General features: G+C 38.7%; 1 protein-coding gene across 1 annotated transcript; it reads left to right on the top strand.

Moving 5' to 3' along the window:
* Positions 1 to 5608: 5608 nt before the first annotated feature.
* Positions 5609 to 112030, top strand: LOC149234755 (Cation efflux family protein). Its single transcript, XM_089371923.1, has 11 exons — positions 5609 to 5843; positions 6001 to 6636; positions 7401 to 7509; positions 17639 to 17678; positions 19914 to 19990; positions 80028 to 80116; positions 110372 to 110441; positions 110604 to 110642; positions 110777 to 110927; positions 111376 to 111465; positions 111591 to 112030. The coding sequence occupies exons 2-11, from the start codon at positions 6003 to 6005 to the stop codon at positions 111690 to 111692; spliced, it is 1401 nt and encodes a 466-aa protein (XP_089228049.1). The 5' UTR covers positions 5609 to 5843; positions 6001 to 6002; the 3' UTR covers positions 111693 to 112030.
* Positions 112031 to 144179: the final 32149 nt, after the last annotated feature.

The following is a 144179-nucleotide window of genomic DNA, read 5'->3' on the forward strand; positions in this document are numbered from 1 at the left end:
TTTAATTTTTATGTTATTAATTTAAATAATATAAAATATATTATAAGATAAATATTTTTATGGAGTTGTCTTTAGTGCGACTTTTTGGACTTTCTGATGACAGAATCCACCCGAAAAATTTGAGGTGAAATCTTGATTTATGTTATTTAAATTGGTTTTTTGACTCTATATATGGATTTAGCACCCTGAAAAAACATAATTGTGCAGGGGTTACCCATCAAGCTTGTGATTTCAAAAACCTCATTGTGCAGGGGTTACTCATCAAGCTTGTGATTTCAATACATTCATGATGATGATGATGATGATGGTTAACGCCCACTGAGACCAAACTTTGGTCTACCAGACCTAAAGAAACGAATTATTTAGTTTGATTTAAGATTTTATTCCTATGCTCAAAAAACTTGGAGAGAAGTCTCCCGAGCTCAGTGTAATTTTGACAACGTAAAAGGCTAGGAAGGTCAGTATTGCAACAAAGATTTTGAAACTGAGATCTAATGTGGTTGTACGCGTGGCACTCTAAGAGGAAGTGATTTTCATCCTCGATGTTCGTATTCTCACAGAGATGGTTGAACCTTTCCATCCATGGTGTTTTAGGAACTGCCCAACGACACATTTCACTATGGAGCTCATGAGAGTTCGTTCTAATCTTGGCTATATTAATTTTCTTCTTTGAATAAGTTAAAACATAGAGATACTTTTGATCTTCTAGGGGGGGTTGATGACCGCCTTATAATATCTCAATTTTCTTTTAGCTGCTAAATCTTTCTCACACCACATTTTTTCTTTGAACTTAGAAGTAACAACATTTTTAATGTTATTAATGTTTTGTAATGCAACATTCTCGTCGATCTCCCAATGGTTTAACCAGGCCCTAGTGTCTTTATACCAACCTCGTTTAAGCCTTAGGTGGTTTTGGTTGGAATTTAAAGCTAGCTTAGGAAGTCTATGGTCTCCTATGTTATTGAGTTTGTGCTTGTACAACAGAAGCCTAGTCATAGCTAGGCTCTCGATAGGGGAAAGACCCACTTCTATAAGGAAGATAGGATAGGGTGTGTTGCTTTAAATTTTGAGGTTATACGTTATAAAAAGCTTTTAGATTTGCTCAATATTTCCCTTGGATTCTCTAGAGATGCTACAACCCCAAACCTCACATCCATATAAGATAACCTGAGTGACTAAAGTTTCAAAGAGGAACTTCTTTCTATCCCAAATTACGAGGTTTGCCGTTTTACAATTATTTTCAAGACCAAAATAAGTTTTCCATCCCCCATTAATCCTTTTCTTATTGCTATAGTTCCAGTTGAGCTTGTGATAAATATCAATTCCTAGGTCCTTGTAGGAAGACACTTCCTCCAAGTTACTATTGTCGTACATAAAATTAGCGTAAGTGTCCTTCTTGGATTTTATTATCATAACTTTTGTTTTGTCAGTGTTAACAATCATACCCATTGTAGAGCAGAAATCCTTAAGAAGTATAAGTTACTTATCAAGATCAGATGGGCCCCTTGCGAGAAGAACAATAACATCAGCGTAGAGAAGAAGGATGATGACTATCCCAGCTAAGATCATGCGAGCACATCCTACTTCCTCTAAACAACCTTCAAGCTTGTTGATGTAAATGCCAAATAGGGTAGGGGAGAGGGGGCAACCTTGTTTAACTCTGATATTACACTTAATATCTTTCGACCACCCCTCATTGCTCTTTAACTTGGCAATTACATTCTCGTATAACCTTATAGCGACATATCTCAACTCAAAAGGAACCTTTAGCTCTTCTAATCTATTCCAAAGGTTGTTTCTAGGAACCGTATCGAAAGCCTTTCTAAAGTCCACAAAGCAACAAAGAGATTGGATTTATCATTGCGGCATTCCTCCACAATGATCCTAAGCATAACAAGGTGGTCTGTTGTTGAGTGCATTTTCTAAAACCCGCTTTGCCTTTAGCCCACTTACCTTCACTTTCAAGCCATATGCTCAACTTCTTTTCCAAAATAATACCATATAACTTGGCTAGGAGAGGGCTGATCATAATTGTCGGATAATTAGAGGGGTTATTTGTATCCCCACTTTTAAAAATAGGGACAATGAGGCTTTGAGTCCATGGTTAGGGAACCCTTGCTTGACCACTTGATTGAAAAGCTTGTGAATGTGGGGGATGAGGACATGACCTCCAATTTTTAAGATTTCCGCTTGGTAACCTTCAATGTCCTTATCTTTCCCATTGGCCAAGCGATTAACCCCAAAATCAATGTCTTCTAATGAGAAAACTTCTTTCGTTGTGAGCAGGGTTTCAAATTTATCCATGACATTTGGAGATTCATAAAGCCTTTTAAGATAGGAATTCCAATCGTGTAAAGCAATTTTATTATTATCTTTAGTTTCCCTAGTTAGAATCTGCCTCCATAATTTCTTAGGAGCTACCTTAGAGAGGTGTAAGAGATTCTCTTGTCTTTTACGAATATATTGCCTTTTTTTCCTTTTAGTTAGGGCTTTGTATATTTTTATCTTTCTAATTTTAAGAGATTCATCAATAACTTCCTTAATTGCTCTCCTCGCACTTTTACAATCTTTGTCATACCATGGGTTGGTTTTGCTATTTCTTTTATTACTTGAAACTTCAATTGAGAACTTGTTAATAGAATATGAGAGGGTTGTAGTAAAATTATGATAGAGATCTTCTATGTTGTCTATACTAGATAAAGGAAGCAAATTAGTTTTTAATTCATTTAGAAAGAGATCTTTTTTATTCCTATCAAAGATTAACTTCTTTTGGCTATAAGAATTATCTTCTATGGGATCTCTATGCATGCCAAAATTGAGAGTTATAAGTAAAGGCCTATGATCAGAGTTAGGCCTGTGGTCGTTTAAGATGTCAAAATTTGTTATTTCGTTGTATAGAGGGAGATCGGAGATAACATAGTCTACCACACTACTACCAAGCCCATGGATGCAAGTCATCTGGCTAGAATTGGGCCACTTTTTTAGACCGTTGCAAATTATGAGATCCTGAGCACTGCAAAGCTTGATTAGCTCCGACCCAAACAAATTCTCCCCGAGATCTTCAGAGCTCCTTTTGTACCGGGTGGCCAGAGGAAGGTCTTCGTCTAACCAAAGAGGATTAGGGCTGGAATGATTGCTTAGAAGAATAGCTTGGTTGCTTGAAGTTCAAGCATTAAAGTCACCCATTAAAAGGATATTGCCTTCATTCCTTTGGCTAGAAATATCATTCTCTAAACCATTGTAAGGACTATTTTTATCTAGATTATTTTTCTTATAGAAGTTAGAATTGATGGGGGGAATAACAGATTGCTATGTAGGTCTTTTTATCATAAATGTCAGTAATTTCTATCCATCTATATTGGTTGTAAGGTTCGTTTTTATAAATCCTAGCATGGGGAGAGATGTTCTTCTTAATGTAACAAGCTATACACCCAATGCCTCTACGGGAGGATTGCTTATTCCAGGTAGACCATAATGTAAAGCCATCTATGTTAGGAACCTTAGATTCTTCGTGCTCCTAAGTTTCAACAAGCAAAATAATATCAACATCATTCGAGATCCAACTTAGCTTGGGGCCTTTGTTCCATGGAAAGCCCCGACAGTTCCAAGAAAGAATCCGAAGCATGTTGAATTGCTATTTATTAGTACATTTTTGGTTTCTATCTCAAATAACGACTTTTCTATTTCTGATTGTTGCCCATTTCCCTTCCTTCCTAGCTTCCTTTACCTTTTGAACCTCCTTTCTCAATTCTACTTGATCTTCTGGAATGAGATCTTCATTTATAAACTTGTTCCTTTTAGACTTGAAGTTTTACTAAATATGTCATACTTATGGTCAGTAGAGCTCATATTTATTCGGATCAGCCTTCCTTTATTCTCAGTTAGTTTCCCCAACCTTGTTGCTTCTGTGAGACACGTTGTTTCAATTTGTAATCTGTTATGTAACTATGTCTGGGCTATGGCTAAAGTATCCGCGTCTACCTCCTCTTTCAAACCGAAGATTATAAGGTTCAAGGCCCTTTTGTTATGCTCATGGTCTAATTCTATCAATTTTTTCATTTCATCTTTAATTGGTTTGATATTTATTTTACCTGTCACACTATTTAGGGTGAGGCAGCTATTAAATTTTTCTTCTAGCTCTTTAATCATGTCTTTCATTTTAAGACTCTCTAAAGTATCAGCATCTACTTGCTGGGATATTTGGTTCATATCTTGGTTTTGTTTTTCTATAACCTGCAACCTAGTCTCCATTGCCTCCATCTTATTCTCCAATAGTTCTATTTTATTTTCTATTTGTTTTTGGATCTTGTCTTCAAAAGATGTGAATTTATTTTCCATCATGGCTGCTAACTCTGTTTGTAGCTTAATTTCTCTTTCTTTTCTACGTTTCTCTAAAGCCTCTATATACTCATAGAGGCTCTATAGAGTAACTGTGCTAGGTCTACCTTTGGTAATTTTTGTTAATTGTGGTGAATTAATCATACTTGAAAATATATGAGCAAATATGTATTAGAAAAATATAAGGAATGTGTCAGCAAGCCGGACCGCAAATGCACGTGCCCTAGATTGTTTTTTTATTACCGCAGAGATCGTAAATTATGACCACAGAAATCGTAAATTATTACCACAAAGAGATCATAAATACATTACCTTAAATTAAAAAACGATTTGAAAAACTTCTAAAAACTCTAAAAACAACTAATATTTTGATATCTATTTATATTTAATATTTATCTTTATTAATTTTAATATATAAAATATATTATAAAATAAATATTTTAATTTCTATTTATATATTTTTAACCATTTAATTTATAAAACCACTTAACTTTTAACCATTTAATTTATAAAACCACTGAACTTTTTATTATAAATCTAATTTCAATCACCATATAAATATCACGCAAATTTTTTAATTATAATATTAACACATGTCACCCTCCTTAATAATTTGGAGAGTGCTTAATTTATGGAAATCATTACAAATACATCGTCTTTATTGAAAATTTTCAAATAATCATGAACTAAGATAAGATCATAAACACTTAATAGTGTAAAGATGAAAAACACACATAATATTTTTTTTAATAAAATAATCATAATATATTTATGAAAAGCAATTTTATTTAATTATTTTATTAAATCAATTTTATTTCCGATATGATTATAAAGGAGTTGTTTTTAGTGAAAATTTTATGGTGGGTTTTTTTGGGTAATTTCTCTAAAATTTAGTAGAAATTTATTGAAATTACAAATTTGATGAGAAATCTTGTATCTAAGGATTTTCCACGGTGCTAAATCCATATATACAGTAAAAAATTAGTTTAAATAACACAAATCGAGATTTCATTTCAATTTTTTTTTATGAAAATCCGACACTAAAAAATCACATTAAAAACAACTCCGATCATAAATACACGAGAAAAAAAAATTAAAAATAGAAAACTACTGCTTTTAAAAGATCAGCCAGACATTTATTTAGGAAAACCAATGTGTTTTAATTATTTTATTAAATTGAAATTATATAAGAAATTGGGAAACTCCGAAATTCAATCAGACCCCAATAAGACGCCAGATTTAAAGATGCATATTAACTCGAGGTCATATGTCTACACGGCTAGACCGCGGCCAGAAGAATCATAGCACCTTCTAAAACATATTATATTTTTTACTTTGTCATCGCACGTGCTCTTCAAGAATTTATTTTGCAATCGATCGTCTGTGCCTGGAGACGATTCTGGTTTCTTCGTCAACTGAGGCTAGCGAATCGTGGTTGAGGGATGCGATCGAAAACGACTTCATCGGCATTTGACGTGCATGCAGAGATTCCAAATTCCCTATAGGTAAAATTATAGAACAAATATTTTTCCTCTCCAAATTTGTTTATTATCGCAAACTCCCAGTGTCATCTATTAGACTCTGCAATTCGCATTTGAATTCAAAAAATTTAGGGTTTGGTATGGTAGTTCGAAGTTTGAAATCTGGAGCTGTAATTCGCAGCAATGGAACACCGTCGTCACCACCATTATCACCAGAACGAGGAAATTGTGTCTGGAAATGCGATGGAGCCCGCAACATCTAAGGTAGATCTAGATTTGAAAAACGAAAAGCTAGTTTCTCCTCGTTATTCGGCAATAGGAAGCAAATCATTTGGCTATCGAAACCCCGAGCAAGAAGAAAATTTGGACCGCAGATTTGCATTCAGCCGTCAAAGCTCTTTCAAACAAAACCCAAGCCAGCCTTCAATTTCTATCATCCCTAATGAAACCCTAAAACCTTCGCTATCCCGAAGCTTATCCAGCATATCCCGTGATCACTATCATAACCAACACCATCACCATCATAACCACCATCTATTTAGCAATTCTCAATTGTCGGACAAGACAACGCCTTTGTTAGAAGATGGACAGTTGGGGAAAGGTGTTCTGGCCAGTGCTGAGACTAGTGGTAAGAAGCCCAATTTTAACAGCTATGGCTCTTTCCGGCATTCGGACTCCTTGTTCGGACTTGTGTGGACGGCGATTCCGATCATCAGCTCTGGAAGCCGTCCGATGAGGAGACTTTTTACTTTAATTATGCTTAACGTTGCCTATTCGACCTTGGAACTGCTTATTGGACTCTTCACCGGGCGTGTAGGTATGGAACTCTATTTTCATTACTACTATTTCAATTTTGTATTTTATTTTGACGAAGAGTAAATTTTGATTGAATTCTATATTCCATTTTGATTCTGGGAGAGGCGGTCCTATAGACCAATTTGGTTTGAAAGTATGTCAAAACGTAAACATAAACACATTGGATACTCCAGTTAGGTAATAGCATAGCTAATTCATATTTTTGAGTCGTCAATTGGGCTTTGGTGTCCTCACCAAGATTCAAGTCTCCCCAGTGGTCCCCAGTGGCATGTTTGTTTTTGTGGGCTGCTTGTGCCTGTGCTTGTGTTCGCACCTGGGGCCAGTTGCAAGTCTTGGGCAATTTTGGCAGCAGAGTGGATACCGCTTACTCATGGGATTTTAGACAAAAGATTCTGATTTGGATGTTGCAAGCTGCGTATATGGATTAGAATACTCCCAGATAGGGGAAGGATAATCTTGCCACATTGGGAAAAAAATATGAAAATGAGTACGCATGATCGTTATGGCTTAATGTGGCCTTAGTTTGGTGGCAATCAAAGTAGCCTACTGGTTTTATATGAAGTTCCGGTTCAAAATTTTCAGGCCATTTGACAGTGGATTTCTGCAGTTAATTGCATGGTGGAATGCTTTCTTTTTATTATTTGGACTGCCATCTTGTACACTTGTAACCTGATGATCTGAATCAGGAGATAGTAAGCAAGTTAAAATTTGTCAAACCCCCCAGTTTTATGAGGCAGCTGAATGTATTCTTATTCATTTGTGCAGGTTTGGTATCAGATGCATTTCATTTAACATTTGGTTGTGGTGTGCTATCCTTTTCCTTATTTGCAATGGCAGTTGCCAGGAAGAAACCTGACGATGTGTATTCATATGGGTGAGTTCACTTTTTCTGTGGTGAATTTAGTATATATATTTTCATATCTGGTTTCTTTGGATCTCTTTACCCCATATCCTTTTTATATCCTTACATTCAAATGTCAGTAAAAAAGTTTCATTTTCAAGGTTCATTTGTGGCTCAGTTCAGCAGTGAGCTTACTCCCAGTGTCAGTGTTAGAATGCACATTGAAGGCATGCTAGATGCATGTGAATGCATCATTGTGTTATATAGGCTTTTTGGTTTATAACTACTAGGAAGTTGGAACCTTTATTTTATATTATTGTTATTGTTTGCATTTACAAGCATCAAGTTTATTAACAGGAACTGAAGTGTATTCTCAGCAGTGAGCTTACTCCCAGTGTCAGTGTTAGAATGCACATTGAAGGCATGCTAGATGCATGTGAATGCATCATTGTGTTATATAGGCTTTTTGGTTTATAACTACTAGGAAGTTGGAACCTTTATTTTATATTATTGTTATTGTTTGCATTTACAAGCATCAAGTTTATTAACAGGAACTGAAGTATATTCTCAGGTAAAATGGAACTATGTGGTCGTGAATTTATAAGACTGCAGTAGGACATGGTAGTATGCCAGTGCTTAGCTGAAATTAAGGCAAGTGTTCAGTATTCTTATACTGGATCATTTTACTCTGTCTTCAGGCCCTTGGTCTCTCCCATGATATGTTTTTTTTTCCTCAAAACTGGCTAGAGACTCCCATTCTTTTTAAGATGAAGTGAACTGTCAAATTTATGTTCTGGCATAGGCAGAAATGGTGAATGTCACAGTTTGAAAATGATATACATAGATGATAACAGTCGCCAATCACCGTAAAGGGTGTGCCTAGCATGTGTGAAAATTCATCCATGTTTTATGCTGCATTTCTGCAAAGTATTAAGTGGTTTTCCATGTCCCGCTTTTAGGTTTATGGGTCTGGTTTGGAACTGAGTTGTGGTATGGGGAAATGGGTATGAGTGCCTAAAATGGAAATGTGACTCCTCAAACATTTGGATGTTAGGATATTCCGACACATAGGAAATAGTTAAGTATATCTTGGTCTAGTATAGGGTTAGGTAAAGTGTGTTTCTTTACTATGCACATTTTGTAACTTACAATCCGACAGTCACGATATGTAGTGATCCGACGGTTCATTCTCTCCTTGGTATTATCGAGACTTGATCCGTGGCTTAACACATGATTGGTCCATGATCTCTATTTAAAGAGCATGGAGGGTCATTTGTAGGTTAACCGTTCATGAGAGAAGCTTATGTAAATTTTCATTCTTTTATTAATAAATTGCCTGAAGTGGACGCGTTGGCTCAGGCCGTGGACTGTTTCCCTCTTTGAGGGTTTTAACCACGTCAAAAGTACTGGTGTATTGATCTGCGATCTGTTTGTGAGCGGTGTCCTTTGGTGTTTTGTCTGAGGAACTTACCCTGTAAATTCCTACATGGTATCAGAGCTATTTGAGGGCTGCGTCTGTTGGTGATCCAAATCTGAAGCCGGTAGAACTGCATCCGACTACCGTTTCCTAGATCTACTGTTTCTGACTGCTTTCGGGCCGAGAGGACTGCTTTGTTGTGTTGGGAGCATCTGTTCCAGTGAGGAACCCCTTTCGTTTCACGCGAAAAGGTTTCCGGTAGCCCTAGTTGCGTCATTTTTAAGATCTGGAGGTATACAGTGTTTAGTTGCAGTTTACAGTTATTTTTCTCTCTGTTTATTTCGGTTTCGGTTTATTTAGCCTTTTTTTATTACCGGATCTATACCTTTCATTTCTGCGTATGCTCTTTGCCCCGCGACTCTGTGCGATCTGGGCAAATCAGAAACATAAATGAAGGATTTTTCTCATGCGTATGCTCTTTTCCGCTGCGCCTTAGTGCGATCTCGGAAAATCAAAACATTGAGGAAAATATTTAGTTTCCGGCTAAAGCTAACTTCAAGCCGCAAGGTTCGTTTTTTGAAAATATTTAGTTTTCGGTTAAAGCTAACTTCGAGCCGTAAGGTTCGTTTTTTTTGTATGTCCGTGTTGGGATTTGTGTTTTTTGTTTTGTAGGGAAAAGAGCTTTCTCAAAGCAAGCACGCAACCCAAAGCTTCAACCCCCCCCTCTCTCTCTCTCAAACTTTTTGTATAGCTCACTTGGTTCAAAGCTAATTTATGAGAGTAGAGGTCTTGAGTTCAAGTCTCCTTTTTGTGGGGGCGGATTTTTCATTTCCGCACATTCCTGCACTTCGTCGGCGACTTCATCAAATTTTCTTCAAAAAGCCATAACTTCTTCATCCGGAAGCCGTTTTCAGAACCTTTTTTTTTTGAAACGGCCTAATTTTTCGAGATCTTTCCATTGCAACACTTAGTTTTAGCATCTATAGCTTCAGTTTCTGTTAAAATGGAAAGTCCATGCCAAGTTATTCTTGACAGCACCAACTACTTCCAATGGTGGTCCTACATTGTGGATTTACTTAGAAGTAAAGGTCTCTACAGAATAGCCACAGGCCAAGAAACCAAACTGAAAGATGAAGATAAGGCGGCTAAATGGGAAAATAGGCAAGATCAAGCATGTGGGTTGATAGGGATGTCTATTTCTCTAGATTTTAGATTCCATATTGCAGAACTTGATGCTCCTGATGAAGCAATGAAACAGATTACCAAAGTCTTTGGAATTAAAAATGAACTTAGAGCCCATCAACTTGAAAATGAGTTGCTTACATTGGACTCCAATAATTTTTCTTGCATTGAAGATTTTTTGTCCAAGTTCAAGACCCTTAAACTTCTCTTGGAAGGTGTTAAGGTTAAGAAAGAAGATAGTAACCTTATCTATTCCATTCTTACTAAGTTGGGACCAGCCTACTCTGTGTTTGTTTCCACCTTCCATTCTACAAGAGAAGCCTTCATTTCTCAAGGACAAGACTACAAGTCCCCTTCCTTTGATTCTTTCTGTGATTCTTTAATAAGAGAACAAGAAAAACTCTTACACCTTGGTCTTCTTAATCTTGGAAACTCTTCTAAGAAAGCGTTAGCCGCCCAGCAACAACCAAATCCAAAGAATCCTGAGAAGTTGTATCCTAAAAGGAATGGTCCTAAACCAAACAAGGGTCCTAAGCAATTTCAGCCTCAAAATGAAAAATCATTTCAACAAAATGATAAGACAAATAAAAACAAAGGGAAGAAGACTGATAAACATTGCAACTTTTGTAATCGAGATGGCCACTTGGAATCCAAATGCTTTAAGAAGATGGAAGCCTTGGAAGCAGCAATGAAGAAGCATAACATCCATTTGGAGCACTCTTCAACCTCAACTTCATCTTCAGGAATGGCACTTTCTGCATGTGGTTGTCAAGCATCTCGGTCTGGATATGCACTAAATGTATCTTCTTCTTCACATTCTCATGAGTGGCTCATTGATTTTGGAGCTTTTTATCACATGGCCAAAAACAAAGCCATGTTTTCTTCTTTAAATGATTGTAACACCAAAAATATATATGTTGGTGATGATAGATCTCTTAGTGTTGTAGGGACTGGAACTGTTCATCTAGACAATAGTCAGTTTATGATGTATTATGTGTTCCAACCTTATCCTGCAACCTTCTATCTGTATATCAGATAACCCATTCAGGTGAAGGTAAAATCGTTGAATTTTCACCTCACGATGTTGTAATTAAGGACCTAAGAGATCCTAGACAGATTTTAGCTACTGGCATTGCTGATGATTCTACAAGGTTGTATAAGTTTCACAACTTTGGGTCATCAAATCTTCCCTCAGTATTTGTTGCTCATAATGATGAAGTGAGCAAACTTTGGCATGAGCGATTTGGTCACTTAAACTATCGCTCTCTTCAGAATCTATGTAAAGAAAATATGGTGACAAGTCTTCCAATGGTATCTTGCAGAGATGGTGTTTGTTCCAGATGTGTACTCGAAAAACATCATCGGGACAGTTTTGAAAAACGTGCCTCTTGGCACGCCTCAGCCCCTTTACAACTTGTGCATAGTGATTTATGTGGTCCACTTCCAGTTGTTTCCTTCTCTGGCTACAAGTATTTCTTAACTTTCATTGATGATTTCTCCAGACGCGCTTGGGTATACTTCTTAAAACTCAAGAGTGAAGTATTTAACATGTTCTTGGCCTTTAAGGCCTTTGTTGAAAAACAATCTGGACATCAAATTCTTAAGCTAAGATCTGATAATGGCAGAGAATATGTTAAAAACAACTTCATCAACTTTTGCACTGAGCATGGAATTCAAATGCAACATACTGTTCCATATACTCCACAACAAAATGGTGTAGCTGAAAGGAAGAATCGCACCTTAAAGGAAATGGCTAATTGTATGCTTCAATCTAAAGGACTTAGTCTTAATTATTGGGCAGAAGCAATTAACTGTGCAAATTACATAATAAATCGCACTCCTACTAAGGTTTTAAAGAATATCACTCCAGAAGAAGCATGGAGCTCAATTAAACCAGATGTAAGTCACTTTCGTGTTTTTGGAAGTGAAGCATGGGCCCATATTCCAGATGAGAAACATAAAGCTTTAGAACCTAAGAGTGAAAAATGTATTTTTGTTGGATATTCTGAAGATGTCAAAGGATATAGACTTATTCCACTTAAGTCCAAGAATGTTATCATTAGAAGAGATGTAAAGTTTGCTGAAAATATATCGGCCTACGAGCCTAGTTTGGCGGATGTGCCACCTCTTCCTATCTCTTCTACTTTTGAAAATATTTTTTCTTCAGATGATGAAAGCGAGGATGACAATCCTCCCCCACCTTCTCAGGATCCTCCTTCAGCTCCTCAGCTTCCAAAATGGGTCCGTGCTACTCGGGATGCAGCAGGTGATCTTGCTGGTGATCCTATAGATCAGCGATGTACACGTTCTCAGTTCGAGAGAGCCTCTTCTTTACTGGCTCAAGCTTCAGTGAATTATGATCCTGACACCTTTGCAGAAGCTTCAGGCCATCCAGATTGGGAAGCAGCTATGAATGAAGAATATCATTCATTATTGGCAAATGATACATGGGATCTTGTTCCTCTACCAAAGGGACGAAAACTTGTTAGATGCAAATGGGTTTATAGAACCAAGTATGGACCAGATGGGAAAGTTGATAAACATAAAGCTCGTCTTGTTGCTAAGGGTTTTTCACAAGTTGAAGGCATTGACTACACTGAAACCTTCTCCCCTGTTGCCAAAATGAACTCTATCCGCCTTGTTCTTTCCCTTGCTGCCTCTTTCAAATGGGAAGTCCATCAGATGGATGTTAAATTTGCCTTCCTGCATGGGGACTTGCATGAAGAAATCTATATGGAACAACCTATTGGCTTTATACAAACAGACTCCAGCCTTGTATGTCAGCTTAAGAAATCCCTTTATGGTCTCAAGCAAGCTCCTCGAGCTTGGTATGCCAAAATGGATAACTTTCTATTAGAAAATGGCTTTTCTAGGTGTCATTCTGACAATACTGTCTACACCAAGAAAGTGGGCAAGTCTCTTATCATTCTTGTTCTTTATGTTGATGATCTTATCCTGACTGGTAGTGATCCCAACCTTATAAACCATGTGAAGTCTAGCCTTAAAAGGAAGTTTGAAATGACAGACTTAGGACACTTACATTATTTTCTTGGTCTTCAAGTCTTGCAATCCAAGGAAGGTATTTCCCTTTCCCAATCCAAGTATGCCTGTGATATTCTACGCCATTTTCACATGGAAGACTGTAAGCCAGCCCCTTCTCCCTTTCAGTCTGGAGTCAAACTTTCAGTCACTTGTACTTCTCCTGAAGTTGATGCTACCTTATACCGTCAACTTGTAGGAAAACTTTTGTATCTAACCCATACTCGTCCTGACCTTTCCTTCGCTGTTGGCCTTGTTGCTCGGTTTATGCAAAACCCACGTGAAAGTCATTGGAAAGCAGTTTGGGATTCATTACAGTGCCAAAGCATCTCCTCTATTGGTTGGTTTCACTGATTCCGATTGCGCTGGTGACCCTGATGATCGGAAGTCTACTGCAGGTTATGTGTTCACTCTTGGTTCAGGACCTATTACATGGGCTTGTAAGAAACAAGGTGCCATTTCTCTTTCTTCAGCAGAAGCAGAGTATCGTGGTGCCGTAGAAGCTAGTAAGGAAGCCTTGTGGCTTTGTCAGATCCTGTCAGAGTTTGGCTTTCAGCAGCAGCATCCGACTACACTTTGGTGTGATAATCAAAGTGCCATTCAACTATGCAAAGATCCAGTCCAACATCAGCGCAGCAAACACATTGAACTGCACATGCACTTCATTAGAAAGCTCATTCATGACCATGTTCTTGAAGTGCAATATTGTTCAACAGATGATCAAGTTGCAGACATCTTTACAAAGGCTCTCACAGAGGCGAAGTTCACTAAATTTCGATTTATGGTTGGAGTTCAGGAAGTTGTCACTAAGGGGGGATAGGCTCTAGTGCCTCCTTCCTTCTCCTATTGTGTCACATTTGTAAATCCTTCAATCCTATCCCAAGTTGTTCTTAAGGGGGGATGTTAGGATATTCTGACACATAGGAAATAGTTAAGTATAACTTGGTCTAGTATAGGGTTAGGTAAAATGTGTTTCTTTACTATGTACATTTTGTAACTTACAATCCGACGGTCACGATATGTAGTGATCCGACGGTTCATTCTCTCCTCGGTATTATCGACACTTGATCCGTGGCTTAACACCCAATTGGTCCATGATCTCTATTTAAAGAGCATGGAGGGTCATTTGTAGGTTAACCGTTCATGAGAGAAGCATATGTAAATTTTCATTCTTTTATTAATAAATTGCCTGAAGTGGCCGCGTTGGCTCAGGCTGTGGACTGTTTCCCTCTTTGAGGGTTTTAACCACGTCAAAAGTACTGGTGTATTGATCTGCACTCTGTTTGTGAGCGGTGTCCTTTGGTGTTCTGTCTGAGGAACTTACCCTGTAAATTCCTACATTGGAAACAGGGAAACATGACATGACAAAATAAGAATATATAACTTAGGAGAGGGGGAAACATGATATTACAAAAAAGAATGTATATTGAAATTTTGAGAGAAAGCATCATTAACAAATGAGCAAGAACATTTAAATGATAAGCAATGTTTCACCTCTCTTATATTGGGATCTTCCTGATCAGTATCTCCCTCGGCCTCCTTTTTTTGCTTTTGCCTCTGCCTTGATCCTCCAGGAACATCGGTCAAATATGGTAGAAAAAGCTCACCATGTCTAATCAATGATTTTGGTTTGAGTAAAGGGTACATTTTTGTAAAAGTGGTGACAAAGGAGTTCCACGTTTAGTGTCATCAGCATTGGGGTACATAAAGGGCTCGGTGATATTGATTAAATGCCAATGCCATACCCTCATACATGATAGAATGCAATAAAAATGTTACATTCTTGCCAATCTTAAAATACTGAAAATTTTCAAGTCTGTTGAATTTTGAATGGGATATGAAATTCTACTTTCTCCATATGCAGGCTGATGAGGTTGGAACCACTTTCAAACACCCTGAAACAATTAATGCTGATGTTAATGTCTTAATGTAAAAGTTAACATTTCCTTTAATCCTTTTCTACTCTTTTACTTAAATTTAGGTAAAAAGATAGAAAAGAAAAGATAGAGGAAATGCCAGTTTTCTCTTTAGTATAAGGAAGATGAAGGAAATGCAAAGTTTTATTTCAAGAATTCAACTTTACCGTCAATTACCAGCATTTTTCGTCAAACCCAGGCAAAAACCAAGTAAAAGAATCAGCTAAACCATTTTGGAAATCCACTGTATTGATGGTGGTATGGCCTGGAAATGTGTTATAGGCTTTATGAAATGCGTTTCCCATAGGTGGGAGGTGTGTATATTGCCTCAAATGTTTTTCTGGACCACAGCACACGTTTCTGTTCGGAAACATACGGGGTATGGCCCTCAACTACACGTATCCTGCAACAGAGGTTTGGAAGTGTTAGCTTTTGAGTTGTAGCATGGATTTGCCTGCATCAACTTTAAGTAGATGTTTTTTGTGTTTTTTTCTCAAATTTTTGAGAACTGTTCTATATCAACTCTTGGATTACAAATTTTGATCTAGAGAAGTATCTTTTGGTCTTGGTTCAGGGTACACAACTAAGAAACTCATAAAAGTACATATCAGTAAATAATCATGATAACCTGAAGCTCATAACAGGAGACACGACAAATAGCCTATAAGTTATGTGTGTGAAAAGTTGAAATTAGGAATGTACAGAGTATGATAACAGGACAATCATACTACCAAATTGAAGACATATTTCCGTGAATCCAATTTACTGAAAACTCCTTGTTCTTTGGATTCTCCATGTAAACCACTACAAAACACTTTGGGATATAGATGCATGCATTCTGTAAAGAGATTAGGTTTTCATATTTCAGATTAAGAGGGTAATTGAGACAAGTTTGTTCAAACATTTAGTACCAAGGCTGCGTCACTACTATCTGATTGTTTTCACAATTCTTAAGGTTGGGATGGTGGTAGTACCAAGGCTGTGTCACTACTATCTGATTGTTTTCACAATTCTTAAGGTTGGATGGTGGAAGAACTGGACTTGAATAACTCCTGGACACCCATGAACAATGTGTAAAAGCCAAGATGACTTCCAAAACTAGAAGACCAAGAGTGATAACCCCAAGGATCAGATTTTGAGATGTTGTATTTATTGGTTTGTTGATATGCAGGCTTCACTTGCTGTAATATTGTTGCTGAAAAGACCGTAGTTAAACTACCAGAAACCTATCATACAAAACTCACGTTTTGAGCTGTGATTTGTATAGATTCAAATTTAGATTCGAGATAATACAAAAATTTGGATGTGAAAAATGATCATATTTTCCACTTATCAATGGCCATTGTCAAATCTGAAAATACAGGCTTGGAACATCTCTAAAATCTACCCGGAACATCTTCGGTACAGGCAGCGAGTTATGGAGTTCTTGACAGTTTGGGAATGTTTCCTAGGGGTCCCCAACCTTTAGAAATGGTGGAACGGTGGGTACTGGTATTTTTCCCAGCAACATAGGAGATCATCTAGACCCCAAGTTTTATTAGAATCATTTCCCAGCTTTGCCACATGAGCCATGTTACAGAAAATACCAATCCCAGGTGCTTGGAACATGTTTCCGTGTTTTGGAAGCAGATTGTTGACTGAAATGCCTCTGAAACATGGTTGAAATATCATGGCAGTGTTTCAGATTTTTGAAATGCTGTGTTGACTGTTTCTGACAGATCATGTTATGAATAGAGGGGTTGGGTCTTCCCTAATGGTAACTGTGCTTTTGGATTTATTCTCAAATTATAATTGATGACTGGCATTCTGAAAATTTTACGGCTCATGGTTTTTGTGGTATATATATGTATGCATGTATGCATTTGCAATTGTTTTTTAAAAATCTTCTTTCTTTTGGTTACCATTTTGTGCAACACGACGGATAATGAAGAATTGTAGTCACGTTGAAGATATAGGCCATGCTTTGTGTATAGAAATTCGGTTCTTTCTTACTTACACCCTGTATGCAAGGTGTTCCTGTATGCAGAGCTTCCAACTTGCAAGTTTAATAGTTCACACACAGCTGATTGAGTAGGGATGTATAACATGCTGATGACTGCAACAAATTATTTGTCTCTTGATTCACTTATTGGATACTGGAGCCATAAACCGATGTCTTCTTTAGGCATCTTGCTTTATTTAGGAGCCATTTTTCCACACTTCCAATATGTTCGGCATTCAGCAGTCCCATTGACCTACTTTTGTGGTCATTTGTTGGGTATTAATAAAGCTATCTTATCTTAGTTGTCTCCTTGTAGTTTGCATAGCCTATTGAGGCTCTTTAATAAGACTAAGTAGACTGATCCATAGGAATGACAAATAGTTGAGTTAGATTTCTAAAGCAATAAGAGTTATGACTGAAATTATCGTAACTTTTTATATTCTAAGGGCTGAAATTATTTGAAATCCTAGTGCTAAGATCCTTTGCCTATTATGAGTAGTATTTTAATTTGTCTTTAAAAGGTCAATAGTTTCTTTCAGCTATTTGATGTAAAGAGTTACTTTTTAGAGCTTAGTCCGAGTTTTGCCATGGCATATTCTCTGATTACAGGTGTCATTTCTTTTGCAGGTACAAGCGAGTAGAGGTTCTATCAGCTTTTACAAATGCTGTAAGTACGTGTTTGTATGCTGATGTTTTTCTTGCTTTGTTAAAGAGAGCTGGATTGAGGCTTATGCTAACATCTGTAAACAAAATCATTTAAGATTGCTGCACAGAGCCTGTGCTTCCAATTAGTAGAAATTCATTCTCAAGATTTTCCTTTCATGGATGTCAATTGTATGTGAACAATATATTTCATTTTTTATAAAATTTTTAAACTTTGGATTAATGTCTGAGTGGTTAATTGGAAAGTTAATATCCAGGAAGTGCATCTGGCAAATACTGGATAAAATGTTCAATTTTAGTTGTTTGCCTATGATACCTGTTTGTTTTGTGGGCTTTTCAACGCTAGTTGCTTGTCAATATGACCTGTTGTTATGTCACATGGGTTCTCAAGCAAAATTCTTAAGTTTCTGTGGGTGATTAAAAGTTGAAATGTTATTAATCTCCTCACATGAACAAAAGTGGTCAATGCGACTGTTAGACGGATCAACAATATGGTACATCCAGTGAGGTAAATAAATTCTGAGCCAACATTGATCATCAAACAAGGTAGGAAAGTATATGATTCAATTAAAGTAATATTGTGTCAAAGTGGGTGCATCTTTCTCTAGTGTACTCCACAAAAACTGACTATGTAGGTACTAGGGCCTAGAACTTGACATGTTCTCCTTTTGGGAGGAGATCCTATGTGGATGCTACTACAAAGAATGCATGTCATGGTGCAGGATAGCTCTAGAATAATGACCCGGGACACTCATGTGTGATGAAGAAATCCCATCGTGTTGGTCAACTGTAGTTGTGAAGTCAGCCTTCTACAGAACATGACTTTGTGGGCAGACAATCAAAACATTATATTATCACTGTTGCATACATGAGCTGAAATTTTACTGACTGTAGATTATCAATAGGTGATGCCATCAATTTTGCCAATGTCCCACTCATTGTGCCACTTATTTGAGTGATATACATTTATAAAATGAATACCCATGCTTCTGTGTTTGGATATTTCTAATGACAACCGAATGATAGTCTGTGTCATGAGCTCTCAGAGACAGAATGAAATAATATAAATTGCAGCTACTGTCAAGCTTTTGCATGCTGAGTAAACGTTTTTAGGACAATAATATTTCAAAAGAAATGAATTTGACATGCAAGAACCAAATGTAATGTGTGTTCAGTTAAATGTGATAGAAGATGATCCAAATGCTGGGTTTCACTATTAAGCTGTTAATCAAAAGTCATTGCTTTGCTGATTCTTTCCTTATTCTCGGTGCCCTTTGGGCCATTGCTCCTAGAAGTGTTACAAAACTTGTCCCAGGGAAAAACTCAGAGAGGTTAGAGAGTTAGCATTTGACTCAGAATTGGGCAAAGTTCAGCTGACCAGCAAGTGTTTGCCAGTCAAAACTTGCAGCAGTTGAGTGAGACTTGTCTGCCACAAGTTTCAGTTGATTTTGGATTAACTCGGACCATTTTGTTGGCTCTGCCAGGTTTTTCCTGCGTGTCCAGGTCAAACACAATGAGTTTCATAGCACTGTCTAGAAGTTTTTAAAGTAATATAATAATATTAATAATATAATTTTCAGGTCACGGCTTAGTCAGACTCCATATTGATGCATGAGCCCCCCTTGTTTGTTTGAAGGGTCGCCCACCGACCCACCCACCCCTCCCGCACCCAGAGATTCACTGCTTAAGTCTATGTATATGTGCACACCTTACCTCTCTCCATATTCGAACCTGTGGCCTTCTAGGAGGAAACGTGTGATCTTAAACTGGTCGGTCCACTTAAGTTGTACTGGATCTCTCAGGCTGCTTGTCTCCTCCCCCTTCATCCTCAGTGTCAGCTTTGTCCCCCACATCTCCTTCCTGCATCATGACAGCATTCTTAGTTTTCATGCTGATCAATGCTGTAAGCAATTAGTTCTTTGGTATGTCAATACAGGTCCAGAATTTTGGCATATTTAGAGTCCCTTCCATGAGAATGACCTAGGCATGGAATGACCGTCTGAGCTTCCTCATTATTCTGACATGGTGCATTCAAGTCTCAATACTGGATATCAAAAATGGAACAGAACACAGATTATGACTTTAATTATAACTTTGGAAATGTTTTAAGCTTTTGAAAAGGGACTGAGTGCATAACAAGATGGATTCATGCTTACTGCTTAGGTATAAATCTGAGGGCTTTATTTAGTAGAACTGACACTTAAATTCTTGTATTTGATTTGGGCATGTGTGTAGGCAGCTATTTCTTTTGTTTCTTTCATTTTCCCTTGCCGTGGAAGCGTTGCATGCATTCATGCAGGATGAATCAGAGCACAAGTACGTACATTTTGTTTCTATTGAAACTGGAGAAAAAAGTCTTGTTTTGGTTTGATGTTTGTTTGGCCTGTCAAATATCAGTCTTGCTTAAAGTAGAGATAAACATTTATGTGTTTTAAGCCATCATTGTGTTTTTTAATAGTGCAACTATCTATGCTGATGGTGTAAAGTAATCTGGATTTTGTTTGCTTATAGTTAGACTAGATGCACGTTTTAAATGTTTATTTTAACTAACTCAAGGTGGCACTTCTGTTCTAGATGTATACATGACGAATCAAATGCATGTTTATAGAAAGCTCTAAGAATACTATAGAAGGAACTTGTTGAACATGGAGTTGGTGCTTTACTTTGTTTAGGAAAGTCTAATGGGTATTGATATACATATATGGTTTCTCCCTCAGAATAGACATATGCAATAGTCTCTTTGTGTCAAGAGGCGCTCATCAACTTAGTATGGAAGAGATGTTGTAATGTCCCGTCCTGTCCTACTATGTAAACATTTTGACACGGTCAAATTACATAAAAATAAAAAATACAAATAAAAATAAATTGAGATAAAATAGTCAATTTGCCATTGACAGTTGTTGAGCTCCATGTTTTGATAACCCATGGTTTTGCCAATGGCATTCCTATGTGAGAATATATATATATATATATATATATATATATATATATATTATGAAACTTACAACATAGATGGAGCAATGCATGGTAATTATATGTATATAGCATATTATGCATTATACTATATATGTATTTGAAGTATATATTCATTGTGTATCATTGGAAGATAGAATTGCAAGGCAGCATGGATGCATATGAGAAACTATATTAATTGATGTATATAGTTATCAAATTATTAATATACTTGCATTATATATTTATATAATTTCATTATTTTTTGTAAGTTAGGTAAGATTCTATTAGTATATACAGAAAAGAAAATTACAACTGATTGAGGAACTGGCTATCAGAAAACAAGCCTGGAACTCAGTATAGAATTGCAGCCACTGCCCCCTGGTTCAGGAGGTGGATTTGCACCCCGGATGGATCTGTGGGCGGAACTGTGATTCTGAAAATAGGAACCACGGTTACACCCTTTTTTCACAGTTCTTGGAAAAACAGAACCACGATGGTTTCATGCATGGTTTTGTTGGCCTGAACCGTGGTTCCAACAAAGATTCAACATGGTTCTGCCACAGTTCGCTGCTGATTCTAGGACAGGGCCAGACGGTTCCACAGGAAAGTTTTTTTTTAACTTAACTAACGTTTGACTTGGGGTCATACATTAGTTAAGTTAACACTTAGTGGCACTTAACTCAGTAGAGGCCAAGTACATGGTTGCAAGTCTGATGAGTTGTGAGGCCACATGGCTTTGCAAGATGCTCACAAGATTATCTGGTCTTGAGATGGGGGTCATTGTGATTAACTATGACAAACAAAATTGCATTAAGCTCTTTAAGAATCCAGTGTCTCATGATAGGTCCGATCACATAGAGATCATATACCACTTCATCAGAGACATGGTCTAGAGAGGTGCTGTGAGATTGCAGTACATCTCCACAGAGGAGTAGGTAGCAGATATTCTCACCAAGCCTCTAGTGAAGAGAAAGCTTGCGTTCTACGGGGATAAGTTGGGGGCGGTAGAGAATCCCTTCCTTGTTAGGAGAGAGTGTTGATTTTGTAGCCTCGGGAGGTCTTCTACATTGGCTTGGTGTCTTAGCATGTAGAAGATATTTGATTGTCTGTTTAGGTGCTTGCTTGGTGTTGTAAGTGATTTTATGATTTCTTTTTGAAGGTTAACTTAGGAAAAGTACATTAATTAATTTAGTTAATTATTGTGGACTTTTAGGCCAAAGTTCTAAGGATAAATACTAAAATTGTTTACGTGACTTAGATATGATCTAAATCATTGATCTCAAGTGAGGCTTAAGATTTAATCTTAACATTGATCACTTAGGAGATTAGAGTTAGGGATTTTAGCTGAATGATATTATAAAATAAACCCAAGGGAGAGGTGAAGATATTGGAAATACTGGGGGGGTGAATCGGTGTTTCACTTCAATGAGTTAATAATTAAATTTCAGAACATTTAGCGCAAGATCAAACATTTATCATCTACACATCACAAGAGCAGTGCACCACATATTTTTAGGTGGAAACCCTCTTGGGAGAAAAACCACCGAATGCATTTCTAATTTAATTTATGAGTACAAATTTTCTCAGCTCAAGAGGTATGGAGCCGATCCTCCAAACTTTAAAATTTTAAAATTTTTGTAGCCAAAGAAATTTACCCTTGGAGACCGACATGAATTCCAATTTCTTAATTAATATATCTTTGACAGAACCCTCCTTTGCAAGCACAAAGTAATCACCTTTTGAGAATAAATGCCGTTTAATTAACTAACATCAAGCTGCCTTCAGCATCTCCTTTTGGGGATTTTTAACCAGAGAATGGGGCTCCAACTTTGATGATGCATATCCCCTCAATCATGAGGAGTTATGAGGCATGCCACTTATCGTTGGAATCAACATGACGAGGAGAATCAAATGAAGATGGTTTTGAGCCCAAAAACACTGATCTTTCCTGTCATTTTCTTCATCAAAGGTGGGCTTCTTATGGCTGTTGCTTGGGTTGACATCAATAACAATCAAATTCCAATAGAAGACACACAATTGTTGAGAAATCCATTTTCTCTAGAGCAAGAGGCTTGACTAGACTAAAGAGAAGTGAGGAGAAGTGCAACAAGGAATTTTAGGAGAAATTCAGAGAGACCAAGTTTAGGAAAGAGGGAGGCCGAAATATCCAGAGAGGCTGATTTTCTCAAGTGCGTAGGGGCTGTACGAGGTGAGAAGAAAGGGGGCTGATTTGATGGTGAGATAGGTCTAATTCTCCAGGGCCGAGTTTCTTTATAAGGGTTGATTTCTAGGGGCCAAGTTCCTTGAGGCCAATTTTCCCAGTGGGGCATATTGTCTAGGTTCCCAACAGTTGTATTTTTTTCATGTATTTTCCGTGGGTCTAGACCCAAATTTTCTTGAGAAATTTAATATGAAAGAAGATTGTATTGGGTGTACAAATTTGTGGTTGTAGTGAGATTGATCTCTCCATTTTGTTTTTGTTGCATTTTGTTTTCTGAGTTAATATACTAGTGTATTTATTTCACCAACAATTTCAGAAATATTTGAGATAAATATTTTATGGGTTTTCATAAATTGTTGAAGTAAAACAAATTATATCCGATGTAAAAGAATTTAACATGGTATCAGAGCGATAGAAACTCTGTGGGGGAGATAAGATATAACAATGGTTTTACTGTAGTAGAATTTTTATTTTGCAGCAAGGGTTTTGTGGCTAAAGTCGATCTGGCAATATAGCATCATCAAGTCTAAGGTATGGAGACAGGTTGGAAGGGGTTTGTAAACTTCAGTGCATGGAAGGAGCAAATCACCTATGTTTTAATGGTGATTCACTCTTGCATGGTATATTGATGAGCAGTCTCTGCATATTTTGTCTCTAATGGTTTGGAATATTTAAAATATATATATTTTTTCGTTTTAGTGGAAACTAAGTCATTGAAATCAGATCTGTCTAAGTCATTCCAAGTCTGAGTTTGAGTGGATAAAATGGAGGATAGTAGCATATAACTTCGAGAATGTATGAACAACCATAATCACCCTATAATTATTAGGATCTACATTGGATGCTTGGTTTGTGAATAGGTTGGCTGGTATGGTGAGAGTTTGAGACCGAGTTGGTGGTAAGTCTATGTTGACAACATGATTAAACAGGTCGCCAGTGTAAGAGTCAAGTGGATGAAGCTCATGATTGAAGAACTTAGCTTGAAATCCCTCTTCATTTGTTGCTTTGTTTATGTTCATAAATTTGACTTCTTCCTAGATATCTTGGTAAGAGAATAAGTAGTAGGGGTTGTTGGGGGTTTAGTTGTTTGGGGGTTGGGGGGATGGGTGAAGTGACTTGGGTCGAAGGTTACATAGACATATCATATGTTAGTTTTTGAGTTTGGTAGCAATGGACAAGTGTTCTAGTCTCAAATGATGTCTAAGAGGCTAAGGAACACAAGATCTCCAAAACCCAGAAAAAGTTTCGCAAGAAAAGACTTGGAGACACTTTAATTAACTTAATTAGCCATAATTAAAATATTTCCCAAGTCTAAGTTAGGAAAAGCAGTTAATTAAAGGCAATTAATTAAGGAAGTTTGTTTTTGCTCTAGAGGCTTCTATTGATGAGGTCAAATTGATCTTAGCCATCAGTTGGGATTTAATCATGGCAGTTGAGACTCGAAATGCAGGTCGAAGGGCTTGGAGAAATCAAATCAATTGTATTGTGAGTAGTTCGACCACCCAGTTGTAGGTATTTAGCAAGGGCGCAATTGAAGCTAGGGAAGCATCAACGCAAAGGGACCAACAAAGATTTGAGAGCAGAAGTTTGGAGGAATTTCCCTCAACATTTTCTAGTGTCTAGGAGACGGGAAAGAGGAGGCTGAATTCATCTGCAAAGGAGGCTGTATACAACAGTGCGAGTTGCCAAAAAAGACACGTTTTAGTTTCCTGTTGGCGGATCAATGTCTGGATGCAAAGTGAATTGGTTTCAGAGGCAAAGGGAGGCTAGACGACTTTCTTGGACATGATTTTGGGGCCAGGGAGAGCGCGAGCAAGCTAGGAGAGGCTAGATCAGTTGTAGAGGGAGACGAGGGTGTCTTATAGATTATTTTGCCAGTAGAGACTGCCAGAGCCTTGCAAGATAGCAAGCATATTATTATACTCTTGAATTGTTGAAGATAATAATAAAACCCTCCTCTGTTGCACAGGTTTTCCCTTCGGGGTTTTTCGAGGGACAATTTTCCAGAAAACAACAGTGTTATACTTTTGTGTGTGCGTATTTTCTTAGTTCCAGTTTTTATATTCCAACAACGTTTTTTATTGTAAAGAATGCAATAGTGAATTTATCAGTATTTGTCGAATAATAATTCAGAAGACAAATAAACTACTAATAGTTAGAAGATAAATATCCAGTTATTGCATTTAAGGAATTTTCACATGGAATTAGAGTGACAAAGATCAGATTAGATGCTCTAGAGTGAGGGCAATGAGGATTGTGCAATTCAGAGGTAGATCTGAAGCACAATAAACCAGATCCACGCAGGTTAGATAGGCAGTGTGAATTGTAGGGAGACAAGAAATTGATTTCCAGTCTAGTCTAGTCCAGAGGAAAAGTTAGATTTTCCTCAGAGCAGTAGCAGTAGGCAATGGAGATTGTCGAAAAAGGTTTTTGGTGAGCAGATTAGTGAGTCACAGTGCAAATCTAGCGCAGTGGTTTTGTAGCAAAAGGTTTTGCAGATGCAGATCAATGCAGGGCAAGGAAGAGAAAAGCACACGAGGGTTTCATTTCTCCAGTATTCTCAAAGACAAAGAAAGTTGATTTATTTGCAAAATGAGGGCCGAGAAGTTAGCACGAATTGCTTGTTGGTATTGCCAGTCTAGCCAGTGCGAGTTGCAGAGGCTGCAATTTGTGTGCCAGAGTCGGAGAAGGATATCTGGAGTAGAGCGAGTAGCTTCAGAGGGCTGCTAAAGGCAGAGTGATTGCCAAAGAGGGTCTTTGGAGGCCGTGCGAGTTACTTAGTAGTAGATCTGAGCATTCTTAGTTGCTAGTGCAAGTTGCAAGCAGGAATTGCGATTTGCTAGAGAAGGCTGAGTGAACTTTTGCAAAAGGGATTGAGGGTTTCTAGTGGATTGATCAGTCGGGGAAGTGAGGTAAATTTCTTCAGTCTTTTGAGTTTCGTAGAGATGACTGCAACAAGACTTAGAGATCAAGACAGGTTGGAAAATGCCTCTAACTTTGGCATTTGGAAGGCCATGATGCAATTCCTTTTGGATGAGCATGGTCTAAAGGAGTTTGTGACAACAATTGTTGCCGAGCCAACAAATCCTATCCAGTACCATGAGTACAAGAAGGATATGGCCAAAGCCAAGAGGATGGTTTTAGATGGAGTTCAGGATCATATCGCCCCGCATATTTTAGAGAAGACAACAACAAAAGACATGTGGGATGCCATTGTGAAGCTGTACCAGTATTTGTCTGAGAATCAAAAAATGAATCTCAAGGAGAAGCTGAGGACGGTCAAGATGCATAAGGGCAAGAACATTACATCCCACCTCTCACTAGGATTTAGTGTGTCAGAGATGAACTTGCAATGGTTGGAGAGAAACCATCAGATTGTGAGTTGGTGCGCACAACAGTCAATATGTTTACCAAGGAGTGGTGCACATGCGTCCAAGTGATTTCTGGGCAAGATACACTTCCTAGTTGGGAGCGCCTATGGAGTGAATTCACTCAGGAGGAGTTGAGGCTCAGTCTTGTGAAGGGTACTACTAACAGCATTGGCAAGGGATCGAAGTTAGAGGAGGAGAACGTAGCTCTTGCAGGGAAAGGAAAAGTGAATAAGGGTCCAAGTTAGGGACAAGACTCAAAAGGAGAAAAGAAGAAAAAGGACCTGTTGAAGATCAAGTGCTTTGGATGTGGTGCGTTTGGTCACTATGTGACCCAATGTCCGTAGAGGAAAAAGGATAAGAAGGGGAAGCAAACAACAACTTCAACATAGATTGATGACTTGTCCTCTAGGTTGGAGGATGAGTTCGCTATGTTTGTAGCATTATCCTCATATGGAGGAGTATGATACTCCAGTATGTGAGATCTGGTAGGATCTGAGGGAGGAGCAACAAGAGGTCTAGATCTAGCCATAGAAGGCTTGATAAGCAAATCAGATCCGGTTGCTGTGTATTCCTCACATGGATCAATACCTTTGCAACGGGAGCCCACAATAGTAAAGTAACAAGAGGATCAAGGTGTCAGTAAGGCGCAATTAGATACTTGAGAGATAGTGCAAGGCTAGGGTGGCGTAGTCAGAGACTCAAGGGACAGTTGCAGAGCCAATTGCCGTGACGTAGTAGATTTGTGAGAGTTTGAGACTTAGAGACTTAGAGGGAGTAGCTCTATGAAAGCTTGATCCCTCGAGTCTCGCAGATCAATGCACATAAGTGCAGTGATGACTTTAGCACAAAGGCATCAACAATGTGAGGTCAAAGCATGCGTAGTATCATGGTGGACAGTGACAACCAAATAGTTTTTTCACAGTGATTTCCAGTGACAGGGAGTCAGATCAGCTTGAAGATTTGAAGGAAGGGAGTATCACTAATGTCGGACACCAGTAGTGTGGATCAATTCAACTACAAAATGTTCCCACAAACCAACAAGTAGGTGATATACTCATGAAGGCCCTATTGAGGGAAAAATTCATCAACTTCAAAGAACAAATGGGTACAGTGAAGAACTCCTTCCTCACTAAGAGGGAGTGTTAGTTTTTGAGTTTAGTAGCAACAAACATGCGTTCTAGTCTCAGATGATGTCTAAGAGGCTAAGGAACACAAGATCTCCAAAACCCAAAAAGGTTTCGCGAGAAAAGACTTGGAGATACCTTAATAACTTAATTAGCCATAATTAAAATATTTCCTAAGTCTAACTTTCGGAAAGTGGTTAATTAAAGGCAATTCATCAAGGAAGTTCAATTTTTCTCTAAAGGCTTCTACTGATGAAGTCAAATTGATCTTAGCTATCGGTTGAGATGTAATTGTGGCCATTGAGACTCCAATGGGAGATTATAAGAGGTAGGTTGAAGGGCTTGGAGGAGGCATTGAATTAGTTGTATTGTGAGCAGTTCGACTACTTAGTTGCAAGTATTCAACAAGGGTGCAGTTGAAGCTAGGGAAGCATCAGAGCAGAGGGATCAACAAAGATTGAGAGCAGGAGTTTGTAGGAATCTTCCTCGACATTTTCTAGTATCTGAGAGATAGGAAAGAGGAGGTCGAATTCATTTGCAGAGGAGGCTGTATACAATAGTGTGAGTTAGCCAGATTTACTAGTGCGAGTTGCCGTAAGAGCCATGTTTTAGTTGCCTGTTGTCGGAATAGTGTCCCGGAGGTAGAGCGAATTGGTTTTAGAGGTAGAGGGAGGCTAGCTGACTTACCTGGAGGTGATTCCAAGGTTGTACAAATTTATTTAGCTAGGTAGTGTGCTTTTCAGGGATGTAGTGCAAGCAGTGTTTTAAAAACCAGCCGGCTTGAATCGAAAATCGGTCAAACTGGCCGGTTCATTAGCTGACCGGGTCAAACGGGGTTTTACCCACCTCCTTGACCAAAAATCACATGAATTGGTGCTCACGGGCTGGTTTAGGACGAAACTGACCAGTTTATGGTCAAACCGACCGATTCACTGCCAAGGCCGTAGAGGACCCCCATAACACAGTTTAGGAAGGTTCCAAGCTGGTTTGGAGGGAAAATAAGGGTTGTTTCCCTCCAAAAACTCCCTCTTCAAGCCTTTAAAAGTAGCTTACCCCTCTCATTTGGAGTTTCTGTGAGTTTGATCTTGGAGAGTGTTGATTTTTTGCTGGAGTAGTGGAACAACAAAGAGTTTGAGCTAAGTAGTAGTCATCATGCCTCCAAAAGCCAAGGATACTACATGGGCTCATTGTGATATGATTGATGGCAAAATAATATGCAAATATTGCCAAAAATCTATGGCAGGAGGGGGTATTAACAGGTTCAAGCAACACGTGGCTAGGATAGGAGGCCATGTAAGCCATGTGGAGCACCAGATGAAGTAATAGGCCATATTAGGGCAGAATACCTTCGGAAGTTTGAGACTCAAGTCACTGAACCAATAGAGAAGTTTGTGACTCAAGCAATTGCAAAGTTTGGGAGTCGAGACTCAACCAACTGAGTTTGATCATGATGAGAAGTTTCAAGTGGTAATGTTGATCACTAATATCACATATGTAGATTTGTAGTAGGCCAGTGACCCCATAGTTTGTAGGCTTTGTTTTTGAACTCTAGAGGCCATTTAGAGCCTCATTAATTATATATTTTGTTGCTGATATGTATTGCACTTGGTGCTATTTTGATATATTCACCTTTACATGGTATATATATGAGCAAAATTCGCATATTTTGTGTTTATTAGTTTGGAATCATGGTTTTAAATCATAAAAATAGTTTTTTTTCAATAAAAAACAATTATTTCGTGTGTTTTTTAAAACCGGTTCATTGAGATCTAACCAGTCTCAGTTTGACTGGTTCTGGTTTGGAACCTGATTTTTAAAACTATGAGTGCAAGTGGCTAGGGAGATTGCAAGTAGGCTACGAGAGGCCAGATCAGTTGCAGAGGGATACAAGGGTGTCTTCCAGATTATTTTGCTAGTAGAGATTGTCGGAGCCTTGCCAGATTGGCAGGCATATTATTGTACTGTTGAATTGCTGAAGATAATAATAAAACCCTCATATGTTGCATTGGTTTTGCCTTTAGGGTTTTTCCAAAGACAATTGTCCAAAAACAATGGTGTTATATTTTTGTGTGTGTGCATATTTTCTTAGTTCCAGTTTTTATATTCCACAACGTTTTTTATTGTGAAGAATGCAATAGTGAATTTATCGCTATTTGTGGAATAATGATTTATAAGACAAATAAACTGCTAATAGATATTAAAAGTATGGAGAAACATGGGGATCAAATTGAGGTTTGGGGGATTGGTTATTGAAAGGGTTGCTTCATTTTGGGAGAGTGGTGAAGGGAAGCACCAAATTCGCTATCTTATGCGAGATGAAGAGGCATTTATTATGGTGGAGGTAGCGATGATATGAGTACTTGAGGGCCAAATTTGTAGAGTGATTGTGATTAAAGGAAACTTGAACTTGTTATGCCGGGTATTACTCTCCTTATCATACCACTGGTTTGTAGGCAGATAGCCTACTTCAGGGAGGGGGGATTGAGTGAGATAAGGGTAAGACTTGAGGGTTTCTTCCCAAATAATTGAGGAGAGGTAATCATACTTGGTGGAGACTAACTCAAGTGATGAACAATGGGAGTCAAAGGGGAGCATCTAGAGGATGTCAGATGAGAAGCCCCCCTTTATCAAAGAGGATAGTGGTTTGAGGTGGTCCTAACTAGGGAGAGATGGGTGGAGGTAAGGGATTGGTTTTGAGGGAAAAAGAAAGGAAGGTGTCATAGGATAAAGGGATAACAAATGCTAAGAGATGGTGAGCAATGGGTAGGAAACTTTTGTTAACCATGACATAATCAACTACGTTGATGTTTGTAGCTCGAGTAGGTACTTCTGAATAGGCCTAAGTGTGAAGTCATGCAGAAGTTGCCCAAAGTCTCTTTAGGATACTTGGTCAAGGATTAAGTTGCTTTTGTAATTTATTTCTAACTTAGGAAAAGCACATCATTAATTATGTTGGCTATTGAGCTAAATAAACTTAGGAAAAGTAAAGTATTTACTTTAGTGATTATGTTTTAATCTCAATCGTTGATCTCAAGTGAGGCGAGATCTAATCTCAGCCATTAATCACTTTGGAGATTAGGGTTAGGGATTTAGGATTAGAGAACTCATGAGCTTCACCTAGTTGCAAAAGGTGTCTACAATGTGATGTAAGAGGCCCGAGGGCATTGCCATAAATTTGATGAAGCTTCACTTGAGTTTGGATTGTTCTCCTAAGTAGAAATCGCATTCTTATACTTCTTGTGAAGATGAATATGGTGGGCTTGGCCTGTTAGAATTTGATGAACCCAACACTTGGTGATCGATTCCCAACAATTATTAATTTAACGAATACACGACTAAGTTCCTAACCAAAAATATTTAGTGGAATCAAAATTACTCGATTTGAATCACACATAAACATATTTCTACCCAATCAACAATTCTTCATTAATAAATTAATCACAAAACTTACTTGGGCTTCTGTCCTAGGATAATGGCCCAACTAAGAAAATACAAATTACAAAACTGATCACCAACCTCTCTCAATCTTGTGCTGATGTTGTGTCTTAGCACCTCACTTTAGGCTAAATTTATAACTTTCCTAAGCTAAGATTGATAGCCAAAATTAGCTCATCAAGTTAACTGAATATACATGACTTTTCTTGAGTTAACTATCCTATCTTTAGCTTTCTTTACTTTTAACTCAAGTACAAGTCATAATTTAGCTTGCTTTACATGCTAATCTCATGCATGTCACATGCAACACATTCGCATGCGTGCAACTCACTTGCAAACTCTGTATGTCACATGCAAGCTCCTAAAGAGGCAAATCAAGGTTCTTTTAGTCAAGACAAAAAACTAGAAGTACTTTCCGAGCTACAAAACTCAACTCTCTCTCTTAGCGAGGGAGGTGCTTTTGGAAGAACCTCCTCCACCTGGATCTATCTCCAACACCACCGCGTTATCTACTACTCTAACTTCTCCCACTGAACAAGAAGACTTCCTTGTTACCTGCTTCAGAAATTGATCTGAAAAGTTGTTCCTTCCAACCAAGCTCCTAGGATCTTGCTCCTGAGCGTCTAACAATGTCATATCATACCAACCAAGGCTCTTGGCAGTACCTGAAGAATCACTCTTTGTTGCCACCTACTCCCTCTCAGCAACTAACATTATCCTTGTATCCAAGATCCACTCAGATATACCTAGAGGGTGTCCCAACAACTTGTATGACTACCCCTATCTGATGCCAAGCACTACGATTGCATCCAAGGTTGCTCCCTCTAAATATATGAGCATCTCAGAACAAAACTATATCCAACATCCCGCAACGCTAATACTGAGAGCATGTGTACCATCAACCCTGGAACAAATAACATCCTTGTCACCTCCTTAAATCCTCCTGACTCTAGCTGGAATCTGACACATCCAACCCCTTCATTGCATGCATGGTATTAGTCCCACTAAACAAACTGTAGTTTGAGCCTGTATCTGAAATACTGTGGAACACCGACCTCATCCTTGTCATGTGACTAGATACTTCACTGCCCACTAGCCATAACCCACTGTCGTCATATAGAATAGTATTACTGTCAAGAACATGGGAAACTAGAGAAAATTCCTTCTCAAATTTCTCCACAAAGTCATCAATATCAATTGATGTTGATGCAGTCACTTGATATTCCTTTTTCTTCTTCTTGTATGGACACTAGCTCGCATAGTGACCAATCTTGTGACACACAAAACACTTCACTTTGTTCATGTCCTTCACGAAAGCATATCCCCCACTTCCCTTTACTTTACTTCTGCTCTTTATAGTGAGAGCAAAATTCTTCTCATCATCCTTATCGTCATGTTGGCCTGTAGGTTTTGTTAATTTGGTGGCTTAGTGACAGATTCCAATCATTGGACTAGATTCTTGTTTCTGAGAGGACTAAAATTGACCTTGGAAGCACTGGATTTGGACAAGGAAAAGTGTATTTTGGAAGTCAAGCCCACTGGGACACAAATTGTCAAGATTGGCTTAAGCACAAATTGCCCCTCCAAAGTTGCATATAAATACAAGTGACCTCAAGCTCATTCGGACATCATCACATCACAACATATATTCTCTCTCAATTTGATTGGTTAGTATAGGTCTAAGGCAACTCTTTCTCTTCACACGTGCGAGGGTCTCTTGGCATCTTTGACTTTTGCATTGACTTTTTGAAACATAAATCTCTGACTAGCATTGGCTTGGGGTTTTTGGCATCATTTTTTGCGATTTTTCTCATAGGTCTGCTACTCAAGGCCGCATCTTTTGGCACAAAATTGAGGCAAATTGGGAACTTTGACTTGTATTGACTACATGGATAAATTGCAAACTTTGACAACATAAAATATCTCCTTTGACCAAGTTTGACTGGGATTTCTTTGATTATTTTGGGTTGACTTTGACTAGCACTTGAGGCTGCATTTATTGCTGATTTGACCGAGCCGATTGAAGGAGTTAACCGTTGACTTTGTGGACTAGTTAGGGCACACTTTGACTGTTGTTGACTTGGACAGATTGAGACTTTGACAGTTGACTAGATTTGGCTTTTTCATCATTGGCATATTGGATCTTGGTTGGTTGATTTGTTGGATAATTCAAAGCCTTGACTTTGACTCTTGTTTATGGATTTGACTCATTGTACTCTTTGCTGAACATTTGAAGAGAATCTAATAGAAAATAATTTTCAAAGGGCTTCCCCCTTGTGGGGTTTTTCCCTAGTCTTTGACCAAAATTGGTGCCTCTTGTTGATGCTCTTGATTGTCTCTTATTGTCATTGCATTTATTGTTCTATCTTCAGTTACTATTGATTATTGGAAGAATTAATTGTTATTGAAAGGATTTCTTATTGAAGAATTGAATTGGGCTAAAGTAATTGACATAGCATAGGACAATGGAAAAATTAACATGGTATCCGAGCTAAGGTGAAGGACAAGCGCAAAGGAGACAAGAGCTAGAGCAATAATCTTTGGAAAAGTTGAAGGAATCTATTTGAGCAGGTCAAGATGACTGCCTCATACTTCAAGGAAGCTGAGAGGCTGGGAGGCTCATCAAATTTTGCTACTTGGAAGACTAGGTTGGAAATCATATTGGATGACAATAATGTCTTGGAGTACATGTAAGGAAAAGTTCCTAAGCCCTCGGAAAATTTCCCGCTGTTGCTAAGAACAAGTACAAGAAAGGTGAGTTAAAAGCAAATAAATATTGTTGATGGTTTGCAAGATCATTTACTCATCTCTGTTGGAAACATGAAAAATCCAAGGATATGTATGATAAGCTAGCCGACATGTATGAGGTCAACAATTTGAATGAAATCATCTCCTTGAAAGATCAACTCAAAGATATGAAAATGAATAAAGGAAAATCTGTGCAATCCTATATCATGAGGATATCTTGTCTTAGAGATCAATTACAAAGAGTTGGGGAAACTGTTCCTGATAGGGAGTTGGTGTTGGTAAGCCTTAGAGGTCTCCCTCCTATCTGGGAAACCTTCATTACCACCATAAGCAATAACAACAATTTCCCGTCATTTGATGAGCTTGTTGGAAAATGCACTCAAGAAGAATCCAGGATGATTTCAAGAGGTAGGATTCAAAAGCATGAAGAAGGAGAGCCTTCTGCTTTTGTTGCTCATGACAAGAAAAGGAAAGGAAAGGGAGGTTCGTCAAGGAAGCTTGCTCCCCAAACCTCTAATAGAAGGAATGGAAGGGAAAAGGAATTGTTGCACATTGAATGCTACAATTGTCATAAGAAAGGTCACTATGCTCGAGATTGCCCTGAGAAGAACAATGCTCCAAGATACAACACTCGAAGCAACAATAGCAGGTTCAATAATCGAAGAGGGAGAGATCATCAAAGGAATGATCGAAATGGAAGAAATGAAAGAAGAAGAAGAGATGCTCCAAATGATCGTGAAGAAGACCACCGTCCTCAAAAGAAGTCAAGAAATCCCCTTTCTAACTCTTTTCCTTCGGATTCATACGATAGTTTGCTAGGAGATAGTGGGGCCTCTCTACACTTCTCCAGATATAAGGAGGTCCTCTCAAATCTGGTTGAGAGGGAGACAAGTTTGAAGATTATTCTTGGAGACAATACTGAATATCCTATAAAGGGCTTTGGATCTGTCAAATTTGATTTGAACTCTGGGGAATTTGTTATTCTTCATGAAGTGATGTATGTTACAGAACTAAAGAAGAACCTGGTATCTATTTTTGCCTTGGAAGACAAAGGAATGAGAGTAGCCTTCATCAAAGGAAAAGTTCTCACCTAGTCGAAGGAATCTCGAATGAAAGATGCCTTTACATTGGGATCTAGAGTGGAAGGACTCTATAGAGTCACTGGAAGACCTCTACTGGCAATGGTCCATGACACTAATCATCAAAGCGAGCTATGGCACCGAAGATTGGCACATCTACATTATGAAGCTCTTCCAAAATTGAGGAAGTTGGCCTCTAGGACCCTTGATGTTCAAGATCGACATGATGGAGTATGTCCAGGGTGTGCCAGTGGGAAGAAGACAAGGGGACCATTCCCCTCTAGCAAGAATAAGACTAATGACATCCTCCAACTCATTCATTCTGACCTATGTGGACCAATGCCCGTGCATTCTCTTGGTGGCCATCTCTACTACATAACTTTCATCGATGATTTCTCCAGGAAGACATGGATATATTACTTGAAGCATAAGGATGAGGCCTTTGATATGTTCAAGGACTTCAAGGCTTTGATCGAAAATCAAATAGGGAATAAAATTAAGGTCTTCAGGTTTGACAACAGTGGAGAGTACATTTCAAATGAGTTCATAGACTTTTGCAAGAAGGAAGGTATCAAGAAGGAGACTATTGTGCCCTATAATCCCGAACAAAATGGAGTGGTTGAGAGAAAGAACAAGTCTATTGTGGAAGCTACCGGAACTATGCTCCATGATCGAAAGCGGCTGAAGTTCCTTTCGAGTGAAACAACAAATACAACGATATATGTTCAAAATAGAGTCCCTCATCATGCATTGGACAATAGAACTCTCGAAGAAGTATTCATAGGTGTCAAGCTTGACATTGGGCATCTCAGGGTATTTGGCTACCCAGTATATTTCCATGTGTCGAAAGACCAAAACAAACAAGCTGGAAGTCACTGAAAGATAAGGTACGTTTGTTGGGTATTGTGAAAATTCTAAAGCATTTAGAATATATATTCTTGGTCAAAGGAAGGTTGAGATTAGCAGGGATGTATCATTTGATGAATATTTGGGACCTTCCTCCACCTCTGCCTCTTGAGAAGAAAAATGATGATATGGATATTCTAGAAGGTCTTTCTATACTTGAATCTGAGAAGGACATTGTTGATGATCCCATGGACCCCTTGGATCCTCCTCCATGTGATCCCCTTGCTAGGAAGAGGCCACTTTGGCTTCGTGACGCAATACAAGACGCTGAAAGACATGCTGCTGCCCGTGGAACCTTTAGAGAAAGCAAGAAGCCATGCAGGTACGAGGGATGTGTTATAACGATGAGTAATGTGGTTCAAGCTGAGCCTCCCACCTTTGAAGAAGCCGTGAAAGAACAGGTTTGGAAGATTCTATGGCATAAGAGAATGAATCCATTATGAAGAATGACGTGTGGGATGTTGTGTCGAGACCTTAAGGAAAATCTTTTGTGACTTTGAAATGACTATTCAAGATCAAGCATGGAGCTGATACAAGCATTGCAAAAAATAAGGCGAGGTTCGTGGCAAGAGGATTCTCACAAAAAGAGGGACAAGATTATGATGACATCTTTACTCTTGTGGCCCGATATACCACCATTCATTCAATAATTGCCCTTACTGTAAGTCAAGGATGGTCTCTTCACCAGATGGATGCGAAGACAACGTTCCTTCATGGCATACTACAAGAAGAAGTATATGTTGAACAATTTCGAAGTACAAGATCGGAAGACTCATGTCTGCAGGTTGAAGAAAGCATTATATGATCTAAAGCGAGCCACAGAGCTTACTATGCCCGTATAGATAGTTACCTGGTGAAGCTTGGATTCACGAGAAGCAACATCTATCTCGACCTCTACTTCAAGGTGGTCCAAGGTATGCCTTTGATTTTGGTTTTATATGTTGATGACCTATTCTTGACAGGTAATGAGCCTCTAATGTTCGAGTGTAAGAGCGAGCTGGCCTTTGAATTTGAGATGAAGGACCCTGGGCTCATGCACTACTTTCTAGGCCTTGAGGTGTGGCAAAGGCCTAATGAGATTTTCCTTTTACAAGGAAAACATGTGAAGTTGTTGGAGAGATTTGGAATGGTAGAATGCAAGTCCCTGGCCACATCGATGGAAATGAATTTCAAGAAGCTATGTGGGGAAGCTATAGGACCCAATTTGGCGAATCCATAGACACTTTAAGTCAATTCATGACTGAGCCTCTTCATGTACATTGGGTTACTGCCAAACATATTCTGAGATATTTGCATGGGATGATTACCCTTGGTTTGAGATTGTTGATTTGGGGTAGCATCGAATGTGCTCTAGCCACGGAATTTGGTGGAGGGGTTAGGGCACATGAGATCTCCAATACCCAGAAAGGGTTTGGGCAGATTCTAAACAGTTCAAGAGATATTAAAATAATTAATATTTGTAATGGAGTCCCTAAGTCTAAACACTAGGGAAATTAAAATATTAATGTGAATTAATATGAAACTGTGTTAGAATGGTCCAAAAGACATGGATCAAGCCAGATCTAATCTTAGTTGTCGATTAGGGACTTAATCTCGGCCATTGATATTTCAACGATAAAAGTATAAGAGGAGGCTTGAGGATCACTTGGAGAATACACCAGATGATCAATCATTCAATTATCTAGAGTGGGGTTTGCTAAGAGAGATAGAATTAGTGATTGGAGTTGCAGCTGAGGGGCATTGAGTATAGAGAGAGGGGCAAAAATAGTGCCGGGAGATCAGCGCAGGAGCCAGAAAGAGTGACACAATAGCAGCCAAGGCTCACGCAGGGGTAGCCAAGAGCCGCGCAGGAGCCAGAAAGAGTGACACAATAGCAGCCAAGGCTCACGCAGGGGTAGCCAAGAGCCGCGCAGTGCTTCATAGAGGCCAACGTTGCTGACGCAGAGGGTTAGAAGGCTGACGTAGGGCCCCCTGAGGCTAACGTAGACCCATTCAGGGCGACGCAGGGCTAGTGCTGGGCAGAGAGAGGCTGATGCAGTCCAGAGAGAGGCTGACACTGGGGTTTTTGGGGCAGATTGGAGTTGAGGAGCTGCCGGAGGGTTTATTCAGGGTTTCAGTTGGGACATTTGTCTCAAATTGAGAGGTACTACTGCCAAGGGCATTCTCTGTTGGGTAAGCCGGATTTGGCACCTAGATTGTACTCTGAAATTGCTTAATAAGAAAACCCTCAGATAGCTGCACTGATTTTCCCGCATTGGGTTTTTCCGGGGACATTGGTCCAAAAATAACGGTGTCATTTGGTGTGATTGTTTCTGTTTCCTTCAGTTGATGATCTGTAATATGTTGAGCATGCACTAGTGTTTATTTTCAGTATTTACATTGTAAATAACTTGTTAAGTAACGGAACAAGTAGGTAGGAATAAATCAGTAAAGTGCATGGAGGGTTTCTAACTGGTAGACTTAGAAACTTCAACATGGTATCAAAGCGTGGTTGCAGATCACAGGAGAACTGAGGACATCAGCCGAGCGGAGCAATAGCAACAGAAAATAGCTGTCTCGAGTGACAGAAGCTGTTCCTAGCAGAGCAACAACAAGGGAAGGGTGACGTAGTGCTTGCGTCATCAAGGGTGAGCTAGGAAGAGGCAACGCAGAGGCTAAGGGAGGCAAAGGGAGGCTCACGCAGAGGGCCAGAGGGCTGTGACGCAATTGACTGAGGAGGCCGAGTTGCTGGTGCTGGGATTGCATAGAGCCTAGGAGCTCTCACCTTTAGGTTGCTGGGGTTTAGGAGGCTGTGGGAAAGTTGCAGAGTGGAGTTGGTGGGGTATTGTAGTCATAACAGTACCTGACAGGGCAAGGCCAAGGAGGAGGGAGTTGCTACTGAGGGTTTCTAGTTGAGAAATCCGGATCAGTAGTGCGGTTGCACATACGATCAAAGTAGGGGGCATCTCGACGTTCGCAGAAGGATTTCCAGTTGGGAAATCGAGACTCAGAGGGAGTCCAGAAGAGAAATTCTAGACGGGAAGTAGAGAGACTCAGGAGGAGTTGAACCGAGAACTTCCGGGCGGGAAGTAGACTCAACAAGAGACGAACAGAGAACTTCCAGGCGGGAAGTAGACTCAGCAGGAGTCGAACAGAGAACTTCTAGACGGGAAGTTGACTCAGCAGGAGTTGAACAGAGAACTTCTAGGCGGGAAGTAGAGAGACTCGGAGGAGTCGACAAGAAGAGTAGAGAGATGGCCATGAATGGGTTGAGGGATCGGGATAGGTTGGATGAGGCATCCAACTTTGTCATCTGGAAGGCCAGGGTCCTGTCTGTCCTGTGTACCATGAGTGCTTATGTGTCACTTCAGAAGAAGTGGGGAGACATCGAACTACATTTAGGTGGACTACATGCGATGAGGGGCAGGATCCTCGAGGTACCCAACCTATTGGATTAGACCTTGCTACGGGAGCCTCGAAGAGGAGTGGCAGGATTGGCTGATGTGGTTAGAGATGGATGCAGATGGAGCAGCAGAGAGAGCTACAGTGCAGGAGTCCCAAGACAACGCGAGGCTAGCAGGTTGCAACAATGCGAGAGGCACGGGAGTGTTGCACTAGTGCAGGATGGCACAAAGAGGTGTGCAACGGTGCGAGATGTAGGGAGTTGTTGCAGCAACGCAGAGGTCAGAGAGGGAGCACTTGTCAGCGGCAGAGGGAGCTTCAGCATCAGGAGGGTCTCTAGCCCAACAAAGAGGTCAGAGTTGGGAGATTAGTTACTTCTCAGTAAACTGAGTTGCAATGCAACAGTGGGCAACACGAGGCAGCTTGATGAGAGGAGTTGCAGTGTTGGGAGAAAGGACCAACAAGAACACGGATGCAGAGGGAGCTGTCGTACAGATGCAGTAGTGGCAGTGGCAGAACCATGGGCAGCAGTACATGATACAACAGTGCAGAGAATGGTGGGCAGCAGGCCTAGCATCAACACAGGGACTGATGCCGGATGATCAGGGTGATACTCAGTGAGGAGTATTACTAGAGCACATTGCTCACAAAGAGGGAGTGTTGATTTGGGGTGGCATCGGATGTGTTCTAGCCACGAAATTTGGTGGAGAGGTTAGGGCACATGAGATCTCCACTACCCAGAAAGGGTTTGGGCAGATTCTAAACAGTTTAGGAGATATTAAAATAATCAATATTTTTAATGGAGTCCCTAAGTCTAAACTTAGGCAAATTAAAATATTAATGTGAATTAACATGAAACTGTGTTAGAATGGCCCAAAAGACATGGATCAAGCCAGATCTAATCTTAGCCGTCAATTAGGGACTTAATCTCAGCCGTTGATATGTCAATGAGAAAAGTATAAGAGGAGGCTTGAGGGTCACTTGGAGAATACACCAGTCATTCTATTCTCTAGAGCGGGGTTTGCTAAGAGAGATAGAATCAGAGATCGGAGTTGCAGCTGAGGGGCATTGAGTATAGAGAGACAGAGAGGCAGATATAGTGCCGGGAGATCAACGCAGGAGTCAGAAAGAGTGACGCAGTAGCAGCCAGGGCTCACGCAGGGCCACGCAGAGGTAGCCAGGAGTTGCGCAGTGCTTCAGAGAGGCCAGCGTTGTTGACATAGAGGGCCAGAAGGCTGATGCAAGGCCTCTTGAGGTTGACGCAGAGCCATTCAGGGTGACACAGGACCAACGTTGGGCAGGGAGAGGCTGACGCAGTCCAAAGAGAGGCTAACGCTGGGGTTTCTGGGGCAGATTGGAGCTGAGGAGCTACTAGAGGGTTTATCCGGTGTTTCAGTCGAGACATTTGTCTCAAACTGAGAGGTACTACTGCTAAGGGTAACTCGGTTTTGGCACCCAGATTGTACTCTGAAATTGCTTAATAAGAAAACCCTCAGATAGCTGCATCGGTTTCCCGCATTGGGTTTTTCAGGGACATTGGTCCAAAAATAACAATGTCATTTAGTGTGATTGTTTCTGTTTCCTTCAGTTGATGATTTGTAATATGTTGAGCATGCTCTAGTGTTTACTTTCAATATTTACATTGTAAATAACTTGTTAAGTAACGGAACAAGTAGGTAGGAATAAATCAGTAAAGTGCATGGAGGGTTTCTAAGTTGTAGACTTAGAAACTTCAACAGAGATGTGCTGCCGGAAATGTGAAGCTTCATGGATATATCAATGTTGATTGGGCAAGAAACGTTGAGCACTTCAAGATGTTGTTTTAGCCTTGGATCCACCATGATATCCTGGATGAGCAGGAAACAAAAGTTGGTAGCTTTGAGTACGACCGAGGCAGAGTATATTGCCGCTAAAATGGCTAGATGTGAGGCAGTGTGGTTGAGGAAGCTCTTTGGAGCGCTGTTTGAGCAGGTCTTGGACACTACAGTGATATATTGCGATAACAAGAGTGGGATCTGATTGGCAAAGAATCTTGTATTTCATGACAAGTCCAAGCATATAGAGTCCAAGTATCATTACATTCGAGATATGGTGCAGAGAGACTCCATCATGTATCAACAAACGAGCAGATAGCGAATATTCTCACGAAGGCTTTGCTAAAAGTGAAGTTCTTGGTCTTCAAAGAGCAATTTGGACTGATGGATGTGACCCCCTTCAAATAAGGGGCTTTGTTGATCAAGAACATAAAGCATAACTCTTTTCCCTTGGTAGAGCTCCCAAGGGGAATGGGGCATTGAGGGCTCTTGGGTTTGAGGGATCTCTAGACAATAGGTGTGCGTGATCCCTACTCTTGTAGTAGGTCGGGTATCTCTCCTATTATCACTATTGGCTGTGTGTGATCCTTGTCTTTCATGACAAGTCAAGTATCTCCCCTATCAGGATTAACAGAGTATACCCTAGTTGGCATCATACCCACAAGTAGGGCTAGTTGGGATTGTCCCTCCCCATCTGGTCAATGGGTTGAGGATTCATGGGGCGTGTGATCCTTACCTTTGGTAAGTCTGGTATCTCACCTAAGCTTGGATTATGATGCAGGTGTTCTACCACATGACTCTTAAGGGTCATTGCTAGGAAGATCAATAGGCAATAGGATGTATGTGATCCCTACCTCTTATAGCAAGTGGTATCTCACCCATTGATTGCATAATGGGATGGTTGTGATCCTTGCTCGGTAAGTTGTATCTCGCCTATTGCTCAATAGAGGGTGGTAGCTGTAGCTCCCCTATGATTCTTCTTCTTTAGATTCAAGAATGATTCAACAAATAGAGTTGAGTCGAGATGATCAGAGATGAAACATGATTTGATGATGAGATATTTGCGATGATCACATGATATAGTTGGAATTTCTCCCTAGCTGAGAGGGAGTGTTAATTTGGCAGCTCAGTGACAAATTCCAATCATTAGACTAGATTCCTCTTTCCGAGAGGACCAAATTTGACGTTGGAAGCACTGAATTTGGATAAGGAAAAGTGTATTTTTGAAGTCAAGCCCACTTGTACACAAATTGCCAAGGTCGGCTTAATGACAAATTGCCCCTTTAAAGTTGCATATAAGTACAAATGGCCCAAAGCTCATTTGGACATCGTCACATCCCAACATATCTTCTTTCTCTCAATCTGATTGGTTCGTACAGGTCTAAGGCAACTCTTTCTCTTCACACATGTGAGGTTCTCTTGGTATCTTTGACCTCTGCGTTGACTTTTTGAAACAAGGATCTTTGACAAATGTTGACTTGGGGTTTTCGGTGTCATTTTTTGTGATTTTTCTTGGAGAAGGTCTATAGGCTGCATTTTTTGGCACAAAAACTGAGGCAATTCGGGCACTTTGAATTGTGTTGACCACAAGGATAAATTGTAGAATTTGACCACAAAAAATCTCTCTCCTTTGACCAATTTTGATTGGACTTTCTTTCACTGTTTTGGGAGACTTTGACCAGCACTTGAAGCTTCATATATTGCTGATTTGACCGAGCTGATTGAAGGAGTTGACCATTGACTTTGTGGATTGGTTAGGGCACACTTTGACTGTTGTTGGCTTGGACAGATTGCGAACTTTAATAGTTGACCATATTCGACTTTTTCATCATTGGCATATTGGAACTTGGTTGGTTGGTTTGTTGGATAAGTCAAAGCGTTGACTTTGACTCTTGTTTATGGATTTGACTCATTGTACTCTCCGTTAAACATTTGAAGACAATCTAACAGAAGAAGAATTTTCAAAGGGGTTTTCCCCCTTGTGGGGTTTTTCACTGGTCTTTGACCAAAATTGGTGTCTCTTGTTGATGCTCTTCAATTACTATTAATTATTGGAAGAATTAATTGCTATTGAAAGGATTGCTTATTGAAAAATGAATTGGGCTAAAGTAATGGACATAGCATAGAACAATGGGAAAATTAACAATTTTGGAATGTCTCCTTGTCTCTTTATGTATGAAATCATCTCATAGGCATATTTTCCTGTGTGGCGATGCCATCAATAAAGACACTGCATTTTGGAGGAAAGCTACTCAAGGCTGATCTGACCAACTCTTTACTATCAGTAGTTTCCCTCACTGCTTCCATGTCATCTCTAATCTAAGTTACCTGGTTAGGTATGATGCAACTGTGTTAGTTTTAGACATATTGGTGTTTCTCAGTTTCTCTTTCAACACCATCTTTTTGTTTTGTTTTATACTCTAGTATAACTTGGTTAAGGATGCCAACCTCTCAAAGGCATACTTATTCCTCATCACACGAGGTATAACATGGTTTTAAATGGATTCCAGGATTATTCTCTTGGTTGCCATGTTCTTCTTATTATTAGGCCAACTGAGTAGGATCTTTAGGAATTGGGACAACCTTTTCCATGATGTCAAATAACTTCTGCTCCTCAAATAATAGAATAATTTGCTCCTTCCAGGGGCTAAAATTTCTTGCTCTATCAAACCGATCCTCTTAACATAGCCCAGTGGTCATACTTGTTAAACTAACTAACAATGAACTCAACTAGTATGTTGTTCCACGTTGTGCTACTTGCCGACTGTGAGACTCTCTTGCCGCTAGTTGTCCTTGTCTCGACTACTGCCAAATTACTAATGGACACACTTAGCCAATCTCGTGTTGACTCTCAACCGTTGTCCTGTGCGTCACTGTTCTCTTGCACCATGCGGCTGACGTCTACAATGACTTTTGGATTCTTGGTAGAGGTTCAATGGTTCTTGTCATTAGCTGCAACCATCGTTCCTACCTGTGATCTCTATTTTAGCGGCTAATTCCCTCGTGACGCTGATCTCCTCTGTATGTTGTCGGCTTGGCGGTTGTTAGCCTACACCCTCTGACTAGCCTCTGCTCTGCCCCGTTGTGCTCGTTTAACGTAGCCCCTAAATTGCAGTTGCTACCTTTACTTGGTCGCTTTAGCTATCATGTCCCAATCCTGCCACCCAAGTTTCGTGACTCAACTCCCGGTTGTCGCCATTTGTCCCAACTGTCTACAGTGTTGACAACTCTTGGCCTGATCTACACTGAATTTTTTTGCCAGATTGTGCTCGCCCATGGTTTTTCTATCGTTCCCTGGTTGCGTTGTTCTAGCTGATGGCCTATGAGCAGTCTCCCTCAACCGCGTCCCCTCTCGCGTTGGTGCGCTGTGTTGTGGGTTGGTTTGCCAGCTGCCCCCCACGGCTGGTTGGGTTGGGTTGTTGGCCAACTACCACGGGCCCCGATGCAGTTTTTTTTTAATTCAAAAAAAATGCCCCCCCTGATTTTCCTTCTTTCCTTTTATATATTTTGAATGGTGAACTCTGTAGTGTTGATCTCACCTTTTCTAATATCCATGAACATATGCTAGAACATAACAACCAAAGTTGTGTAAGAGGACCATTGCACTATTGTGCACTAGTCAGAGTCACACTATCAAGAGAAGATACAAGTGCAACCAATAAATACCACACATATTTAAGGAAGCGTCCATGGCATCAGTGATAGAAATTGCAAAGTTTGGTTGTTGTATACTTAAAATTCGATTAGGTGTGAGTCAATAATCAATAAGTTATTATAGTCTATGTTTGGTAGTGTTTCCCCATGCGTCAGATTGACATTCATATTTTGGCAGACATATGGGTGGATGAGGACAATGAGTTGGCAGTTTCAGATTCTTTGTTCCACTGGTTTTAATACTTTCTATTTTTAAAATCTTGATCTTTTTGTAGCAGATGATAGATGATACTGAGTTCTTCAAATGGGTAATTACTAATTTCAGATTTCAAGATTCAAAATCTTGGAAAATTTCTATTTTTAGAATTTATTATTCATGAAATATGAAAGTGGATTTGGATACCTATTGGAGAGATAAGCATGGGGCTGTGTTTTTGTCAAAGCTGGTCAAACCTAATGACAAAAAATAGAGATTTTCAGCTTTCAAAGGCTATCACATTTTCAAAGACCTAGAATTGAATACGGTGTGGGGGTGAAATTTGGTGACAATTAGAGACTATCAATTTTTGGTCTACTTTTAGCAATGAAATTTTTTCAAGAATTGGTAGTATTTTTGGAGACTTACCCACCGCTACAGTGCTGTCAAGAGCGGCTCAACCTTTGCTGAAAAAATTATAGCTAAGTTATCCAACCAATAATAATTTTTTTTTTTTTTTAACCACATGGTGAATCGGTAACTGCCAGTCCTAATCTATGGTTGAGGTTTCGACTTGGAGACTTAACTAATGGTTTTTTAAAATACATTCTATGGTTCCCTCAAAAAGTCAACCGTGTCTTGGCTAACGCTGTGATGGTTGAGTCTGGGAACGCATTGACTTGTCACAAAAACGATTAATAATAATGCTATACAAACGAGTGTTTTACGAATCGGCCAACTTGAAACCGAAACGACCTAGCTAGAGCGAGCCAGTGCCTGGCCGGGTCGGCTTAGTGGCCGAAACAGTTCGGTTGGCCGAGTTGTTACTGAGCCGATGACTGAGTCGGCCGACTCGGCAACAATTTGGTTGACTCGGCCGAGCTCGAGCTAACTTGGCCGACTCGGTAACAACCTGGGCGACTCGGCCGAGCTCGAGCTAACTCAGTCGACTTGGTCACTGTGGCTGAAAAGTGCCCTGTAGATTTTTTTGGGGGGGGGGAAAAGGACCCCACAACTAATTCTAATTTGGCTTAGGGTTATTTTGAGGTCCATTTAGCTCTCCCAAACCCTATAAAAGCTACCCAACCCCTCTCATTTCCTCACAGCTATCTCATTGCATTTGTGTCAGAGTTTTTGAAGAGTTGTGGAGTTTGTTTTTGTAGCAGTAGTGAGGAGTCTTGGGCAAGCATTGGAGCAGCAGTGAGGAGCTTCTTAGGCAGCCATTGGAGCAACATTGAGGAGTTGGTTTGTTGGAGCAACATTGAGGAGGCGGTTTGTGCCTAGAGGTATTTTTTTTTTCACTTCTAAAATCTGTTTTTGTTTATTTTTTTGTGCAAATCTGGAAATTGAAAAGAGTGTTTTGAACATTGAAGCAATGCTATTTTTTGTTTTCATTTTCAGATTTTTTTCCTTTCATTTCCAAGTCAAAAATGGCTCGTAGAGTGAAAGATGTTGCTTGGGCATATGCTAAAATGGTTGATAATCAACTGCATTGCAAATTTTTCCATAGAAAAATTAAGGAGGGTTCTGGAGGCATTCATAGGTTGAAACAACACTTAGCAGGTATGAGAGGCCAAATTACTCAATGTGAGTCACAAATTGAGGAGATTAGGAAGGAGTTGTTAAATAGCTTTGAGAAGTTTCAGGAAGAGAAAGTTAGGCAAAAAGAAATAGAGGTTGAAATTGGGAGGAAGAGGAGTATACAACAAATGATGGTTACCAACCCCCATTTTGATTTTGAGGGCTCTTATTCTATCCCTTGTACTGATGCATCCAACCCCTTTCGCTATGTTCCTCCCTCTTTGGATTCCATGCAAGAAAAAAAGGGTAAGGATAAAATGAAAAAGAAGGGTGATATGAATATCAAAAGTTATTTAACTGTCACACCCTCCTCTCCATCAGATGCACATGGTCCTCAAGCTAGTAGAACTTTGCAACCCACTTTAGATGACCATTGGAAGAAAGAATTAAGGGAGATTGCTTGTGATTACATATCTAGATGGTGGTATGATGTTGATATCCCCTTCAATGCTTCCCATTCACCATATTATGAGCCTATCTTTGATGCCATATTTACTGTTGGAAAGGGCTTCAAAGGCCCTACTATGCATGAGTTAAGGGGGCCTCGTTTGCAAAAAGAAATTTCCTCCATTAATGAGTATTTGAAAGATTTCAAAAACTCATGGGCAAAAATAGGATGTGCCATCATGTCAAATGGATGGACTGTGGGGGTGGCTAATGTTGTTCAAGTCATCATAGATAATGCCTCTAACTATGTTCTTGGTGGTAAACTGTTAGAGGAAAAACACACAACCATCTTTTGGACCCCGTGTGCTGCACATTCCATAGACCTCATGCTTGAGGATATTGGCAAATTAGATTGGGTCAAGAACACTGTAGATCATGCCAAACGCATAACAAAATTTATCTACAATCATTCACGGATTTTGAGCTTGATGAGGAGACATAGGGGGCAGAGATATTATTAGGCCCGCCATCACTAGATTTGCAACTCATTTTTTGACATTGCAATCTATTCTTTCCCAACATAGAAACTTGCAAAAGATTTTTTCTAGTGATGATTGGAATCAAAGCCAGTGGTCTAACAAATAGGAAGGCAAAGATTTGAAAAGAAAGTTAATGAATAAATATTTTGGAAAAAGGCAACAAAGATTGTTAAGGTTGCTGAGCCACTGGTTAAGGTGTTGCAGTTGGTGGATGGGAAAAGATTGGCTATGGGCTTCATTTATGAGGCTATGGATCAAGAAAATGAGCAAATAGAGAGGGCATACAAGGATAGAGTGGCTAAGTATGGGCCTATTTGGGCAATCATTGATGAAAGATGGAACAATCAACTCCATCGCCCTATACATGTAGCTGGGTATTTTTTGAACCCACGATATCATTATGAAGCTCTGGAGACAGGAGCTTTGGGTGGGGAGGTTAGATATGGATTGATTAACTGCATTGATAAATGATCCCATTAGAGAGTGATCAACTGGAGATACACCGACAGGTCGCAACTTTCAACAAAGCCACAAGTACCTTTGGCAAGAACCTAGCAAAGATTGCAAGGGAAGTAGATGAGCCAGGTAAACAAAAATTTCAATTTTCAAATTCTTATTTTGTTAAATTGTTTATAATGTGAAAGTTGGATATAATTTGTTGAGCTAACTCATTACACTACTATGTTTTTTGTAGCACAATGGTGGGAGGCTTTTGGTAGCCATTGTCCTCAATTGTAGAAGTTTGCAATTCGTATTTTGAGTCAAACTTGCAGTGCTACTGGGTGTGAGCACAATTGGTTTGTCTTTGAGAAGATTCACACGAAGAAGAGAAATTGTTTGGATAAAAAACGGTTAAATGATCTAGTCTATGTCCAATACAACCTCCGGCTCAGACGCAACCAATTGCTGAACAAAAGACCTGATTCAGATCCCATTGTGTTGGAAGATATTGATCCAACATCAGATTGGGTAGTGGAGAGTCATCCAACAGAGTTTGATTCTGATGAGGAACTTGATTTGGATTTACAGATGGAGGCATCACTTGAACAAAATGTTCAGTTGAATGCAGATCCACTTGTACCAGCCTTAGGCCCAGTGCCAAGCCCTCCAGTTGTAGGCGCTTCCTCTGCTCAGCCACAACAGAAGCGCATATCTCGTCTATCTCAGTGTGCAACTGCTGCATAGCCTGCTAGTACTACCATTTCTACAGTTGCAGTTGGAGATGATGATGATGAGGAGCCATGGGTTTCCCTGTCTGACTCTGCTTCAGAGTCTGAGTCGGATGATGTTTGCTCCTATAGCATTAGCCAGTAGTACTGGTGACTAGTGATGTTTCACAATTTACTTTTGTTGTAGAGGCCATTTCTAGCCTCCTTGGTTATGTGTTTTGTTGTTGTTGTTGTTTGGAATTTTTAATCTCTATATCATCATTCATGTATGTATTGGACAGTGCACTAGGTGCCATTTTGATATAATGGATATATTCATGAGCCTACTTTGATCATATGTTGTCTTCCCTCTATATTCTAATGCTTTGTGTTTGGAAACATGAATGAAAATCTTTAAAATTATGTTTTTTTGTTTGTTTGTTTAGCTTTATAAAAAAATAAATATTTAATGTATTTTTTACAACGGCCGAGTCGTTGAAATCAAACCGGCCGAGTCGATACCGAGTTGGAGTTAGAGTTGGAGCTGACCCTCGACCGTTTCCGAACTGGAGTCGGAGTTTTAAAACATTGATACAAACTAATGGACCGTACACAATTATAATTTCAAGCTAGTTCAAGGTTGGAAAATTATGTACAATTTAAAAAAATGGAGAAAAAAGAGTATTATTAAAAATAAGGACCCCTAAAGTTAATAGTAAATATTAAAGTATCTTTTAAAAATATAAAAATGGGCCAAGTGAAGGCATTATTCGATTATTTTTTCCTTAAAAGTATAAGAGGACATCCATGTAGTACCTATTTGTACCTATTAACCATGCAAATACTCTGATTATTCATTTGAAGGCGTTTTAGCCTGTTGCTGTTCCAGCTACAGTTACCAAACCGACACTTTTCCTCCTAGTCTATCTGGGATCAACCTATACGGTTCCTAGATCCAAAGAATTCAAAATGGAGGTCTTCTGGCCCTTGCGCCCAAAGCTCCAAGAACAGTCAAGGCACAACCTTACTTCCTGTCTGTGGCTCTATAGGAAATTCCTCATCTGTCTGTGTAATACTCCCAAAATCCCTCGCCCTCTATCTCAGATTCCTTCATGTAATATTCCTAATACTACCGTCTCCCGATCATCAGATCTATATTCCATGCTCTTTGGCACATGGAATCCAGAAAGGTCGTTTTTCTTTTAGAGGCAGTCAATTGAATTCATGGAGTTGATTATGTCCTTGTCACAAGTTTACTTAATTTTAATTCATTAGTACATTGGGCACTGCTATTTTGTTCTTTTAAACAATATAACATGTGTACCTTTTAGTTAATATTTATTTCTTTTAATTCCTTTGTATTTTATTTAATATAAAATATATAATTTCATTAATATAATTAATAATTAACAATAATTAATACAATATTATGTTATAGTTCTTATTTAGTTAACATAATTAATAATATTATAGTTACCCTTTTATTTTGTATAATACCTTGTATTTACTTTTATTCTGAATAATATGTTAATTATATATTATCATGGTGGTATATATAGCAAGTAATCCACCTCAATATGTTCATTATATTCTGGCGAGTTTAGGTATTTACTCAGTATGTCAATAATTCATTCATTGGACTTTTCATAATTGGTTAGCACATATACTAGTGCAGTGCATGCGATACATGCATATGTAGCTATCATATGCATGTCTCGCATGCATGCTAGTGTTTTTATGTTCCCTATAACTCGAGGTGGGTGATTACAATGTTTTAAAGGACATGACTGTTAATGAAAGCACATTCTCGCCTTAGTATATATATGGGACCCTCGTTTATAAATCATATAATATCATATCGTTTCTCATACATTATTTAATATGTTACACATAAAAATTGGAATATAGACAACGATTCAATTTTTTTAGAACTTAGAAATCTTAAGTTTAGGCATGTTCTATGCTTAGAGTAATTTATTTCAATTTTCACAGTTAGCTCCATATCTTTTCCATATTAGCAATCACATCAGCATTAAAGTAAACTGCAGATAGAACATAAACATAAATTGTAGCAGACAAGCCAAGACAAGAGGAAACAAGATGTGGCGCTAGCCAGGGACAAACCCCAATGTGGGGAAACTCTTGATCAATTCTTCTTATATGTTCTTCAATAGTTCATCAGAGAGAGAGAGAGAGAGATAGTGCGTTTATAACAGAAGTCAACACTTTGACTTATCTAGATAAGAGCATAGATCATCTCTAAGAAGATGATACATGGGATCAGTTGAAGACATGCTGCTTCAACTAATTCTCCAAGGTGACTCCTTCACTTATCGTTGTGCTACATTTCGTCATCATGCTACACCTCACCCCGCTGCACCCATCATCACTATGCTGCATCTCATCACGCTTCATTAATCATGACTGTACCCATCACTGTACTGCATTATGTGCCATCGCTGCACCATGTTGCCATCCTGACCTATGTGTTGGCTGCACCTTGCTTGCTTGTTGTCCCTAGCATGCTTGTTGTTCTTAGCATGCTTGTTGTTGCATGCTAGTTGTCCCTTGCATGCTAGTTGTAACATTGCATGCTTGGTGTATTTGCTGCTAAGTACCATACAACTGTCCCAATGTTATTTAGTTGTCCCTTGCATGCTGCTCTCCTTCGGAGACAGATGCTTCGGCTGTTTTGGCAGTTCTCGGCAGTTTCGACAGTTTCGGTTATTGCCGGCAGTTCCTGCAATTCTAGCTTTTCCGGCAGTTCTGGCTTTTTTGGCAGTTCCGACAGTTCCGACATTTCCATCTTTTCCGGCTTTTCACAAGAGAGTGTCTCAAACCACTCATACTGATCCTAGATCAGTTTCATTGATCCCAGATCAATGTCACAAGAGAGTGTCTCAAACCACTCATACTGATCCCAGATCAATGTCACAAGAGAGTGTCTCAAACTGCTCATACTGATCCCAAATCAATGGAGGTCATCCTATAGGGAGTACGGTAGATACACCAATGCATCCATCGACAATACTTCCCCATCCTCATTTCCCTGCTCATTGATCAGATGAGAGGTACTTCCCATGAGTCCCAGACTGCATGGGTAGGATGCCTCGACAACAGAACTAATCATTCTGTCCACAGGAGAATCATCCTGTCAGTGGATGCCACGGAGAACTAATCATCTTGGCCCACATGAGAACTAATCATCCTGTTCCACAGTTGCCATAGAGAACAAATCATCCTGGCAAACAGGAGAACTAATCATCCTGTTCCATAGTTGCCACGGAGAACAAATCATCCTGGTCCATAAGAGAACTAATCATCCTGTTCCACAGTTGCCACGGGAGAACTAATCATCTCGGCCCACAGGAGAACTAATCATCCTGTTCCACAGTTGCCACGGGAGAACTAATCATCCCAGCCCACAGAAGAACAAATAATCATCCTGTTCATAGCGCACCACCAGGGGAGGGTGAGTTGCCTTGTGGTCGTATGTTGCTCCAGTAAGTACCCCAAGCCCCCAGAGCTCAATGCATGCAACATGCAGGACCCTTATAAGAAGGTTTCTCAACGACTCCAAGTCATTCAGGAAAGTCACAGATTTGACCTTTCCTCGGGGCTTTGACAAAATGTCTGTGACCTGTACATCAGTCTCAATGCGATGGAGCCTCCTCGCTCATCGACTTACGATATCGCAGAAAAGGTAGTATCTGATGTCTCTCTGCTGGAGCAATCATCAAATATGGGATTCCTCAATAATCAAATCCCTCCTCTGGTTGTCACAGAGAATCACAGTGGTATTCATCATGTGTACAAACATCTCACTTAAGAGCTTCTGCAACCATGCAACTTCACACGAGATCATACTCGTAGCTATGTATTCAGTCTCAACGATGCTTATAGCAGCCGACTTCTGCTTCCTGCTCATCCATGATATCGAAGCAGAATCCAAAGAGAACCAGCACTGAGAAGTGCTCTAGTGATCCTCCACACTGTCTACCCACTCAGCTTTTGAATAATCATGCAGTTTCATATTTCCGGCAGTGTATCTCAATCCATGAGAGATTGTGCCCCAAAGATATCTCAGAAGATTCTTGGCATGAATCCAGTGAGGCTCAACCAAATATGAGCTCACCATGCTAACTACAAAACATATATCCGGACGGAAGTTCACCAAGAACATCAACACGAATAAGTTTATGAAACTCAGAGGCATTTCCCAAATCTGGTCCGACATCACTACCATATAACTTTTGAAAGTTAAGATCCTCGAGGTAATCACAGGCTTGCGGATTATCATTCCACATACGGAATCCAACTCCCTCTTACTTTTGCAAGTGAGAGGGTCTGCACCTGTTAGAAATAGGTCGTCCTCATAAGGTGCTATTATGAGAGGTCTATCATTCGCAACCTTAAAACAATGGTTTGGATCGGCTTCACTCTTAGTGAATCTCAGCTTCATTTGACAGCTGTCAATCATCTCGTACTATGCTCGAGGTGTTTTGCTTCAAGCCATGGGCTTTCTTCCACCTGTATACATGAGATTCCCGATCATGAATCTCAAACTCCTTGGGTTGTTCCAAAGGTGTGGACTTGCTGCATGAGGGGAATGATCCCCTTATAAGATTTTCCTTTGGTACATCTCAGACATGTACCTTCATGCTCTTCTTGAATTCAGGCATCCCTATCACCATCTGACTCACATCGGGTAGGGCCCCAAAGGTAGACCTCCGGTGTTATAGATGCGATATGTCAATTGACATGATCCCCAGTGGACCATCCTGCAACTTGATACAAATTGCCAACCCTGAACCTATGAGAAAAAGCATCTTTGAAAATTCTATTTTTTAACACGTACCTTTCCATCAATGAGTGCCACCTCGTAACCTTTGACTTCCATTGCTGAAATGGACAATAGGCCCTTCTTGCGATCAGGTACATAAAAGAGATTCTGTAAATGAATCGAGTTACCCTTATTCAATTGAGAGTTAACATTCCCTACAACCTTTCGGGGATAGGTGGCATCGGCTCTAAGTATAATCCCACGATTGTTTCCATCTCTACCAAATTAGAGAGTGCACCCTTCTATCCGATGAAGTGTCTTGAAGCACTACAATCAATAAGCTAGATTCCCAAAGAATCTGAAGGAGAGGGCCAATACAAGATAACGCTTCTTTATCTTATCAAAAACAACATTTGATTCTTCATACCTGGGGTTCCTTTCTTTCTATGAAGAGTCGGCCATTTCCTTGATGACTTGCATTACTTGTCATTCCTTTGATCATTGACGATGTCCCTGGAATGATTGTTATCTTCATCAAGAGATGTGTCTCTTCCATTCAGACACTCCTTCGCATAATGGCCGAATTAGTTATCTGCCTTTCCTTCCACTCTGAGATCTGGTCTTCCAATGAAGTGATTTTTAGGTAGGCCATATTCCGCTGCGCCATTTGATAATATTCTCTGCTTCGACTTCACCCTTGGTGAATTTGAAGAGGGATGAGGAATCCACTAATTCTTTTGTCTTTTCCCAACTATCTTCGGTGATTGCTCTTTCACTCTTGCTTGGGCATTGTCTTCACCTCAGCTCTGATACCATGTTAACTTTAGGCATGTTCTATGCTTAGAGCAATTTATTTCAATTTTCAAAGTTAGCTCCATATCTTTTCCAGATTAGCAATCACATCAACATTAAAGTAAACTGCAAATAGAACATAAACATAAATCACAAAGACAAGCCAAGACAAGAGGACACAAGATGTGGCGCTAGCCAGGGACAAACCCCAATGTGGGGAAACCCTTGATCAATTCTTCTTATATGTTCTTCAATAGTTCAGCAGAGAGAGAGAGAGATAGTACGTTTACAACAGAAGTCAACACTTTGACTTATCTAAATAAGAGCATAGATCATCTCTAAGAAGATTATACATGAGATCAGTTGAAGACATGTTGCTTCAACTAATTCTCCAAGGTGACTCCTTCACCTATTGTTGTGCTGCATTTCGTCATCATGCTGCACCTTACTGCGTTGCACCATGCTGCACGCATCATCACTATGTTGCGTCTCATCACGCTTCATTAATCATGACTGTACCCATCATTGTACTGCATTATGTGCCATTGTTGCACCATGTTGCCATCTTTATCTATGTGTTGGCTGCACCTTGCTTGCTTGTTGTCCCTAGCATGCTTGTTGTTGCATGCTAGTTGTCCCTTGCATGCTCGTTGTAACATTGCATGCTTGGTGTATTTGTTGCTAAGTACCATACAACTGTCCCAATGTTAGTTAGTTGTCCCTTGCATGCTACTCTCCTTTGGAGACAGATGCTCTGACTGTTTCGCCAGTTCCCGGTAGTTCTGGCTGTTCCGGTTGTTCCCGGCAGTTCCCGGTAGTTTTAGCAGTTCCCGCTGTTCCCGACAGTTCCAGTTGTTTCGGGTAGTTCCGGCTTTTCCGACAGTTCCGGTATTTCCGACTTTTTTGGTATTTCTGGCTTTTCTGGCATTTCCGACTTTTTCGGCTTTTCCGACTTTTTCGACAGTTCTGGCTTTTATGGCAATTCCGACTTTTTTGGTAGTTTTGGCGTTTCCGGCTTTTCCGACAATTCTGGCTTTTCCAACAGTTCCAGCTTTTTTTGGCTTTTTCGGCGTTTCCGACAGTTCCCACTTTTCCGGTAATTTCGGCTTTCTGCCCTCTGAATCAGGGCAACGTTATTCCTTAGGATCTCTCCTCTTACTAAAACCCAAAGACAAGTAGAGAGAAGAAGAGATCCCAAGTGTGTTGAAATGACTTGAAGGTCACCTCTATTTATAATAAAACGTTGAGCACATGCGGGGTTTATTTGGTTGCTGGTCGACCTTGACGAATTGTCTTATAACTCAACTAAATTCATAACTCCATGAATACTTATCAGAATCAGATGATCTTTAGATGAATCCTACACCTCTCGATGAGAGGGATCCAAGAAAAATATCAGCGGCCATAAATAAGATGACCCACATGGAGTTTGGCCCTAGTTGCCAATTTTAACAAGAAACCAAGACATCCACAATTTTACATGTTGATGATATAAGTTCAATCATGATAAAGTGACAAACAAATGAGAAATTAGAACCATAAAAGTAGTTTTCTGATTAAGTCGTCATAATCAAAATGTATTACATAGATATCAAGTTATTCCTACTATAGCAGGAATGCCAATGGCAAATACTAAATAGGGTAGAATCAAAATGTATTGCATAGATGTCAAGTCATTGCTATTATAGGAAAGAATGCCAATGGAAAATACAAAATAGGGTAAATACTTCAATTGTATATGGAAGAATCTCATTGCTTATGACTATCAGTAGTCCTCTATGTCATCATCATCAAAATCAACACCATTGTCACTGCTCTTTCCTCTATCAAAATACTCCTCTATATCCAATCCAATCTCTGCATCATCATCAAAAGTGGTCGGCTCTAATACTAGATCATTAAGATCTAAGATGGGCAATGCCAACTCAACACAAAAAATCCCTTCTAACAATGCACAATAACTGTGAACTACACTACAAATCACCGTACACATCCAACCTGCTAAGTGAAATGACTATAAAAGAAGTAAACATGTGATTTTATGGGCCATAGGTTGCTTTCACGTGGGGCACATTTCCAATTTTCAGGACGTGTTTGGCACATGCTCTACAACACTCTAAATCCCTTCTAACACTGCAAAATAACCCTCAACTACACTCCAAATCGGCTCACGCCTCCAACGTACAAAGTGAAATCAATGAAAAAGAAAGAGAACCCATGTTTTTATGGGCCACAATTTGCTTTCATGGGAGACACATGTTTGGTTTTCGAGAGACGAGACACTTTAAGGGCACATGTTGGACACAAGTCCTATGAACAAGGCATGCGCCAAATGTTGATTTTTGTGTAGCATCGAGAGGTATTCCCGCATGCCAAGAAGCCTCCTAAGTCGGTCTAGAAGAATTATGGAAATTAAAATAAAATAAATTTATTTTTGCGTTTCATGTAGGCTCAAAAGGGACAACTTGACCCCACCATGAAAGGGTGTGTCCCTTGGGGTAAATACACCCATTTGACTTGATATATATAGATGATTTGACACTTCATTTGATCACTCCCTCACCATCATCTCTCTTCTATATTAGCCACTCATGGAAGCAGATAGAGAGCGAATTGACTAACGTTTGGATTGGGATTTTGGCATAGATTTCTATACAATTTGGATTTGTAAACATTGCTGAAGAAAATTTCTCCTAGAAGAAGAGTTTTTGGGTTTTCTCCCTATTGTCGCACCGAATGTCTAGGCACCACGACAACGACTCAAATTGGGGGATGTCACCTTGATCCCCAATGTAATAACCTTATCGAAACAAAGTCCAATTTTTAAGAACTATAAATTTAAACAGGAACTCATTAATTAATATATATGCATCTACCTAGTTTCGGAGTTTGAAGTTGATCCCATGTTGTTGTAGCACTCAATTTGCTTCGGTTACCAAAAGGCCAAAACCTCCCTGCCAAACCGAGTATAATCTCGATAACCAACTCCAAAATACTTCAGAATTGAAGTACTCTGGCCCCCGTGCCCAAAATCTTCAAGAAAAATCAAGGCTTCTTTCTCTTTCTTTGTTTGTGCCTCTCGATTGTAGATTCATCTTCAATTTCTAAAAAATTTAATCTCCCTCTCCAAACCCCCCTTTTCTCTTAAATAGCAGAGGTTCCTTCGCCTCTACACATTTGTTCATCGTCTTTATAAAAGAATATTATTTTTTGTTTAAACGGTGGTTGCCTCATCATGCTTCTTGCATTTAATTGAATTAGATGACTTTACAACGTAGAGTGGAATCACTTTTAACTATGACGGTTGTTATTTTGATTAAAATAGTATATAGTCATAATGCTTCAACTATTATTTTATTTTTAAAACATATCAGGTTTAATAATAAAGTTTGGGATTTAGTTTAATTAATATATATTTGGGTTATATACGGGGTCGTAAACCTATATATAAAAAACTCAATATTTTCACTAATTTCTTACTAAATGTATATTCATTCTATTTAAGAGAGTTAGGTATTTAGTTAGCACTTTTGATAGTTAATTCATTTATCTTATTTCTAGACATTCTTCATGAGCAGTTGATATATATACTAGTGCAATGTAGGTGATGCATACATATGTAGCTATCATATGCATGCTAATATTGCTATGTTACTCGAGATTCGAGATAGGTTGTTACACCCAATCTCTTTGTTTAAGTTGTCTCCCAACAACAGATTAAGGGGGGTAGACCCTATGGAAATGGATGGAAGAAGGACTAGTTGAAAACCAACCAATCCAGTAGACACAATTAAGTGACCAAATACTCGTTTTAGATTAAGCAAGATTTTAAAGGATTCGATTAGATTTAGACGTTTGATACCAGTGCGTTATGGAGTCAACTATCTTGCTAAGTAAATTTAGGACAAGTACTGGATGGATAACCGCTGCTTGGAAGACTAACTAACCTATATGACATGTAGTTCCTTAAACTAATGTGAAATGCAAGACCTTGGTTAATTTTAATTATATGCCTATTCTAAGTATGTCGTTTGATCTTTGTTTTTATTGAGTGCGATTAACGATTCCTCTCCTTGAAATTTAACGTACTCGGTGTCTCCGGCGCTGTAGAAGCTGTGGCTCTGACGATTGTAAGGTCACCGTTTTAGACACTAAAAAGACTAGACTTCTCAAGAGAAGACACAAAGGTGTTCCTATCTTTCTTTCAACCAAGCTTATGCTTGGAGGTCGATTATTAAATGCAAGATTAACTTAGAATGTGGAATGCAAGGAGGATTTAGAAGATGTTTTAGTGAAGCGAGATGTTAAAGACTCAAAGCACTTAGATTATGATTTATTCTGAGTTAAACGCTAAGTACTTAAGCGGAAATTTAATGAAAAATCCCAATTATGCAGATGCTCAAAATACTCAATTTCAAGAACTGAAAGATATACAATTTTCCACAAGTCCACGATAGAGTATTCAATAAAAATGCTGATCACAATTACTTGAAAAATTTCAAAACTAATTATTCAAGAAATATCCAATAACTTAAGTAAATAGATCCAAACTTAGAGTTAATTTCTCCTTTAGACAGTGAGTGATCTCAGTGAAGGATCAATAATAACAAAACTTGGCTGAAGCATGCAAATAATGAAAGCATAAGCACTTAAATTTCAATGATCTAATATTCAGGATAACAGTAAAATTTAGATGCTAATTAATGCCAATGTAGTGAACAAACACCACTTCAAACAATTTTGGAAGTTATAAAATTTTCAAATGTCTCAAATCTAGAAAAGTTATCTTTTCTCCTATAGTCAAACTCAGAAAAATTTAAAAAATTATATTGCCTTGATTATATAATTTTTTTTTTTTTTTTTTTTTTTTTTTTCACCACAAAAATTTTAAGGATTAAAGGCCCAAAACCATTATCACAAAAAAAACTCAAAAAAATAACTTATTTTTAAATTTTGTGTCACACTTTAGAAAGTTTAATGTGACAATGTTTATAAAAAAATAATTAAAATTTTCTCAAAGGGCCAGTAAATCGAAAGATTTTAATGTGAAAAATGTCAGGGAAAATAAAAAAATTAATTTTTTAAAGGGCGAAAGGCCACTTTAAAAAAATTAAATCAAGATATGATGCGTTGAGAGGTTGACTGAGTTGCCGTCAGGAAGAGCGACGAGGAGCACAATCTAAGGAGGAAGGGTCGAGCAAACATGCAAGAGCTAGGGTATGCAGAAGAGTAGGGAGGCGGAGGAGCTCAAGTGGAGGGATAAGGGACGCGGGTCAAAGAGGAGAGAGTAGCGAGGAGTTGAGGAGCGCGGAGGAGATAAGGATGCGGGGTTGATGGAAGAGATGAGGGTTAGGCCGCAGGTTAGGAAGAGAAGGGAGAGGATTAGGGCAGTGGAGGTATAGGAGCTGCGGGGCAGAGGGAGAGGGAGAGCAGGGATGCGGGAAAGAGAAGGGAGGAGAGTTATGTTGCCAGGTAAGGGTGACGAGGAGAGGCTGAGAGCAGAGATGAAGGCGGGGATAACATAGCAAGGAGGAAAGGTTACACAACAGATATGGAGGTCGTAGGGAAACAAGCTGAGGAAGCCAAGAGCTGTCCTCATTTTTTTTTTAATTTTATTTAAAAATTTTTGCACAAAAATTAGTTTCCAAATCGTTATAATTTTGCTTTAAATTGCTCTCGGAATTCACTATGAAAACCTCAAATCTAAATGTCCAAATGAATGATTTCGTCGTTTAATCCCTGCACACAAAAGTTTGAGGCTAGGTCTTGCCCTCTAGGGCCTAGATCTTCCTCAAAAAAAACTCAAAATTTCCTTGACAATCTTCAAATCCTTATATGCACAAAGCAAAAATAAAACTCTAGATCCCACATATATACAAAAGTTAAATTGAAACACATCTCCAATGTTAGAAATTCGAAAATAAATGTCAGATCTATACAAATAAATTATAGGTTTATCAAATCTGAGGAGTATGAGTCCGACTTCGCTCCCGGATATGTAGATTTCAGGATCTTGCTAGCTAGATTTAACTATTTAGCACAATTTATTAAAGATAAATAAATTTTTTAATTTAGTACTAGCCCAGAAAATCCTTGCAAGAAGAAATTCGTTAGATAATCTTAGAATTTTAATCAGGAAGACTTCAGATTTTATGTCTTGGGAGTCTGTTGGCCCAACCGAGGGCTTCCCCAAACGCCCAATTTCTGAATACGAATGATTTCTGCACATTCAAAATTTAAGCTGTTAAGTCAATAGAGATATAAAATAACGATTAAATTTTCAAAGATTAGAGATACTTGCTATTCAAATTAAATTATAATGCTACTTTAAACCCAATAACCTATGCAAGATACCTGTGCAATAGATTATTCAACGAAAGCTATTAACCAATAACTTATCAAATAAGATTAGTAGAATATTAAGAACAATATTACCATAAAACACCGGAGAGGAACACTGTCATCAAATAAAACCCAAAGACTTTGCGTTGTATTATACCAGATTTTTTTACAAGAGAGATTCAAAAGCTAGTCCACGAGTTAATGATCGGATCTCTTGATGTGACAAATGACCTCTAATTTATATATTAATTTTCCAATGACTAGTTTGCTTGATCCCCGTTAAAATAATCTCGACTGTTGAAAAATATATAATTATCTTTTAATCTCCTTTGTCGAAATTATTTATTTTTGAGGAAATTTGAATTTTTCATTTAATTGAATTTCAGTCAACTCAAAATTAATTATTTTGAGTTGTTTTCCCCAAAAAATTGACTTTGACTTAACTACCAAGGCCCAAGGGTTCAAAATCTCTTGCAATTTTCAATATTCCCTTGGCAACGGACTTCCAAAAATTAATTGTTCTAGAAGCCACAAATTTTTTAATTTGGAAAATTAATTTTTCCTACGACTTAAAATTAAATAAATTTTTGGTTTATGATTTTAATTTATTTTTGCCAGAAAATTTAATTAATTGACTCATGAAGGAATTAATAATTTTTTCAACCCGCAAATATTTTAGCAATGGTGTCTAAATATGAGGGACCATGCCCTAAAATATTTTTTACATAAAGTTATTACAATTTAATACATGAAGGTGGAACACTCGTTCGTTATAGTCCTTCAATTATTTACCCAATTCTGCGACTCAAATATGATCTAGTAGACCAAGTGATTTGTAATAAAATAATTTAGCCAATTAGCTAAAATTATTCTCAAATCACTTTACAAAAGACTCGACTAGAACACTAGGACTTACCTAAGATCTTGATGATAAAATCCACCTTATCTTTTGGGGTGAGGTTGGAGGAAAAAACTTTGTCAATCATTCGTGTTTAGAAACACACATGAATCGGTGAGACGAAAAACTTCATAGGATAAAAATCGTCACCAAAAAGTTAGGATTACTTAGGTTGTTACATACATAGATGGTCTTACTAGGATCATTTCAATTAAAACTTGCAGAATGGGTTTACAACTTTTACAAAATAATAACTGAAGATGATGATGAAATTTGGATAATCTTCACTGCCCGAGCATGATGGAATCTTCTTGTGAAAAGGTACATTGCTATAGGGTAGTTGACGTGGAGTGGTCAACACTCCCAACTTTGGGTTTCCCAGGGAAAATTTTGTCGTCTCTTTTGTGCATGGCCGTCTCTTTATGATCTTAATGCTTTCGTTGCATCATTGTTGAGATTTCTTGTGTATAATTGCTTAATGATATTACTGGCATAAAGACAAATTTGGTTAAATATCGTTAGGTAGCAATTATCAAATCATAAAATTGGTTTCCACTGTTCATCTTGTAGAAGATTCAACATGGTATTAGAGCTCGTTGATAAGAGCAAAAATTGGTGAAATACTTGAAAGAAAAGTATTTGATTTCTGCGGTGAATTTTTGTCCCTGTTTCGGTGGTTGGAAATCTATGTTTAAGTTGTTCTTGATCATGGACGAAACTATAGTTTGTTGATGTTCACATACACTTCTAATGTTTTGGTGTGAAGTTGTCCTTACCTAGATTCATTCTTAATCAAAGTTTATCATGATTTGTTGCAGCAATTGGTGGATGCTCAAAGCCTATATGTGAAGGTTTTGTTTGTAATGTCCCCATTTTCAATTTCCTCTATAGTACAACTAGGATGGATTTCTAGGGTACGTGATGGCCAAGCCATAGGAGCAGGATTACATCATCAGGGGTCCCGAAGGGGTTTTATGGGATCAAATGATGTTCACTTGGCGTATTCCATCATCAGGGCCAGTTTCACACGACTTGCTATTGGTTCCATTGCATTCCGATAATTATCGTAAAACAAGGTTATCATTGAGCCTAAAATAATTATGCTTAAGGTGGCATTTTGTGAGGAATATTTGATGGAACACCTTAGTGTAATAACTCGTTGGAACTAGAACGAGAAGATCTACAAAATGTGATGATGAAAAGTGACTTCCAGCGACCAGAGAAAATATGGTGGCCAATTTACCATTTTCTCAGATTAAAAGTGACTTTAATTAGTCAATTATATAAAAGAAGGGGAAAGTGATTAATTGAAGGAAAAAGGCCAAAAGAAACTTAACTAGAATAAAATTAAATTAAAAGTCATTTAGATGAAGTCAATGGGGAGCTTCTAGAATAATGTTAAAATAATCAAAATAAAATACTTCTAGAAGATGGGAGATCTATCTAGCAAGTCATTAAAAGGAGGAGGATGATATCATTTGGGACATCTTGGAGTTGAGTATTTTTCTATTGGTGAAGGTTGGAGAACTTGGTTCTCAACTTTAGTAGCCCTGGGAAGAAAACCCTTGGGTATTTCGGTGAGAGTGGATGAAAACCATGTCATCCCTAGGTGAATTCATCTAGAATTCATAGGTGCACTTATATTGTGTCCAATTCCAGTCTTGGAGGCCAACATCAACATTGTAGCATATAATTTGGGTGACATTATCTCAACGATTTCCAACTATTCTGTATTGACATATATTCATGTATTGTTGCAATATTATTGATTGATTCTTGCGTTGCAATTTTTTAAGAAATTGCCATGTATTTCTGGGTTTATTGTAAATCTGAATTAATTATTGGCAATACTTTCTACAAATTTTACGGTGTTTTTGAATGTATTTTCTAGTGCAATATTGTTGAGTTAAAACCCTCGTGATTTTAATTAAAATATCCATTTGGGATGTTATAGTGGTGGTATCAGAGCTATGCATCTTGCCAGCTAGAGGGTTTTCTATCAAAATTATGGGGCCGGGTTTATTAGTTTTTGTAGGAGCCCAAATTGTTTTTGTGCTAAAGGCGAATTCTTTGGCCAGATTTCTCCGAGGACACTATTGTTAAAGACACATCCCAAAATCATCATTTGGCTAAATCCAAGTTTATTATACTAGCCAAGACTTATCTCAGAAGTCAATTAACAGTGGCCAAATTCCGAGTGTGGTTGGGCGCATGGTTAGCAGAGTACGACTGAAGCAAGGGTGGGAGCACATTTTGCTGTGCATACCACTATACCGACCACAAAACAAGGAAAATATAAGTGCAATCTGCATAGTTTTTTGGATAAAGGTAAAAACATTTTGTGACTAGAATTGGAAGATTGGGATTCTGAAGTGTTCTCACCTATTACTGGTCGGAACTGTGGTGACAGTTTTCCTCTTGTTCCATTGCTGAGAGGAGGAGTGCATTGATCAGAGAATCCATATATCTGTAGCGTGATGCGTTTTGGCTTCTGTGCGAGATGCACTTTGGCTACCTGCGCAGAAGAGACGCGATGCGCATCATGCATAAAATTGCTAGAGTGATAGTCTGCGCATCGAGAAGTGTTGAGTGACTAATTTTTATGGTTGGATCATTTCGCTGCATAATTCGTGGAGAAAAGTATGCTGAGGTTGAACAATTCCCAGAGACCGAGTGTATCAATCACAATTCATCGTTTAAGACCGGACTTCAAAGAATTTTATTTGTAAACCGTTTTCCTCATAAGATCCATGTGATCAATTGACGGAGGATCATATCTAGTGAACAATTTTTTGAGCAGATCCATCGGTTAGGTACCAGGGTGCGTCATGCAAAGGATCGGCGTCACGAAAAGCAACATTGTGCTCAGTGGGGCTGCATTGTTATCTGGCGGTGGTCAAGTACGTTAATTAGCAGGTATCAAAACTGTGTTCGTTGGTGAAGTCACTATCCTTTTAGCACGTCCGGACCGATCAGGGGCGAGGAATGATTTAAGAGCTTACACCTGTGTGCAAAGAACGTGTGATCTGGTATTAAACTAAAACATGATGTGATCAATATCAAAACAAGTTATGCATGATGAGTGCGTAATCAAGTTGAAATGCAAGTGGTTGCCAGTATGTGGAGAAAGTGGCCGGTGCGTGGTGAGTTCTAGTAAAGAGTATTGCTAAATTCTTGGCTAAAAAACAGAGCATGGCGTTAGTACAAGCTGAATAGGGCATTTCGAGGAGGAATGAATTTCTGTAGTGGTGGATCGATCTACAGTTTCTGGGTGTTTTGAAGGATTCATGTGCAATGCGTTAGAGCCATATCAGTTTATGGCTTCCTGTGTATTCTCTACTATGAGTAATGGGCATGTAACCTGTAATGATTGTTACGTGGAGTTTGTGCAATTTGGAGGTCCTTCCTGATCGTGCGAGGAGAACTATTACTGTAGTGTAATGTCACAAGTACATGTTATGTTGATCTAGTTTGCAGTTGATTGTTGGCTATGTTTTTCACTTGTGATTTATACGATGGGGTTACTGGTGCATTGGGCTCCTCATTAAACTAAAAGCCTTGGATTCAATTGGGTGTAAACTGTACACCTTTAGTGATCATTTACATTGCGAGAGCTAGAGTTTGTATGGCCGAGGAAGGTTACCAACGTATGATGCGATAACAAAGAAGCAGAACAAATGCTCCTGTGGTAGCCTAGTGTCAAGGAAACAAGTGACAGAGTTGTCATCTTCAGCGTGGAAGCCGAAATTACCACATCAGTGTTATTGCTGGGGTCAAGTTCTAATTGGCAGGATTTGTCTGTGCTGATTGTTGGAGAGGAGCATATTGCATCTTCTATAAGGGTAAAATTCTATTGCAAATTTCTAGAGGTTCAGATTATCATTTGGGAGGCTGGGTACATTCTTTTGTTGTGCTCAGTTAATCAACATATATAAGTTTCCTATTTGATTAGAGGGATCGAATCACTGAAGTCTGAGGTTATTTTGCTCAGAATTTTGTAGAGGCCGTGTTGCTAGACAAGCTAAACTATCCATCAGAATAATTCCTAGGTGCCCAAACTGTTATCTAAATTCTGTTAGTTTTGCTCACATGTTTTGATGAAATCTGTCACTATGTCAAAGCCACTGATATCCAAAAGTCTAAGGTGACAACAGTTGCTTAGATTTGTTAAACAAATTGCCTTCTAGATGTGCGTTGACTAAGATGCGTTGACTAAGAGACAGAATATGACAGAACATTTGTGGCAGAGTTGTTTATGAAGGGTAGTGCACCAATAACTTGTATTGCTAGTGTCCCCATACATGCTGATATTAGGCTTTTGTATTGCTATCATAGCAGCCTTGTAAGCCCTGTAACTAGAGCATTGATAATATACCAGGGTTTGATGTTGAGGTGTGTGGCTGAGTAAGTTTTGAGAGGGCTATGTTTTGAGTCAAAATGTGTTGGCTGAGTTGAGACAGTCCCGTAACTTGTATGTCAAGAGTACGGTGTGTAACAATCAAGGTTCATATACGCAGAGGAATGCTCTGATACCAATGTAACGAACAAAGTTCGTACTTAAGTTAAATACTTTAGAAGCCTTGAAATATGAAGATATCCATTGAAGATACAAGAATATATATTAAAATTTATGAATGAGAATATGATTACAATTGAGGGCGAGGGCCTCTGCTTATATACCTAGGTAGATACCTCTTCAGCAACAATCATGTCCCTAGGGACATACGTCTTCATTACTAGTTACTAATTAATTAATCATTATTTATTATTGTTATTGTTTACATTATATATATATATATATATATATTTTTTTTTTTATATTCATAACATTGCCTTTCTCTTTAAAAAGCTTTGTCCTCAAAGCTTGCTGTTCAAAAGGTTTGATCTCTTTTTCTGTTTCAAATGTCTTCTTGTCTCAGAAATGTCATCTTCGTTGATACAATTTGATATGATTATCTAAGTGATAAACAAAATTGTTGAACTGAGAAGGGATATGACCATCTTAAGTTAATCTTTTGTGGAATCTTGCGATGACTGGAAACTTGTGATGCACTATTATCATCAGACTGAATTGTGAAAACTTCAACATTCCTCGGAACATAAGTTTGTTGTTTCTGCTCTGAGTGATACAGATATGCGAATTGGTTAAGTTGTTTGCTCTTGTGATTAAGATGTCGATAAGGAGTTCTTATGGCTTGATTTTCCCTTATCATACGTATGACAACTTCCTGATTTATTTCAGGTACTTTTGTTGTTGAGTTGGGTACATAATTGTCATTTGGCTTTTTGATCGTGTGAACTGTAACGTCTGAATATGTTTTCCCTTCAACTGCTTTATTTTCTTCTTGGGTTGTGATATTGATTGGATCGATGTTCATTCCTTTATCTTCAACTGGAATTGTTATGAGTGGAGACTTCGATACTTCCTCTTGAGTACAGTGTTCTAACCTCTCTTTTAATGACTTCCTGCCTTTTTTAAGCTTCTTAATTTGTGTTAGTAATTTTTCACTATGGTTTTTAAGTCGAGAAACTTCTTCATCTCTATCAGCAGTGGCTTTGTCAATTTCACTTTTGCATATTTTGTAATACTTTTTTACCTTCTTGAAAAATTACTTTTGAAATATCTTGTATGTCTTTTGGTGTTACTGAATTTGGCTTCAATGTAACATTTTGTAATGTTATTTTTTTCTTTTTGAACGAAAATGTCAAAAGTTTCTTTTTTGTAACTATAAGATGAAAGACCCTAGAGTTTCCATCTAGGGTGAACCCAAAATAATGTCACCTTGATTATTCCATAGGGTTTGAACTGTGAATTGTGATATGAATGTATAATCTCCAATGTTTAATTGGAAATTGGTTATGTGATATGAATGTATAATCACTAGTTGGTTCGCGATTCTACGCTTTATATAATTTTTATCTTTGGCAGGTCAAATAGCAATAGTAACATCTTTCCCTGCAATAGACCCTTTAATTCTAAATAACATTGAAGCATAATTACGTGAGGTTTCCGGAAATCTTCCTTCCTTCATTTCAAGATTAGAATCCGTTCTTTTTTCTTCAATGATTGACTCCGTTTTGTTTTGTTCAGATACTTAGGGGTTTAAAGGTCACCCTTTTTAATCTTTACAATAAAATATAAGTTTTTTTTGTTAAGCTTGGTAGATCCTCGTTTTCCATTAATTATAGAGCAAATTTACACCACATAGAACGGGCTAGGTGGCCTCAACTTGCCCAGTGGGAAACCAAGCCTGTTGGCCACCTATCCACATTATATGCCATCGAGTAGCAAATTTTTTTAAGTCTCTCTACCCAAACAATATAAGTTTAAGATTCTTGTCCACTTCCATAATCTAGAGTTCTACATAGGCAAATTTAAAAGCTATCTGTATATAAAAACAAAACTATCAGAAAGTAGGCATGCTAGTCATGTTGTTCAGCTGATGTTGTTCCACCGGTGCTAGATCTTTGGCATTCGTACCAGGCAGCTCTGTCTTGAACTGTGACTACCATGCCTACTGAGATTTGCTCCATCGCCTTTCCCAACAGTTTTTTCATCAGCCAGTATAGGTAGAGTATCTGCTTGAATTGGGTGATTCTGCCTCTTGTATTTCCAGGGTCCGGGATGAGGACTCTCCAGTCCTCCAATTCCGTATCCGTCTCACTCTCCTGCTTCACTTCTGGTTCCCATTCTTCTAACAATTTCGAATTTCTTCATTGGCTCCCTCTCGGTTAGCGACTGCCGCTTCGCTAATTAACTGTTCAACAGACTTCCGACCCCGTCGACCACCCGACAATCTCGATTCCATGTCTTGCCTTGTCGCGCGAGGTTTCTTACTGCGGCCTCACTTTTTACAGGTCATGCCATTGTCTCTCTGGCCCAGTCCGGTACAGTGAGGCAAACTGTAACTGGATTAAACTTCAAAGTATTACAACAAGGTGCATGCACACAGGTGGTAGGGTTGTGTCGCTCCATCCCGCCAGCTTCCAACCCCCCTCTGTCAATTGCAATACCATGCTCCTCATGGTTGCAGGCGGGTTCCACAGAAGGGACCAACCCATGACCTGCACCAGAGTTTGCATTTCGCAAAAGATGCCCCCCCTTAGCAACGGTCCAGCATGCAGTGTCTCCTCCATCCCAGGTAAAGAGGTGCAACTGCCTACGGGCCGTCGGCCTAACCTGGCTAGCATGCCCATTGTTATCTGCCTAGTTAGAAGAAAGAGGACCCAACATAGGTATCCACCCATCCCTAAGCCCCATAACGCCACCATCGCCATCCCTCTTGCCATATCCAATTTCAATTCCCTGCCAGGTTTCCCCCTGCAGTAATTCGCCTCCTCCTCCCCCATTCCCAGGGTTTTGCAAACCCCCCTCCAGTTGCGTATGGTTATGGTTACTGACAGTACTTTCTACAAATTTTACAATGTTTTAGAATGTATTTACAAGTGAAATATTGATGAGTTAAAACCCTCACGATTTTAAAGCAAATATCCATTTGGGATATTACATTGTCATGATTAAGATCGAAGTACGAGTTCGAAACTCTAGTTCGATTGCAATTAGAATACAAATCACTGGTTTGAGTTCTTTCTTGGTAGAAGCTTGAATTCTATGTATCAAAGGAAGATTAGTTGATTGCCACAATTCCATTCTAAAGAGATCCAGATCATTGCTAAGGTTCAAAACAATGATATGTAGTTGACGAGAAGGGTTCAATCAAGCTTCAAAATTGAGTGAATTTCAAATGAAATGACGTAAAAATTTCTATAAGTTGGCTGGACAATTCGACCTATGTCGACCCTACAATTGTTCGAAACATCATTGCATTTTTCGAAGATCTAGTTTTGAGGATGGGTATGGCAATATAATTTTGTGTTCTAAAGTCATTTGCATTTGTGATTATGGTTCATTTATAATCTATGGATCCGTGACAATAATAGTTTAGTCCAAGTTCTAATGGTATTAGATTTGAGTGGAGCAAGCATGACCATGATGGGTTGATAAATATCATAGGCCAACAAAATGCTTCGTTATTAGATATGAATCAATAAAATGCATGTATAATTGGTACCATAGATAGATCGTTATTGTGTCATTGGTAGTTGGGTAGACACAGAAGCAGAAATGCAAGGCTTGTTCATTGGTGATATTTTGCTTGATTGAAATTTTTGTTAAACCTGACAAAAGTTCGATATCATATTTCGGTTCTGGTGGAAGTTTGGTTGGGCACATCAGTTATGGTTCTATCTTGTTTTATTAGTTTGGTTCGTGACCTTGATACGTTTGTGTGCGTTGCAAACATTATTAAGGTGACACTGTTCTATAATGGCTCATTGAGATTGACCACCATCTTATTATGGCTACATATGTATACACATTTGCGAGATTGATTCAGTCCAAATTTGACGGGCACAAAACAAGTTATGGTCATTGTTCCAAGAGCTCAGGTTGTTAGTTTTTATTTTGTTTGTGACATGGTTTGCTAACACAGGTTATATGGCATCCAAACAACAAATCCATTGATTCGAACTAGTGATAGGATTGGTACGTCGAATCACATAGACCACACAAGCTCGTTGTCAATCAAAATATTGACACACGTCAATCTTGCATACTAAGCATTGCTCATGAACCAAGACTTGCCCCTTTGTGTTCAAAAGCCAATTGAGTTATAATGAGTGATAGTTATTTCAAGCATCACCCAAGCAATGACATGATTAGATGATTGAAAAATAAATGAATGGATAGTAAGCAAAATAGCTAGCAAATGTTGACCAACATGGATAGGGTCATGGAAGTTATTATGATTGCAAATTTGTTGGTTATGTTTGCTGTTATATCCAGTTACAATTCAAAAGAGAAACTATGACTAGTTGTTGGATTGAGTGTCATTCTCCTTGCCAAAGTATTAGATCAAAGCTGATAGCATAGCAAGGATCATTGTGTAGCAGAATTGGTAATGCACATCGGTAACAAGGCAAAGGACAACCTAGTACAAGAGTTGGAAGACTTAAGGTTTTCAAACCTTAGAGCAAGACTTGGAGTGATGGATGAAAATGGGAGATCCAAGGGTAGAATTGGTGTTGATGCTAGCTTGTTGTTGAGCCTTTGGTGTGGCTAGATAACTCGATAAATGGTTTGCTAATCCGCAAGATGAAGAAACCTTAGACCTTACAGGTCATGCAAGAGGAAAGCTGGATACATTAATAGTTGATGTTGAGGACAAGGATGAGCATTTCAAGCTTGATCAAGATTGCGGATGGATCTCAATGATTTCTGCAATTAGGCAAGAATCAAGAGGAAGTTAACAATTCCCTACAACACTCAACAATTTCCCTCTTAATCAAGAGATAAGTACTTCATATTTTTCTCTGTTGATTATCATATTTTTATTCCTTAGTCAACCTCTTGTCATTGTATTTTTTGCTTGGTTATAATTTTTTTCTTCCATAACCTCTTGAATGGAGGGAAGAATGGGACATTATGTTAACTACCAATGCAATAATTCATGCAACAACTGGCAACATCAAGAAGTTTGTGACAAGAGGGTTGTCCTAGTAAAGAGGGAGTGGACTACAAGATAGTTTTTTCTTCAGTCACGAAATGATCAGTTTTGTATGACTTAAGGGCTTGAGCACATACTTAATAGAGTGATTAGTGTTCAAAGAAATTGTACAGATTGTTAGGACAACCAGGATTGTGCCAGATGACAAGAAGAGCTTCCAGTTTTGAGGGAGTAGGCAAGCAGGCAGAGTGGAAGGGGCAACTTTCCAAGAGGTTGTCATGGGTTGAGATTGTCAAAGATTCTAAGAGACAAAAGGCCTCTAGGAGCAGTATGCCTTCTTTTAGGAGACCATGTCAACTAGCAGAAGGGGTTGCTTACATGAGAGAGGGAGCAACAACAACAAATTGACTTACGTGACAGATGGAACAATAGTGTTTGATGGACTTGCTTCAATGATAGAGAGAGCAACCAAGACTACCTCAAGAAGACCTGCTTCTTTGTCAGATAGAGTTGGCCTTAGAGATTGAAATGAAGGATTCTTGCATATACACTATTTCTTGGGATTGAGATTCAGATTTGTTGGATCCCACGATGTACAAGCAGTTGATTGGATCTCTGTGCCTAGTTTATAGCTAGGTCTGGTATTAGCTTTGTAGTAAGCACCTTGAAGCAATTTGTGGTTGAGCTGAGGCATGTACAATGGATGGCAACAAAGCGTGTGGTAATTGTGTTGTACAATTTGATATGGCTTGAGATCTATTTGAAGAGGTGAAGTGAGGCTGTAGGAATATATAGATTTAGGTAGCGGCTGAGTTTATCGTAGCTAGTATCACAATTCATGTTGTAGTGCGACGTTAGAGCCAAAAGGACATAATTGGGTCACTTCAACTGAGACATGATGCAGAGAGGAGCAATAGAGCTCCAATACATGTCCACAAATGAGGAAATTTTCGGCATACTTCAAAGACGAGCTTAGTATGATGCTGAATGTCTTTCTCATTGGAAGGAAATGATGAGGCCTTTGCAAGATTGGGCAAACCATCTCCTGAAGCCATAAAGGACATTAGCTAGGTGAGATGGATACATTCATCTTTGAAGCTAGAAGGACTTTGCTAAGTCATAAAGGACTTTGACTAGAAAAGTGAATAGTCCAAGTGAAGATTCTCTCCTGAGAATCCAAAAGGACTTGGTTGGGTCATAAAGGACTTTGACCAGACGAAATAGATATATTTACTTAAGGAGCCATAATGGACGTTGGCCAGAGGTAAATGGCCCTAGATATTCATGTGCATGTGAGGAGTTACATACTTACATCACCCACTCCAAGATGGAGCTATCTATAGATATGCATCAACATGATAAGCTCATAAACTTTTCTTAAGGAAGGAGAAATTTCAGCTAAAGGAAAATCTATTATGGCCAAGGAGAATACCTCCCTCGCTAAGAGAGAGTGTCGAGTGTTTATTTTTGTGTAGTCCCCCTATGTCGGCCTAGAAGAATTATGGAAATTCAAATAAAATAATTTTTACTTCTGGGTTTCCTGTAGGCTCAAAAGGGACAAGTTGGCCTCACCATGAAAGGGTGTGTCCTTTGGGGTAAGTACACCCATTCAACTAGTATATATATAGATGACGTGACACTTCATTTGATCACTTATCATCATCTCTCTTCTATTTTATCCACACATGGGAGTAGATAGAGGATGAATTTGATTGAAGTTTGGACTTGGATTTCTGGCACAGATTTCTAGACAATTTGGATTTGTAAACCTTGCTGAAGTAAATTTCTCCTAGAAGAAGAGTTGTTGGGTTTTCTCCCAAGTTTGTGTTTCCCAAGGAAAATTTTGTTATTTCTATTGTGCATCGCTGACCCTTTATGATCTTATTGTATTTTTGTGTATAATTGCTCAATGATATCAGTGACATAAAGATAAATTTAGTTAAAGATCATCAGGTAGAAATTATCAGATCACAAAATTGGCTTCGAAAATTCAACAGAAAACACATGTTGGACATGTGCCCTCATGTATTTGTGTCCGACATGTGGTATATAGCTTTTTAGGTCATGGCCCCTGTTTGGATGTGTCCTATTACTTAGTGTCTAGCAGGGAAGGGTTTTGGGTGAATGTTGGAGGGCCTCACAAAGCTTGTGTCTTTGGAGAGTAGGGCAAGTTTGCAAGAGAAACATAGAAGGTTCTAATTAATGTGGACTAGTGGTCATAGTTTGAACAAATGATTGATAATTAAAGCCATATGAAGGATGTGAAATATCCATATGTAGCCACCAATGGGGTTGTGGTTCAATGGTGATAACACCTATTATGGGCCATGCTACACACCAAGGTTCGATTGCCCTATAGGCACAAATAAGTGGTTTGTGCCAGGTGAATGTCCTGGGCGATTTAGATGAGTACTCTTTTGTTGTAGCAACTTATCTGAAGGAAAGTGCTTGTATTTAATGATATGCTCTTTGAGGGCCACCGTCCCTGTGAAAGCGAGCTCCCTGTGGTGCCTGGGGTATTTGGGTCAATTGTAATGTTTTTGAAGTAGAAACAAAACACTTCCTCCCCAAAATATCCCTTCTTAGTCGTTTCCATCTTGGACCTATTAATGAGCAGAGCAGTGCAGGGCATTGATGGCAGAGATAGTACAGTCGGACATATGGATCACCGGATGGAGTTCTCCCTAGTTGAGAGGGAGTGTTAAAATTGGCCACTAGGGCCAAACTCCATGTGGGTCATCTTATTTATGGCAGCTGATATTTTTCTTGGATCCCTCTCATCGAGAGGTGTAGGATTGATCTAAAGATCATCTGTGTTATAAGAGAATTCGTCAAGGTCGGCCAGCAACCAAATAAACCCCACATGTGCTCAACGTTTTAGTATAAATGGGGATGACTTGAGAGTCATTTGTCACACACACTTCTTGTGTTCTCTTCCTCTCCACTTGTCTTTGGGTTTTTGGTGGGAGGAAGAGATCCTAAGAATCTGCGCAACCCTAAGGAGAGGATGCCCTAAGCTCAACACTGTCATAGAGAAGGCATGCCCTAGATCTAGATGCAGGCAATGAAGAGAAGGCTCTACGTCCTAATGCGGTAGATTACATGGAGGGCAACTCTTATGGTGGACACAAGGCTATATGCTATCCAGATCGAAGTTGCCCTAAACATCGTTCAGGGACCTTGTAAAGGCTAGGCCGTGGACCTTATAAAGGCTAGAACTGCCTAGGATTATTGTGAAGGGTCTTATCCCCACAAGGAAGGGCAACCACATCCCCTTGGAGAAAATCTGGGTGGAAAAGAAGGTTGGCAAAGAGATTGTGATATTGTAGCAAACATATCAGACCTCAAAATAGTGAGCTAAGGTATGTTGTCTATGATTTTTCTTGTAGGTGTTGAGGATCAATTTGGACCAGATTGTTGGGCAGTCTGTGGGAACCAAATTGGTGGCTGTACATAGTGGTATGGTACATGGGACAACTAGTATTTAGTGCAGCAAGTTCATGGTGCTGCAATAGTATAGCACATTGGGATAACAATATGGTACTTGGTGCAGCAAGTACATGAAGCAGCAATGGTGCAGCAAGCACATGGGTGACAGCATGGTGCAGCAGTGGCACCAGGTACAGCTGTGCTAAAACATTGGGACAACAGTGCAACATAAGGTGCAACAGTATGATGTGTACAACATGGTCATAAGGTCCAACATTGTGATGATGGGTGCAGCATGGTGCAGTGAGGTGCGGCATGATGCGAGATGCAACACAATGATAGGTGGAGTCACCTTGGAGAATTAGTTGAAGCAACATGTCTTCAAACTGATCTCATGTATCATCTTCTTAGAGATGATCTATGCCCTTATCTAGATAAGTGAAAGTGTTGACTTCTGTTGTAAATGTACTATCTCTCTCTCTCTCTCTCTCTCTATGTTGAACTATTGAAGAACATATAAGAAGAATTGATCAAGGGTTTCCCCATGTTGGGGTTTGTCCCTGACTAGCGCCACATCTTGTGTCCTCTTGTCTTGGCTTGTCTTCTGCGATTTATGTTTATGTTCTATCTGCAATTTACTTTAATGCTGATGTGATTGCTAATTTGGAAAAGATATTGAGCTAACTATGAAAATTGAAATAAATTACTCTAAGCATAGAACATACCTAAACTTAACATGGTCTCAGAGTTGAGGTGAAGACAACGCCCAAGCAAGAGTGAAAGAAGAATCACCGAAGACAGTTGGGAAAGGACGAATGGATCAATGGATTCCTCATCCCTCTTCAAATTCACCAAGGGTGAAGTTGAAGCAGAGAATATTATCAGAATGGCGCAGCGAAAGTTTTTGATGGCCTACCTAAAGATCAATTCAATGGGAAATCTGGATCTAAGGGTGGAAGGAAAGGCAGATGCCTTGGTTGTAATAAGCTCGGCCATTATGCGAAGGAGTGTCCGAGGTAGGGACACATCACTTGATGATGATAACAATCATTCTAGGGACATCTTCAATGATCAGAGGAATGACAGGTAATGCAGGTCATAAAGGAAATGACTGACTCTTTAGAGAAAGCAAGGAACCCCAGGTATGAAGAATCAAATGTTGTTTCTGATAAGATAAAGAAGCATTATCTTGTATTGGCCCTCTCCTTCAGATTCTTTGGGAATCTGGCTTATTGATTGTAGTGCTTCAAGGCACCTCATCGGATAGAAGAGTGCTCTCTCGAATTTGGTAGAGATGGAAACAATCGTGGGATTATACTTGGAGTCGATGCCACCTATCTCGGAAAGGGTGTAGGGAATGTTACCCCTCAATTGAATGAGGTAACTCGATTCATTTACGAAAATCTCTTTCTGTACTTGATTGCAAGAAGAACTTGGTGTCCATTTCGGCAATGGAAGTCAAAGGTTTCAGGGTGTTATTCATCGATGGAAAGGTATGTGTTTGGAAATGAAATTTTCAAAGATGCTTTTACTCACAGATTCAGGGTTTTGGCAATTTGTATCAAGTCGCAGAATGGTCCATTGGGGATCATGTGAGTGGACATATCTCATATATAGCACCGTAAGTCTACTTATTATAGGACCTTACCTGATGTGAGTCAGATGGTGACTAGGATGTCTGAATTCAAAAAGAGCATGAAGGTACACCTCTGAGATGGAAGAAAGCCCTCTATGGCTTGAAGCAAAACACCCCCGGCATAGTATGAGAGGATTGATAGCTGTCTGATGAAGCTGAGATTCACTAGGAGTGAAGCCGATTCAAACCATTGCTTGAAGGTTGTGGATAATAGACCTCTCATACAGACACCTTCTGAGGATGACCTCTTTTTGACAGGTGCAGACCCTCTCATTTGCAGAAGTATGAGGGAGTTGGATTCCGGATTTGGAATGGTGATCTACAAAAGCCCGTGACTACCTCGATGGAGCTTAACTTTCAGAAGTTATGTGGTAGTGATGTCGGACCAGATTTGGGAAATGCCTTTGAGTTTCACAAACTCATACTCGCATTAATGTTCTTGGTGAACTTCCGTCCGGACATATGTTTTGCAGTTAGCATGATGAGCTCATATATGGTTAAGCCTCATTGAATTGGTGCCAAGAATCTTCTGAGATATCTTCAGGGCACAATCCCTCATGGATTGAGATACACTGCCGGAAATGTGACGCTGCATCATTATTCTGATACTAACTGCGCATGCAGTGTAGAGGATCGCAAGAGCACCTCTGAGTGCTGGTTTTGCTTCGATATCCTGGATGAGCAGGAAGCAGAAGTCGGTTGCTATAAGCACCGCTGAGACCGAATACATAGCTACGATTATGATCTCGTGGGAAGCTGCCCTAATTGTGGAAGCTCTTCAGTGAGCTGTTTGTACACATGATGGATACCACCGTGATCTTCTATGTCAACCAGGGGGGATACGATTGTTGAGGAATCCTGTATTCTATGATTGCTCCAGCAGATAAACTACCTTATCTGGGATATGGTACGTCAATGAGCGAGGAGGCTTCATCGCATTGAGACTGATGTATGAGTGGCAGACATTTTGTCAAAGCCTCGGGGAAAGGTCAAATTTGTGACTTTCTTGAAAGACTTGGAGTCGTTGAGAGACCCTCTTATGAGGGTCTTGCATGTTGCTTGCATTGAGCTCTGGGAGCTCTGGGGGGCTTGGGGTACTTATTGGAGCAACACGCGACCCACTCTCCCCTAATGGTGCGATGTGTACAGGGTGAATGGCTCAACCTTCCCCTATGATACCTCATGGCGACTTAGGGACAGGATGAATGTTTCTCCAGTTAAGGCATCCTACCCATGCAGTCTGGGACTCATGGGAATTACCTCTCATCTGGCCAATGAGTAGGGAAATGGGGTTAGGGACCATAGTAGTACTATCGATGGACGCATCGTTGTATCTACCGTACTCCCTATTTTAGGATGACCTCCATTGATCTGGGATCAATATGAGTGGTTTGAGACACTCTCTTGTGATATTGATTTGAGATCAATAAAACTGAATTCGGGTCAGTAGAGAATGGTATGAGACATTCTCGATCAATTATTCTTCTTCATGGTTCAACAGAGCAGAGCAGTGCAGGGCACTGATGACAGAGATAGTACAGTTGGACATATGGATCAACTTATGGAGTTTTCCCTAGTTGAGAGGGAGTGTTAAAATTGGAAACTAGGGACAAACTCCATGTGGGTCATCTTATTTATGGCAGCTGATATTTTTCTTGGATCTCTCTCATCGAGAGGTGTAGGATTGATCTAAAGATTATCCGATTCCGATAAGTATTCATGGAGTTATGATTTTATTTGTGTTATAAGAGAATTCATCAAGGTCGGCCAGCGACCAAATAAACCCCACATGTGCTCAATGTTTTAGTATAAAAGGAGATGACTTGAGAGTCATTTGTCACACACACTTCTTGTGTTCTCTTCCTCTCCACTTGTCTTTGGGTTTTTGGTGGGAGGAAGAGATCCTAAGAATCTACGCATCCCTAAGGAGAGGATGCCCTAAGATCAACACTGTCATAGAGAAGGCATGCCCTAGATCTAGATGCAGGCAATGAAGAGAAGGCTCTACGTCCTAATGTGGTAGTTTACATGGAGGGCAACTCTTATGCCAGATCGAAGCTGCCCTAAGTTGTTCAACCACCCTAAACATTCTCTGTTTTAGCCACAGCAAAAAGAGGACAGAACAACGTAGGTTTTGGAGGCTGTGAAGAAGGCCGAGGAGATTCTGGACAGCATGATGAGGAGGAGATGGAGGAGGCCAAGGAATGGATGTATTTGAGGACTGTTCTTTGTAACAGACCGAGTAAAGGGAGGACTAGGACACAGCCAAGGCAACATTCCAACGAAGGTTTGAAGGGTTGTCTTAGGCCATCTCAGGTGACTGATTTATTGCAAGGAAGGGCAGCCGCATTAACTGTTTAGAGGATGGGCAAACCGTTAACCAGTTTGCTGCAAATCTATGGAAGCTTGCTGTGAGTGCATGCTGTGGACCTTGTAAAGGCTAGAACCGCCTAGGATTATTGTGAAGGGTCTCATCCCCACAAGGAAGGGCAACTGCATCCCCTTGGAGCAAATCTGGGTGGAAAAGAAGGTTGGCCAAGAGACTGTGAAATGCCCTAACCAGACCTAAGTTGCAGCAAGCAAATCAGACCTCAAAACAGTGAGCTAAGGTATGTTGTCTATGACATTTCTTGTAGGTGTTGAGGATCAGTTTGGACCAGATTGTTGGGCAGTCTGTGGGAGCCAAATTGGTGGCTGTACATAGTGGTATGGTACATGGGACAACTAGTATTTAGTGCAGCAACTTCATGGTGCTGCAATAGTATAGCACATTGGGACAACAGTATGGTACTTGGTGCAGCGAATACACGGAGCAGCAATGGTGCAACAAGCACATGGGTGACAACATGGTGCAATAGTGGCACCAGGTACAACAGTACTAAAACACTGGGACAGCAGTGCAACATAAGGTGCAGCAGTATGATGTGTACAACATGGTCATAAGGTCCAGCATTGTGATGATGGGTGCAGTGAGGTGCAGCATGATGACAAGATGCAGCACAATGATAGGTGAAGGAGTCACCTTGGAGAATCAGTTGAAGCAGCATGTCTTCAACTGATCTCATGTATCATCTTCTTAGAGATGATCTATGCTCTTATCTAGATAAGTCAAAGTGTTGACTTTTGTTGTAAATGTACTATCTCTCTCTCTCTCTCTCTCTGCTGAACTATTGAAGAACATATAAGAAGAATTGATCAAGGGTTTCTCCACATTGGGGTTTGTCCCTGGCTAGCGCCACATCTTGTGTCCTCTTGTCTTGGCTTGTCTTCTGTGATTTATGTTTATGTTCTATCTGTAGTTTACTTTAATGCTGATGTGATTGTTAATTTGGAAAAGATATTGAGCTAACTATGAAAATTGAAATAAATTGCTCTAAGCATAAAACATACCTAAACTTAACAAATGGTGATAACACTTGTTACGGGCCATGCTACACACCAAGGTTCAATTCCCCTGTAGGCACAAGTAAATGGTTTGTGCCAGGTGAATGTCCTGGGCGATGTAGATGAGTACCCTTTTGTTGTAGCAGCTTATCTGAAGGAAAGTGCTTGTGTTTAATGATATGCTCTTTGAGGGCCATCGTTCCTGTGAATGTGAGCTCCCTGTGGTGCCTGATGTATTTGGTCAATTGTAATGTTTTAGAAGTTGAAACAAAACACTTCCTCCCGAAAATATCCCTTCTTAGTCGTTCCGATCTTGGACCTATTAATGAGCAACTTGAGAAGATTATTGAAGAATATGAAAAAAGCTAAATTGGATTAATGTAGGACTAGAAGAGGAGGTCCTCATTGTTTTTTTCTTGCTATTACCAGTAAGTGGAAAGATGGTTATAATTATTGATTGCCCATTACCTTGATGCTGCACTTCTGGAAGGTAACAGAGTTGTCAGCAATTCTCATGTTATCTTTACTAATAGAATATTAGGAGTCTGGTATTGGGGATATATTTTGTATGTTGATGGGATGTTTTAATTATATCTTGTACGTAAACTGAAGGGATGTTTCAATTATATTATCATGCATGAGAAAAGTTCCTCTTGGTATTCATTTGTAAAAGTTTTAGGATGTCCTAATTTGAGGAATTACAGGATGTTATCTAATTTTAACATATGAATGAATGAATGCATGCAAATATGTTCACAAGCTGGCTGTGATTATTTTTATTGTATTATTTAGTTCAAATTTCTGGTATATTGATGCCTTGAGATAATGTTTCATGTGCCTTTTTATCTCACTAGTGTGCCACTATATTCGTGCTAAGTCTGTATGGATGTACAGTCACACATCTTGAATGCGTGACATACATTTTATATATTTAATGAAATAATACTGATGTTTTAGTTTTTTCCTGCTAGGCATCTTTTAGAAGGCTGCACTATATCACTAAATGCCATTACTGTCAACTAATTCAGTTGTTTAATTTCTCAGGCATTATTTGATTGTATCTGCTGTTGCAAACCTTTTGGTGAACCTTCTGGGTGTCTGGTTTTTCCGAGGGTATGCACGTGTTTATATTGGTATGATTTCGAAGCCATTTTCTTATCATGAGAGGTTGAATATCATTTTCAGGCAGAATTTGCATGTTTTTCTCAAATCCTGCATTTCTTACCCATGACTGACAGCATTGCATTTTCTAGAATTATTGGTCTGTTTGCACACACATCATTCTCCATTTATATGCATTGTGAACATATTTATAATACAAAGAAGCACATAAAGTGATTATCACAAATAATATGGCTTATGAGTAGTCCTTCTCAAATATCAATCCACTAACTTGATGTCATGATCTTCTAAAAAATTTCACAGAAAGTATTAGTAAATTTGGTTTTAATTATTTGTAGCATTTTAAAGTAAATTTTGAATTTAATTTTGTATGTAATGTTTATGTTTTGTGGTTACCTTCAAAGAAACACTAATCCAGAAAACTGGTAGATATTCAGTTCTCTAATACATTGATTTTCCAATGTTCCTGCCTTTCGACCTTAAATGACCTTAGGAGAGATATTGAATCTTTCTAGGTCTGGTCATCATTTGAATCCAATCTGGACCTGCTCAAAGGATTCTGCTATCCTTATTACAATTATTATGATTTATAATTTTTTGTTTTAATTTCTATTTATATTTTACACTCTAGATTTTTGAAGATTCTAATTCGAAAAAAATCTTAAAATCTCAAACATTTATGGTACACACACTCAGTATCCCCCATTCCCGTCTCTTCAACAATGTGTTGATCAAACCTTATTCTTTAATAAAATTATCTTCCACTCTCTTAATTCCTAGATATTTAGGGTTAGGGTTAGGGTTTTATGTGAAATATTGCTAAAAATGATATATGCTTGCTGTGTTATTGCTTTTAAAGTAGGAAATGCATAAAAGTTATATAAAAACAAAATCTAGCATTCTTTGCATGTCAGACCTTTTCTGCAGTGCTGGCATCATCATTCTTTTACTGTTTTATGCATGTTTCAGCCATAGAAACTCCTTTGCAAGCCCAATATCCTTGATATCTATTTGAAGGTCTTGCTCCTTTGTTGAATTATCATTGAAATACCTTTTTGTCAAGCTGTTACATGACATTGCTCGCCTTATCATTGAAAATCTGCAAAACCCTAACTTATAAGCCCTATAATTGGTCTAGTAGCAGAGTACCTAAACTTTAGTAAACATTACATAAGCCATCTAGGCTCGTCCGGTACTATATCCCAATCTTTAGATCTCATGCAATCTCCTTGAATCATTCTGATTGCATAACCTTTAGGGAAACCTCACTTGTGGTTGAATACACTAAATGGCTTTACGCTAGGCATGCTAGATTTTGTGGCAACATTTTGGGCACCTTTTCCTGGAGGAGTTGAGTCCACCTCCTGGTAATCTGAAGATTATGCTTTATGGCTTATTGATGAGAACATCATTTGGCGACACTTGTAACTAATTCATGTTCCCTAGCCTCTAGTAGTCTGTCAAAAGGAGCGTGTTGTCGCACAAAGTGTCTAGGCACCCTGACAACGCTCAGAGTAAGGGTTGTCACTCTAATCCTTACTCAATCCGTTTAGACTCTCTCCTAGACAAGTCAAGGGGGGTAGTCCCTAAGGTGAATGAATGAGAATAGCCTGTGAAATACAAGCTCTAGGAGACTTTAAAGATGGACAACTTGATGAATATGAAACAAATCTTGGTTAATCAAGATTGATAGATCTAGCAATTAAGACAATTTAGACACAATCACAAGAAAGAAATGATTTTAGATCAGTGCCTTATATTCAATTAACCATTGACTAAATAAAAACAAGTGATCTAGAACAATTTATATATGTGGCAAAAGTGACGATCATGAATGATTAAATGTAAACGCCCAAAACTTTATCGTGCAAGACTTTTTTAGCAATTGAATCTTGTGAAGAATTTAACTGCTAAGCAATGATCCCAGATCTAGAAGAATTTATCTTTCTCCTATAGCCAATATGATTTTAAAACATTAATCACACTTGACAATAGAGGAATCACTACCACAAAATTTAAAATTTTACACTTAACACACAAAAAGACACCAAGGAATTTCAGATTAGAATTTAATTATTCCTTAGGCAATTAATTTAATGTGGTCAAAAATAAAAATAAAAATCAAAGGACTCAATTAAATTTAAATTTTTATGGGCCATAGGCTACATAAAAATAAAATTTTCTTTAAGTGTGAAAGCTTAGGTTCCCTTTTGATTTATTTCATTTAATGTCAAAGTCACCATTTTTTTTTTAATTTTTTAGATTTTCAAATGTTTTTTTTTTGAAAAATAAAAATAAAAATTTAGAACACAACTCTAATTCATAAAACAAAAAAAATAAAAATAAAAATAAAATCTAACTCAAGCGAAACTAACACAAATAATAAAAAGAAATTAAAGCTAACCTAAACCTAGCACATAACATACAAAAAGAAATTAAAAAAAACGAAATCAAGTTTTTATGTTTGTATGCAGTGCAAGTGTAGGTCGAGAGTGCAACCATGGCGAAGTTGTGGGCAACATTAGCGTTTGGAGGAGGGAAACACAAGGGTTGTGGAGCAACTTGGACGCAAGGATGGCAATATGTTAAAATTGGCAACTAGGGTCAAACTCCATGTGGGTCATCTTATTTATGGCAGCTGATATTTTTCTTGGATTCCTCTCATCGAGAGGTGTAGGATTGATCTAACGATCATCCGATTTCGACATGTATTCATGGAGATATGAATTTATTTGTATTTCTTGACAATTTGTCAAGGTCGGCCAACAAGTTGAAGTGTGTGGCACACCCCTAGCTAAACCTCAACGTTGCATATAAAGGAAGGAGACATTGTGCCTCATTTCACCATCACTCACCTCATCATCTTCTCTCTCTTAATCTGACTGGGCAAGCGTAGGAGCAGCTGATCTCTCACATGTGTAAGGAGGAGGACGAATTTCCGTTTTAGGGCTACGTTGATTGTGTTGACCAAGGTGCATGGCTGCTGACTGTTGACCGAGCTGCTAGGTAGTGCATTGACCAGATATGGACTGCGCATTTCTGTTTTTGGTGATGCGTTGACTAGCGTTGATTGGTTAGCGCTGACCGTAGACTATGTTTTTGTTGACTACTATTTGAATGTTGACCAAGGGTTGTTTTGGGCTGCCTATGTTTGCTGTTGAAGACCGAGTTCTTCAAGGTTGCCTTGAGGTCAAATTGGGAGCTGTTTGACCAATTTTGACTTTGCTGTGTAGTGTTGTATTGTTGCTGATATAAAATCATAGATTTGTGATATTGTACTATCTCTCTCTCTCTATTGAATTATTGAAGAATATAGAAGAATTGATCAAGGGTTTCTCCGCATTGGGGTTTGTCCTTGGCTAGCCGCCACATCTTGTGTCTCTTGTCTTGGCTTGTCTTCTGGCACTTGGACCTACACTTGCACTGCATACAAACATAAAAACTCAATTTCGTTTTTTTTATTTCTTTTTGTATGTTATGTGTTAGGTTGAGGAATCAAGGAAGTGGTCAACCCTCCAAGAAAGCAAGGAACTCCAGGTATGAATCAAATGTTGTTAACAATAAGCAAGATGAATATTATCTGATATTGACCCTCTCCACTACCTCTCCTCCAGACTTGCTGGGCAATTGGCTTATTTATAGTAGTGCATCAAGGCACTTCATTGGTTACAAGGAAGCTCTCTCTAATCTGATAGAGGAGACAAAATTAGAGATTATTCTTGGAGACAATTCCACCTATCCCGTAAAGGGTGTAGGGAATGTTACTTTTCAATTAAATCAGGGTAACACAATTCATTTGCAAGAAGTCCTATATGTACCTGATCTTAAGAAGAACCTGGTGTCCATTTCGGCAGTGGAAGACAAAGGCTACAAGGTGGCCTTCATCAATGACAAGGAACGTGTGTGGAAAAAGAATTTTAAAGATGCTTTCACCCTTGGATTTCGGGTTGACTCTTTATATCAAGTTGGAGGAAGTCTGTTGGGAGTCATGTCTTGCGACACAACTCTTTAGTTTGAACTATGGCATAGAGGTTTGCCCACCTTCATTATAAGGCTCTACCCGATGTGAGACAGATGGTGACGGGATGCCCGAGTTTAAAGTAGAGCAAGAAGGTGTATGTCCTGGGTGTGCCGAAGGAAAACTCAAAAGGGGACCATTCCCCTCAAGCCATAGCAAGACCTCCGACATTTTGCAGTTGGTTCACTCTGACATATCTGGTATGATGCCTGTGAACTCTTTGGGAGGATATTTATATTATCTCACTTTTACAGATGATTATTCTTGCAAGACTTGGATATACTTCTTGAAAAAGAAGGATGAAGTGTTCTCCTGGTTTCGTCACTTCAAAGCTTTGATCGAGAATCAAACTGAGAAGAGCATCAAGATCTTAAGGACTGATAATGGGACTGAGTATGAATCCAATGCGTTCCATGACTTTTGCAAAGAAGCTGGCATTAAGAGGGAGACCACAACACCATACACTCCTGAACAGGGTGGTGTGGCGGAAAGGAAAAATCGTACGCTTTTGGAAGTTGTTCATTCCATGCTCCATGATCAAAGGCTTCCGAAGTTTCTATGGGCCGAAGCTGCGAATATCGCCTTATATGTTCAAAACCAATGCCCTCATCAAGCATTGGATTCCAAAACTCGCAAATAAATGTTCACTGGTAAGAAACCTGATGTCTCTCATTTTAGAATTTTTGGAAGTCCCATATATTTTCACGTGTCAAAAGAGAAAAGAAACAAACTGGGTGCATTTGGAAAGAAGGGAATCTTCGTGGGCTATAGCGAAACTTCTAAGGGCTATAGAATCTATGTGGGTGGTCAAAGGGAAGTCGAGATAAGTCATGATGTCAACTTTGACGAAGATATGGATTTTAGCAAGGTTGACAATCTTCCTATTTTGAGGAAAGATAAAGAAGCTGACACCAGGAAGTCGGATGAGAAGGAAGATGAGACGATGCTCGATGTGGAAGAAGCTATGGATCCTATTGATCCCCCTTCGCAAGAGACTTCCTCTTCTAGGAAGAGGCCCTCATGGCTTAGAGGGACACTTGATGATGCCGAAGGACATATTTCACCTAGAGGAACTTTCCGTGAAAGTAAGAAGCCGATCAGGTATCAGGGATACTTGACCATTATGAGCACCATCATTCAAAATGAGCCTTCTTTGTTTGAAGAAGCTGTGAAGCATCAAGTATGGAAGGATGCTATGAATGAGGAATACGAGTCCATCATGAAGAACGATGTCTGGCATTTGGTCCCCTGACCCCAGGACAAAACAATTGTCACCTCGAAGTGGTTTTACAAAATAAAGCATGGAGCTGATGGGAGTGTTGAAAAATATAAGGCTTGCTTTAATGCTCGAGGCTTCTCTCAAAAGGAAGGTGTAGATTATGTTGAGATATTCACACCTGTTGCCTGATACACCGTCATCCGCTCGATCATTAGCCCTTATTGCTTCGCAAGGATGGAACCTACGTCAGATGGATGTCAAGACTGCGTTCTTGCATGGTTTGATTAAAGAGGAAGTCTATGTGGAAAAACTCGAGGGGTTTGAGATTCATAATCGAGAATCTCATGTATGTAGGTTGAAGAAATCTCTCTATGGGCTGAAGCAAGCACTGCGAGCTTGGTATGATAGGATCGATAGCGACTTGATGAAGCTGGGATTCACTAGGAGTGAAGCCGATCCAAACCTTTACTTTAAGGTTGAGGATGATAAGCCTCTCATACTGGTGCTATATGTTGACGACCTCTACCTGACTGGTGCACTATTTGCTAGGGCTGGAGGTCTGGCAGAAGCCAAGAGAGATTTTCCTATCTTAAGGAAAATACGTGGTGAAGATATTGGAGAGATTCGATATGGTGGACTGCAAGCCCGTGACTACTACCCCGATGGAGCTCAACTTCAAGAAGTTATGTGGTAGTGCTGCTGGACCTGCTTTAGGAAATGCTATTGAGTACCCTCAACTCATAGGAGCATTGATGTTCTTGGTGAATTCTCGTCCGGATATATGTTTTGCAGTCATCACGTTGAGCCAATAGATGGTTGAGCCAATGTACTCTACCTCATCACTCACATTGGATTGGTGCCAAGAATCTTTTGAGATATCTTCGAGGCACAATCACTCATGGGTTGAGATACATTGCCGGAGATGTGAGGCTACCTGGATATTCCGATGCTGATTGGGCAGGTAGTGTGGTGGACCGAAAGAGCACTTCCGAGTGTTGTTTCTTTTTGGGTTCTGCCTCGATCTCCTGGATGAGCAGGAAGCAGAAGTCGGTGGCTTTGAGCACCGCTGAGGTAGAGTACATTGTTGCAAGTATGGCCTCCTGTGAGGCTGTCTGGTTGAGGAAGCTCTTTAGTGAGCTGCTTGGACATACATGGGATACTACTGTGATCCTTTGCGACAACTCGAGTGGGATTCGTTTATTCGAGAATCCTGTACTTCATGATCGCTCCAAGCACATCGATATTGGGTACCACTTTATTTGGGATATGGTACAACGAGGAGCAATAAGGCTCCATCATATTGGGACAGATGAGCAGGTCACTGACATTTTGACGAAGCCCCTGGGAAAGGTCAATTTCTTGACTTTCCGTGAACGACCCTCTTATGAGGGTCCTGTATGATGCATACACTGAGCTCTGGGAGCTCTGGGGGGCTTGGGGTACTTCTTGGAGCGACGAGTGACCATAGGGTGACTCACCCTTCCCTAGTGGTGCGCTCTGTACAGGGTGAATGGTTCAACGTTCCCTTGTGATACCCTGTGGCGACATGTAGGCAAGATGAGTGGTTCATCCTTCTCTTGCCGAGACATCCTACCTGTGCAATCTGGGACTCATGGGAAGTACCTCTCATCTGGCCAATGAGTAGGGAAATGAGGATAGGAACCATAGTAGTACCGATGAAGCATCGTGTATCTACTGTACTCCCTATGCTAGAATGATATTGATCTGGGATCAATTGGAATTGACTTCGGGTCAATAAGAATGATATAACTCACTCTCTTTTGGAACTGATCTGGGATGAGTAAGAGTGGTATGACACACTCTCTTTTATTTGGGATTGATTTCGGGTCAGTAAGAGCGCTATTGGGTACTCTCTTTTATCTGGCACTGATTGCGGGTTAGCAGAGGATGGTATCATACATCCTTGATCATTTCTTCTTCTTCATAGTTCGACAGAGCAGAGCTGAGTAGTGCAGGGTATTGCATTTGATGGCAGAGAGTACCGACAGACAGATGGATTAGCAGATGGAGTTCTCCCTAGTTGAGAGGGAGTGTTAAGTTTGGCAACTAGGGCCAAACTCCATGTGGGTCATCTTATTTATGGCAGCTGATATTTTTGTTGGATTCCTCTCGTCGAGAGGTGTAAGATTGATCTAACGATCATCCGATTCCGAGATGTATTCATGGAGATATGAATTTATTTGTATTTCTTGACAATTTGTCAAGGTCGGCCAGCAAGTTAAAGTGTGTGGCACACCCCTAGCTAAACCTCAACATTGCATATAAAGGAAGGAGACATTGTGCCTCATTTCACCATCACTCATCTCATCATATTCTCTCTCTTAATCTGATTGGGCAAGCGTAGGAGCAGTTGATCTCTCACACGTGCAAGGAGGATGAATTTCTGTTTTAGGGTTGCGTTGACTGCGTTGATCAAGGTGCAGGGCTGCTAACCGCTGACTGAGTTGCTAGGTAGTGCATTGACCATGTGTTGACCAGATTTGGACTGCGCATTTCTATTTTGGGTGATATGTTGACTAGCGTTGACTAGTTAGGACTGACCGCAGGCTGTGTTTTTGTTGACTGTTGACAGAGGGCTATTTTGGGTTCCCTATGTTTGCTGTTGAAGACCGATTTCTTCAAGGTTGACTTGAGGTCAAATTGGGAGTTGTTTGACCAGCTTTGACTTTGCTGGGTAGTGTTGTATTGTTGCTGATATAAAATCACAGATTTGTGATATTGTACTATCTCTCTATCTCTGCTGAATTATTGAAGAAAATAGAAGAATTAATCAAAGGGTTTTCCCGCATTGGGGTTTGTCCCTATGTCATGACCAAAAGTCGTATACGCAGCGGAAATATTTAAAATACTTCGTAAGCAAAGACATGCATCGTAGGATAGTAATTGTAATTGTATATTGAATAAAAGAATTGATGTAGGATGAATACAAATGAGAATGAGGGTCTTGTATATATAGCTAAGTAAGTGCCCTTTCACAAACAGGCATGTCTCTAAGACATGCCTTTTCATTATTAACTAACTAACCATTAATTAATTTACTTTTATTTATTATTATATTTATATTATTATGATTATTATTCATTATCTATTTTTATTTATTTTTACATAATTTATGTTCATAACATTGCCTTTTCCTTCAAAAAGATTTGCCCTCAAAGCTTACTGATGAAGAATCAGATCTCTTCTGTTGTTCAGAATATCTTCTTGTTCTGAGCTTTTATCTGTGTTGATACAAGATGATATGATGTTCTGAGCGATAGACAAAATTGTTGTACTGAAAACGGATCAGACCATCCTAGATTAATCTTCTAGGGAATCTTTTGATCCTTGGAGATGTGTGGTGAATAGTTACCGTATGACCGGATTGAGCTCAGTTCAATATTCTTTGAAACATAAGTCTGTTTATGCTTTGCGTGATATAGATTTGTAGATTGATTAAGGTGTCTACTCTTGTGATTCGGATGTAGATAATGAATTTTTCTTGTTTGAACTGCCTTAAATGTTTTTATGGCAGTTTCCTGATTTCCATCAGGCATTGTTGTTGTTGACTTAACAACTGAATCCTTATTTGGTGTCTCCTCTATTTGAACGACAACCTCTGAGTACGTTTTTACTTCAATAGGGTTTGGATTTGCCTGAACTACGAGATTAGTGGTATTGATGTTTGTTTCTTCAGTTTGGAGTGTTACATCTGGAGATTTTGATGCTTCCTTTGCGACAAGTTCTTTGAACCTATTCGTCAATGATTTCTTTTTGTCCTTAAGTTTTTTAATCTGTTTGAGCAGATTTTGATTATGATTTTTGAGACGTAAGCATTCCTCATTCTCTGAGTCAACTTTATTTTGGCCTTCACGCTTCTCGTTTTTTAAACACTTGATTTGTGATACTAATGTTTGGTTAAGTTTCTTTAAACATAAATTTTCTTCTTCTTGTTCTAATAAACGCTCCTTGAGTTCCTTCTTTGATGCTTGAGCTTTCTTGACTTGTTCGAGTAGTTTTTCTTGGTGAACTCTAAGGCGCGAAATTTCTTTGTCTTTGCTGCAAATGACTTCTTCAAGCTCTTTTTGCTTCTTTGATATCGTTTTTTGTTATCTTGAAACATCAAGTCTGAGATATCCTTAAGGTCTTCTAATGAAGATTTTATTGATTTTGATTTACTTGTTATGTCTCGAAACATGACCATCTTCCCTTTATAAGGAAACGTCAAAACTTGTTTCTTTATGTTTAAAATGAATGTACCCAAATCCTTAAACCAGGGTTGATCGAGTATGATTTCAGTGTTTTTATCTGTCCTTACAACATGAAATTGAGATATGTAGTATGTAGTCATAATAACCTATTGTCACTTGTAGATCACTAATTTTATACTCGTTTTGGTCAATTTTTTTTTTTACACCAATGCGTAGCTCTGGAATTAATAGTTGATTTGCCAAGTTGATGTGGATATAATTTTTATCATTGCTTGTGTTGATGGTGACATTAATTTCTCTTCCTTGGATACTTCCTTTAATGTAATTACTCTGTGATCTGTAACTGAAAGACCATTATAGGAAAACCTTTTTTCCTTCGTCATTTTAGTGAGCTCCATCATTTTTTCAATGATTGATCCCATTTGTTTTGTCGAGATGACTTAAGGTATTATATTTAATGTTCCTTTGGACTTTGTACTTCAAACCCCCTTTAAAAGTGCATTTTTAATATATATATATATATATATATATCAAAACTCTTTTAATCCAAATTCCTATTATCCTTAATATTTCAAAACTCCCTTGTATTCTTTTTATATAATTCTTACTTAGCTTTTTTTCCTTTTGTGTTTTAAAAAGAATATTTAAATATTGTTTCAATTGGCTTTTTTTAAATATCTTATTGTCCTTTGTATTTTTTTTTTAAATTTCATATAACTCGTTAAACTTTAATTCAACCTCACTTTAACGTAAACTCTTAACTGATATTTTCTCCTTGTGTAACCTTTTATAATAATACTCGCTTTGTACTTGTATATATTTTCAATAATTTTTTGACTTCTTTTCTTTAAATACCCCTTTATAATATAATACTTCTCTTTATATATCTTTTATTTATAATTTTTTTTTTGAAAAGTTACAACCTTAGTGAAACGTGTCTATTATAAAAATATATGTTCACTTATGTACTTTTGACTCGGTTAATGTTCTCCACGTAAAAAGTAAAACTTACCATTGACATAAAGAGATTTTGTATTCCTTTTGTTTTTATTTTACTTTTAAAATATCACAGGCAATTACCATTGGTTTCTAAAACCACGGGCTTGTAAACCACTTAATGAAGAATTAAAATAATATTATCTACTCTTCATGTAAAAAGTATAAGAGATCTTGTATTCCTTTTGTTTTACTTTTACTTTTAAAATACCACAGGCAATTACTGTTGGTTTATAAACCCATGGGCTTGTAAACCACTTAATGAAGAATCAAAATAATATTATCTACTTTTCACGTAAAAAGTATAACTTACCATTCACGTAAAGAGATTTTGTATTCCTTTTCTTTTTCTTTTACTTTTAAAATACCATGGGCAATTACCACGGGTTTCTAAAACCACGAGGTGAAAAGTAAAACTTACCATTCACATAAGAGATTTTGTATTCTTTTTGTTTTTCTTTTACTTTTAAAATACTATGGACAATTAACATGGGTTTCTATAACCACGGGCTTGTAAACTACTTAATGAAGAATCAAGATAATATTATCTACTTTTCCTTCTCTTACTTGTATAGTTTTAAATATATTTGGAAAGATTCCCTCTTATCTTTATTATGCACTTTTTATCAATAATGTAGAATCTTTTTTATATATATGAATGTTCTCCTTCAAAATTTACATCGGAGTATATTTATTTATTTATAATTTATTTTTAATCTTTATATGTACTTATTTTATTTTTTTATTTTTTTTTTTTTGAATTTGATTTTTATTTTTTGTAACTTTTATTTTCTCTCCATATATATATATATATTTGAATGGCCAAATGCTTGATAGTGAAATGGAGAAACTCCAAATTCTTGTAGCGAAACGCTTCAACGACAACAATGTTGATGAATTTGACGGTTAAAGACCTGGATCGAAGAACATGCCTCTGTGCAACAGCTGAGCGATCAGAGGATCGAACAACTTTGATACCAATGTAATGACCAAAAGTCGTATACGCAACGAAAATATTTAAAGTACTTTGTAATCAAAGACATGCATTGTAGGATAGTAATTGTAATTGTATATTGAATAAAAGAATTGATATAGGATGAGTACAAATGAGAATGAGGGTCCTGTATATATAGCCAGGTAAGTACCATTTCACAAACAGGGATGTTTCTAAGACATGCCTTTTCACTATTAATTAACTAACCATTAGTTAATTTACTTTTATTTATTATTATATTTATATTATTATGGTTATTATTTATTATCTATTTTTATTTATTTTTACATAATCTATGTTCATAACACCCTGGCTAGCCGCCACATCCTTGTGTCTCTTGTCTTGGCTTGATTTATGTTCTATCGACATTTACTTATATGTTAATGTGATTTCTATACTGAGAATTGACATACGGCTAATAAGAAGAAACTGAAGTAAATTGCTCTAAGCATAGAACATACCATAATTTAACGCAAGTAAGAGAAAAAGAGAAAAAGTAGCCAATTTTTTGCAGTCAAGGAGAGGCACTGGAATGAGTGTGCTGGCAGAAGGAAGGAGAGGATGCAGAGGGATAAGGGATCCATGGGAAAAACTCGCAGTGGAATAGAGGACACGAAAGAGCACACAGAGGTTGCAGATGGAAGAGGAGAGGGGCAGCGATGGCAATGTACAACGTTTTGGAGCCACGAATGGGTTAATGGCAACGGATTTTGCAGGGGGAGGAGCTCGTTTTTTGTAGGTCGAAAAAGAGGGAGATTCAAGCAATGAAAACAAAAAAACGTAGGCGGTGATGGAGAGAATGCAACAAAGACAAGGAGCTGCAGAAGGATTCTCTTAAATTTTTTTTTTTTTTTCTAAATTTTCTACGAATCAAAAAACCCGAAGCAGCAAATCGAAAATCCTAGTCTACAGAGAAATGGTAGCCCAGAAACTCAAGATAAACCCATAAAAAACGAATTTCACACCAATATATTTTATGCTTCAAATTTGGCCCTGAAACCCTTATAAAAATTCGAGATCTAAGAATTTAAAACCCTTGGACTGCAAGAAAAAGTTGAATAATGTCCTTGCAAAGTGATATTGAGGCTAAATCTTACCCTCCATGGCCCTACATCTGGCTTCAAACAAGAATTATTCTTCAGATCTATATCTTTAATGACAAAACGAAACACCCAGAAACGAGATATACAATGATAAAATTGAAAAACTCCAAAAACCTAGCTAAATTACAATAATTACCAGATCTATCATTATGCCGCACAAAAATTAAATTTTTAAATTTTAAAGGAGGTGCTAACTCGAAACTCTTTGTGTATCACCAACAAAATCTTATGATAAGCCCGTAGCTAATTTGGTTGGGCTCTTCAGCAAACACAAATTGGGAGTTGGCTGGTCCAACTGAAAACTTCCTCTAACGCCCGAGGATCTAAAATCAAGATTCCCCTACAAAACTCGATCCAACCATTAAAAATAGAGCGATAAAATAATAATAGAACTTAGACAAATAGAGATACCTGCTATTACGTTCAAAATTTAGATTATTATTCAAACCCCAACGACTGAGCAAGATACTTGTACTTTCACTCTTCAGAAACTATCATCAATCGTTTTAGAAAAAATTATGCATGAAAACAACACATCTTACAATATTCCCATGAAGAGCAACACCAATAGATTGTAACCCCAAAGTTTTTCTTTATTATCCAGAAAAAACATTACACCAAAGCTTCTTGTTAAGCACACGACTCAAAGATCGGATGGATCAACTGACAAATGACTTCCTATTTAAAGATAAATCCTCCAACGGCTCGTTCAAGTGATCCTCGTCAAAGCAATCTCGATTGTTAATGAAGATTAACATTTCTTTTAATCTCATTCATCGAAATATTTAAATATTTAGGGAAATTCGAAATTTTTAATTAAGTGTGTTTTAATTAATTCAAAAATAGAATTTTTGTGTTAATTTCCCAAAAATTTGACTTTGACTTAATCCCAGGGACCAAAGGTTTAAAATTTAACAAAATAATTAATTTACCAGTCCCAAGACCTTTTAATTTTTTTTTTTTTTAGGATCGACAAATTTTGCGTTTAGAGAATTTAAATTTACCTAGGACCTAGAATTAATTAAATTTCTGGCTTAAGATTTTAATTAATTTTTGGCTAGAAAATTTAATTAATTAACCTTTGAGGGGATAAATTATTTGTCCAACCCTCAAGACACTTTACATCATGATTTTCATATTTTTTACATCATAAGCGAGAAAACCCATTTGTAAAAGACCCTCACAGACTACCCATTTCTGCGACACAAATATAATCCAGCAGACCAAACAATTTATAATAAAATAACCTAACCAAATAGTTAGGATTATTCCCAAATCACTTTTACATAAACTCGATTTAGAACACTAGGACTCGCCTATGATCCTAGCGACAAAATCCATTCCAACTTTGGGGTAAGACTGTAGGGGAAAACTTTGCAGACCATCCGAGAATGGATCAGTGAGACAAAAAACCTCCCGGAATGGTAATCGTCACTAGAAAGGTAGGTTTATAAATTGATCTGGATAACTTGTTTTTATTTAGCCTATGGTTAATTAAATATAAGGCACTGGTCTAAAATCATTTCTTTCTTGTGATTGTGTCTTACTTGTCTTAATTGCTAGATCTATCAATCTCAATTAACCAAGATTTGTTTCACATTCATCAGGTTGTCCATCTTTAAAGTCTCCTAGAGCTTGTATTTCACAGGATATTCTCATTCATTCACCTTAGGGACTACCCCCCTTGACTTGTTTAGGAGAGAGTCTAAATGGAGGGAGTAAGTGTTAAAATTGGCAACTAGGGCCAAACTCCATGTGGGTCACCTCATTTATGGCAGCTGATATTTTTCTTAGATTCCTCTTGTCGAGAGGTGTAGGATTGATTTAAAGATCATCCGATTCCAACAAGTATTTATAGAGATATGAATTTATTTGTACTTACTTGACAAATTGTCAAGGTCGGCCAGCAGTTAAATGTGTGGCACACATGCTCAGTGAATCATATAAATACAAGAGAGGTTGATTCATTTTCTCATCATCTCATTTCACTCATTCTTCTCTCTTTCTCCTTAGCTTTGGGTTATACAAGGAGCAACTCACACGTGGAAAGGAGGACGCATTAGGGCAAGAAGGACGCTGAAAGGAGGATGCAGAGGCAGCTGAAGGCATCTTTGACCTGCGTTGATGAAGTGTTGACTCAACAAGAGTGCGGTTTTGGTGTGGTTGCCTCTCCTAGGTAGGCCGCAGATTTTGGCACAAAAATCGAGGCAATCCTCCACAGGTTTGACCAGCGTCGACTTCCCTAGCTTTGGGCAGCGTGTTGAATTCAATCAACAACAATTTGACTGTGTTTTTGGGGCTGTTCAAGGGCTATTTCTTCACGTTGTTCGAGGGATACTTGACTGGAAATTGACCATGCATATTGGAGGTCAATTTCAACTCATTTGACCAAGCTGGACTTTGCTGATCCAGGGTTTGTTGCTGCTGATATAAAATTACAGAATTCTGATTTTGTACTATTTCTCTTTGCTGAACTATTGAAGATAAAAGAAGATTTGATCAAAGGGTTTCCCAGCATTGGGGTTTGTCCTTGGCTAGTCGCCACATCTTGTGTTTCTTGTCTTGGCTTGTTTTCTGTTGATCGTTTAATGTTCTATCTGCACTTTACCTATTATATATGTGATTGCTAATTTGTTGCTAATAAGAAGAAAATAAGTAAACTGCTTTAAGCATAGAACATACCATAATTTAACATGGTATCAGAGCTGAGGTGAAGACAAAGCCCAAGCAAGAGCAAGAGCAAGAGCAATCACTGAAGAGAAGGTAGGCAAGGCTATCCTAAAAACTTCATGGGGTCCTCAACACTCTTCCCCGCCGAAGACAAGGTCTGACTATCACGGATGGAAGATGTCTCTCGATCTGACTTTAGAGGATCAGGAAGTGTTGGACCATGTGAGAGGCAATATTGTTGTGCCTCCATCAAATGCATCCGCTGCTGCCAAAAGCAAGTGGTCCAAGGGAGAAGTCAAAGCAAGGAAGATCATCCGGGACTCTATCGACAAGCGCCTGGTGGCCTATGTTTCCGAGCTGACAATCTCCAAGGAAATCTATGATAGACTGGTGAGTTTATTTAAAATTAATGATGCAAATCAAGTTCTGTTCCTTAGAAATAAGCTAAAGGAAATTAAGAAGGGCAAAGATGAGAGTATGCAAGCATATTTCTTAAGGATCACTGAGATCAAGAATGATCTCCTATCTATTGGAGAAGTAGTTCATGACAGGGAAATTACTATCACAACTCTTGGAGGACTGCCATCTGAATGGTATATATTCAGGACTACTCTTCTCAACAATAATGTCATCCCAGGATTTGAGGAATTGATGGCTAGATGTATTCAAGAAGAGACAAGGATGGAAGAGCAAGAAATGCCCGCACTTAAAGGCCATCCCTCTGCCTTTTCTTCTCATGCTAAAAGAAGAAACAATTATGGGGCTAAATCCAAAGGAAAGGCTGGACTGAAGGGTGGAAGAAAAGGATGATGTTACAATTGCAATAAAATGGGCCACTATGCGAGGGAGTGCCCTGATAAAAGGGACTCACACCATGACGATGACCAAAATCACTCTCAAGGCAATCAAAGGAATGGCAGGTCCAATAGCAGAGATAAAAGAAACGCCGAAAATCAAGGAAGAGGACAACCCTTCAAGAAGGCAAGAAATTCCAGGTATGAATCCAACATTGTTAACAATAAGCAAGATGAATATTGTTTACTAGTGGCCCTCTCTACCACTGCTCCCCCGAACACACTGGGAAATTGGCTTATTGATAGTGGTGCCTCAAGGCACTTCACTGGTTTCAAAGAAGCTCTCTATAATCTGATAGAGAAGGAGACCAACCTGGAAATTGTTCTTGGGGACAACGCAAAATATCCTGTGAAAAGTGTAGGGAATGTCACTCTTCAATTGAATTAGGGTAATACAATTCATTTGCAAGAAGTCCTATATGTACTTGATCTCAAAAAGAACTTGGTGTCCGTTTCGGCAATGGAAGACAAAGGCTACAAGGTAACCTTCATCGATGGCAAGGTATGTGTATAGAAAAAGAATTTTAAAGAAGCTTTCACTCTTGGGTTTCGAGTTGATTCAATGTATCAAGTCGGAGGAAGTCTGCTGGGTGTCATGTCTTGTGACACATCACTTCAGTCCGAACTATGGCATTGGAGGTTTTCTCACCTTCATTATAAAGCTCTACCCAATGCGAGACAAATGGTGACAAGGATGCTCGAGTTCCGAGTAGAGTAAGAAGGTGTATGTTTGGGATGTGCCAAAGGGAAGCTCAAAAGGGGACCATTCCCCTCAAGCCAAAGCAATACCTCTGATATATTGCAGTTGGTTCACTCAGACATATTTGGTATGATGCCTGTGAACTTCTTGGGAGGATATTTATATTACCTCACTTTTATAGATGACTATTCTCACAAGACTTGGATATACTTCTTGAAAAAGAAGGATGAAGTGTTCACTTGGTTTCGTCACTTCAAAGCCTTGAACGAGAATCAAACTGAAAAGAAAATCAAGATCTTAAGGACTGATAATGGGACTGAATATGAATCCAATGAGTTCCATGACTTTTGCAAAGAAGCTGACATTAAGAGGGAGACTTCTGAGCAGAATGGTGTGGCGGAAAGGAATAATCGTATGATTGTGGAAGCTGTCTGTGCTATGCTTCATGATCAAAGACTTCCGAAGTTTTTATGGGTCGAAGCTGCAAATACCGCTGTATATGTGCAAAACCGATGCCCTCATCAAGCATTGGGTTCCAAGACTCTCGAAGAGATGTTCACTGGTAAGAAACCTGACGTATCTCATTTTAGAATTTTTGGAAGTCCGATATACTTTCATGTGCCGAAGGAGAAGAGGAATAAATTGGGTACATCTGAAAAGAAAGGAATCTTCGTGGGCTATAGTGAAAACAATAAGGGCTATAGAATCTATGTGGCTGGTCAAAGGGAAATCGAGATTAGCCATGATGTCACCTTTGACGAAGATATGGCTCTTAGCAAAGTTGACAATCTTCCTACTCAAAGGGAATCTAAAGAAGCTGACACCAGGGAACTAAAGGAAAAGGAAGATGAGACAATGCTCGATGTGGAAGAACCTATGGATCCTATTGATCCCCCTCTGCAAGAGCCTCCCTCTTCTAGGAAGAGGCCTTCATGGCTAACTGGGGCACTTGATGATGCTGAAGGGCACGTTGCACCCACAAAAACCTTCCGGGAAAGTAAGACGCCGACCAGGTATAAGGGATACTTGACCATCATGAGCACGATCATCCAAAATGAGCCTTCGTCATTCGCAGAAGCTGTCAAGCATCAAGAATGGAAGGATGCTATGACTGAGGAAAATGAGTCCATCATGAAAAACGATGTCTGGGATGTGGTCCCCAGACCCCAGGACAAAGCAGTTGTCACTTTGAAATGGCTTTACAAGATAAAGCATGCAGTTGATGAAAGTGCGGAAAAGTATAAGGCTCATTTTGTCGCTCGTGGCTTCTCTCAGAAGGAAGGTATAGACTATGACGAGATATTTGCACCTATTGCCCGATATATCACCATCCGCTTCATCATAGCCCTTGCTGCTTCGCAAGGATGGAACCTACATGAGATGGATGTCAAGACCGCTTTCTTGCATGGTTTGATCAAAGAGGAGGTCTATGTGGAGCAACCCGAAGGATTTGAGATTCGTGATCGAGAATCTCATGTGTGCAGGTTGAAGAAAGCCCTCTATGGGCTAAAGCAGGCACCCCGAGCGTGGTATGAGAGGATCGATAGCTACTTGATGAAGCTGGGATTCACTAGGAGTGAAGCCGACAAACCTCTCATACTGGTGTTGTACGTTGACGACCTCTTTCTAACAGGCGCAGACCCTCTCATTCTCAAATGTAAGAGGGAGTTGGCTTCCGAGTTCAAGATGAAATACCTAGGACTGATGCACTATTTCCTAAGACTGGAAGACTGGCAGAAACCAGGGGAGATTTTCCTATCACAAGGAAAATACGTGGTGAAAATATTGGAGAGATTCGATATGGTGGACTACAAGCTCGTGACTACCCGATGGAGCTTGACTTCAAGAAGTTAAGCGTTAGTGCTGCCGGGCCTGTTTTACGAAATGCTATCGAATATCGTCAACTCGTCAGAGCATTGATGTTCTTGGTGAACTCCCGTTCGGATATATGCTTTGCAGTCAACACATTGAGTCAACATATGGTTGAGTCTCACCACACACATTGGATTGGTGCCAAGAATCTGTTGAGATATCTTCATGGCACAATCACTCATGGGTTGAGATACACTGCCGAAGATGTGAGACTACTTGGATATACTGATGCTGATTGGGCAGGCAGTGTGGTGGACCGAAAGAGCACTTCCGGGTGCTATTTCCCTTTGGGATCTGCCTCGATATCTTAGATGAGCAGGAAGCAGAAGCTTTGAACACCGCCGAGGCAGGGTACATTGCTGCTAGTATGGCCTCTTGTGAGGCGATCTGGTTGCGAAATCTCTTCAATGAGCTGTTTGGATTTACATTGGATACCACTGTGATCTTATGTGACAACCAGAATGGGATTCGTTTATCGGAGAATCCCGTATTTCATGATCGCTCCAATCATATCAATATCAGGTACCACTATATTCGGGAGATGGTGCAGCGAGGAGCAATAAGGCTCCAACATATCGGTACAAATGAACAGGTCCCCGACATTTTGACTAAGCCCCTGGGAAAGGTCAAATCTGACTTTCCGAGAACGACTTGGTGTCGTTCAAAGACCCTCTTATGAGGGTCAAGTATGATGTATTGAGCTCTGGGAGCTCTAGGGGGGCGCGAGGTACTTCTTGGAGCAACATGCGACCACAGGGCGACTCACCATCCCTTGATGGTGCACTATGTACAGGGTGAAAGGTTCAACCTTCCCTTGTGACACCCTGTGGCGACTATAGGACAGGATGATTACTTCTCCTATGGGCCAGGATGATTAGTTCTCCGTGGCGACTGTGGAATAGGATGATTAGTTCTCCTGTGGGCCAGGATGATTATTTCTCCGTGGCGACTGTGGAACAAGATGATTAGTTCTCTTGTGGGCCAGGATGATTATTCTCCTGTGGACAGGATGATTAGTTCTCCTGTCGAGGCATCCTACCCATGCACTCTGGGACTCATGGAAAGTACCTCTCATCTGATCAATGAGTAGGGAAATGGTGTTAGGGACCATTAGTAGTACTATCGATGGACGCATCGTTGTATCTATCGTACTCCCTATGCTAAGATGACCTCCATTGATATGGGATCAATGATACTGATCTGGGATCAATGAGAGTGGTATGACACACTCTGAGACTGAATTTGGGTCAGTGGAGGATGGTATGATACATCCTCGATCATTTCTTCTTCTTCATAGTTAGAGCATAGCAGAGCAGGGCCAAGCAATGCAAGGCAGTGAATTTGATGGCTAGGATAGGAGCAACGGTCAGACGGATTGCAGATGGAGTTCTCCCTAGTTGAGAGGGAGTGTTAAAATTGGAAACTAGGGCCAAACTCCATGTGGGTCACCTCATTTATGGCAACTGATATTTTTCCTAGATTCCTCTTGTCGAGAGGTGTAGGATTGATCTAAAGATCATCCGATTCCAACAAGTATTTATGGAGATATGAATTTATTTGTATTTACTTAACAAATTGTCAAGGTCGGCCAACAGTGAAATGTGTGGCACACATGCCCAATGAATCATATAAATACAAGAGAGGTTGATTCATTTTCTCATCATCTCATCTCACTCATTCTTCTCTCTCTCTCCTTAGCTTTGGGTTATACAAGGAGCAGCTCACACGTGGGAAGGAGGAGGATGCAGAAGCAGCTGAAGGTATCTTTGACCTGCATTGACGAAGCGTTGACTCATCAAGAGTGCGGTTGTGGTGTCGCTGCCTCTCCTAGGCAGGCCGCAGATTTTGGCACAAAAATTGAGGCAATCCGTCCACAGGTTTGACTTGCGTTGACCGCCCTAGTTTTGGGCAGCAGGTTGACTTCAGTCAACAACAATTTGAATGTCTTTTTGGGGCTGTTCAATGGTTGTTTTCTCACGTTGTTCGAGGGCTACTTGACTAGAAATTGACCATGCATATTGGAGGTCAATTTCAACTCATTTGACCAAGTCTGACTTTGCTGATCTAGGGTTTGCTGCTGCTGATATAAAATTATAGAATTCTGATTTTGTACTATTTCTCTCTGTTGAACTATTGAAGATAAAAGAAGATTTGATCAAAGGGTTTCCCCGCATTGGGGTTTGTCCCTGGCTAGCCGCCACATCTTGTGTCTCTTGTCTTGGCTTGTTTTCTGTTGATCGTTTAATGTTCTATCTACACTTTACTTAATGTATATGTGATTGCTAATTTGTGGCTAATAAGAAGAAAAGAAGTAAACTGCTCTAAGCATAGAACATACCATAATTTAACAGTAAGGATTAGAGTGACAACCCTTACTATGAGCGTTGTCGCCGTGCCTAGACACTTTGTGCGACAACATTTTTTGGCGCCGTTGTCGAGGACAGAGTTTCTCTGTCCTTGGTCCTCTCAATCTCTTATCATCATTTGATCCTTTCATCATCACCCATTCATCTTCATCTGATTTTCATCATATCATCTTCTGTGTTTAAGATAGATTTCTGTCCGAGTGGCAACTCTACTTCGTTCATCTTCTACAGGGCCGTGTACTAGGAATCCAACCTCTACTATCTGATGGTAGGAGGTGAGCCACTCCGTAACACCCCACCCCACATTTACCCACATTAACATGCTTGCCAGGGTAAACATGAGTTGAGAGTTAGTATGCATGACCCAACTTCCAAGATTCAGTTATGCAAATGGGGTCCGCATGCCCAAAGCTTACTACAAAATAGGAAGTGGTGCATGATCATACTGCTATCTGCCAAAAATTTACGAGATGATCATTTTCCTGCGACTAAACCCGACCTTGACCTAGTTTACACCCCAACCACACGCATGCAAGCTTGCCAGTGTGGCTAGAGGGCTCCAGCCGCACGCATAACCAACCTCCATGCGACTGTGACCGAAATTTACTCTTTTTGTGCATGCGGCCACAAACTTTGTTTTGGAATTTTAGGGCTTTCCTACAGGCCAACTACCCAGAATTCCCCAAAACTATGTCAATAATGTTTGTGTGTCTATATGCTTTGTCCCAGGCTCTATTCTTGTTCAAACATGCCCAATGCATGTTAATCATTTAGACAAACACTTTGTGACTATGGTGCCTATAAGTCATGAATGCATAATTTGTTCACTGTTTCATTAGTTTCTTCAGATGTTCATCAAGAAGGCTTGCTGCCCTCTCATACTTAGCTGCAACAAACACATATTAGCTCATGCATTCATATAAATCATCTAAGAGCTTAACAAACATGAACAAGATCAATAACAAGAGCACATCATATAATAAGAAATATACCATGCATGTGAGAAGCATTTAATTAGAATGAAGCCATGACAAACCAGTCACATAAGCAACACAATAGACCAATACTTGTGTTCATTGATCTTCATTAAAGATTAACACATATTAACATATGCATAGTGCCAACCAAGTCAGGGACTTCCATGTACCACCCGACCGTAGATTGGAGCTGAATAAAATTATTCTTCCAGCCCAATCACCCTCGTGACTTATTCCAACCCTGAATTTGGGATCACATGGGATAAATCGATACATAACCAAACATAGAATCTAGAGGAAACCACCTCCACCCTCAAGTCACATTGATTTCACCCAATACCGGGTCCATAAATCACCGAATCAATACAAGCTTGGATGCCTCAGAATTTCTTCACCATACCCAGAGGAATTTTCTTGTCTCCACCCACTTGTCAAAGGCTTCCTTGGAGAAAACCATCTCCACCTTCAACCCTTGGAATTTTCTTGAGACCGCCTCAAATAGGATTTAAATATTAGCAATCCAAAGCTCAACCAAACAGGGAACCCACTACATCATGGCTATCTAGGAAATGGCATAGGCAAGGTTGCACATAATTGTCAATCCAGGCAAATCTTCATGCCAATGACAACAAAATGACAAATAATCCTATGCATGAGCCATGCATTCAAATCCCAGCATGATAAATCACACATGCACACTGTTACCTGCAAAAATCCTCTTGTTGGCTGTTGTTCCAATCTTCTTGTTGGTTGCCGCACGAATTCCTCTTTTGCTACTTGCTTCCTTTCTTGTTTCTTGCTTGTCTTCCTTGTGCTCCAGGTGTTGTAGCCTCTTCTCTTGCTTTTTCCCAGTGTCTGTTAGAATGTTATTTTTCCAATTTTCTTTTCTTTTCCTTTTCTTTCTTCTTCGTTTTCCTTTCCATGCATATTTTTACTATTTTTCTCCTTTTCTTGTCTCTTCCTCTTCCCCACTTGATGAAGTGGAATTTCTTCATTTTCCTTTATTTCTTTTGCATCCTTGCCACATTGCTTTGCTAGCTTGTAATAAATAATTTTCCATTATTGCCTTTTGCCTCTTGCCAATGCCAATTTCCATAACCAATAAATAATTACCCACAAATGGATCCCAATGTAATGCTTTTCCCCTAATTCAACTTAGAATACGTGTCCCATGGCTTTGGTTTTATTTTTTCTTTCATAATGTCCATACATTATTTATTTGCATGGAAATTCAACTTGGGGCTGTTACATACTAGTTTTATATGTGGAAGATCTCTTCTTGATAGGGTCATCAGGGCTCATAGAGGATTGCAAGAGGGACTTGCCAACTGAGTTCGAGATGAAGTACTTGGGACTAATGCATTACTTCCTAGGACTGGAGGTATGGCAGACGTACAGGGAAATCTTCCTTGGGCAAGGGAGATATACTATGGAGATTCTAAAGAGTTTGATGTAGGACTGTAGATCCATGTCCACGTCTATGAGGACCAACTGGAGGAAGATAGAGGCATCAAAGGATGCAGATGTGGACCTTAACTTATATAGGTAGTTCATCAAATCTCTTATGTATCTGGTCAATGCAAGATCATACATTTGTTTTGCGGTCAACACTCTCAGTCAGTTGATGGTGGAGCCAAAGAGAGTGTACTGGTACAATCGAGTATGGATTGAGATATGCTTGAGGTGATGGTGTCCGTTTATGTGGATATACCGATGCAGATTGGGTAGGAAATTCAATGGATTGGAAAAGCACTTTACTGTGTTGCTTTAGTATTGGATCAGGGGTTGTCTCTTGGTGCAATAGGAAGCAAAAGTCTGTGGCACTGAGTTCTGTAGAGGCAAAATACATGGCAACTTGCATGGCTGCATGTGAAGCTATTTTGGTTTCAGAAGTTGCTAGTAGGTTTGTTTGGTCAAGGATTAGATTCGACCAGTGTCTACTGTGATAATTAGAGTTGCATCAGCCTCTTTGAGAATCCAGTCTTTTATGATAGGTCGAAGCATATCAACAGAAGATACCACTTCATCAAAGATTTTGTACAGTGTGGATTAATTCGGCTACAACTCCCAACTTATTTTGCCTTACCCAAGGCCTTTGTGAGAATATCTGCAATGTGTTGATCTGTGGGAACATTTTAGGGATAAGTTGGGAGTTGTGGAGAACACCCTCCTCACTAACAGGGAGTGCTAGTTTTTTGGTAGCAACGAACAAGTGTTCTATGTTGAGAAACCAAATATAGGGTAGATAAGATTTGATTTCTCTTACTTGATAGTTACTTGTGAATGTTTAATGTCTTCTTATTACTTCTTAAGTGTTCTTCATCGAGCAATTATACAAATTTTCAATCTTTCAAAAAAACAAAGAGACAAGAGACACCAAAATTAGGCTCCAAGCAAGGGCAAAACTCCACAAGGGGGAAAACCCAACAATCATTCTCTTATAGAATTAGATTCAAATGAGATATCCAAGACTAGGACCAAGACCGAAACTGCTAGCAAAAACTCCAAGTCCAATCCTCCTCCAAGTCACCTCCAAAGTCAAAGTCAACATTGGTCAAACTGGTCAACTTCCTGAACTTTTGGCCCTTGAAATTTTGGCCTTTGAAATTTCAGGCCTATGGTAGCACAAAAAAATTTGGTCTGTTCACATAATTCATTCTTCACATGTGCAAGATTCTTCTTGCCTTTTCTCTCCTTTAATTTGGTATACTTCTTTGTTAGGTGCAGAAAGTACACATTGTGATGATTATTGATTATCCTTCAAATGGGTTGAATTGTCCTTTATATGTAGTTGGTAGTTGGAGGTTGAATAGGTGTTTGTTGGAGGACTGGGCCGACTTGTTCCAAGGAGGACTGACTTACTCATTTGGTGGACTTTGACTTAAACAAAAAATTGTTTTCCTTTTTCTTGGAAATGTCCAAATGGGACATGACTAAAATACATTTTCTTTTGACGCAAGGTAAATTCTTTTTGACTTTTTTTGACTCTATAAGCATGAAGAACATGTTTTGACAAGATATAATAAATTTAATAAATAATAAATACATCAATGATAAATTTTACATTACATTGTGAAGATCGAATCTAGTTAAATTTTCAACATTCTAGTCTCTATGGTGTTTCTGAGGCGAAGGAACACATTTTCTCCAATACCTAGAAAATGCTTCACAAGAAACACCTCAATTAGATTAATTAGTCAATTAATAATTAATTTCCCAAGTCTAACTTAGGAAAACTGTTTAATTAAATCAGATTAATTGAGGAAAATCGATTTTGCTCTAGAGACTTATAGAAAAGTCACTTGATGGGGTCAAGATGATCTTGGCCATCAATTGTGATTAGATCATGGCCATTGGTTATTCTAAGAGCAAGTTGATGGGGCTTTGGAGAACAGACAATAGAGATACTCGGTGGTGCAATTTGCAGTGGGAGCAAGGGTGCAAAGGGAGACACCAGTAGCGGGGTTTCAACAGTGAATTTGGGAGAATATTTCTGGATAAATTTATCACAGAGTTTCCAGTGATTCCAAGGAAGAAAGGAGGCTGAATTATTCTTCAAGGAGGCCGAATCAGCTAGTGCACACTACTAGTTTATTAGGTGCGAGTTGCAGAGGCTGTAGATCGATTTCCAATGTCGAAATTAGCAACTAGAGGTGTGTGTGGTCTCGGAGCAATTCCGGAGGGAACATACTAGCCGGAATGAATTTCTGGAGGCTGATCGAATTTCTTAGAGCCAACAGTGGGCATTTCTAGTCACTGGTGCGAGCACCAGGAAGAGGTGCGAATAGCCAGAGGCAGGCCGAAATAATTTTGCAGAAGAAAACTTACATTTTCAGTTGATTTTTCCAGTAGAGAAAATTGTATGTTGGAGCTTTGCTAGTGAAAGGAAAGCAATTGTTGTATTTCTCAAATTGTTGAAGATTAATAATAATATAAACCCTCATTTGCAGAACTGGTTTTCCCCATATTGGGGTTTTTCCAGGGACTATTGTCCAACAATCTTGGTGTCAAAATTTTTCTCTGTTCCTATATTTATTTGTGAAAGTTGCAGTAGTGAATTAATTGTTATTTGTCGAATTCATTTTTGAAGACAAATAAACTGTATAAGTTAGAAGATTAAATTTCCAGTTACTGCAATCAAGGAAATGTCACAAATAATTGGTTAGGCATGCTAATCTTTTTCTACCATATTATAAGGTTGAGGAGATGAACCCTTCACTCAAACCAAAATCATTGGTTAGACATGTTAAACTTTTTCAATTTCTACCATATTATAGCATTGAGCAATCCAAGCCTGGAGACTTTGAGCTAGATGATGTTTATATAGCTCTTGTTGATGATTTCATTTCTAGTAGTGCTGAATCAATGATGAGTTTCATGAGTGATCATGTTGATCAGTGATTTGTAGTTTTGATGTCCAGTTTTGCTGCTGCTACTACTACTATTGAGGTTGCAGAGGAGTCCTTAGACTCTCAGCCAGATGATGTTTATGGATCCCATGTTGATGATACCATGTAGTGGGATCCCATGTTGATGATACCATGTCTACTAGATGATTAATGTTATAAAATTTAATCCATGTTTTTATGTTTTTTATAACATTCATCATTCTACATGCTTTTGTTGACATATATGCATCAAAATATATAAATATATATATTATATAAAATTCGCTCCTGATTTGCTCCCGACCTGGAAGCTTCTGAAAATTGCCGCTCCCTGCTCCCGCTTCTAAGCTGCCTAGAGCTTGGAGGATCAGCATACTGGAAAATTAATGAAGGAAGAGTCTGGCCATTAGTTACCACAGAATGAACTGTTAAGTTGTGACAGTATCTGCAGCAGAGGCCGGGCCATAGATGCTGGATCAGAAGAAACTACAGGTTGAGACAACATAAAGGATTTTCATGGGCTGTGTGAGCAGAAGAAACTACAGGTTGAGACAACATGAAGGATTTTCATGGGCTGAGTGAGCAGAAGATGACTCATTCTTTCACGGAGATTTTTTTTGGCTCCTGCAGACCTGTGAAGGGCACATAGAATTTTGGCTTGGTGAAGAAACTTCTGCATATTGAACTGCAGGTGTCACAGGTTTTGAAGGCAAACAAATCATTTCTCAATCTAGAAATTGAGACCAATCCAGATACCTTTGGATTTCCACGATTGGGTCTGCTATATTTATCTGGCAGCTTTCTTACCCCTGTGCTATGTTGAAATTCAGAACTTCTGGCTGTTTTGTTGACATATATGCATCAAAATATATAAATATATATATTATATAAAATTCGCTCCCGATTTGCTCCCGACCTGGAAGCTTCTGAAAATTCCCGCTCCCTGCTCCCGCTTCCAAGCTGCCTAGAGCTTGGAGGATCAGCATACTGGAAAATTAATGAAGGAAGAGTCTGGCCATTAGTTACCACAGAATGAACTGTTAAGTTGTGACAGTATCTGCAGCAGAGGCCGGGCCACAGATGCTGGATCAGAAGAAACTACAGGTTGAGACAACATAAAGGATTTTCATGGGCTGTGTGAGCAGAAGAAACTACAGGTTGAGACAACATGAAGGATTTTCATGGGCTGAGTGAGCAGAAGATGACTCATTCTTTCACGGAGATTTTTTTTGGCTCCTGCAGACCTGTGAAGGGCACATAGAATTTTGGCTTGGTGAAGAAACTTCTGCATATTGAACTGCAGGTGTCACAGGTTTTGAAGGCAAACAAATCATTTCTCAATCTAGAAATTGAGACCAATCCAGATACCTTTGGATTTCCACGATTGGGTCTGCTATATTTATCTGGCAGCTTTCTTACCCCTGTGCTATGTTGAAATTCAGAACTTCTGGCTGTTTTGTTGACATATATGCATCAAAATATATAAATATATATATTATATAAAATTCGCTCCCAATTTGCTCCCGACCTGGAAGCTTCTGAAAATTGCCGCTCCCTGCTCCCGCTTCCAAGCTGCCTAGAGCTTGGAGAATCAGCATACTGGAAAATTAATGAAGGAAGAGTCTGGCCATTAGTTACCACAGAATGAACTGTTAAGTTGTGACAGTATCTGCAGCAGAGGCTGGGCCATAGATGCTGGATCAGAAGAAACTACAGGTTGAGACAACATAAAGGATTTTCATGGGCTGTGTGAGCAGAAGAAACTACAGGTTGAGACAACATGAAGGATTTTCATGGGCTGAGTGAGCAGAAGATGACTCATTCTTTCACGGAGATTTTTTTTGGCTCCTGCAGACCTGTGAAGGGCACATAGAATTTTGGCTTGGTGAAGAAACTTCTGCATATTGAACTGCAGGTGTCACAGGTTTTGAAGGCAAACAAATCATTTCTCAATCTAGAAATTGAGACCAATCCAGATACCTTTGGATTTCCACGATTGGGTCTGCTATATTTATCTGGCAGCTTTCTTACCCCTGTGCTATGTTGAAATTCAGAACTTCTGGCTGTTTTGTTGACATATATGCATCAAAATATATAAATATATATATTATATAAAATTCGCTCCCGATTTGCTCCCGACCTGGAAGCTTCTGAAAATTGCCGCTCCCTGCTCCCGCTTCCAAGCTGCCTAGAGCTTGGAGGATCAGCATACTGGAAAATTAATGAAGGAAGAGTCTGGCCATTAGTTACCACAGAATGAACTGTTAAGTTGTGACAGTATCTGCAGCAGAGGCCGGGCCATAGATGCTGGATCAGAAGAAACTACAGGTTGAGACAACATAAAGGATTTTCATGGGCTGTGTGAGCAGAAGAAACTACAGGTTGAGACAACATGAAGGATTTTCATGGGCTGAGTGAGCAGAAGATGACTCATTCTTTCACGGAGATTTTTTTTTGCTCCTGCAGACCTGTGAAGGGCACATAGAATTTTGGCTTGGTGAAGAAACTTCTGCATATTGAACTGCAGGTGTCACAGATTTTGAAGGCAAACAAATCATTTCTCAATCTAGAAATTGAGACCAATCCAGATACCTTTGGATTTCCACAATTGGGTCTGCTATATTTATCTGGCTGCTTTCTTACCCCTGTGCTATGTTGAAATTCAGAACTTCTGGCTGTTTTGTTTATGGATGATTGTGCCATGAGTCACCCTATTTTTGTACCTTTGGCGAGTGATGTTTAAGAATATTGATATCTTTGGCCTGGGTATTTCCCATTTGACTTAGATGTTTAAACTTAAGTTTTTTTTTATCCTGGCCTGAAGTGCTCTTACCAGTACAAACTGCCAAAATTATCCAAAGTTCTTGAATTTGTAGGTTGCCTTTTTGATTGGTACTGTTGATCAAAGATAGGGTTCTCCTGTATCAAGACGGCAGTTGAGTTTGAGCTTGAAATATCAGGTCTTCACCAATTTCAAATTGTCTTTCGTTTTTACCTTTGATGGATGCTGTTGTCCTGTGATTATTGCTGATTGGCAGTCTTGTCTGATGTAGTGTTACTGATTCTTGTTGTTTGGCTTATTTGGCCACTTTACATTACTTCATTGTTCATTCTATGTGTAAATTTTTGATTGCATAAACCTCAACCAAAAGAGACTTTCATCCTTGTGCTGCCGTGATCCTATTTCCCACCATTAGCAAAATTTTGAGGTCAAAAATATCTCCTCAAAACAGAAAAAAGGTGCTGTCAATATCAACTCTAAAAGAACCAATAGGATTTAAGTTGATGATGCCAAACTTAACAGTAGATAGTTGTGGAGATTATTCCACATCCAATAAGTGTCTACACTTGAAGGTTGAGTAAACCTGTAAGGAGATAAGTCAAAAATACTATTAAAAGAAGTAGCTTTCTTTCTTTCCCTTTGAAAATTCAAATGCGTTCTAGTTTGAAGAATAGAGGCAAAATGATCAAAGGGTTAAATCAAAGGTGTTGAGCATAGTTTCATGCCCTCTTTACTAATTTAGCAATGGACTGTCTATAGTTTTAACTTTTGTGCCATGACAATGGATTTCTAAAACTATCAGCTTATTTTGAATATCTGATCAAAGAAGTTATGACTGTAATACATGGTTTTTGTTGTATTTGAATATGTTGAAGTAACTCACTTTTTTACATGGAGGAGATGGAAGTTGTGCAACTTTTGACATTCATCAATATCAGTAAAATTTCTCATTTGTTACTATGTTAGCTTTCAACCATATATTGAAGCTTTAGATAGACAAACAAGTCATCATGTGTTCAAATATTGGGACTCTGTCCTGGGCGTTTCTGAGTACTGGACTTAGTCGTTTGAGATAGCCATATATTTGTAATCTTATATCTGTTATGATTTTTTCAGTGTATAGAAAAGCTGAAGACATGAATTACCATTCGGTTTGCTTGCATGTGCTCTCTGATTCCATTCGAAGGTGATGTTACACAGATTCTTACTGACATTTCACTGTTTCATCAAGATGTAATATAATGAGGATATGTGAAGCTTACCTGGAACTTTAGGCCTGAACTATTTTAAATGATATGAATGATGATTGGAGGATTATTGCTGATTTAAGCTTGTTCTTGGTATTCAGTGCAGGATTGATCCTAGCATCATGGCTTTTATCTCTTGGGTAATTTTATATTGTCCTTGAGTGACTTCCGAATCTATACATTTGAACATAAGATATAACGGCAACCATATCTTTCTATGAATTCTTGCTCTTTGTTAAGGGTTAGATAAGTTTTACTTTTTCTCATCACGCAGGATAAAGAATGCAGAAATGTTATGTCTCGGTTTGGTATCCATTGCCATTTTCATTGTGGTAATGCCACTCTTTAAAGAAGCCGCAGGCATTTTGCTACAAACAGCACCATCTGGCATATCTTCATCAGCGTTCAACAAATGCCTTAGACAGGTTTCTTCTCACCTTCATTTGCCTTCTTAAGAACATCCACTAAGATATTTTTCAGTGGTACAACCAAAATACAAAATGCTTTGAAGGTTGTATCCACAGGAAGTAAACCACAATATAAATTATCGATCAAGTCATGCTTGGTAGTCAAGAAATACTTAACAAAATGTGTCTTCTAGATTATAGGGATTTGGATCACTTTCTGCCACTCCAGTCTTTGCAAGATTGAATGAATATTGAGAATGTTTTAATGGTCTAAATTGTGGATTACTGGTTAAAAAATGTAAGGATTGACAATGATGCCCAGTAATTGAGAAATACTTAACAAAATGTGTCTTCTAGATTATAGGAACTTGGATTGTTTCCTGCCACCCCAGTCTTCTTTGAAGCATGAACGAATACTGAGAATGTTCTAACTTCTAACGGTCTTTAATTGCTGTTTTGCATGAAGATTAATATTCTCGAGGATGTATCTGAAGTTTCACAGGCTCAATTCTGGGAAATGGTACCAGGCTTTGTAGTAGGTTCACTGTCATTGCAGGTATGGTTGTCAATGCAACATTTGTCTTGGCCTTGATAAATAGTAGGTTGCAAATTGTTTCTAGGGATGGCCACATATTAGATGTCTTCATTATGCTAATGTTTTGTAATTTTTGGATGGAATAGTTGAAGAAAGGGTCCGATGAGTATAAAATTTTGAAGCATGTGCATAGTTCGTACAATGATATTGGAGTAAAGGATTTGACTGTCCAGACGGATTTTGTATGAGTATTGTATTGCAAAGTCTCCATCTAAGAAATTAGCTGGGAGCATATGTATTACAGCAGGATGCTGACATGTTGACAGACTATGTTGGTCTTGGGTAACTTCTTTAAAGGTCCCGTTTATCATTTTTTTGTGTTTCCATCGATTGGCATAACAATTATATGATATATCACTTAAAGAATGTTTTTGTTAACAAGAAAAGTGCGTTACATGTAATTTTTTTGGGGAAAATATTCACTGATTTGATTGCATAGTTGCGGACAGTTCTTTGGTATGAAATTCTAATGTGTTCCCTGACTTGGCAGTTTTCAATTGAAGGCTTGCGCTTGAAATTTAACATATTTACAACTTCTGAAATTGTAAATCAAAGGCTGAGTTGCTATCATGATATGTGTCAAATGTTCTGTGTTGTCCTTTTCTTTCTTTCTTATGCAGTACTTTTAATGAGCAGATGGCTAATTGGTATAGTAATAGTCATGGTTATTCAAAACCTGAGGTTCTTGCTAGATGAGTGTTTAAGAATTCTACTATACTTTAAGACACATTCAGCAGAAGTTCAGATCCATCTTTTTGGAAGTTTGTGATGGATATTAAATTTCCATGAAACTTTGCAACTACTTAGATGAATAACTGGAATCTGAAACTCCGCAACTACTTAGATGAATAACTGAAATCTGAGACTCTGCAGCTACTTAGATGAATGGTTGTCCTTTGGAGCAATTGAATCTATTAATAAGCGTTCTGTCTCTCTTGAGAAAGCGTTTTGTTTCTCACAGAAATCTTATCTAATACAACTGATCTTGGCCTTCTTTGATCACTACTTAATCTTGGTTCCTGCACACAATGGATCCTCTGCTGTCCTTTGGAGCAATTGAATCTATTTCAAAGCATTCTGTCTCTCTTGAGAAAGCATTTTGCTTCTAACAGAAATCTTACCTAATACCACTGATCTTGGCCTTCTTTGATCACTACTTAATCTTGGTTCCTGCACACAATGGATCCTCTGCTGCCTCCTTGACTTGCTCTGCAAACTCTGCTGTCTTGCTTCAATTCTGCTCCTGCTTCTTTGCGCACTTGAAACTCCTTAAGCCTTGCACTAATCTCCTACTCTAGCACATTCCAGGCCCTATTTCTTACTGCATTTGAGCTCCTATTTTTTAGGACCCCAGCTCCACAACCTGCACACAACCAATTATCCTAAATTCTAGCACATATGTGCTCCTATTCTTTAGGACACAATTCCTGCGCTCCATAACCAAAGACTCTCTCACAAACTCGTGAGCTGTCTTGTCACACAGACCTTTGTGCACAAATCAATTTTATTCATTGTGCCTTCGTCCTCCTCTATATAGACCCAATTCGAGCATGCAAGGAGACCCAGTTCAAATTCAAAACTCAAGTTTTGATTGACAAGTTAACTTAGAGTAACAATCTTTCTCTTTCCAATCAACACCGGAGTTCTTAACTCGTCCTTCCTTCCAATGAAGATTGAAGACTAACTTGCTCCAACTGAACTTCTAATTACCACCTCGTTATGTAGTCAAACTGATAAAGACTCCTTAATTGAAGATCCAACTTTACGCATGCTAACTTGTTGATTATTCTAGTAAACTGGAAATAACTCATCCTAACTGAAGTCTAACTCATGAGGACAATTCAAGGTCTTCAATGGCCAAGGCACAAGCTAGAAGACCTTGCTCGCTACATTTTCAACACTCCCTCTTAGCGAGGAAGGTACTTTTGGAAGAACCTCTTCCTCCTAGATCTGTTTCCAACACTACCATGTTACCTATTGCTGCAAATGCTCCCAATGAACTATAAGACTTACTTTCTTTCTGCTGCAGAAAATGAGCTGAAGACCTCTTCCTTCCAACCATGCTTTTCAAGTCTAACACCTCAGCGATAAGTGTCATGTACCTCGTGTATCTCAGTGGTTGCTTACTTTGCCTGAGGGTGGTACTGTGAGGTCCAACTTTCTTCTAGTCCTCCCTAAACAACTTGTTTGACTACTTGGCTCAAACTCTCCCCAATGGAACCAATCCGATCTCAAACCCCGATTAGATTGCTTTTGTTTGGAATGGCTAGTTCCGACGGGTTTTAAAGGATCCCGTAAACTGTTATAGGTGTTGAAAGATTGATCCCCATAGGAAGACTTCCATTAAATCAACAAAAGAAACAACTAACCTATACGTATCAGGTCCTATCTATACTGAGTCTACCTACTTATGCTAGTCCTAACTATTCTAGTCTATCTTGCAGGAGTATAATAAAAGAGATTAAACATCATATATAAATTCCACGTCCAAATGAATCAATTACTAAGTTCACCGATGAACAAGGTTGTATTTAAGCTTAATTGAAATCTAATTATTCATACAAGAATACACATTTTTGTTTCTACAAATAAAACTTGCAACTGATGTTTAATGTAGCTTCGAATCGGAGACCGCTCATGAGTTAACCATGATAACAAATTATATTCAAATAACCAAGACTAGTCATAAGTTGTCTGTTATCACTGTGCACAAAAACAAAACATATATATATCCTCATGCCAGTCACGACACCCTGATTCAAAGCATAAAATAAAAAGGAAAATGAATATGAAAAAAGGCTTCTTGACCCAAACAGTCTTCTTTATTAGCAAAATAAATCAAACCCTGTTCTGCCCCTCAAAAAGCCCCTCTTTCGTCTCTGGAGGTAATACTTATGCAGAAAGAAACTGACCCTCCGTCTTCCCTTGAATTTTCACCTTCCTCTCTTTTCAATATACAAATTAAAATATATAGATGTAGAACGATCGGTGAAACCGCTGACACGTCGAGGCCACATTTGCTGGAGCATTTTATTTCTTGGGGAAATGAATGGGTGTCGATGGAAAGGAGAATGACTGCGTGTCATCTCTTCATGATAAACCTCGGGACAACATAACTTTCGGAATACACAAGCGACACATGGAAACTCGACTGTGAATGCCTAAGGCCGGATCTTAAATAGAATACACCTGCATATATAAACTTTTCGGATCTGCTCATGCATCCTTTACCTGCAGCCATTCCTGATGTTTACGTGTCTGCTCTTCGATCTCGCTTTTCTTCTCTTGATCATCGCCTGCAGAAATAATTAACATTAGCTATGATTATGAAAAATATGAAAGAAATGCCCAAAAAACAAATCTTGCCCTCATTAAAACTTTTATAAAGAGATGGACTATGTAACTGGGAGCTCTGTGTATAGTATCAAGCATTTTCGTTGTCTATAATATTCAATTTTTATTTAAGAATCACTTGATGGTATAAAAAGAGATAAAAGCAAGAGGGAGATACGATAAAGGCATATCGAAATAAAAAAGGAGCAAGTGTGAAAGAATCGGCCCCTGGTTCAGCCAAGGTTGCGATGCGATCAAGTCGCAATTGCACATTGCAGCGGGTAGTCACATGCAACATCACCCCTGGTTATGCCGATTGCGATTTGCGATGGGTCAGACCCGAAAAATATATGCGTTATGTTTAATAATCCCGGCGAGTCCGTTGTATCGCAGAGTGCCTCTTGTATAAGTGCTGGGTTTCGCGGATTGCGATTTGCGATGGGATTCGAACCCGAAAACATGTGTTGTGTTTAATAATCCCTGCGGGTCCGCCATATCGTGGAATGTTGAAGCTTGGGCCGATACACTGGTTGAAAGTGCCGATTGCGAGGTCCGATGTGATCGGAGGCCTGATCGCATCGCAATTATTCATGGGAGATAGACCTTAGCCCTTACCCAATGCAAAATGCGATATGCGATGTAACGACGGACCCGAAAAATATGGATGCGGTTAATTGCATTTGAAGTCTGGGAGGTCATCGCATATCAGATGCAAAAGAGGAATGTGTAGTGCGACCGCGGAAATTGCGAGATTGCAACAATGATAAAGGCATGCATCGAGAAATGTGTAAAGACCAAGGAAACGCAGAAAAGGTAAGTTATGTATGCTTGCAGAGTATTTCTATTATAAAAGTGTTATAATAGAAATAAAGACGCAATAGAAGGTTTTGTGGGTTGAGTCCAAATACAACCATAGTAGAGAGTGGGGGTTGGTTATTTGTGCGGGTATAGAGTACCATGAAGGTTTATGAGAATTGAGCCCGATGAAAGGATATGAATGAAGGGCTAGATTGAGTTATAAATAAATCATTCCAAAGAGATTTATTAAGGGGGCCTTAACCATTCAGCTTTAAAGACATAATTCCATGTGACAACTCCAGTAAGAAACGAAATATCAAACGTCTAGGGGACCCATTCAAATTTGCCATTAGAGGTTTTAATAGGGTGGTGGTTGTGGCCACAGTGAAAACTCTAAAAGTGTTGTTCCCTTGAGGGAATAGCAAAAAACACTCCAAAAAGTTGTTGTTCCCTGGGGGGAACATTAAAAACACTTGAAGGTTGTGGCCACAACAGAACCCCAAACACACTTGAAAAGGACTATGGCCAATAGAGTTATGGAGGGATTTATTATAACCATGTTGAACATATGGAAGGATTCCATCCCATATATGCATATGCTTAGAGTTGTACATGTGCAAAATATGCACAAACATCATGTTGACCAATTTTATTTTTCCATCTGATTGGGGATGAAAGACAGTTGATTTGGTCAACTTGGTATCCACGAAAGACCATAGGTTGGACCAAAAGGTGTTGAGGGACATTTTGTACATATTTGAAATTATTGTTTGAGGTAGCAGTGGCTTCATTTGTGATACATTTCTTGAATGGTGCGAAAATGGCATCTTAGAGAACTGGTGAAAAACCACAAAACACACAAGTGTTACCATGCTTGGTGGATAGAAAATCTGACATGTAATCCATGCAGATTGACTCCCAAGGCTTGTTTGGGGTAGGTAGAGGAGTGTACAACCACTACTTCTTGATGGTTGGTTTAGCAATGGCATAGGAAGTGCATGATTGGATATACAATTGGACATATTGTTGAATCTTTGGTTAATAAAAATACTAGTAAAGTACTACTACTATCTTCTCCACACCAAAGTGGCCTGCCACCCAGATATAATGTGCCTCCCGTATTAGCTTGGCATGCTCACTTGAATTAACGTAATGGAACCCCATGTAGCACAAGAGTGCATCCTGGACGTGGAAGTATGGAACTTGCTTTCCTGCAATCAACATCTAGTCTCTGGCAACAAATTCAGAGTCATTGTTATATAATTGTGGCCACCCAAAGGTCTCATTCCTGCAAAAGTTAAGAATTGTGGTAGCATCACAACTAGGGGTTGATTGAGGTAGTGTGTGACATGATTGGTGCTACCCCTCTTGTGATGTGATTTGATGTTCAAGTGGAATTGTTGCAAGTATGTGGACCATATTTGAAATTATGGTTTGAGGTAGGCCAAAATGAACCCAAACATATTGAAGACTTTAGCAGTGGCTTCATTTGTGATACATTTCTTGAATGGTGCCAAAATGGCCATCTTAGAGAACTGGTGAAAAACTACAAAACACATAATTGTTACCATGCTTGGTGGATGGAAAATCTGACATGTAATTGATGCAAATTGATTCCCAAGGCTTGTTTGGGGTAGGTATAGGAGTGTACAACCACTACTTCTTGATGGTTGGTTTAGCAATGGCATAGGGTAAGGTCAGTTGTGAATTTGATGATCTAAGGTTGCACTTATTAGTTTAACTATTGATATGACAAAGGGCATAATTGAAGTTGTTTGAGTGTTGTTGTAATTGGGCCATTGTCCATGGTATAGGAGCCAAAGAAGAACTTATTTTATCTTATATTATAGAGAGTGGTAGGATGGTGCTAGAGAAGGAAGTTTTAGCTTCCTTCAATAGGTTCTCACCTCCCTCTAGTAGGAGTTAGTAAATCTTGGGGTTGTAGCCCTTCCAATTATAGTTGGTAAATTAGAAGTTGTGGATTCCTTTTTAATATAAAAATACTATACATACATATATCTTGTGTTCATTTATGTGATGTTATTTATTATAATTATTTGATACTTAAATTTATGAAATACTGATTCACCCCACGACCCTCCCCCCACTAAGTATTTCTAACATCCATCTCTTTGCACATACAAAAGTTATGCACTGTGATACAATATATTCTTATAAAGACAGTTTTTCCACTTACATACCATGCTTAGTGAAATTCATGAAAATATACATTTTTTCTCTTTTCAAGGCCAATTCAAAGCTCATTTAAGAAAGATATTATTTTTCTTTTTCTAGATCCAATTTACTTTAATTTCAAAATTTTATTAAAATCCTAGAAAATATTATCTCAAATATTTCTAAAATTGTTGATAAAATAAATGTATTGGTATATTAACTTATGAAATAAAATGTAATTGAAATAAAATGGAGAGATAAATCACACTACAAAAACAAATTTGTACCTAACACAATATTCCTTCATCTTGTGAAATTTCTTCGGAAAATTATGGGTTAGACCCTTAGAGAATACATATATAAAAATAGAATTGATGGGAACCTATAAACTTGGCCCCGCTAGGAAAATTAGCCTTTTTGAAGTAACTCATCCCTGGAGAACTCGACCTGTCTCACCAGAAAATCAACCCCCTTTCTTCTCACCTCATACAACCCCTACCTACTTGAGAAAAATTGGTGCCTCTAGATGTTTTGGCCTACTCCATAATTAGGCCCTACTCTTCATCAAATTGGCCTCCCTCTTTCTTAAACTCACCCTCCTTTAATTTCCTTAAAATTCCCTATTGCAATTATCCTCGCTTCTCTTCAGTCTGATCAAGCCTCTCACTCTAGAGAAAATCATTTCCTCCACAATTTTGTGTCTTCACCTCCCACTTAGGCTTATTTTATAATTTCATTAAGCCAAAATCTCTATCCCTAATCTCCTAATTGATCAATGGCTAGGATTAAATCCTAAGGCTCACTTGAGACCATGTTTGAGTTAATATCTAAGTCGATTAAATAATTTTATTGTGTTTCCTTAGAACTTTAGCCTAATATTCCACAATAATTAGCTATATTAATTATTGTACTTTTCCTAGGTTAACCCTAGGAAATAAATCATAATACAAGTTATTCCACCAAGCAAGCACCTTGAGAGGAAATCACACAACTCCAACATGCGAAGACACCAAGCTAATGTAGAAGACCTTTTGAGGCTACAAAATCAACACTCCCTCCTAGCAAGGAAGAGATTCTCCACCACCCCCACCTTGTCTCTATAAAACACAAACTTTCCCTTCAGTAGAGGCTTGGTGAGACTATATGTGACCTTCTCCTCTATGGAGATGTACTACAATATCACAATACCTCTCTGGACAATGTCTCTAATGAAGTGGTATATGATCTCTATGTGCTTGGACCTATCATGAAACACTAAACGTTGAGAGAGTTGAATGCAACTCTGATTGTCGCAATGAATTACAGACGACCCCATCTCTTATGCCCAATTAATAGAGCAAGAGTTTCTCCTACTGCCCTGCATGAAAAATGACAATTTATGGTCTTTCAGTGAAATAAAAAATACAACTATCAAAGAAAGACAAATACTACATGATTTTTTTCATGGAAAAGTTTGTTATTTATTATTAAAATTTATGTAACTCCCACTCGACCAAGACATACAATACAAATATCAAATAAATTTTGTTGTCTCACCTAAACCATTAGTATTTTGAGCTATTTTCTTCAAATAGTTATTCCACCTCAACATCTGAATTGAAACTAGTTTTCCTACACATATTCATGAGACCAATGAGGCAAACTTAGATTAAATTTGACCAAATATTAAATCTAATTGTATGAATAAATAATAATTAAAAATACTTGTGTGCATGAATACTTTGAATGAGCTTCTCTTGGTTTCGATAATAAATTGTTGGAGTAGTTTAATCTTGAAGCAAACCTGCCTCCACTCAACGAAGCAACAATGAAGTCAACATTGACTTTGTTGTTGTTATGTTGGATTGAGGGTGTTTTTCTCGAAGATTATCCAAATCCTAATTTATTCTTTATTGAACATGGCCAACCATGTGAAGGTGGAATCTCTCATGCCCCACCCCTGCATCACTCTCAATTCCCCAGTACCTAATCTATCTACTATAGGAAATAGTTGAAAGAAAGACATTAAGATACATAATAAAACAAATAGTAAACATTCATTCATTCGTAAATCCACAAAATATTTCATCTCAATATATTTTATTATAAAAAAATATGTTTACATAATATGAAACGGTGTCATGTACATAAATATACATTTAGCAATTAATCATTGTGAAGCATAAAAACTGATAGCTTGTAGACTTGAATGTAAAAATACACAAGAGGTATTTGAAATAATAATTTATTATTATATATATAAAATGCATAAGTGATGAATGTTACAATGAGGACCCGCATATATATACCTAAGCAGGTGTCCTTTGATGACGAGGCATGTCTTTTAGACATGCCTTTTCACTTAACTTCATGACCATTTAACATAATTAAATTTTTATTATTAAATATTTACATTTATTTTATTTATTTACTTGTTATGAATTATATTCATAACATAGCCCCTTCGGAAGCTTTGTCCAAGATTTTAATGCTGTGGATTTTCTTCACTTAGTGCCTGTCGTCTCGATGTGTATAATCTAGTCACCCTCTCGTCTTATAGCTCATCAGTAATATTTCCTTTCGAATATTTTATTTTTATTTATTTTTAAATATATTAATTAATTAAATGAAAATTATATATATATATATATATATATATATATATATATATATATATATATATATAACTGCAAACTATATATTATAAAGTTTTAATTGAATTAACGTTGTTTGAATTGATTTTGGCAGGTGTTGACGTCGTGACAGTGGACGGTTGACCGATACCATGACTCCCCATATCTTTCGCGCGTTAATACTGAGGCTCCTGCTACGTCCAATCATGGCCTCGTGGCTCCATGGGGATAGAGGTACTAGTTGCAACGACATAAGGGTTGTCGGATTGGAAGGCGGTTGTATAATTGCTAGGGGGGTTGCAGGTAAGGTGTCGGCACAAAGTGGAAATCAACATTCGAGGATGGTGGACTGAACAACGACTAGTTTCCTTGTCGGTTGTGACATAGACTCTGTGTTGCAGCGACTTGCACGATGTCGTGGAAACCGAGTACCTATTGGTGGTGGCCGTAGAGAATTCGACAATGAGGTGCACAAGATCCAGCCCATATCTCTAGCCTCGGAATGCCGGAGTTCATACCAGCTGGGGCTCTACTTAAATCCATTCCACCAGCAGTTCCCATTACTGGAACAGCATCCATTCCATTTAAATTATCTGTATTTTTAGTATTTAGTTGTTGTGTTGTTTCAGGAAGCACCTTTTCCAATCGGGTTCGGTCAATATTCAGTACCATTATCCTATTTTTACCACTCACTGCATATTCTTCCAAATCTACACCTGCATTTTCATGTGCAAATGCTTTCAACGCCATTTCTACAGCTGCAATAGCCCCGACTTCTCCCCCAAGTTCAACGAGAGTGTTCTTATTTGCAGGTGTGCAGTAACCATTTTCCAATTTCCTAAGAATTGTAGCAGAAACAATGGGCGGAAAACGTGTGTGAGTAATCTCCGATGGTTATGTTGAATGAGTGAGATCTACCCTGCTACATTCATCCATCAATGGAAGTGCTTCATATGAAACTACAACAGATCTCTTATCATTAAGTTCTTTTGATGTACTAAATTATGAACATTTAACCATCATTTTCCTATCTTTATTCCCTATGTGACAGGTATTTAACTCTGTATTGTCAAAAGACCTGCATCGAAAGATTCATTGCAAGTTTGTGTAGTTGTGAAATCCTCATTTTTGACCACCATCTCTAAATCCTTTTTGCAATGATATCCATGCTTTCCAGTATGGGATACACCCTCCAGTCTGTTAAAATTTAGTTCCAGAACAATAGTTGTTTCTCCTTTATCTGGGCAATCCAAGTTCTGAAGCTCTGTTTTGACTTTAATAGGATTGCACATGTTTGAGACAAAAGTCTCCAATGATTTTCGCATATTCCCTATGTCCCCTGATACAAAATGAGATACAGTATTACCTTTCAGCATTGTCTTAGAAACAAATAAAAATTATGGTACAAAGGAGACATCCTTCACGGAGCTTGTCTCAAGAAAATCTGCATCATGTACTTTCTCTAACCTTCTTAATATAGCCGTGGAAAATTTTGTTCTTCCCCTACCATTTCCCTTAATCTTAGACGGTGCAAGAACATCACAATGTCATATCATTAGACACACTTGTAGATTCCACTGAAAACTGTGTTTTTGTCACTTGAAGTTGAGTTTTAGAAATATCTAGAACAGTTCCCTAGGAAGTCATATCATCTGAGTCCGAAGTTACAACTGCATACCTCTTGCGCCTCCTATTCACGTGGGGCAAGTTTAGAACCAGAATTTTGTTGTTGTTGTATGGCGGCCAACATTTTTCCATTGGGGGTCCATCTGATTTCGGGGGACTCTGTAAGCTCATTCTGATCCAAATGAGAAACAAGATAAGCTACTTCTTTTTTTCCATATTCCCAATTGGATTCAGATTTTGAGTGGTCTTCTTCTCTAGTTTTCATATACCCACTTTGATTATCCTTCTCATCAAAATTGTTGTTCAGATCATTTTCATCTTCATGTTTGTCAAGATAGTCCTCATCGACCTCATCTTCATCCTTATTATTTATTTCCTTTCGACACACTTTAACTTCTGCGTATAATTTTTCTAAACGCTGAAATGCTTCTTGAATTTTACTAAACTGCTCAACACATTTAGGACATGAATGTAATGGCACATTATGCGGCAAACAATGTTCAAAGACCCACATGATTATATTGTGCGACATGGCTCTGATACCACTAAAGCATAAAAATTGATAGCTTGTAGACTTGGATGTAAAAATACACAAGAGGTATTTGAAATAATAATTTATTATTATATATATAATGTATAAGTGACGAATGTTACAATGAGGACCCGCATATATATACCTAAGCAGGTGTCCTTTCATGATGAGGCATGTTATGCCTTTTCACTTAATGACTATTTAACATAATCAATTTTTTATTATTAAATAATTACATTTATTTTATTTATTTACTTGTTATAAACTATATTCATAACAAATTGACATATAGAGTGAGTTCATTTTTTCATTAATCATACATACAAAATACTTCATCTCAAAAAAAATTATGATCAAAATTATGTTTTCATAATATGATACGTGATGTTTCTAATGATATAACTATTAGAATCATTTCTTTTCTTTTTCTTTTTCTTTTTTTATGGCCTGGTCATGTACTCATGACATTGTCGAGGTTGCCGCAAGAGGGGTGGGTCTATATATTTGTTGAATTTTCTAATCTAAATTAGTCTAACAAAATTATAACATATATTAGTTGTCATTTCAGAACAGTTTGTGATAATAATGAAAATTTAAGTACACATGAGTGTTATGTTCATTATGGGATGTATGAATTGTCCTTCACACATTCCCCATCAATGATTATAACCTTGAATGGGCTAGCATTGGTTTTTCATCACCATCTCAAAATGACCCGACAAATAAAGAATTACCATGTCTGTAATCATCACTTCACATTGTCTCATAGATGACCCCTTCTACAAATTATATGCATGAATTTTTGGCAGACCATCCCCTCTACATGGCTTATGATTGATTGTGAGAACAAGTGAAAAATGTACAATTTATAAGTATGGGATCTTGTCAACAAAGATTTGTCGATTGTCTTTTATTCACTTGTTATCATAATCAATCATTAGATAGGTAGAGGGGATGGCCTTCCATAAATTCATGCATATAATTTGTTTAAAGGGTCATCCATGAGATAGTGTGAAGTGATGATGACAAACATGGTAAATTTTCCTCTGTCGGGTCATTCAGACCATTGTTATTCCATTCAAGGTTATTATAATATTTGATGGGAAATTTGGAGATGATGATTCATACGTCCCACCATGCACATTACACACATATGTACTAAAATTTTCATCGTAATCATATTTTTTTGTGATTAGGCATTGAAGTAGGAGTAGCTAGCACCTAAATTAGGAGTGTGGTAGTGTATAGTGGAGTGGGATAGGTATACAAATTAGTAAATGGTTGACTTATCATGGGAAGGATAGTGTAAAGGCTTAGTTTAAGATGAGAATCTGATTATAGGCTCTTGGTGCTCATAACAGAGTTAGTTGACTTATACCATTAATTTATCAAATATATGGTATTCTACACCCTCCTTGTATCACAAAAAATATGTTAACACAATATGAAACAAAATCGTTCTAATTTTATCAAATGGAAAAATCACAACTTTTGATTAAGATAGTCTAAAGTTACATGTGCACATGCCATGAGGCATTCAACCTCTCAGTCAAAAATGTGGTACTCAAAAAAGAAGGCTCTAAATAAACAAGTTCAGTGATTTTGTATCAACTTTGTTTCTCCTTTTTAACATGTAATTATCCAAGATGTCTTGATCTTGGCCCCCTTCAGTTGTTGTGGTCTCTGGTTCAATATGTCTTGTTGCTGACCTAGTCATATGAGTATGATGCTACAAGTTGGGTCAAGCATCAACTACAACAAGAACGAAATGTTAAATTCATATTTATAGTTTTAATATTACAATTTTTTTATTAATAAAAAGAGTAGTATAGTGTTGTTTACCTGCTTTGGTTGTGGAGGGAAGAAGAATACTTTCGGATGTGCCCATATGTTCCTCCTCTTCTCTAGACATATCATGTACATGCTCTGGTGTAGAAACAAGAAAGGTTATAATTAATACACCATTTTCATTTAAATATTTTTACTTGTATTCCATATTACAAATTTTTTATAACACATGAAATACCTCCAATACCGAGTTGAACATTAGTCTTAAGATCAGGCACTCCACCATCAGTAGGCTCATGTGTTGTGTGTACATTGTTTACCTGCTTTTTACAATCAAGCACATTACTTTATGGTAAAAAATAATAACCAATAGATTGTACAAGTAATGATTTATAAATGATATTTGTTGATTTTATTTCCTGAGTGTTATGTTCGATTTTGGAAGACTGTGAAGACGCCATGCTTGTCCTTCGTTCAACCACAACATGATAGTCATGCTTGAAAGAAAGATTTAGGTATTCCTCTATGGGAGCCTCTTTGAATTGTGTCCCTAGTAATTTTGCATTAGAACATGATTTTTTCTTTTCTGTGATATTAAATTAAAATTGTTAACAATTTGTAGTTTGGATGCAAATTATTTTTTATATACTTACAAATTTTATGGCCAGTTTCAAGTAACTGATCTGAAAATGGGGCATTTAGGCTTCTTGTCTAGCTTACAAGAACCTCTCCCACTGCCAAAGCTTTAAATATTCCCAAGTCTTATTGATTAACCAATGCGGAAATGATAATATGCTTCAAATTATAGGTGTATGCTGGTATTTTTTTTAACTGTTTATGTGCTATAAATTAATGTGTTGAAATTGATGTATAAATACATGTAATAGAAAATAAAGCAACAATAAACAATGACACAGAAACAACAATTTAATTAGGAGTTCACCCACAACTCTTGGACTATATCTCCGTGAGCTCTAGTGAACTCAACTAGACTCTCTGGGATTATGGTGTAAGTCTTTTTTTTCAAGCTCTTGGCTTAACTCCTGCTGTTTTACACAGAAACAACAAGTTCAGACACCATGTTATTCCCTAGCTCTTGAAGCTCTGGCTCTTGGCTCTTGATTCTGGCTCTTTGGCTCTGACTCTGGCTCTTTGGCTCTGGCTCTAACTCTTCGGATCTAGCTTCTTTCTGCCCTCTATCAGTTTACAGCTCTCTAGGCTTTTCACTTGAACTCCAAGTGACTCCCTTGGCTGCGATTTTGCTTCTGCGCTGCCTCCCTCACCTCAGCTTTCTACTTTGGCTTCACTTTCAGCAACAAAAACCCCAACAACAACCTCAGCAACCAACAGTCCTCCTATCTCTATTGTTATGTGGATTTTAAGCCAAATCGATGTTGTTGGTTCATTTTCTCTTTCGGGCTCTCTGTCTTCCTACCTTTGTCCGCTCAAATCCCTTCTTTGAGCGTTAGCAATCATTGCTAAACACCCTCAGAGATGGATGCCACCTATTCTGTAACGGAAGGGTCGTCGGTGCTTGAAGTCCCTCAATATAGCCATTCTCGGCTTACACAGGAAAATATACCAAACATGGGAAAAATTTGCAGAGAACACTATTCACCGGACTTCAAATTTCCATAATTGCACACTATATTCCTATCGGGTCCGCCGTAAGTCACCATCGCATGTTGCAAGGGCTTTCCCCTTTGTATTTTAGAATTGCATTAAAAATAGTGAAAATCCATCATATCAGACTTGAAATAGTTTTCAACAGCATTAATAAACCCTTTCGGGTCCGCAATCTCGCATCGGGCACATTTCCTTCGCAATCCATTCATTTGGCGGACTTATGAAATACAAAGGAAATTGACATTTCCCAGATTTCAAAATATATCAAACACCGTTTATGATTATTATCGGGTATGGATAATCGCATCACATATATGTATATGTATAAGCCCGCTCCCTTGTGTAGCTTTGATTGCGATATCGAGATGTGATTAATTGCAATCGCATATCGCGATAACCCCGGGCCGTTGTAAGCGCTTTATTATGGTCGCTGATTGCGATATCGCTCTGTTGCAATTTCTGATTGCGATGTCGTGATCGAAATAACCATAGATTATGCTCCAATACCCTCTAATAGCCACTACCGATTGCGATTTCCGATAGGATCTGGACCGTTGATTGGCCAGATCTAACAACTCCCGTGCATTCACTGTTCAAGCCTCCGATATGCTTGTTTTTGTTGTTTTCTCATGTTTTTTTTTTTGTTCCGATAGTGTAATCCGAATTTTCTAAAACTTCCCCTTTTGTGATGGTTTTGGCTTTTTAGGAGATGTTGACGACTTAGAGGGTTTTTAGGACCCATTTTCAAGGGATTTTTCCCTTTTTTCCAAGGGATATAGGCAGCTTCATTTTATGATAACTTCTGCATCCTAAGTCAGTTTTGGCCCATTCAAATTGCAGTAGATTCAGAATGAGACAATCTCTGCAATGGGGCTAGTTCCAGGAACTTCCTTGGACTTTCATTTTCCTCAGTGAGGAACACTTAGACTTAGGAGTCTATCCAAAATCCATTTTGGATCACGCCTTCCCACTAAAAGAACTTTTGGTCTCCAAAACACTGATATACTGATCTAAACATTAAATGAGAGTGACTCACCCTCTTCTTTCAGCATCCCTACACTTGCCTTTGCATAGTGCCTCTGAACCAAATTTTCTGACTACTTCCCCTCCTTGGTGTTAGGATATTCCGACACATAGGAAATAGTTAAGTTCAACTTGGTCTAGTATAGAGTTAGGTATAGAGTTAGGTAAAGTGTGTTTCTTTACCGTTGTACATTTTGTAACTTACAATCCGACGGTCACGATATGTAGTGATCCGACGGTTCACTCTCTCCTCGGTATTACCGACACTTGATCCGTGGCTTGACACCCGATTGGTCCATGAGTTATATTTAAAGCGCATGGAGGGTCATTGTTCGGGTAATCCGTCTATGAGAAAAAGCTTATGTAAATTTTCATTCTTTGATTAATAAATTGCCTGAAGTGGCCACGTTGGCTCAGGCCGTGGACTGTTTCCCTCTTTGAGGGTTTTAACCACGTCAAAAATACTGGTGTATTGATTTGAGATCTGGTTGTGAGCGGTGTCCTTTTGGTGTTCTTTCTGAGGAACTTACCCTGTAAATTCCTACATGGTATCAGAGCTTGGACCCAGGTTCGATTCCCCCAAGTTGCGTTTGAGGGGGCTGTTGGAAGAATCACCACACCTAATTTCCACCCTGGGGATCCTAGTTACTGGCTTGTAATGTTTACCAACACCTGCGGGTTTTGGTGTAACGGCAAACTTTCTATGGACTAGTCTTCCCGGGAAGGACTGTCTTCCTCCTTGCCTTCCTGCAGAACTTCTGCTGAAATGGTCACAGACAGTAGTTTGAATTTCACTGCCCTAATCATTGATCCAAGGTGGCTCAAACAAATGTGAAGTTCATCTGCTCCACAAAAATTTCATTTGTACCTGTTTGAAAGGCTACCAACAACAACTGTTAACAACAACAGGCGTACAGACAACAACTCGATGGAATAACTCCTGTTTCAAAAAAAGAAACAGATTTCACATCTTGTGAACACCTCCATGTCTTGTATCTGCATACAAATGATGGACTAAATAACAAACCCACAAAACATGCCTTTAAACAAATGACCCTTCAAGTCAAGCATGTAGAAAAAGACCATTAAACTCTTTTTTCAAAAGATGAAACACTTCATCATTATCTCCATTTGGAGACCAAGTTAACTTCTTCCAAGTCAACATGGCATCACATGCATGTCAAAGCAATCAACCATGCAAGTTAATTACACATACATATTCAAAAACAAGGAAATCATCAACATCCCTGTGTTCATGCATCTCATGCTCATGCATGCATTTCATCCTTCAACTTTCACTTAATCACATTGTACTTTCGACGCTGAAATGAAATATAATGTAGATGCATCAATAGACATGCAATCTTAATCGGATAAGAACTCTAACCGTTTCTTACCAATCCCTTTCAAAGGTACTAACTTTGTGTTCACATCAACATCATGTGAATCATTCTGAGACACATCATTCATGGAACCTTCATTTCCCTTTCTGCCATCTTCTCTTTCCACTTTCTTCATCTTTTTTGGAAGCATTTCTGATTTCAAAGTCCAACATTTTGCAGCAAGATGTCCTTGCTTACGGCAGTAAGTGCGCTGCATGTGCATCCTCTTGACAACATGATTTGCCTTGTCCACTGGACCTTTGGCTTCTTGCTTCTTTTTCTTCAAAAGTTTCATGTGTGTGGCCATTCTCTTCCAACATCTAGAAACTTTATGGTTTTCCAAACCACAAAGGGAACATGTAATTATTTTCCCATACATATGTGGAAATTTATCATGCTTTGCAAAATCAAAAGGAAAATGTTTAGAACCAGATTTATACCTGCCTCTTTCACCTTTATTACCTTCATGAGGAGGTGAAGAAAATGAAGAAGTGGCTCCATTTGGAACACCATCAATCTCTTCAAGGCTGTTAGAGTCTCCCCAACTCTCTGGTTCAAGTGTGTGCCTCTGAACACCTGCATCCTGCAATTGATGTTTCAAGCTATTGCATTCTTCCTGAATACAATCTTCACACCCTGTAATGCAACTCCTTCTTGGAGTTGTTTCAATGGCCTTCACGACACCCTTGAAACATTCTTCATAAGCTTGTCCATAGCCAAGACCCAAATACTTAGGCCTTTCTTCAACCATTATTGGTTCAACAATACCTTGTGCATGCCTACCCAAGCCTTTTCCTTCATAGCCCATCTTCGACATTAGCTTAGAACCTATGCCTTTGGTATGTTTTTCAAAAGAACCAATATAAGCATTCTCAGAGGAATTTGAAGACAAACTGGAATGATTTACCTCTTCTTCAAGTTGATACTTGACTAAGGCTTCTTGGGCAACAAAGAGTTGTGTCTCCAACTCATGCATCCTTTTGAGGTTCATATTTGCAATATGAAGTTGCCTCTCCATTTCCTGCAATTTTTCAGAAAGAAACTACTTGTCTTCCTCCATGGAATTCAACTGCTCTCTAAGTCTACTGCTCTTCCTTCCATCCTCATACATTTCTCTCACCATATCCATCATGGTGGACAATTCTTGCTTCATGTCTTCATCAAAGAGTCTTGTGATGAAGAAAAAAGAATTCGAAGACTCACTTGTAGAAGTTGTCATTATTGCAATGACTTCTTCTTTCTTCTTTTCCTTGCTGGACTGAGCTTTCTATAGCTTTCTCTTTACCTCTGCAAACTCAAAAAATAGTCAGCCTGCAACACAAGCATAAAATCAACATCTGATTGTTTAAACACCTTTTAGACAAGCAATCTTTGCTCTGTCAATCAAGCATTCTAATAATAACCTTCTTTGAATGTGAGGTCAATCAATCTCAAGCTTTGATACCGCCTGATCTGAAAATGGGGCACTTAGGCTTCTTGTCTAACTTACAAGAACCTCTCCCACTCCAAAAGCTTTAAATATTCCCAAGTTTTATTGATTAACCAATGCGGAAATGATAATATGCTTGAAATTATATGTGTATGGTGGTATTTGTTTTTAACTATTCATGTGTTGTAAATTAATGTGCTGAAACTGATGTATAAATACATGTAACAAAAAATAAAGCAGCAATAAACAATCACACAGAAATAGCAATTTAATTAGGAGTTCACCCACAACTCTTGGGCTACATTTCCGTGAGCTCTAGTCAACTCAACTAGGCTCCCTGGGATTATGGTATAAGTTTTTTTTTTTTCAAGCTCTTGGCTTAACTCCTGCTGTTTTACACAGAAATAGCGGGTTCAAACACCATGTTATTCCCTAGCTCTTGAAGCTCTGGCTCTTGGCTCTAGCTCTTGGTTCTGGCTCTTTGGCTCTAACTTTGGCTCTTCGGCTCTGGCTCTAGCTCTAGCTCTTCGGCTCTGGCTTCTTTCTTCCCTCTATCAGTTTACAGCTCTTTGGGCTTTTCACTTGAACTCCAAGTGACTCCCTTGGTTGCGTTTTTGCTTCTGCGCTGCCTCCTTCACCTCAGCTTCCTGCTTTGGCTTCACTTTCAGCAACAAAAACCCCAACAACAGCCTCAGCAACCAACAGTCCTCTTGTCTCTGTCGTTTTGTGGCTTTTAAGCCAAATCGGAGCTGTTGGTTCATTTTCCCTTTCGGGCTCTCTGTCTTCTTGCCTTTGTCCGCTCAAATCCCTTCTCTGAGAGTTAGCAATCATTGCTAAACACCCTCAGAGATGGATGCCACCTATTCTGTAATGGAAGGGTCGTCGGTGCTTGAAGTCCCTCAATATATCCATTCTTGGCTTACACAGGAAAACATACCAAAAATAGGAAAAATTCGTAGAGAACTCTGTTCACCAGACTTCAAATTTCCATAATTGCGCACTATATTCCCATCGGGTCCACCCGTAAGTCGCCATCGCATGTCGCAAGGGCCTGCTACTTTGTATTTTAGAATTGCATTAAAAACGGTGAATCCATCATATCGGACTTGAAATAGTGTTCAACAACGTTAATAAACCCTTTTGGGTCCGTAATCTCGCATCGGGCGCATTTCCTTTGCAATCCATTCATTTAGTGAATTTACGAAATACAAAGGAAATTGACATTTCCCGGATTTCAAAATATATCAAACACCGTTTATGATTATTATCAGTTCCGAATAATCGCATCGCATATATGTATATGTATAAGCCCACTCCTCTGTGTAGCTCCGATTGCGATATCGCGATGCGATTGATCGCAATCGCATATCGCGATAACCCCAGGCCGTTGTAAGCGTTTTATTATGGTCACCGATTGCGATATCGCTCCGTTGCAATCGCTGATTACGATGTTGCGATCGCAATAACCATAGATTATGCTCCATTATCCTCCAATAGCCACTACTGATTGCGATTTCCGATCGGATCTGGACCGTTGATCGGCAGATCCGATGGCTCCTGTGAATTCACTGTTCAAGCCTCCAATAGGCTTGTTTTTGTTGTTTTCTCATGTTTTTTTGGTTCCGATAGTGTAATCCAAATTTTCTGAAACTTCCCCTTTTGCGATGGTTTTGGATTTTTAGGAGATTTTGAGGACTTAGAGGGTTTTTAGGACCCATTTTCAAGGGATTTTGCCCCTTTTTCCAAGGGATATAGGCAGCTTCATTTTATGATAACTTTTGCATCCTAAGTCAATTTTAGCCCGTTCAAATTGCAATAGATTCAGAATGAGATGATCTCCGCAATGGGGCTAGTTCCAGGAACTTCCTTGGATTTTCATTTTCCTCAGTGAGGAACACTTAGACTTAGGAGTCTATCCAAAATCCATTTTGGATCAGTAACCACCCGGGCCAAGATGATGTTTCCCATTTTTGGCTATTCTAGCCTATGTGGCTTTGGAAGTATCTAGGAGACTATATTTAAAACATTGAAATTTTTAATTAGATGTCTCAATGATGATAAATCATTATAATTACATTATCAAATGTTCCTCATACCTTCTTGGTCCGAGTGGAGTCTTCGTTGCTTTTTGAAGTGCCTTGTCGTGTATATCTTCCACGAGCGCTCTCCACTCCATCTTTGGAATCGAGGAGGGCACTCATGTGACCTGGCCCTTTCTAATTGAGACCCATATTGGTCCCGCAATTATTTTAAATAAAGGCATGCCTTTAAGATAACCCCAGATTTGTTGAAGATATCGTCATTGAACAGGCGAACCATCCTGTTAATAAGTTCCTCTTTTAACTTGGAAATTTGGGATTTCCAGTTTGTGTGAATGGTCGATCCAAATATTTCCAAGGTTGTGTCATACAAACGCCTATAAAATACATCATTTCCTACAAAACGATATTATCATTAGTTTAAAATAATCACAGGCTAAACGTTAATTTCATTTAGGTTGTACTTAATATTTAAAACACTTATTAAAACACCTAGAAGTTTCTATATTTTCATAAGGACATTTTCATCATTTACCAAAAACATGATCGGTAGTGATCCCGTGCTAGTAACATGGGAAGACCCAGGAAATCTCATTTGAATTGTGCAATTGTATCATGTTTTGCATCTACAACATCATGTGTAGATACTGATGTATATTTTCCACTGGGTGTAGATCATGTTGTGGATATTTGAGAGGTTGTATCGGTCTTAATGACTGGTGACTCACTCACATGTGGAGCATCGACAGAGCTACCAATGCCGGCCCGGCCCATAGTCGCGGCATGAAAATTGAACTCCATCAAAAACTCTTGTAAAAAAAGAAAAAAAACAATATAAAGGATAAGATAAATAAATCATAAACAAATAATTGGGATAAAGAAATGAGTTGCTCACGCCATATCGACAAAATTGTTGTAGCAAGATTTTGATTTTGCCTTTTATCTCATCTGTATGAGGCTCAATCAAAAATAAAGAATCAAGTTTCTTGGTTGTTTTGAATTTAAGATTCCTTATAGCTTGCATTGGATCGGCGGACATAAAAATTGCATCATCAATAAACTCTTCCTCATGAGCATTTGTGAAATGCTCTAAGGCTGGTGCCTTCCCCTTATCACCATGTTTATCAAACAAGTGTAATTTGCAATTCATCCAAAATTAATCATCATTATATTAATAAGAAAACCACTATTGACATATGTCTAAATTTATATAGAAACTTCACGTAGTAAATGACATTCATAACATATAGTAGACATTGCTTACAAGTTGGTTAAAATTGAATACATACCTCTCCCATAATATCAATATTTGTATTTATTCTATTCAAATTGTAATCAATGAGAAACTCTTCCCTTGCAACTATTGATTTAATGGCACATATGAATACACGGTTTCCTTCACGTCCCTCGAATATGCAATTGGGTTGCTTATTTGTGGTGATGGGTCGTGTACTATTTATAAACCCTGCAATATTCCCTATTACTTTTGGCCTTCCATCAATATACATAGTTGCGCCTTTATTTTCATCATTGTCTTTTAGTTGTATATAATTTGCGACCACTCCATATCTTCACATACTTTTGGTATATTGGACTAGTCGTACCCAATCATTGTAGTTGTAATAGGGTCTGACATACTCCATCAATTCAGTTAATCCTTTGTAACATACCTTTATTCCATCCATGGAAAATAGCCCCAAACCATGTAATGACGATGGGGCAATGTGATATATCCTTTCATTGACAGAAAAAACAGTGTTTATTTCAGGAAGATCCTTGGGTGCCCATTGTTTCACTAGATGTTTGTACCTCAAGGGCACCTCAATGTCATCTATGCTCTCATTATCATAAGAACATGACCCCCCTTTAGCGAGAAAAATTTCCATGCATCTATGGAATTTTCTTCTAATCTTTTCACCTCTAGTTGATCTTCACCTACTAGATGATGTAGCAGATGTTTGGTCAATTTCTTCTATCCTACCTGAAATTTTGTCACTCGATGAAGATAGATATGAAAAATACATGTTTGGTTTAACATCCTATAACACTCAATCAAATGAGAGAAATTGTTAGCAAGTGTCATAAGGGATGTTGAGAAACGTCCTTATGAAACCATAAGAACATTATATTAGTACAATTGAGCTATACAAAAGTTTGTTGCGTTTAAAATATTAAAATAACATTTAAAAAATGGAGAACTTGAGAACCTATTCATCCTAACCAATGCATTAATCACTTGATAACTTGAGAAATCAACTTTATCTGATAGCGTTTAATCTTCCATTACAAAAAATTACCCACATACTTTGATATGTTGAAGAATGTAACTAGTTTCAGTGGAATAAAAGGAAAAAAATTTGGATGTCAATGTTGTTGAGATTTGTAGCTCCGAAGGTACTCCAAACCCTAGGCTATAGCATTTTGGAGGAATTGGCACAAAAAAGTGACTTGTGGGATAAGAACCCTAGCCCTTGGGCTTTGCACCCAAGCGGGTGGGTGTGGAACCACGAGGTATTTCGATGATTTGACACATGGAGGTGTTAGAGGACTTTGAGAGGAACCAGAGGAAATGGAAATCATTGAAATTTGAGTTGTCTATGATGATATTTTCATTTTTCTATATGGTTTTTTGGTTTGCACGTGATTTGTGCTTATGTAGTTTTATGAGTTTTCAAGCCCATGACAGCAGATTAGATGAAGCCCTTGAGAAGATTGTAAAATAGAGTGAGGAGAAGCCTCATTCTCACCAACCTAAGTGAAATTCATCATAAGTGGGGAGTATCTAAAGTAGTTGTAGCCTAAAGGAGTATTGTCATGCATAGGAGATAATTTTGGGTATGTTTTGTCTCTATTCCAAATTTCTGCTCCCAGTCCCAATATCTCTCTTTAGCAAGAGCTTCTATAGGAGAAACATAGACACATCGAAATACATTGTCTAGGCCTTTTTGATGCAATTGTAGTAAAGAAAAATTAACACAAAAATTCCTACCACTACTAGTGGGTGTTGCAACTAAAACATTATCATTTGAGTTATAAAGCATTGCAAATACCTGAGTTTGAATAGGATTGAAGTGTCTAAATTGTTTGTTAGGTACCTATAATTCTAGTGCATCCCCATTATTTTTATTGTTAATGTAGCCCCCTATTGTTATTTTTGTGCCCATGTATTCCCCATGTGGTTATTGTTGTGCCCCATAGAAGCCCACTATTCTTATTGTTGTGCCCTTACATTATTATCTTTATGTAGGTTCTGATTATATTGTGACCCCTTAGACTCTTATATATACCAAGGAGGTATTATCATTTGAATATTATAATAATTGTTCATTTATGTAATGTAAAGGAGGTTTCCCCCTCGAATAGGATAATTTTTAAGTCGTTGATCTATTGTTTCTTTTGTTTTGTGAGCTAGTTGCATAACATTTGGTATCAGAGCTTGGATTCTAGCGTTTTGCTTCTTCAAACAGGTCATCTTGGAATTTTCACTATAAAAAAAATTCTACGAGGCTTGAGAAGTTGAAATTGAAACCACATGGATCTGAGATATTTTTGAACTTTGTGTACAAATTCAGATCTCAGTTCACTATATTTTCAAAGATATGATCTGAGGAAGTTAGGGTTTTGCAGGCTCCAAAATTCAATCTCAAATAGGTAACCTGGGGAAAATCATCATAAATTTATATCCAAGCATCGGATTTGGATTTCGTAAAAATTAGTTGAAATTGCACGGAATTTAGTTTTTCATGTATCTTTTTCAGGGTCGAAGGTCAAAATAGTGACATGTGGAGCTCCATACAAGCTCTCTCTACTCAACTAGTCGATAATTAGGTCATCATGGGAGATTGGGCATAAATTTACCTTCAAAAATCCAATTTTGATCTAACTGGTGCCATTGGAAAAAAGACTCAAAGGAATACCATAAGGTGTAATTGAAGACCTTGAACAGCCAAAATTACAAAGATACAATAGTTTCAATGTTTAGCTCGTAAAAAACAAGAAAAATGTGTGTAATTTTTTTTTAAATTTGCGTAACTTTTGTTTGAAAAAACAGTTTGAAGTGATTTAAAGCGAATAGTGAAGCATAGATATCATTGTTTGATTAGAAAAGGCCAAGAAGTAAAAAAAATTGAACACACCTAGTAAGAAACCAGGAATATCTGCTATGACGCATGAAGAAGAGGAAGAATGCAACATGTTATATCTAAATTACAAGACCAAGTGCAACAAATTTCACTCTCACAAAGAGTAACCAAAAATGAATTGGAAGCGATGAATGTTAAGGTGGATGGTTTAGAATTAAAAATAAAAAGGGGCATGAATGGTTTGAAGGATGGTTTAAAAGCAGACATGGAAGCAATGATGAATGTCAAGATGGAAGGGTTGAAGGAAGGTTTGGCAAAGGTGCTAGAAGAAATGCTTCCTAGTGGTGACAAGGTAATCCATGAAAATCATGATGAAGACAAAAGAAATATGAATTATGATTAGAAATACTCCAATGTTGGGTTTAAGAACCATCACAATCCAAATATCAATATGAAGAAGTTTGATGACAAGGATCTGGTAGCATGGATACTACAGATGGAGCAATATTTTGATCTCCATGATGTGCAACACACGCAAAAGGTACGCATTGCATCCTTATATTTAGAACCTAATCAGTTTGTATGGTATCGATGCCTTTGTTATCGTAAACCCCTTTTCACTTGGTCAATTTTTGTGGGGGAATGATATCATATTATGAGGATACAAAGAGAAACACCTTATTTATCCAATTGATAAATCTCAAATAAAAGGGTTCAATGGCAGAGCATATTGAGGACTTCCAAAAATTGAATATCGGGGTAGTTGATATTCCATAGGAGCATAGGATTGATGTCTTCATAGACTTTAAAGGATAACATTCAACATGAGGTTCATCTTTGGGAACCTGATACATTGGAGAAGGCATTCCAGGTGACAAGAAAAGTTGAAAGCAAAATTATGGCAACAAGGAAGTCTACCACTCACAATTATAAAGATGGAATTGTTTCTTCTCCCAGCTTTCCACAACCTACAAGGTTGAAACCATAACAATTGGAGGAAAAAATTTTGCAAAAAGGGATTTGTTACAATTGTGATAGCAAGTACACTAAAGGTCATAAGTGTTGTTGTAGATTTTTTTATCTCTTGTCACGCAAGTGCTTCAAAAGATATAGAAGCCTCCTAGAGACAGCCACTGGGTTGATAGGAGACCAGTGCCTAGGGCATCCGAGATGAGTGATTTTGAATATTATCTAAAGGATTTCATTTTCAATCCATAAGTCAGGTAATTTGGAAAGAGTTAATTTGGGGCTTGGTTCAATAGCCGTTCTCCAAGGTAAACTGAAGCAAACAAATTGGTAGATAATGGCTAATCTCAGAGAGAAATGTTTTGGTTCAGGTGGCCGACACACAACAATGCACGACTCAATATTGTTGTTATAGTATAGATGAACAGGAGGAAAGAAAGGAGGTAAATCGATGCAGAGGGCTAGACATAACATAGAATCCTAAGCAACAATCTTCAGCAGAAATATGGAAGAGTGAGGAGGTGAAAATGCAGAAAAAGTGGAGTGTGAATTAAGGACTCAAGCTTTATGCCTGATGAACACATTTGTCACCAATTAGAATAATTAAATATGTGCTTACATACAGGTATTGTAGGCTATCAAATAACACAAGTAAATTTGTGATTACACAGCTACAACAGGCTATCAAATAACACCAGTAAATTTTTGTTTACACGGGTACTTCTCACTACTTATCAGCATACATACAACCATGAGAGAGTGAAATGGACAACTTCATTACACAATTTTAGAAGAGGAAAGACATCCATGAAATTATATACAAAGGGGAAAACATATTGCGCATTTCTCCTATTGGAATCAACAAAACTGCTTCATTAATATTTGAAGATGGAGTTCAAATCACCAATCCATTACATTTAACAATTGTATATGCTCGAGCACCTTATGAACAAGCAAATTGAACCGAAGTGGAACCACTCTCTCTACAAACATAGCTTAGAACTTGCAAAAGCAGAATTTGGTCCTCGAGAATGCGGGATTTGGGAACCTCATTTAAGTGTTTCTTCCCTCTATTTATAAGGAGAGGGGGAGCTTTGAACAACAGCTGAAAAATATCTCAGTCGAGCTCTAGCTCTCTAAACTACTAGTTGCCTCAGCGTGTGAAGGTTTTTCTGTACAAAATGATTACAATTGGATTTAATTATGTTCTTGAAAATGAAAAAGTTACAAAATAATAGACATAAAGAAAATTTAATGATGGTTGAGGAAAATATATCCCAGCCATTCCTGTGATAGCCTCTGATCATGCCATGTCTTTTCCATGATGTTCCTCTTTAGCTTTTGAGCTAGTTCACCTGTCGCTTTCACTTTAACTGTTTGAATTCCCCACTCTCTGGAGTTGGGTGCGATCAACTTTCGGTTGCTTGCCACAATGCAGAAACAAAGATTGACCTGGCAATCTTTCATTGCCTGACCGTGTGGAGCTCCATGGTGAGAAATTAATTCTCAGGTGACCTGCACACTGCTTCTTGAGTCCCATACCTCCACACTCACTAAGGTGCACAACCCCAAGCATCAAAGTCCTTACAACCCCACCCGACTCTGGCCTCCCAATCCATTATCAGGAACCTAACCTATAATATTAGGCACTTGGCCTCCTCAAGATGATCCCATAGCCCCTCAAGAGTTATACAAGATAAAGGAACCACTAGCATATGTAGTGTTGATTGAGTATGTACCCAACCCATATGGTGTTATATATTCTCCCTCGCATGTATGGGCTCCCACGAGATCATCAAATAAACTGGCCCTCTTGACACATTTGTGAATTTCCTGTCAATCACCACATCTCAACATGTAACAAATGCATTAGTTATAATCATAGTATCATAGAAAATAATCAACATGCCAACTATTTCATTTCATCATGATAACATAACATCATTTTTAATCACCACATTCTGAATAGTAAAGAACTACATGCTCATGCATGCCACAAAATTTGCATGTGATTACCACATAAAATACCCTCATATGTTATAACATCCACATATCAACATCAAAGACATATCATGACATCACATAATAAACTAACCACATGTCAATATAAGCTCAAATCATAACATCATAATCCCTATGCATATCATATTCATCATGAGCATACAACATCATTATCGTAACAACTAAACAAATAAGAACCACATGTGCATCATTATCCTCATACCATCATATCATCCATCATAGTGTATGATTTAGATGCATCAAAAAAAATTAAACAATAAGACATGATTTAGACACTCCACAAATGTATATTATCTAAGCTAAGTTATGCAATCCTATCTACTTCACGACACAATTTAATCAAATATATAAGGAAAGTCATGAAAATTAACTTCTACATCTTCCCAGGTAGTTGACCCTGCACTATATTTGTCCCACTGGGCCTTGACTTGCTCAGACTCACGATTCCTAATTCAATGAACTTGACAACCCAGTATACAAAATGGTTTGGCCAGAAGGACTCCCTCCTTGGAAATTTGCGGACTCCAAAATGGTGGCTTGGTGCTCAGCCTGGCAATGGTTTACAATGGCATGAATTTGATGTTGGGTCTGTGGTTTTTCTGCTTTTTCTTGGCGTCTTTGTCGTCTCAACCCAAATTGATACTTCGGACAATCCCCTTTATAATGTGGATCCCCACATTCCCAACATTCTAATTGACCTAGATTCTCACTTTGTCCTTGTCCTTGGCCATCAAATCTGTTAATTTTAGGTATGTTCTATGCTAGAGCAATTTATTTCAACTTTCACAATTAGCTCAATATCTTTTCCGGATTAGCAATCACATCAGCATTAAAGTAAACTATAGATAAAACATAAACATAAATTGTAGAAGATAAGCCAAGGCAAGAGGACACAGGATCTGGCGCTAGCCAGGGACAAACCCCAATGTGGGGAAACCCTTGACAATTCTTCTTTTATGTTCTTCAATAGTTCAGCAGAGAGAGAGAGAGAGAGAAAGTACATTTACAACAGAAGTCAACACTTTGACTTTTTAGATAAGAGAGTAGATCATCTCTACATGAGATCAGTTGAAGACATGCTGCTTCAAATGATTCTCCAAGGTGACTCCTTCACCTATCATTGTGCTACATGTTGTCCATGAGTTGTAGCTCACCGTGTTGCATTGTGTTGCACCCAGTGTTCATCATTGTTGTACATAGTGTCACTGTTGCACCATGCTTACTGTTGTATTCAACATCATGCTTCCAGGCTGTTACGTAACTAAGCCCTTCAAGGGCTTTAGTCCTCCTAGGAGAGTCTCTCCTAATCCATGTTGTCATCCGAACTCAAGGTAAGTTGTAGTACTGCCTTGGAACAACCTTACCTGCTTGTTATGGCTTGCAGCCTAGAAAAGAAGCTAGTTGTAGCTATAGACTTCTTCAACAAGCCTAAGAAAGAACCTAAATAGCAACGTTTCCCTTTGTATTCTAATCTAGTGACAGTTGCTCCCAAACGTACCTTATTCATGCCTTAGAACAACATTATTTAATATGTTGTTACAAGAATTTCCATACTGCTCTTTTACCTTGATATGTGTCTTCTTTATGTTGCGACTCAGCTTCCTTTGCAATGTATAGAAACTCCCTTAGATAGTTGTAGTTGTGACAGCGGATTAGAGCACCTTCAAGTCTGAGATGAGGGCCTCTTCTAGTCCTTCTTACTGCGGCTTAGGACAACATATAAGTAGCATATAGAAGGCTTGTCCTAGCTGTGTATATCCATCCTCCTTGATTGTGGCTAGATGATTTCTTCATGATTCCTTCAGGATAGTGTTTAGGGCACTTAAGGGCAGCGTAAGATTAGGTCTCCCTTGCCAGCGTTTAGAACTCCTTTATGCAATGTATAGGAGTCTTCATAAGCCTGCGGCTAGGGCACATTATGACTGCGGATTGGGCACCAACTGAACTGCACCTAGGGCATCTTCTTACCTGCGTTAAAGGTTCTCCTAAGACTGTGTAGGAGCCTCCTTTAGGACAACATAAGTGCCTCTCTTCAAAGTGATAATCATCTTCCATGACTATGTCTATAGGGATAGCGAAGTCCCTCTTCTTGTTGCGTATAGAACAACTTATAAGAATCTAATTAGTGTGTAATTGAGGACCATCATGGACTGCGTATTGAGCCTCCCTTTAACTGTGACTTAGGGCATCTTATGGTTGTGTTTAGAACCTCCTTTCTTAGCGGAATTAAGTCTCTTCTAGGCTGCGTATAAGTACCTCCCTTTGTTGCATTAGATCATCATTTATTGCTATCAAGAGTACCCTCAAATGCTACGGTTAGGGCACCCTTAAATGCTGCGGATAGATTTACTGTGACTAGGGCATCATCTGTACTGCGGCTAGGGCATCCTCTTTACTTAGGCCAGCATATACTCTTATTATCTCTCCTCCACCAAAACCCAAAGACATGTGGAGAGGAGAAGATCACACGAAGAGTGTGCAAATCATTTTCTATTTATACTAAAATGTAGAGGTTGAATAAACATGACTGTTGGGCTTCTGAGCCTACATAAGTTGTTGGCTGACTTGACAATTTGTCCATAATCAAAATAAATTCATATCTTCATAAATACTTATCGGAATCGGATGATCTTTAGATCAATCCTACACCTATCGATGAGAGGGATCCAAGAAAAATATCAGTTGCCAATTTTAACACTCCCTCTCAACTAGGGAGAACTCCATCCGCTGATCCATATGTCTGACTGTACTATCTCTGCCATCAGTGCCCTGCATTGCTCTACTTTGACCTACTGAGTTCTGCTCTACTCTGCTTTGCTCGGCTCTGTTGAACCATGAAGAAGAAGAATTGATCGAAAATGTCTCATACCATTCTCTACTGCCCTGAAGTCAGTTTCATCTTAAGAGAGTGTGTCACATCACTCTTACTGACCCGAAGTCAGTTTTATTGATCCCAGATCAATATCACAAGAGAGTGTCTCAAACCACTCATACTGATCCCAGATCAATGGAGGTCATCCTAGCATAGGGAGTGCAGTAGATACAACGATGCATCCATAGAAGAACTACTATGGTCCCTATCCTCATTTCCATGCTCATTGATCAGATGAGAGGTACTTCCCATGAGTCCCAAACTGCATGTGTAGGATGCCTCGACAGGAGAACTAATCATGTTGTCCACAAGAGAACGAATCATCCTATCTAGTGGATGCCACAGAGAACTAATCATCCTGGCCCACAAGAGAACGAATCGTCATGTTCCATAATGACCATGGAGAACGAATCATCCTATCCAATAGGAGAACGAATCATCCTGTTCTACAGTCACCACGAAGAACAAATCATCCTGGCCCATAGGAGAACTAATCATCTTGCTCATAGTGCACCACCAGGGGAGCGTGAGTCACCCTGTGGTCATATGTTGCTCTAGTAAGTACCCCAATCCCCCCAGAGCTCCCAAAGCTCAATGCATGCAACATGTAGGATCCTTATAAGGAGGTCCCTCAACAACTCCAAGTCGTTCGAGAAAGTCACAGACAAAATGTCTATGACCTGTACATTAGTCTTAATGCGATGGAGCCTCCTCGTTCATCGACTTACCATATCCCAGATAAGGCAGTATCTGATGTCTATCTACTGTAGCAATCATCAAATACGAGATTCCTCAATAATCGAATTCTACCTCTGGTTGTCACAGAGAATCATAGTGGTATTCATCATGTGTACAAATAGCTCACTTAAGAGCTTTTGAAACCATGCAACCTCACACGAGATCATACTCGTAGCCATGTATTCGTCTCAAGATGCTTATAGAAACCGAGTTCTGCTTCCTTCTCATCCATGATATCGAAGCAGAATCGAAAGAAAACTAGCACTGAGAAGTGCTCTAGTGATCCTCCAAAATACCTGCCCACTCAGCATTCGAATAATCATGCAGGTTCATATTTTTGGCAGTGTATCTCAATCCATGAGAGATTGTGCCCTAAAGATATCTCAGAAGATTCTTGGCACCAATCCAGTGAGGCTCAACCAAATATGAGCTCACCATGCTAACTGCAAAACATATGTCCGGACGGAAGTTCACCAAGAACATCAATGCGAATGATTTTATGAAACTTAGAGGCCCCAACTTGACTCCCCAAAAGGAACCTCCTCCTCACCTACATATGCAGAAATGACAAGGAAAAAACCCCCGGAAACCTCTGGGTCGTCGGAAGACGAAACGTTCGAGAGACCCTCTAAAATAGTTTGAAGGAAATCTCATCAGGAAGTCAGGGAAGAAGAGGTGGAGAGGAAAAAATGCAAGGCAGCCAATCCACCATTGAAATGTCTATCGAGAGAAACACCAGAACAAGACCCTCTAAGGGTGGATCAACTCACTCCAATCCCATTAAATAATGAAACTAGTCTCTTGGAATTGCAGAGGCTTGGGGAACCCTTCGAAAGCTGAAGTAGTCAAAGATCTTCTGAAAATAGAAACTCCCAAGATCCTCATGTTCCAAGAGACTAAGATTGAAGGGGAAAACCTTCTAGAGATCAGCAAATTAAAATGGGGAAAAAATGCAAGAAAGGTCATTAGTGCAAGAGTTTCCTCTGGTGGCCTAGCAACATTGTGGTCAAAGGAAAAATATCAACTAGAAAGCTCCTTTGAGACCCAACATTGGATATTGACTGAACTTCGGCACCTCTCTAGTAAGCTCTCCATCTCTCTCTTCAACCTTTATGTTCCATTCCACCTTACAGAGAAGAAAGAATGTTGGCAGACCTTATCTGATTTCTTAGACATTTACTCCCCTCGAAATATAATAGTGGCTGGAGATCTCAACCTTGTCATTGATCCAAAAGAAATAGAGGTGGCAATAGTGGCAGGTACCAAATGCTTCAATTAGTAGAGGAGCTAATACTTCATCGGGATCTTCTTCACTTCAAACCGAAGAAAGGTCTTTACACCTGGACAAACAATAAAGCTGGGGCAGAACACATCTCTGCTCACTAGATCGTTTCCTAGCGCAGAACTCTTTGTTGCTAGGAAAAACACTGATCTCCTTGAAAATTCTCCCAAAACTGGCCTCTGATCACAAACCTTTTCTCTTACAGTTGGAAGAGGAAGAAAATTTGGGACCTATCCTCTTTAGATTCAACCCGCTTTGGTCAGGGAAAGAAGGGTTCATGGAAATTGTTCTAGAGGCACGGTCCATACCCATGACAGGATCTCCCAGCTTCGTGTGGGAGCAGAAACTAA

Source organism: Pinus tabuliformis, chromosome 8, assembly GCF_031772625.1.
Source record: "Pinus tabuliformis cultivar Carrire ecotype Pingquan chromosome 8, CPIR1, whole genome shotgun sequence".
NCBI lineage: Eukaryota > Viridiplantae > Streptophyta > Pinopsida > Pinales > Pinaceae > Pinus > Pinus tabuliformis.

Bases quoted from the DNA above. Each gene is read 5' to 3' on its own strand.
- LOC149234755 (XM_089371923.1), top strand. From the start codon at position 6,003: ATGGAACACCGTCGTCACCACCATTATCACCAGAACGAGGAAATTGTG. The intron at 110,928-111,375 runs GTTTCTTCTCAC...TTTTGCATGAAG, and splicing joins TCAACAAATGCCTTAGACAG to ATTAATATTCTCGAGGATGT. The intron at 111,466-111,590 runs GTATGGTTGTCA...TGGATGGAATAG, and splicing joins TAGGTTCACTGTCATTGCAG to TTGAAGAAAGGGTCCGATGA.